The sequence below is a fragment of the Nomascus leucogenys genome, chromosome X, assembly GCF_006542625.1.
Source record: "Nomascus leucogenys isolate Asia chromosome X, Asia_NLE_v1, whole genome shotgun sequence".
Taxonomy (NCBI): Eukaryota; Metazoa; Chordata; class Mammalia; order Primates; family Hylobatidae; genus Nomascus; species Nomascus leucogenys.
In genome coordinates, this window is record NC_044406.1 from 22,966,326 (window position 1) to 23,110,504 (window position 144,179).

The window sequence follows — 144,179 nt, forward strand, 5'->3', positions numbered from 1 at the left end:
CGAACTCCTGACCTCAAGTGATCCGCCCACTTCAGCCTCCCAAAGTGCTGGGATTATAGTCATGGGCCACGGTGCCCGGCATTTAAAAAAAAAAAAAAAAAAAAAAAAGAAAGGGTCTCTCTGTTGCCCAGGCTGGAGTGCAGTGGTGCGATCATAGCTCACTGCAGCCTTGAACTCCTCCTGGGCTCAAGGAATCCTCCTACCTCATCCTTATCCTACCTTATCCTCCTAAGTAGCCAAGACCACAGGCATGTGCCACCACACCTGGCTAATTTTTTTTTTTTTTTTTTTTGTAGAGACGGGGTCTCTCTATGTTGCCCAGCCTGGTTCTGAACTCTTGGCCTCAAGCGATCCTCCCACCTCTGCTTCCCAAAGCCCTGGGATTCCAGGGGTGAGCCACCACGCCCAGCATTGGCTTGCCTTTTTAAAAGAAATAGAATGGAATCGAGTAGAAAATATCAGTGTATTGCACATAGCAAGAGAAAAATTTTCATGATTTTTGTTTAAATTATATACATATATATGTATACGTGTATTATGTCTTGATTTTACTGTGGGTTTCAATAAAAAAATTGAGACACTCCTGTACCATATCGAACATTTATGACTGTACTGTAATTCTTTTCTGAAGCATTGATCATTCTAATGGATTGAGAATGACAGACTGTGAATATAAGACTTTTGATAGTTTGTACTAGTATAGCATTTCTTTTTCTTTTTTTCTTTCTTTTCTTTTCTTTCTTTTTTTTTTTTGGAGACACTCACCCAGGCTGTCACTCAGGCTGGAGTACAGTGGTGTGATCTTGGCTAGCTGCAACCTCTGCCTCCCAGGTGCAGGCGATTCTCCTGCCCCAGCCTCCAGAGTAGCTGGGATTACAGGAATGCGCCACCACCACGCCCGGCTAATTTTTGTATTTTTAGTGGAGACAGGGTTTCGCCATGTTGTCCAGGCTGGTCTCAAACATTTGAGCTCGGGTGATCCGCCGACCTCGGCCTCCCAAAGTGCTGGGATTACAGGCGTGAGCCACCGCACCTGGCCAGAATAGCATTTCTAAGAAGTCATTTAAGTACAAATGAAACATAAATTTAACTTCTTGGGTGTAAATTAAACATTAATTGAATTTCATAGGTACAAATAAAGGTTAATTTCATTTCTTAAGAACAAATTAAACAATGCTTGCAGTCTCTATTAAAATACTTTTTAGCTTTTAAAATGTATCAACAATTATGATTACTTCTAATCATTCATGATTAAGAAACCCGGGAAGCCAATGTTTAGTTGTGTGGCAAAATACATACCTTTAATTTAATTTCTTTTACTGTGAGTTACTTCAAAACAGTTTAATTCTAAGATTTCTTCCAGTGTGTGCAGCGCATCATATGTGTTTAACAGTTCTTTTATTTGGCAAGTACGTGTGGTGGGAAACACAGGGGTTCTGGAGCCAGTAAGGTCTACAAGGAATCCTGACTCTATAGCCTAGCAGCTGTCTGTCATTTGGCAAATTTGTATATTGGGGTCTTGGCTTACTTGTCTAGAAAGTGGAGAAAATAATATCAGGTGGAACCTTATGAAATTGCCATGTGTAGAGTCAAAAGTGGTCAAATATCAGCAATTTCATATGGTTGAACCTAATAATTACTTTACAGGACGGTTGTGAGGATCAAACAAGATAATATTTAACATCTGGCATAATGCTTATTAAATGTTAGTGTCCCCTTTGATAAAGGTGAAAAATATTCGTGTCAATGTTTAATTTTCTCTTTTAAACTGGCAGCATATACAATGGTCCATTGCACATTACTTCCTTTATATCTTGCCTTGTTCCAGAAAGGATCTAAGGAGATTCTTTTGTGCATAATTGGTGCTAAATAAATACCTGAATACTGGTGAGTTAATGCTTCTATTTAGTTTTGGCTCCTTGTTTATTTATGAGCCATAATTTGCTAATCTTACTAGAATGTGATCAAACACTGGAGAGTCCAATTTGGACTCATCTTTTCCAAAAGAGTTTGTAACAATGTCTTCTTTTATGCTTCTAAAACAAATTATTCTTTCCTACAAGCCAGCCTATGCAGTGGTACCTGGTAAATATTTAACACTAGGCTGTCTGGAAGGGGGCTGAGTAGGAGGTGGAGTTGATTTGTACCGTTTGTCAATTTCTGGGGTATGAATACCTCTCATTACTGCTGATTTCAGGCTACCAACTTGACTTTGCCAAATGCAAAGTCGGGAAGGTATGTGTGCAATCAGCTCTTTTGGGCCAGTACCAGCCGGCTTCAGGACACCTCTGGCCCCAAGATACATGAAACCCCCATCTGAGAACAGTGCTCTGTAGACTGGCACTGAGAGCGTAGGTAGGGTAGTCGATTTGTATTTGTGTTGCTAATCAAGAATTTTTAATAACAATTATGGAACATTTTTGAAAAACACAGCTAACCAATACCTGGAAAATTAAACAAAAACAATAATTACAATGTTTATTGCTATCTTAGTTCTGTACGACATTTTCTTCTCCTCAAATTGCTTTTCTTGATGAGACAACCTGCAGGGCTTTGCTCTTTTTTTTTCCTTTGGCAGCCTATTATTTTAATAACTAAAATACTAAGTAAGTATTTCCAGGAAAAAAAGTACTATGTAATTTTAGTTATTGACCCCATGTGCTTACTGACTCAGATATTGAGAAACTTCTTTTTGGTGGGACTGTAGAATCAAAGATGGATTTTTTTTTTAAATCCAAAGGAATGTGAATCAAAAATAGGGGAATTTCTGAGGATGTGGATCGTTTTATAACTTATGTGTTTTGAGATTTAAAAAAATGATTCAAGGCTGGGTGCGGTGGTTCACACCTATAATTCCAGCACTTTGGGAGGCTGAGGTGGGAGGATCTCTTGAGCCCAGGGGTTCAAGACCAACCTGGGCAACATGGTGAAAGCCCGTCTCTATATAACATACAAAAAATTAACCGGGCGTGGCATGCCTGCAGTCCCAGCTACCTGGGAGGCTGATGTGGGAGGATCACCTGAACCCTGGAGGTTGAGGCTGCAGTGAGCCGTGATCTCACCACTGCACTCCAGCCCGGGTGACACAGTGGGATCCTGTCTCAAAAAAAAAAAAAAAAATCTGCAAATGATTTTTTTTTAAACTCTAAATCAGAGATTCTAAATGGGATGCAGTATTGTCTGGGGTGGAGGACATTTTCGAAATTGATGGTGGCATTTTGTTTTTGGTTGTCACAATGACTGGGGGAGCCTATTGACATTTAAAGGGTGGGGGAGAGTGATTCTAGAATTGGAAATAGTCCCATGTTCCAAATGACCTTCACATTTCCTGCTGAACCTTCATGTAGGTGAAAATAAGCACCTAATTTTCCAACAAGTCGAGTACTATACCAGCTGAAGGATGCTTGCATTTAGTTTTGACTAGAACTTTCCAGTGTTCCATGGTTTCACCATGTTGGGAAGTCACAGCAACATGGGCAGAGGCGCTTTTGTGATTTGAGTTGCCACTAAAGCACACTTGTGTCAGTCCGCATCACGAGCTGTCACTCACAGATTAGTGTGAGCATCTGACTACTTTTTAATGTCTTCTAGTGTTGCCATGCCTGAGGGTTTACATTTTAATGTGCACGTTATTTTATTATACATTACTTTGCTTTTACTTCTCCTCTCTACTAGGACGTTATGTTGGTCTTTTATAATTACATGTAAGAGTACGTGGTATCACTTATGAATTTCATCTCAGGTTAGTACAGGGGGGCTACTATATATGGGCTTTAAAATGGATCATTAGGGCCGGGCACGGTGGCTCACGCCTGTAATCCCAACACTTTGGGAGGCCCAGGCGGGTGGATCATCTGAGGTCAGGAATTTGAGACCAGCCTGGCCAAGGTGACGAAACCCCATCTCTACTAAAAGTACAAAAAAATTAGCCGGGCATGGTGGTGTGTGCCTGTAATCTCAGGTACTCAGGAGACTGAGGCAGGAGAATTGCTTGAACCTGGGAGGCAGATGGTGCAGTGAGCCGAGATCACGCCACTACACTGCAGCCTGGGCGACTTGTCTCAAAAAAAAAAAAAAAAAAAAAAAGGATCATTAGGTGTGAGACCACTGTTTCAAATAACTAATACTTAAGTATAGTATGACATTACCTTTTCTGTTTCCAAGGCACCCAACATCTCTGCCCACCATCTGACATCGGAGTGGTATTATCATATTCTCTTGGCTTCAAGACTGTAAAAAGATTGTTCAACTCTGCCCTAGTCCCTACCATTTGTGGTCTAAAGTAACAATTTTATCTATTTTCATGGTCATGATGCGTACAGCTTTGTCATTTGTTCTTCAGAACATTTGGTGCCCTCTTGGAAAATCACATAATCAAAAAGTCCAGTGCATTGAATCTTTAAGGCGGTTTTTAAATTAAGTGAACCTAAATTTCCTTGAGTTTAGAATTTTCCCCTGAGGAATTTGGAAGTAAGCATTAACAAACACATTGATTTAGTCTTACGCTGTACACATTGGCAATAAACACCCTGGTAAGAAAATAAGCAGTTAGTGTTATGTGCACAATAGCAAAAAAATATACATACTTTGAGCTGGATTAAAATATGAACCTAGAGATCATGTTGTCAACGCAGTGAAAGAGAAGAAAATGCATCGCCAGTTAATAAACCTGTAATAAATACGCAGGGCTGACCTTTGGCTAGATTGCAAAGTAGCTTGTATTTGTTTTCAGCACTTCCATCTTCCTTCTTGGGTGCCCTGTTCTACCCCCAGGACTCCCCGTAATCACAAGCCTAGGGCCTTCACTCAACACAGAATTAGCAAACATTTTAAAGCTACTTCTGTATGCCAGGCATCGTGATAGGCACTATCAAATTCTTTTCTGATCTGAAGGCATCTTCCTGTCAGAAGGAAAGGGGTCTGATAAACTTTTTTCTCCCTCTGTAACTCTCGAATCTTTTGAAAGTATTTGGTTGGCGCAAAAGTCATTGCACCAACCAAGTTACTTTCAAATACAATTGCGCCAACCTGATAGATGGGGTATTTTACAGACCAGGATAGCGGTTATCTTGGACAAGAGGGAGTTGCCGGAAAGGGGCATGCGGGCTTCTGGGGTGCTGGTAATGTTGTGTTTCTTGTTTTTCTGTGGTATAAAAACACATGGTATAAAATTTACCATTCTAACCATTTTTAAGTGGACAATTCAGTAGTGTTAAGTATATTCACAACGTTGTGAAGCAGATCTCCAGAATTTTTTATCTTCAAAAACTGAAACTTTACATCCATTAGACAACAACTCCCCTTTGCCCCCTCCTCCAACTCCTGGCAACCACCCTTCTAATTTCTGTCTCTATGAATTTGACTACTCTAGGTACCTCACATAAGTGGAATCACACACTATTCGTCCGTTTGTGCCTGGCCTCTTTCACTTAGCCAAACAAGTTTCCTCCATGTAGTAGCATGTGACAAGATTTCCTTTCTAATGTTGTATTTCTTTCTTTTTTTTTTTTTCTTGAGATGAAATCACGCTCTGTCGCTCAGGCTGGAGTGCAGTGGCACGATCTTGGCTCACTGCAACCTCTGCCTCCTGGGGTTCAAGCGATTCTCCTGCCTCAGCCTCCCGAGTAGCTGAGATTACACCACCAAGCCCGGCTAATTTTTGTAGTTTTAGTAGAGATGGGGTTTCTCCATGTTGCCCAGGCTGATCTTGAACTCCTGACCTCAAATGATCCATCCACCTCGGTCTCCCAAAGTGCTGAGATTACAGGCGTGAGCTACCACGCCTGGCCTCTAGTGTTGTATTTCTCGATCTGGGTGCTGGCTACCTAGGATGTCTACTTTGGGAAAATTCATCCAGCTGTGCATATTTTAATTGGACACATTTCTGTATGCATGTTATACTTTTAAAAGCGTTTACTTAAAGTAGATGGAGATAAAATTTTTAAATCACTTCTAGTAAGGTATTTGATATAGTTTGGATGTTGTCCCCTCCAAATCTCATGTTGAAATATAATCCCTAGTGTTGGAGGTGGGGCCTGGTGGGAGGTGATTGGATCATGGGGGCAGTTCCCTCATGGCTTGGTGTGGTAATCACAATAGTAAGTTGTTGAGAGATCTGGTCATTTAAAAGTGTATGACACCTCCCCCAACTCACCCTCTTGCTCTAGCTCTCACCGTGGGACTTGCCTGCTCCCCTTTGCCTTCCTCCATGAGTAAAAGCTCCCTGAGGCCTCCCCAGAAGCCAAGCAGATGCTAGCACCAGGCTTGTACAGCCTGCATAACCGTGAGCCCTCTTTTCTTTATAAAAGACCCAGTCTCAGGTATTTCTTTATAGCAACACCAGAACGGCCTAACGCAGTATTAGTAACTTACCATGTTAATGTTTTCCAGTGGCGTTTTGGAAGTACCAGTTAGAGAAGGCAGTGCTTAACATGCAGCATTTGCTGAGGGAAGAACTTCAAAAGACATGGTCTCAGACAGGCCCTTCTCAAATCTCACCCGAGCTGTGGCTCTGAGCCCCTCTCTACAGAAGTCTGGTGCTGCTCATCACAATCCCAAATTGCAAAAAAATTATACCCTCAAATAAAAGCAGAAGGTGAAGAAAAAACTGTCCTTAAAGAGGAGAACGAAATTGAGAAGAGAGCCTATTAAAATAAAATTTTAGGAGAAAGAACTGTATTAGTATGTTTTCACACTGCTAATAAAGACATGCCAGAGACTGGGAAATTTATAAAGAAAAATATGTTTAATGGACTCACAGTTCCACATGGCTGGGGAGGCCTCACAATCATGGCAGAAGGTGAAAGGCATGTTTCACATGGCGGCAGGCAAGAGAGATAACTTGTGCAGGGAAACTCCCCTTTATAAAACCATCAGATCTCGGGAGAATTATTCACTATCATGAGAACAGCATGGGAAAGACCCGCCCCCAAGATTCAATTACCTCCCACCGGGTCCCTCTCACAACATGTGGGAATTGTGGGAGCTACACTTCAAGATGAGATTTGGGTGGGGACATGGTCAAACCATATCAAGAACAAAACAAAGTTAAAAGAAGGGAATCATATGGGGTTGCCAGATCTAGCAAAAAACAAAAAGCAAAACCATCAATCAATCCGGGATACCTAGTGAAATTTGAATTTTACACAATCAGCAAATAATTTTTTTAGTATAAGTATGTTCCATATAGTACATGAGGCATGCTTGTAGTAAAACATTTTGTTGTTTGTCTGAAATTCAAATTTCACTGGATGTCCTGCATTTCATCTGGTAACCCTAGATACAAGGGAAGGAAGAGGAGGATGAAATCATGGGCAATATCAAAAGTGTCCTTTCAATACAGAGAACCACCCCAAAGCAAGATTCTTTGAAAAGTACGTAGCCTTGAATAATAGTCCCTGCCTTAAAGGGAAAGAGCTTTCCATGAGGAATCAGTTGTATTTTGCAATTGACAAAACAGTTAGGAGACTTTTCCTTGAATGTCTTGGTAGGGGCCCAGAGTTTAAACCAAATCCTGTCAGATTAACTGTTCCCTAGAGAGCTGGGTGGCAGAACCTGCCTAGGATAATGGTGTGTGGGGTGTAGGAAGGAAGGACAAAGGACTTCCGAAAGGCCTTGGAATGACTTACCTTGTTGTCAGTTTTCATCTGAAGAAATCCTTGATGTGTATAAATAGGGGTTGCCATTAAAAGAACCACATCAGTACTGGTGGGGAAAACAAATTACTAAACACTCCGCCCTTCCCATTCATCAAAGCAAAAGTGTCCAAGATTCACTCAAGGTAAATGAGGACAGTTGCCCTGGCAGAGTCAGGCTTGCCACACAATTTCTGATTCCTTTTGATGCCCTGCAGTTAATTCTGAGTCAGTAGAAGGCATACTTAAACCAGATCAATGAAAAGTCTGATGCTCGTGACTTAAAACAATTTTAATTGCAAATATGTAATGAGGAGTAAATAATTAACAAGATGGTTCCAAATTGATGTTTTGCAAGGCCTAGTTTAATGGTTTATTTTAAAATCAGAAGCGTAGTTGCATATAGTTAAAGGCAAATGTCCTTTGTACAGTTTGCTCCTAGAAACAGGTAAACTAGATATCCTATGATCTTTTTACACCTTTAATTGCTTAGCAAGCTTTTCTTTCAAAGAGGGTTTCAAGTAAACTTTGGCCTAGCTCAGATTGAATTATCACGAAATCTTAAAACAGTAAAGACTAAATTTATTATATGGAAGCTGTATCTATAACTGTTATCAGCAAGATATGTAGACTCGTGGTTGATTTTTTTTATGGCCTTATGAAACTGTCAACAGCTCTGACCTGTATGTCCCTGGGCGATTCACTCAACTGTCTAGGCTGCTGCTTCCTCATCTACAAAACAAAAAGACAGACCAGCTGATCACTGAGTTCCCTCCACGCTCTGAAACATCATGACTAGATTACACTATAGGGATGTCCATCTCTTAGGGTCAGAGGACTCAGAGCAACCTACCCAGAGCTTTCCTTAGAAGTGATGTTCTCCTTTTAATAAATAAAAGTATGAAGAATGTAGAAAAATGGGCTGGGCATGGTGGCTCATGCCTGTAATCTCAGCACTTTGGGAGGCTGAGGCGGCGGATCACCTGAGGTCAGGAGTTCAAGACCAGCCTGGCCAACATGGTGAAACACTGTCTCTACTAAAAATACAAAAATTAGCCAGATCTGGTAGTGCACACCTGTAGTTCCAGCTACTCAGGAGGATAAGGAAGGAGAAAAATGTTTTCAATTCCTTCTTGCCCTCTTGGAAATCTTTCATGGGTCAAATAATCAGGACTTAAGAAAAAAATAGAAAATGCTCACAAAGCAATAATCCCTAGATGGGAGCAAGGGTTAAATAATTGAGAGCTGGTTACCGCAAGGAAAGTAGATGCCATGAGAGAAAAACACGTTTGTCTTTGCTTCCACAAATATCTAGATCATGCCTGTTGGGAGCAAGATTCGTTCCCAGTTAGTACATTCAGTGCTGCCAGAAGTAGCATTTTCTGTTTGATTTCTGTAACTATCAGAAAAGCATGAGATCACAGCTGTAACGCAAGATAAGGCCATTCCTAGGGCTTGGTGTTTCTACCCACCCCAACTCTGAGATGGATGCACAGTGGTCCATAGGTAGCATTTTGAGGATCAGGGTATCACAGTCTTAAGAGTATTGATGCCAACTGAATCAGGTATTTAAAACGCACATTATTTGTATCATGAAACCCTTTTTGCCAAATAAGGTGGTGTGCATTTTCTGAACATTGTCCTATAAATTATAAATGCATCTAAAAATGTTCAACCACAGCTTCTTGCTAAAATTCTTCCACCTGAGACAACTTGTGACCATCCTCTCAGCCAGTTTCTTGAGAAAGTGACAGTTTGGATAGCGGACTTGGAGTTGGGAGAGTAGACAAGGAGGTCACTTCAGCTGCTTGGCTGAACCTCACTCCCTTCCTGTGGCTCTGCCTTCCTCATCAATGGGACAGGAATCTGGAAGAATATTCCAAGCGTATTGAGGACTATGTATATGTGAACACTATGGAGTATATGAACACACTTGAGGGAAGACTAATGAAAACAAATTTACAAGAGAATCTAGGAGCAAGTTGTAATAGTGGTCAGTACTGTTAAATATATGAGTGTGTCTGGTGTGTGATATTTTGTAGGTAAGTTCAGAACTTGTTCCCACAAACTTTGCAAAATATCTTCTGGGGCATGGGAGGCTGGGGCACGGGAGGCTGGGGCACAGGAGGCTGAATAATGTCTCCTTCTCCTCCGTCTTTGTCTGTTTTCTGCTGCTATGGCAAAATATCTGAGACTGGGTAATTTATGAAGGACAGAAATTGATTTTTCACAGTTCTGAAGCTAAGAAGTTGAATATCAAGGTGCCAGAATCTGGTGTCTTGTGAGGACCTTCTTGCTGTGTCCACCCATAGTGAAAAGTACAAGGACAAAAAAAAAAAAAAAAAAAAAGGACTAAGGCTATGTCCTCACATGGCAGAAGAGCAGAAGACAGCAAACCCACTCTGGAAAGCCCTTTTTATAATGACATTAATCCATTCATGAGGAGAAAGCCCTCATAATCTAAATACCTCCCAAAAGGCCACACCTCCCAATGCTGTAGCATTGTGGATTAAGTTTCCAACATATGGGTTTTGGGGGACACATTCACACCATAGCACCCTACCCCCCAAAGATGTCTACCTCCTGTCTACCTCCTATCCCTGGAAGCTGTGAATGTGTTACCTTAACATGACAAAAGGGATATTGCAAATATGATTAAATTAAAGATCTTGAGATACGGAGATTACCCTGGATTATCTGGATGGGTCCAATGTAATCACGAAGGTTCTTATAAGAGGGAGACAGGAGGGTAACAGTGAGATAAGGAGAGTCAGAGAAGGAGATGAGACAATGGAAACAGAGGTTGGAGGGATACAGGGCCAGGAGCCAAGGAACACAGGCAACCTCAAAAAGCCAGAAAGGCAAAGAAGTCAGTTCTCACCTAGAGCTTCCAGAAGGAATTCAGCCCTGCCTACTCCTTGATTTTAGGATTCTGACCTTTAGAACTGTAAGATAATAAATCTGTGTTGCTTTAAGCCACTAAGTTTGTGGTAATTTGATACAGCAGCAACTGAAAACTAATATAGGAAGACTCCACAGGATGTTTTCAATTCAACAAGCCTGGCTTGGTGACAGCATTGGGAGTAATGACTGGGGGCATTGTTCAGAGAGCTAGCGATCAGCTGGACACTATGCTAGGAACTGAGACCTCAGTGGTGGACAAACTGGCACGGGCTCTGCCAATATGGAACTTACAGCTGTGAGAGGAACACTGGCAGCAAACCAAAACTTGCTATTCATCAACTTCAAGTGTGCAGTGTGTTATGGAGGAGTACCGCCTGCCTGGTGTGATGGGAGTGATTAAAAGGAGACTGAGTCCATTGGGAGGATCAGGAAAGGTTTTCCTGAGGACATGGTGTTTAAGGCAGACTCTAAGGATGAGTAGGGGTTAGCTATTTCAGGTCAATGGGAGTGGAAAGAGCATTTTAGACAGAAGGAAGAGCATAGCGAAAAGCTGTAGGCAGGCAAAACACTGAATTTCAAAGAATTAAAATATATCCAGTATTGCCGAAGCAGACAAAATAAGAGCTAGAGTTGTACAAGAGGAGATGGAGAGATGCTAGGGTCTAGACCAGGCAGGGATAGGCCATTGAAGGAGAGTGGCATGACTATATGTACATTTTTAAAGATCACGTAAGCTGCAGTGGATGAAAGAATAGGGTGGGAGGCAAGAGAAAATGTAGGGAGGCCAGTTATAAGAACATTGCCATAGCCTGATGAAAAGTAACCATAGCCCTGGCCAGGATAGTGGTAGTTGGGATGGAAGAAAGCAGAGGATTCAAGAGATATAGAGGACACAGAATGCAAAGACTTGTTGCCTGAGGGGATGTAAGAGGTGATAGACAGGGAGGTGTTAAGAGTGATTCCCAGGTTCTTATCTTAAGCAACCTGGTCAATGAAGCCACCATTTTCTAAGGAAGGGAGCAATGCTGGGAGATAAAGATTTTGACAAGAACAGAAGAGTACCATTTTGGACATGTATAGCTTGAGGAGATCACTAAGACACTCAAGAGGAAATGGCTAGTAGGCATTTGGATATGTAGGGGCAGGAGATTGAAATTTGGGAGTCAGGATTGAGATGGTAAGTGAAGCCACAGGGATAATGGAAATTGCCTAGAAGAGAGGGGCAACTAAGAAAAGGGTGAGGACAGAGCTCTAAGAAACTCTAAGATAAAGCAGAGAAGCAGAAGTCACGAAGAGAGACCCAGCAGTGTCCAGAGAGCAGGAGGAAAACAAGGAGGGCATAGAGTCACTGAATTCAAAGAAAGAGAGTTTTCCAACAGGGAGGGAGTGACCACAAGATCAAGAAAAACAGGACTAAAAAGTATCCCTTGGTCATGAAGATCATTAATGACCTTAGCATGAATTTGGTATGGTGGGGGAGTAGGGAGCAGAATCAGGAATTGTCACCTCCTCGGAGTGTTTCTGGCAGGAAAAGCTGCATGGTGGTGAGAAATCCAGTGCTGTTGGGGGTGGGGCCGAAATATGATTGCACTTCGAATCACCCCTAGAAAAGTTCCCCTTCCCCCACCAATAGCACGCACATGTACTTTGCTCTCCCAAAAAGACAAATGTAGGTGGTGGAAAGGACTCCAGGCCCCCTGGGTTTTAACCACATGTATTAGTCTGTTTAGGCTGCCACTCGCCTACTGGGTAACTTATAAACAACAGAAGTTCATGTCTTGCAGTTCTAGAGGCTGGGAATTCCAAGGTCAAGGCACCGGCAGATTCAGTATCTGGTGAGGGCCTGCTTTCTCAAAGATGGTGCCTTCTCACTGAATCCTCACATGGTGGAAGGGGCAAGCTAGCTCTCTGGGGCCTCTTTTATAAGGGCACCGACCCCATTCATGATGACCTAATCACCTCCCAAAGGCCCCTCCTCCTAACACCTTCACCTTCGGGATTAGGGTTTTTGCATATGAATTTTGAGGGGCACAAGTATTCAGATCATAGCACCACACCTCCGTGGATGCTTTGGCCAGAATCATTCTATCAGTTGTTCTTCTTAGCTCTTGAGTCCTTGCTTGCTGCCATCTCTTTCTTGGTTATTCTGCAACTTGAACCATGAACTCACTTTCTCCTTCACTTTCTTCCTTTCACTCTCCTAATGTTGGAGAGATTTTATGTCTCCAGGGAGTCTGAGTTAATCAAAATCTCATTGCAACTGCTTCTCATCCAATGAGTATGCAGCGGTTCTTCACTGGGAACATGGCCAGTCCTGTGAGAAGACAAAGGACAACAGGATCTTAGTTAGGCAGGTGAGGCATGGATAAGTATAAGGGAAGGTTACAGGTGAGTCTTCTACCTAGGAGAAGCCAGAAAGGCTATTGGAAAAGGCAACAGTTGCCCCAGATTGAAGGTTTAAATAAGGGGAAGAGAAAATGTATCTTTACTTTTTTATTGACTACTGAAATTCAGCTTATACCCAATTCAGATGGAGTTCCTTGACCATGACTATGAGGTGTATATAAGAGTCCAATCTTCTCCACCCTATGAGACGACATAGCATAAGAATGAGATATTTCTTGGGTTATACTGCCAAATAAAACTTATCCAAGACCAAAGTGACTTTCTCACTGAAACCAGGGCAACAACAGGAATGCTGAGAAGAAAAAAAAAATGCAGTGAAAGAACGAAGCCATTTTGAGGGAAAGGAATGCAAGAAAAAAAGGGTTATACAAGGAATTATACAAGGAAAAACAGAATACAGCTCTGACTCATGCAGTAAACTTGCTTTGTAAGCTGGTGAAAAAATAATTGATGTAATTAGAGAGGAATATCAGAGTTCTGAACTTGGTTTTGAATAATGCTTTGAACACAAACATAGCTTTTATGCGTAAATTTGGAGGTAGTTCTTTTCCCCCTCTCTTCATTATTTCCTTTGTCCTTCAGCTTTGGAAATTATTCCTTATAGTAAAATAAATGATTTCCTCTTATTTTCCTGTGAAAGTACTTGTTCTAACCCTTCCCTCAGGATCTATTGAATAAATTAGTACTTGAGGAACAATAGCTTCGGGTGACTACATTGGCATCAATAAATAATTTAGTATTGTAGTCAGAGCTCTTCTCATAGACTCATGATCTCCTTTTTAGAGATCAGCTGAAGTCAAGCCCTCTCACTTTACATCTGAGGAACAGGGTGTTGAAAGATAAAGCAATTTTCCCAAACCCATAGAGCTAGTTAGTGGCAGATCTCGGCCTGGAACTTCAAGGTCAGGTGTCTGCCTACACTATGCTGTCATGCTCAAATGTATGGAAACAGCAGCAGCCCCCATAATTGAAAGCTGGTGGATGCCAGGAGAGTAATATTTTCAGTCCTTACAACAAACCTATGAAGGAGGCTTCATTATTCTAATATCCCACTTTTTGGATGAGAAAACCAAAGCTCAGAGAGGTTAGATAATTCACCTAAGATCATGATTGCACCACTGCACTCCAGCCTGGGCGACACAGCGAGACCCTGTCTCAAAAAAAAAAAAAATTACAGGACTAGCTAGCAAAGTTTTCTTCCTGCTACATCTAAAACTATAGACAAATATAGGAATCTTTCTTTCTTGAATGGGAAAAGTCTAGATCTTCAACAGCACCCACTCAAAAACTCTAAGTTATGGTTATATAAAAAGGCTACATCACTCATCACCAGTCATGTGTTTGTTAACTTGGCCTCAAGGACTAAGGAAGTGTAGTTTTATTTTTTCAGTGAAGCTTATCTGTGTGAAGCAATTTCATTTTTTGAGAACACGTCTCCTCCAATTCTTTTTTGTCATCACTTCCTCTGCTTGTATAGATCTTCAAATCATGGCCGAGAAAAATGCCTTGGTGTTTTAGTCCATTTAGTGTTGCTATTAAGGAATACCTGAGGCTGGGTGATTTATGAAGAAAACAGGTTTATTTGGCTCTGCAGGCTGTACAAGAAGCATGGTGCTGGCATCTGCTCCTGGTGAGAGCCTCAGGCTGCTTCCACTTATGTCAGAAGGGGAAGGGGAGCCAGGGTATGCAGAAATCACATGGCGAGAGAGGAAGCAATAGAAAGGGGAGGGAGATGCCAGAGTCTTTTTCACAACCAGCTCTGGTGGGAATTAATAAAGTGAGAACTCACCCTCCCACACTCCCGACCCAGGGAGGACATTAATCTATTCACAAAGGATCCACCCTGATATGGTTTGGCTCTATGTCCCCATCCAAATCTTATCTTGTAGCTCCCATAATTCCCATGTGTTGTGGGAGGGACCCAGTGGGAGATAATTGAATCATGAGGGTGGGTCTGTCCCATGCTGTTCTCCTGATAGTGAATAAGTCTCAAGAGATCTGATGGTTTTAAAAACGGGAGTTTCCCTGCACAGCTCTCTGCCTGCCACCAACCACGTAAGACGTGACTTGCTCCTCCTTGCCTTCTGCCATGATTGCAAGGCCGCCCCAGCCATGTGGAACTGTAAGCCCATTAAACCCCTTTCTTTTGTAAATTTCCCAGTCTCAGGTATGACTTTATTAGCAGCATGAAAATGGACTAATACACACCCCTATAACCCAAACATGTCCCACCAGATCCCATCTCCAACATTGTGGATCAAATTTCAACATGAGATTTGGAGGGGGCAAACATTCAAACTATAGCACTTGACAACTGAATAACGCACTGAACAAGAATCCAGTATTGAATTTATTGGCTCTACCATACTTCAGTGGCTGACCTTAGGCAGGTTACTTAACTTTTTAGGCCTCAGTTTTCTTCCTCTGTAAATGATATGAGGATTAAAAGAGGTAACTGCACCTAACACAGCCCTGGCACAAAGAAGTCCAGAAGCTAATGCTAGTTACCTTCCCAAATAAATAGAAGTATAAAGGACACTCTGCAATATCCCTTGCACAGCACTGTCCAGTAGAAATCTAATATGAGCCACAAATGTGAGCCACTGAGGTAATTTTACATTTTCTAGAAGGCACACTTTTAAAAGGGTAAAAAGAAACAGATAAAATCAATTTTAACAATATGTTATATTTAATCAATATATCCAAAAGGTTATTGTATTAGTCCATTCTCACACTGCTGATAAAGACCCGAGACTGGGTAATTTATAAAGAAAAAGAAGTTTAATGGACTCACAGTTCCACATGGCTGGGGCAGCCTCACAATCATGGCAGAAGGTGAAAGGCACATACTACATGGCAGCAGACCAAGAGAAAAATGAGAGTCAAGTGAAAGGGGAAACCCCTTATAAAATCATCAGCTCTCATGAGACTTATTTATTACCACAAGAACAGTATGGGAGAAACCGCCTCCATGATTCAATTGTCTCCCATGGGGTCCCTCCCACATGTGGGAATTAAGGGAGCTACAGTTTTTGTTTTTTTTTTTTTTTGAGACGGAGTCTCACTCTGTCACCCAGGCTGGAGTGTGGTGTCGTGATCTCGGCTCACTGCAATCTCTGCCTCTTAGGTTCAAGCAATTCTCCTGCCTCAGCCTCCTGAGTTGCTGGGATTACAGGCACGCACCACTACGCCCGGCTAATTTTTTTTTTGTATTTTTAGTAGAGGCAGGGTTTCATGTTGGTCAGGCTGGTCTGGAATTCCTGACCTCGTGATTCACCCGCCTTGGCCTCCCAAAGTGCTGGGATTATAGGCGTGAGCCACTGCGCCCGGCTGGGAGCTACAATTTAAGATGAGATTTGGGTGGGGACACAGCCAAACCATATCAGTTATCATTTCAACATGTAATCATTATAAAAATTAGTAATGTAGCCAGACACAATGGCTCATGCCTGTAATCCCAGCTACTTGGGAGGCTGACACTGGAGAATAGCTTGAGTCCAGGAATTTGAGGCAGGCCTGGGTAACATAGCAAGACCCTCATCTCTAAAAAATTATTGATGAGATAGTTTATATCCTTTTTCATATCAAGTCTGAAATCTGGTGTGAATTTTATACATATGACATGTCTCAATTTGGACTAGCCACATTTCGACCCCATGTAGCTAGTGGTACTCTATTGGGCAGTGCAGTTCTAGCACTTCTCATGAGGATGAATCTCTATAGATTTGAAATCTGCCCTATTCTATTCTATTCTATGGCACACTTCAAATTGGGGGAAGCATTTGGCCCCAGTTCTGTTCCTTTAATATCACTAATACTATAGTCATTTTATGCATCAGATGATACAAGGTACAAATTATTCTTGAATAGGAATCCCTAAATTCCTTGTGAAGAATGGTTGTTTTTCTTTCTTTTTCCTTCCTTCCTTCCTTCCTTCCTTCCTTCCTTCCTTCCTTCCTTCCTTCCTTCCTTCATTTTTTTTTGACGGAGTCTTGCTCTGTTGCCCAGGCTGGAGTGCTGTGGCACAATCTCGGCTCACTGCAACCTCCACCTCCTGGGTTCAAGCGATTCTCCTGCCTCAGCCTCCCGAGTACCTGGGATTACAGGCACGCAACACTGCGCCTGGCTAGTTTTTGTATTTTTAGTAGAAATGAGGTTTCACCATGTTGGCCAGGCTGGCCTAGCTTCAAGTGATCCTCTCGCCTCGACCTCCCAAAGTGCTGGGATTACAGGCATGAGCCACCGTGCCTGGCCTGTTTTTCTTTTTCTTAAAACTTTAATACCCCCAGAAAAATGAGATCTAGTGGAGGGGCCAAGGTGAAAACAGCTGGAGCTGACAATAAGACCCTGGTGGCCTAGGGAAAAGGTCCCCCTGGTAGCTACACAGCACTCCCTGATGGAAATCATAGCAATTTGGAAGCTGGTGGTGGTTGTGATGGTTGGGGGTGGAGGTAAGGGCTGTACTTTGGCAAACGGCTTGGATGAAAGAAGGCTTTACTAAATGCTGATGTAAGAAATGCCAAGTTTTCTAGATAATAGGTGGCACCTCAGATGTCAGAGTCCGCTGCAAATAATGGTTCATGCTCTGTTAATTATGGGACTAAGTAAATATTAATAGAAACAGATAAGATCATGTTTTGGATAAAAACAGAAGAGCAGTGGATTCTGACAAGTCATCTTTTGGGGTGAAGGAGAACTGAATAAAGTCATTCATGTTACCTATCCTTGGTTCAGATTTTTAGAACACATTGCCACCCAGGGATTCTAAGGATTTTCTCAATGTCACATCAAACCATGATATCACTCAAGGCATTTATTAATGGTGGTTGTTTTGTTGGCATTTTGCTGTATTTCCTTCTATACCTTTCGATAAAAAAGGTTTAGGTGATCTCTTCATAGCTAAGCTCAGTTTATTTATTTATTTATTTATTTATTTATTTATTTATTTAGAGACAGGGTCTCACTCTGTCACCCAGACTGGGGTGCAGTGGTGTGATCTTGTCTCACTGCAGCCTCGATCTCCTGAGCTCAATCCATCCTCCTACCTCAGCTTCCCAAGTAGCTGGGACTATAGGCGTAAGTCGCCAGGCCTGGCTGATTTTTTTGTTTTTGTTTTTTGTAGGGATGGGGTTTTGTCACGTTGCCTAGGCTGGTCACGAACTCCTGGGCTCAAGTGATCCTCCCGCCTCCGCCTTCCAAAGTGCTGGGATTACAGGCATGAGCCACTGAGCCCTGCCTGAAGCTCAGATTTAATACATAATTTAGTATCTTGCTTTTTTCGTCTTATTATAATGTTTGTATTTTCCGTGTTCTCATATAGACTTCATACAAAGAACCTTTAAAGACAGTATAATGGGTCATTGTATGTGTGCCATGATTTATTTAACCATCCTCTGTTATTGTTTCCCTTCTGGGTATTATAGGATCTGATTTTGTTCATAACCCTTGGGCACAAGAAACATTGTCTTTCTTTATTTTAAAAAATCAAATGAAATCCGGGTTTGCATTCCCACATGCAGAGCTGGCAAGATGCCCAACAGCAGCCATTACTGGGGGGCTTGTCCCCATATGTATGTACAGGATACCTGAAGTATGCTTGGCATGAAAGTTAGGATACTTTTTCAGTTTTTAGTTTGAGATGGGGTCTTGCTCTGTCTCTTAGGCTGGAGTACAGTGGCGAGATCACGGCTCACTGCAGCCTCAACCTCTCAGGCTCAGATGATCCTCCCCACTCGGCCTCCTCAGTAGTAGGTGGGTGCCACCATGCCCAGCTAATTTTTGTATTTTTAGTAGAGATGGGGTTTTGCCATGTTGCCTAGGCTGGTCTCGAACTCCTGGGCTCAAGCGATCCACTTGCCTTGGCCTCCTAAAGTGCTGGGATTACAGGCGTGAGCCACTGCTCCCAGCCCTATGATAGTTTTGACTCTAGTAATATCAGTCTGCTTAAGGTGGCCTAAACCATAAAAATGTACTGGCACATGTAACTGGAAGTTCAGAGAAGGCTTCAGGTTGGATTGATTTAGTGCCCTGACAACGTCACTGAGGACCCAGTTTCTTCCCATTTCTGCTCTGCTTTCTGCAAAGTCAGCTTCACTCTGGCCACAAAATGGTTGTCTACTGCACTCCAGGTACTACATGCTTCCTTGAGTGCCCCCAGAGATGGGAATGAGGTAGGAAGAGAGAAGGAGAAAAGTGAGAGGTTGAGAGAGGTGCTTCTAGAAGCTTCCTCAGAATAGCAGCAAGTTTCTTTCACAGAAGCTCCCAGGAAATGTCTCCTCCTATATCATTGGCCAAAATTGGGTCAAGTATCTATCCTTGAACCAGGAGCCATGGCCAGCAATCAGAATTAAGCTCATTAGTTTGTAGATTGACCCATATATATATCATGACTACAACTGAGGTGGGCTATTTTCTTCCCAGGGCACAAATGAACTTCCCGGGGGAGTGAACAAAAGTGGGAGTAGTTACCAATAGAAGAAGGAATGGATTTTATAGAGGTAACCAAAATGTCTCCTATATCTTCCAACTTCTGTTTTCAGTCCTAGAAACCAAAGCACCCCATTGCACATAAGCAGCTAATGATATCGTCAAGGCATAGCAGCCCAAAGCCCAGAGCCAAAGACTCCACTGTCTTTTAGGCTGGGGAAGATAAGCGACTCCTTTCTTCTGCACCTCCAAGAGCAGCAAAATCAAAACATAGATTTAATTTCTCAATAAATTATCCTGTCACATCATCCCTGTACTTAAAATCTTTTCTGGCCAGGCGTGGTGGCTCATGCCTGTAATCCCAGCACTTTAGGAGGCCGAGGCGGATGGATCACCTGAGATCAGGAGTTCAAGACCAGCCTGGCCAACATGGTGAAACTCCATCTCTACTAAAAATACAAAAAAAAAAAAAGAAAAAAAAAAAAGAAAGAAAAAAATTAGCCAGGCACAGTGGCATGCGCCTGTAATCCCAGCTATTTGGGAGGCTGAGGCAGGAGAATCGCTTGAACCTGGGAGGTGGAGGTTGCGGTGAACTGAGATCGCACCACTGCACTCCAGCCTGGGTGACAGAGCGAGACTCTGTCTCAAACAAACAAACAAACAAAAAATTCTTTTCTGACCTCTTCTGGAGGAATATAAAGGCTGAAATCCCTTAATTAGAAACAAAAGGACCAGGATAAACAGGGCTTCAAGAGGGTTTGGGCCATCCAAAAGAGTTTGCTGAGAAAAGCCTACCCCATAAGTACATACCGCTATTATGCATCCATAAGAATTAAAAATAAGAATTAAAAAAATTAAAAAATCTAGAATCTAGACACGGGAGAAAAGAGCTACTTCTTCAAATCATACACATATTTGATTAAAGATGTACATTTAGTAAAGCTTTATTAAGTAACCCTTGATCCACTAGTTCACTTATTTTCACCATCTCACTTCCCACTCTTAAAATCGAAAGGCGCCTGGCAAATCTTGGAATCAACCGAGACATCCTTCAGTAGGTAAATGAATAATAAACTGTGATAAATCCAACACGGTGAAATATTATTTAGCCCTGAAAAGAAATGAACTATCAAGCCATGAAAAGACACTGAGAAACTTTAAATGCATATGGCGATGTGAAAGAAGCCAGTCTGAAAAAGCCACGTCCTGTAGAATTCCAACTATATGACATTCTGGAAAAGGCAAAATTAGAGACAGTGAAAAGATCAGTGGTTTCCAGGGGTCAGAAGAAAGGGAGGGTTGAATAGGCAGAGCACAGAGGAGTTTTAGGACAGCAAAACTATTCTGTGTGATACTATAGTGGTGGATACTTGTCATTATACATTTGTCCAAACCCACAAAATGTACAACAGTAGGAGTGAATCCTAATGTAAACTATGGACTTTGGATGATAATGATGTGTTAATATGGGTCCCTTGGTTGTAATAAATGTACCAGTCTGGTAGGGGATGTTGACGGTGGAAGAGGATGTGTGTCTCAGGGGGATATGTGGGAATTCCCTGTGTTTTCCATTGAATTTTGCTGTGAACCTAAAAATTCTTTAAAAATAAAGTCTATTTTGTTTTAAAAAGGCAGGCTGGTATTATGAAAGAACATCGAATTGAGAGCCAGGAGACCTGGATTCAAACCCAGACTGCCATTTACGAGTTGTATAAACTTAAATTATTTTAACCTTTCTGTGTCTTAGCTCACTCACCTGTAAAATGAGGATAATATTCATCCATCATATTCACTGTGAAGAGACAACATAAGTGCTTTCACACAGCACACAATAGGTGCTCAAAAAAACATTAACCGAGAAGAGAGAAGGAGGAAGAAAATACAAGGAGAGCGGAATATTATACCCCTGTCAAATGGTGACAGAGGTATTTTGTAACAAGATCCACTAGTTAGGGAGATAGATCTTTTTTTTCTCATCTATTCCACTCTACTTTGGATTTTGGCTGTATCATATTATGATTTAATAAAGTGTCCATTATTATTTAAATTACTCAGAAAACTACCTTTGCCTAGTTCTAGTGTTCTATAGCAGCTGTTGAGAAGGAATGCGATTTGGGATAGGTTTGGTTGTTATTTTTGTTGATTTTTATGTATTTAATACATGTTTGTTGTGAACCTGAACAGTGACTGTTAGTTATGCTGGGTACTGGGGATGCAGCAGTGAGTACACCAGACTTGGTCCCAGCCCTGCCAAGGCTTAAGTCTAGTGTAGAAGACAGGCATTGATCAAACTATAACAAAGTGTTTGGAGGTAACTCTGGGAAGTACAGAGAATCGAGAAAACATATGGCAAGGAGAAGGAACTGACTTTATGGTCAGGGAAGGCCTCCCTTTATGTTTAAGTGATGATTACACTGAGATCTGAGGCATTAGCTGGAAGGAATAGGGAGTTAGGTTAGACTGGGTTAGGGGAGGACAGTGATTTTCACACTGAGGTGCATCAGAATTACCCGCAGGTGGCCAGGCGTGGTGCCTCACGCCTGTAATCCTAGCATTTTGGGAGGCGGAGGTGGGCAGATTGCCTGAGCTCAGGAGTTCGAGACCAGCCTGGGCAACATGGTGAAACCCTGTCTCTACTAAAAATACAAAAAATCAGCTAGGTGTGATGGTGCGCACCTGTAATCCCAGCTACTCAGTAGGCTGAGGCACGAGAATTGCTTGAACCTGGGAGGCAGAGGTTGCAATGAGCTGAGATCATGCCACTGCACTCCAGCCTGGGCGACAGAGTGAGTCTGTCTCAAAAAAAAAAAAAAATTACCTGGAGGGCTTGTATATTAGTTAACTGTCGCTGCGTAACGAATTATCCAGAAACTTAGCAGCTGGAAACCACAAACACTTATTACAACAAACTAAGGATTTCTGGGGGTCAGGAGTCCAGGAGCTGCTTAGTTGAGTGGCTCTGACTCAGGGTCTCTCTCAAGGTTACAATGAGGTGTCTCTCAAGGTTACAATGAGGTGTCAATCAAGGTGTTGGCTAGAGCTTTGTCATCTCAAGGCTCCACAGGGGGAGTATCATAGGAGAGAGAGAGAGACAGAGACAGAGAGAGAGAGAGGTAGGGGGAGGGAGAGACGTAGGGAGGCAGGGAGCATTAGTATAGTACATTTGCTATAATTCATGAACCAATATTGATACGTTATTATTAAACAAATTTGGGCCAAAGTCTATACTTTATTCAGAATTCCTTAGTTTTACCTAATATCCCTTTGTCCATTTGTTTTAGAATATTTTATTCCTTTTAGCTAGAATGATTGCCTATATTGACTTTATTTTTTAAATTCCCTTTTTTTTTTTTTTGAGACAGAGTCTCACTCTGTCGCCCAGGCTGGAGTGCAATAGCGCGATCTCGGCTCACTGCAACCTCCGCCTCCCGGGTTCAAGCAATTCTTCTGCCTCAGCCTCCCAAGTACCTGGGATTACAGGCACCCACCATCATGCCTGGCTAATTTTTTTATTTTTAGTACAGACAGGGTTTCACCATGTTGGCCAGGCTGGTCTTGAACTCCTGACCTCAGGTGATCCGCCTGCCTCAGCATCCCAAAGTGTTGGGATTACAGGCATGAGCCACCATGCCCGGCCTATATTTTAAATTTCTAGTTATATTTTTAAATGACAAATAATAATTGTACGTATTCATGAGGTTACACAGTGATCAGATCAGGGTAATCAGCATATTCATAATCTCAAACATTTACCATTTCCTTGTGTTGGGAACTTCAATATTCTCCTTCTAACTATTTGAAACTATATAATACATTGTTTTTAACTATAGTCACCCTACAGTGCTATAGAACACTAGAACTTATTCCTCCTGTATAGCCATAATTTTGTATCCTTTAACACATCTCTCCCTATCCTAATAGCCTTTAAAAATTTTTTAATTGACACATAATAATTGTACATATTTATGGGGTATATAGTGACATTTTGATACATACAATGTAGAGTGGTCAAATCAGGATGATTAGCGTATCCACCACCTCAAACATTTATCATTACTAATATCGTTTTTTCTGTTCCAGAATCCCAACCAGGATAGTACATTATATTTGGTTGTCGTATTTCCTTAGGCTCTTCTTGGCTAAGTGACAGTTTCTCAGGCTTTCCTTGTTTTGAATACCCTTGATAGTTTTGAGGAGTACTGGTCAGGCATTTTGTAGGATCCCAGTCTCCGGAGTGAGATCTCATCACTTCTGGCCACACTCTTCTTTGTTAGAAGCATGAGCTAAGTCTGACCCACATTCAAGTGGAAAGGAATTAAGCTGCATCTCTTGAGGAGTATCAAAGAATTTGTGGCCATATCTTTAAGACCCTCATTGCTTGCTAAAACGCAGATCTGCTTCAGTAGGGCTGCAGTGGGGCCCAAGAGTTTGCATTTCTTTTTCTTTTTTTTCTTTTTTTAAGATGGAGTTTTGCTCTTGTTGCCCAGCCTGGAGTGCAATGGTGCAATCTCGGCTCACTGCAACCTCCACCTCCCAGGTTCAAGCGATTCTCCTGCCTCAGCCTCCCGAGTAGCTGGGATTACAGGCATGTGTCACTATGCCCTGCTAATTTTGTATTTTTAGTAGAGATGGGGTTTCTCCATTTTGGTCAGGCTGGTCTCCAACTCCCGACCTCAGGTGATCCACCTGCCTCAGCCTCCCAAAGTGCTGGGATTACAGGCGAGAGCTACCGCACCTGGCCTAATCTTTTTTTTTTTTTTTTTTTTTTTTTTTTTTTTGAGACAGAGTCTTGCTCTGTGGCCCAGGCTGGAGTGCAATGGCGCAATCTCAGCTCACTGCAACCCCGCCTCCTGGGTTCAAGTGGTTCTCCTGCCTCAGCCTCCCGAGTAGCTGGAATTACAGGTGTGCACCACCACGCCCAGCTAATTTTTGTATTTTTAGTAGAGACGGGGTTTCACCATGTTAGCCAGGCTGGTGTCGATCTCCTGACCTCGTGATCCACCCACCTCAGACTCCCAAAGTGCTGGGATTACACGCGTGAGCCACTGCACCCGGCCTCTTTTTTTTTTTTTTTTTTTGAGACTGGGTCTCACTTTGTCACCCAGGCTGGTGTGCAGTGGTGCAATCTTGGCTCACTGCAGCCTCCACTTCCTGAGCTCAAGCTATCCTCCCATCTCAGCCCCCCAAGTAGCTGGGACTATAGGAGCACACCACCTTGCCCTGCTAATATTTTTCTATTTTTAGTAGAGACGGAGTTTTGCCATGTTGCCCAGGCTGGTCTCCAACACCTGAGCTCAAGCGACCTGCCCGCCTCTGCCTCCCAAAGTGCTAGGATTAGATGCCCCAAGAGTTTGCATTTCTAACAAGTTCTCAGGTGATGCTGCTGCCGCAGGTCCAGGGATTTCACTTTTGAAAGCCACTGGGCATGGGGTCTGCACTAGACCTTGGTATGTACAAGGAGTTGAAAAAAGTTCATCAAGATCTATTTATCAACACACTGGTGTCACTTCTGGCCTCTGCAAGTTATCATGAAAGTATTAGGTAAAAATATATGCATTGCTGTACACAAGAGGTACAGTACCTTGTATTTATATTACATATGGTTTATTTCATTTGACTGTCACAAATGCCAGGGAGATAAATCAGGAATCTTAATCTGACATAAAAATAAGGGTGACGCAGACAGCCTAGGTGACCTTAGCCTTGTCTAAGCACATTTTACATTATATCCGGCTCTTTCAGATTGTTCCCAACTTCTAGGACTTTGTCACCTTTTGGAAAAGCAGAAATAAAATTAGGTACATGAAAGTTTAAATAATCAAATCAACAGAATGGATTTTAAGTAGCATTTTGTGCAGTGGAAAAGGAAGAAGTGAAACAAGTGATTTGCAAGCGCAGAAAGATCAGCGCTTTGTTGCTTAGGCTGAGAAAATCTCCCTCTCCACAAATATCCAGCTTCTTCCTGCTCACTGACAACTGCCACCAATTATCCCTCCACTTCCAGGTAGCACCTGAGAGTCACTTTAGGAACCACAGGCCACTGGTCTTCTCTTTCTCTGCCCATGCACACCAACTGGATTACTTAGCTCTTCTAGTAAAGCTTCTGGTTAAAGAAGTTGTTAGTATGTCTTTTTTAATGCTTTGATTTAATTTGAATGGAAAAGACATGGTAGTCCACATACCTCTACCAAGATGACCAAGATGTTCTTGAAAATCCAAAAGTCTAGAAGACCACTGGATGTCTTTTTTTTTTCTTTTTTTTTGAGACGGAGTCTTGCTCTGTCGCCCAGGTTGGAGTGCAATGGCACGATCTCGGCTCACTGCAAGCTCCGCTTCCCAGGTTCATGCCATTCTCCTGCCCCAGCCTCCCGAGTAGCTGGGGCTACAGGGGCCCACCACCACACCCGGCTAATTTTTCGTACTTTTAGTAGAGCTGGGGTTTCACCATGTTAGCCAGGATGGTCTCGATTTCCTGACCTCGTGATCTGCCCGCCTCGGCCTCCCAAAGTGCTGGGATTACAGGCGTGAGCCACCGCACCTGACCGATGTCTTTTACTGTGTATGTTACTTTTCTTTACATTCAGAGTAGAGATGCAACTGTTTTATTAAGCAAAGAATTGGCTGCATAAACGTCCACTGAAGGCACAAAAGCTAAATAGCTACCCACCAATAATCTCATTCAGTGAGAAAACTAGTCCAATCAGAGACCCAAGGAGTGGCTTCCAGTCACATTTGTACCTTTCCTTAAAGAACATTCTTCCTGTCCTTTTGGTTACATGTTTATGTTTACATATTGCCAAAAAAAAAAAAGCCAAAGTTTGGTGGAAATGGCTAAAGCAAGCTGTACTTTATTCACTCAAAATAGGAAATAACAATTTCATACACTGAGCCCTGAGTTCAAGTTCACTTTTTTTTTTTTTTTGAGAGGGGGGTCTGGGTATGTTGCCTAGGCAGATCTTGAACTTCTGGGCTCACGTGATCCTCCCACCTCCGCCTGCACGGTCGTTGGGACTATAGGTGCATGTCACCATGCCAGGCTCTCAAATTCACTTGAGATAAAGAATACCCAACACTGTGTAAGCATAGACTCCCGTCCAAAAGTGGTGGTGAAGCATGAAGGGAGCTGTCCTGTGGTGGTGGTGTAGAGAAGGGGTATGAAAGAAAGTGCCAGTGACCTTACATTTGATCCTTTCCAATGGTAGTAGTGGGGTGGGGGGGTATGAAACAGAGTCAGTGACCTTGCAATTATCCTGTCCACTGGCATTGGGGAGGTAGGGGGTGTTAGTGACCCCTGACCTCACAATGGATCCCGTCCAACGGTGGTGGTGGGGAGACATGAAATGCAATCAGTGACAATATTGTGCGGGAAGGAGGGGCAAGGAACCACGAAAAAGAGAACCAGCGACCTAACAATCCAGTCCAAAGGTGTTCTCTCGGGAGTGAGGCAGGGAGGTGGGGGTGGGGTTGGGCCACGAAACAGAGTCAGTCTAGCTAGGCTGTAAAATCTAAGTGTCAAGATGCAGCGAACTGCAAGTCCTCCTCCCGGAAAAGGCGCCTGCGGTTGAGAAGGGTCTTGAGCAGCGCGGAGGATCGGATTCCGGGCTCCCGGCCTCTTCCCGGTCCGCGGGCACCTCGGCTACCTTTCGGCAGTGGAGAACCCAGCCAGAGGCGGAGCTGAGAGCGGCTGCACTTGCTGGGCTGGGCTGAGTCCCACGAGCCAGGGAGGGGGTCTCTGGCGCCGCGCCCGGACAAAATACAAACGCCACAGAGGCAGCAGCGGCCAATCAGTGGAGGGCGCGCGCGGCCGCGTGCCCCTCGCGCTCCTCGCCGCCCCTCGCGCGCCGCGTACGTGCGGCAACCGACTCCGCCCAGCGAGGCGGAGCCTAGGGAAGCCGCGGGCGGCCGGCCGCGGTCCTGGAGCTGCTGCTGCTGCTGCTGCGGCGGCTGCACCGGCGGCGCCGAGGCCGAGGTAGAGGCCGGGGTGCGCGCTTAGCAAACGTGCCGTATCCGTGCGGCTTGGCTGCGCCAGCCCTTGCGGCCACCCGGGCGTCTAGGCGGGTCTGTGCGCCGCCCCGGCGAGGATGCGGCTGTTCCGGTGGCTGCTGAAGCAGCCGGTGCCCAAGCAGATCGAGCGCTACTCGCGCTTTTCGCCGTCGCCGCTCTCCATCAAACAGTTCCTGGACTTCGGTGAGTACGGGGCCAAGGGTCCCCATGGGCCCGGGGCCGCCGCCATTCGGGCTGCCACCCCGGATCTCCGCAGCTTCGGGGTAAAGTCCGTGGGAACCGCAGGCGGGGCTAGGGGATATCCGAGGGGCTCCCCTGGGGCTCGGATTTCGGGGCGCGGAGGGGCAGGGCCTGGCCCCCTCGCACCCAGCCTGGGACTTACCCGGAGACACAGAAACGGCATCTCATTGCAGGACCCTCATCGCAGGCGAGACTCCCCAAACCTGCCATCGTTAGCTTCAAATCTGCTTGACACAAACCTCACAGCCCTTAAAACTTCAGAACGAGATGTGGGTGGCTTTTTAATGTTTTTATTTTTAGAATTTTTTTTTTGGTTTGGTGAGAACTGTTTAGAAATACCTTGAGGTTGAATAAATTATGCAACGGCATTTTGTTCCTTTTCTGCTCTAAGGTGTTGCTGTGTGGCTGGAGTGGCAGGACTCGAACTGTTGTCTTCATCAGGTTATGTTAAAGCAGTTAGAGGCCTGGCCTGCAGACGCCTTAGATGCTTGGGAAGAGCGGACGCCTGGGTTCCTAGCATCAGAGCAGGGTCTAATACAACTCTGGCTTTAGTGCCAGCACCTTTGGTTTCTCTTCTCCATTGGTGTCCCACCCACATTCTCCCTGTCCGGTGGGCTGGTGGGTGGCTTTCACGGATTGAGGTGGGACCAAAGAAGATTCGGGTTCCCAGCCTGCCTCAGGCCTAGCTGAGATGGGAATAGATTCCACCACCTTCTGTTAACTGGATCATGTTTCCCCAGAAAACGAAGGAGCTGGTTGTGAAACACCTAAAAGTAAAACGCCTGCATTGAGGTATCAGAATGAAACTCAGCATCCCTGAAGGAAAATCAAATCCAGCAGCAAAGATGTTCTAAGCTCTCCAGGGGAAATCGTAGGGTGTCTGTTCATTTAATGAATTTTATGTAAATGTCAAGGGTGTCAGTGATAGTGTCAGTTGGGCATAAAAACTAAAGTGCAGAGTAGGTAGAACATTTGAGGAAGACCTGATATGCAAAAAGTGATGTCTATACTTTTTTTTTTTTTTTTAAAAAAAGCTAGGATAGGAAGAGAGGAATAGGTTAAAGTTGAGACCAAATTAAAATTTTAGAAGCCAATTTGCCAGAGAATGATGATGAAAGTCAAAGTTCAATGACACGTTGATCTTTGCATCTTAAAACTTCACTCCCAAAAGCTATTGGTAGTTTTACTTACTATCTCGAGAATTGTAGAGGTTTGAGGCAGTTTCTGACTTTAGAGTTTAGGAAATGTTGCTGTTGCTATAAATATAGGCAAGTTTTCCATTTTTATGGTTTAGGGAAGATTCTGAAGGTATCAGCCTTTCATTAGTGTAAACTGAAACAAGATAATTCACAATAAAAGGAACAAAAGGAATCCAGAAACTCCCAGTTCTTTCCACCCTCAAAGTTTAAGTGATAGCTCCAATAGCCAGCCAAAATTTTGGTTAGTTGATTTCCATAGCAGCTAGTGTCTACCCGTGTTAATAGGTATTTTGGTAAGGATGTTATGTGAGTAGGAAAACCACAGTGGAGGATAGTGTTATCATGGAAAACCTGTGAGGCCAGTATATGGAAACAAATGTTCTAATTCTGGCTCTGCCACTAGCTCAGAATGTGGCCTTGACTAAGTGACCAAACCTCACTTGGGGTTCATTTTCCTCATTAATAAAATGAGTAGATTGTATCAGGCGATCTTTAAAAGCACAGCTCACCACTATACGATTGTGATTTCAAAGGAAGAGGCATGAACTTTCTAAAAGAACACTACCAAATCTTTTGATAGATATTTCCTATAAAAGTCTTCTGACCTATTTTGGGAGGGGTGGAGGGATTCACTAAGGTCATGAGAGAAGCATAATAATTTAAGGTTTTCCTTATAAGGAAGCGCACAGAAGTGCCAGATATAGTTGTAGTGGAATTTGCTAGAAGTGACAAGGCTAGTTTGTAACACCCAGAGATGAATCAGGTGCTAATCAGCCTATCTTTAATGACAGGACAACTAAAAGAAGGGAGTTATTGCAAAAAGGCCATCTCTACTTCTACTTTTCTCTTAGTTTTGTCTCTTGATAGCAGTTCTATTTTGGCAATTGAAGTGGGAGTTGGAGAATTCAGAATGGGTGTGGGATATTTTTAAGGTGCGGAGAGAGGAGGAGTGAAGAGGCTTCATGCCCCTGTATGATTAGAGAAAACTGCAGGAGAGGGCCAACTCAGACACTTAAAGCACCAGGTAGCGGGCAGTGGATAAGTGAATGAAGCCAATGAGTTGAGGACCGTGATAAATTCCTGGTATATAGCTAGCTCCAAAGGGGCAGCTGATTGGCACCAATTCAGTATATTTCAAGAGAACTTTGGCATAAACAAAATAGATGGATGGATCAAGTTGGCCCACAGGCTGCTAGTTTATGAACTTTATGCCTTTCTCCATGGGTACTTTACAAATGGGACGTACATTTTGACTAGAGTAACTAGACAGGGACCAGAGAAAGGAGATACACAGGATATACACAATTTGTTACAACCTTGGTAAATAGGCTTTCTTATGTGGATGTACTGCACATCAGTAAATAAGGAGATTATTTGCTGTGTTCAAAAGTGGAGGCTAAAACTGGTTGTTACTTCGGAAGCAGTGCTTTTATTTTAAAGCAGGGGTTCCTGAGCCTCAGCACTCTTGCCATTTCAGGCCAGGTAATTTTGGTCGGAGCTGTCTTGTGCACTGTGGGAAGTTGAGCTACATCCCTGGCCTCTACCCACTAGATGTCATGAGCACCTCCCACTCCAAGTCGTGACAACCAAACATGTCTCTAGTCATTGCCAAATGTCCCCTGGGGGAGCAAAATGTCCCCTGGACTTCTGTTGAATCACTGTTGGGAAGTGTTTACTTGAGTGGTTTTCAGGCCAGGGCCTCATACTCTGAATTTTTGTTGTAAATGGTCTGGGGGAGCTGGGGGTGGAGAGCGGAGCACTGGTATTTTTAGGAGATACCCCTGTCATTCTAAAGCATATCCAGGGTTAAGCACCATTAATCAGATGATCTTCTGTCTGATCTGCTGGCCCCCTTTCATCTATGTGCAGTATTTTTCTCTATGCTTTTTAAAATAATGAAAGTTTCTCGAACTCCATCTTGGCTTGAAATATAGCCTGCCACACAGTTAGCAAATATAGCAAGAATAACAAGTGTTCTAAATGAATTTTTAATTTATAATGGCAATAGTACATTCCAAAGGGTGGCATTTTTTAAAATGAGATTTCTCTTTTGGGCCTAAAATTACAGTCACATGGTTCCAAATTCAGAGGGTGCAAAAGAACACAGAAAAGCCTGCTTCCCACTTGTGCCCACTGGCTTCCCCTTTTTTTGCATAAATGGCAGTTTATAGCTTCGTTTGTACCTTGTTTTTTTGAGCTTAATACCTTAGAGAAGACCTTTGTATATCTGTACCTGCAGAACTTTGTTTTTCTTTTTTATGGCTTCTGAGAATTTGGTTATATGAATGTACCAGAATTTATTAGCAACTTTCCCTATTGATGGCTACAATTAATAGGTTGTTTCTAGACTTTGCTATGGCAACCTGCCCTCCAGTGAATTATTACATGCATTGTCATTTCATGCATGTCCGTGTGTATCTATAGGGCAGATTCCTAAACGTGAGACTGCTACATCAGCAGGTATGTGCATTTGTAATTTTGACGAACATTGTCAAATTGCTTTCCATAAAGGTTGTCTGTTTTCCCCCTTGCTAGAAGTTTCTGAGAGTACCTGTTTTCCTATGCCTTCACCACATTATTGTCAAACTTTTGATAGGTAAAAAAAAATGGTATATCTAGATAGAATTTTTTTTCTCCTTGAGTAAAGATGTCTTTATTTTAGTTTTTTATTATGGAAATTAAAAAAAAAAAAACTTAGGTGGGTGCCTGTAATTCCAGTGCTTTGAGAGGCCAAGACAGAGCATGGCTTGAGACCAGGAGTTTGAGGCCAGCCCTGGGCAACATAGTGAGAGCCTGTCTCTAAAAAAAAAAGATTAGCCAGGAGTGGTGGTGTCACACACCTGGGGTCTTAGCTACTCAGGAGGCTGAGGCAGGAGGATGGCTTGAGCCCAGATTGAAGCTGCGGTGAGCTGTGTTTCTGCCACTGCACTCCAGCCTGGGGGATGTACATGTATAGGTAAATACATACAAAAATTTTATTGTGTATAATTAAGGTATACAACATGATGTTATGGGATACATATAGTTAAAAGGTTACTACAGTGAAAAAAATTAACATATCTATCATCTCACGTAGTTACCCTTTTTTATTTTTGTGGCAAGGTCAGCTAAAATCTACTCATTTAGCATGAATACCATATACAGTACAATTTTATTATCTATTATATATTCTTCATGTTGTGCATTCGATCTCTAGACCTTAAACATTTACAGAAGTAGAGAGAATAGAATGATGAACTCCTGGGTTTGTTTTATTGATATCCATTTGCTATTTGTCTGTAGATGTTGTATGTGTGGTCTGTTAGATTTTCTTATCAAAGTCATGCTTGTTTCAAAAAGATAAATTTTTGTTTTCAAAAAGATAAATTTTTTTCTTTTCCTATGCTAAGACTAATTGATCTTTTGAATTATCTGTTTTTTAAAGATTTGGTAGAACTTCACATGAAAGTGTTTAAGCCTGTATGTTTTGGGGAATTTTGCTCTCTGACAGCTCTCTCTATTCTGTGTTATTGATCTCTGTAGATTTTCTGTCTCTTCTAGAGTCCATTTTGATATATTTTTCTTGAAAATTATCCTACTTGGCCAGGCGTGGTGGCTCACGCCTGTAATCCCAGCACTTTGGGAGGCCAAGGCAGGTGGATCACATGAGGTCGAGAGTTTGAGACCAGCCTGGCCAACATGGTGAAACCTCGTCTCTACAAAATAGCCGGGCATAGTGGTGGGCACCTGTAATCCCAGCTACTGGGGAGGCTGAGGCGGGAGAATTGCTTGAACCCAGGAGGCGGAGGTTGCAGTGAGCCAAGATCATGCCCTTGCACTCCAGCCTGGGTGACAAGAGTGAAACTGCATCTCAAAAAAAAAAAAAAGAAAAAAAAAAGAAAAAAAATTTTCCTACTCATTGAGGTTTTTAAGTCAGTTTGGATAGCTGAGATAGTTGTCACTGAACAGTCTTAATTTTCCCTGTGACATTTGTCCCCCCCTTCTTCTTGAGTAGGTTAGTTGATGATTTATTTGGTTGGATTTATTAGTTTTATGACTTTTGTCATCTAGTTTATTGTCTGATTTGACTTTAATCATTCCCTCTGATCTCAGTTTTATTTTGTTCTTTTAAAAATTAGGTGCTTTCTGTTCTCACTCATAAGTGGGAGTTGAACAATGAGAACACATGGACACAGGGAGGGGAACATCACACACCAGGGCCTGTCGGGAGGTTGGGGGGCTAGGGGAGAGATAGCATTAGGAGAAATACCTAATGCAGATGACAAGTTGATGGGTGCAGCAAACCACCATGGCACGTGTATACCTATGTAACAAACCTGCACGTTCTGCACATGTACCCCCGAACTTAAAGTATAATAAAATAAAATGCTTTCTTCTTTGTCTTGTTTATTTCAGTGTTTAAGGTTAGTTATTCCTCTGAGCACTGCTATAGCAGCTGATGTGTGTGTATTTGGTCTTTTTTCTCTTAGCTCTTCTGCGTCTTCAGATTTTTATTTTCCTATCAACGAAGAGTTGTTTGGAAGAGTTTAAAAATTTCCGGTGAAGATGCATTCTGCATTTTAATTTTATTTATGTCTAGTTTTGTTGCACTGTGATTACAGAATGTTGTCTGAATTATTCTCTAATTTATTGATGTTAACTTTGAAGCTCATTATATGGTTGTTTTCTGTGAATGTTCCTTGGGCAGCAAAAAGAAGGTTATACTCTCTTCTCAGGTTGCAGAGTGTGATATATCAGCTCTGCAATATTATGTTATTTAGGTTTTGTGTAACTTTACTTTTTTTATCCACCTGATTTGTTATGGATCAAACACAAGAGAAGTTAATAATGCTTCTCTTTCTCCATATAGCTCCTATAGTTTTTGCTTTATGACTGTCAGTGTTATGTTTGATGCTTATTAACTCACGTCCTCATTGTGAGATATACCCGTTAGCATTAGAGTGCTGCCCTTTTACTAGTTGAAGGCTTTTTGGCCTGGATTCGTCCTGATTTGACATTGAGATCTAGTTCCCTATTTTCTTGTTTACATTTCCTGGGATAGCATTGCCATCCTTTTATTGTCAGTTTTTCTGAATTACTTTGCTCTAAATATGTCTCTAAATGTAGTGTAAAGTTGGGTTTTGCTTTGTGAATCAATCTTTTTCATGTGGTAAGTTTAACTTATTTATACTTACTGATATGATAGATCTGTCCTCTGTAATGATAAGCATTTGTAATTTTCTATTGCTTTCTGTTTTTAATACCTCAGTTTTCCTATGTTATATATTTGCTTCGTTTTGCCATATTTATTTTAATAAATAACTAGGCTTGAATTTTTGGTTCTAGTGGTTATCTTTATAGTTATTACTTTATTTCTATAGACCTTTGTCCCATATGGGTCACCACCTGTCAGCCACGAGACCTTTGAGCACTTGAAATGTGGCTAGTGTGGCCGAAAAACTGAATTGACTTAACTTAAATTTAAAACGGATACTTGTTAACTTTTACATCTGTATAGAATAACTTGGATATGTGAATCCACTTTATCACCTGTAAATTTTATGAAATCTCTTTATGGGTCAATTATTTCTGATAGAAATTTAGCCTCTGAATTGAGATGTGCTTTCAGTATAAAATACACACTGGATTTCAAAGACTTAATATAAAAATAGTAAAATATCAGTACATCTTATATTGATTGCATGTTGAAATGATAATATTTTAGATATGTTGGGTTAAATGGAATATTATCAAAAACTTTATTTCTTTTTTATGTTAATGTGGCTACTAGGAAATTTTAAATTATATATATGGCTTACATATTTCTTTCTTTCTTTATTTCTTTTTTTTTTTGTGAGACGGAGTTTTTGCTCATGTTGCCCAGCCTGGAGTGCAATGGCGCGATCTGGGCTCACCGCAACCTCTGCCTCCCAGGTTCAAGTGATTCTCCTGCCTCAGCCTCCTGAGTAGCGGGGATTACAGGCATGCGCCTACATGCCCAGCTAATTTTGTATTTTTAGTAGAGACGGGGTTTCTCCACGTTGGTCAGGCTGGTCTTGAACTCTCGACCTCAGGTGATCCGCCCACCTCAGCCTCCCAAAGTGCTAGGATTACAGGCGTGAGCCACAGCCCCCAGCCTGGCTCACATATTTATATTGGACAGTGTGGCTTCAGATAATATATGTGAATTCCTTATTGGGAGCAATGAAAACATCACATTTTAATGTTCAGAATAAACATTTATTAGCTGGGCGCGGTGGCTCACGCCTGTAATCCCAGCATTTTGGGAAGCCAAGGCGGGTGGATCACGAGGTCAAGAGATTGAGACCATCCTGGCCAACATGGTGAAACCCCGTCTCTACTAAAAATACAAAAATTAGCCAGGCGTGGTGGCGGGCACCTATAGTCCCAGGTACTCGGGAGGCTGAGGTAGGAGAATTACTTGAACCTGGGAGGTGGAGGTTGCAGTGAGCTGAGATTGTGCCACTGCACTCCAGCCTGGCTAGAGTGAGACTCTGTCTCAAACACACACACACACACACACACACACACACACACACACACACACTTGTTGAATTTATTTATTTATTTACTTATTTGAGACAGGGTCTCACTCTGTCGCCTAGGTCAGAGTGCAGCGGCTTGGTCTTGGCTCACTGCAACATCTGTCTCCCGGGTTCAGGTGATTCTCCTGCCTCAGCCTCCCGAGTAGCTGGGATTACAGGCGTCTGCCACCACGCCTGGCTTATTTTTGTATTTTTAGTAGAGATGGGGTTTTGCCCTATTGCCCAGGCTGGTCTCGAACTCCTGACCTTAGGTGATCCACCCGCCTCTGCCTCCCAAAGTGCTGGGATTACAGGCATGAGTCACCGTGCCTGGCCTGAATTTATTTCCTTAAATATAACTTTCACATGTCTTGTTCCATATTTTTTTCTATAAACCTCTCTGGATTTTTGGATCAATGTATTGTTTTTGACTGGCAGTTAATGTTATGGTGGCTCCCTGTTATATTTGCACAAATTTGAGTTCTCTCTCCCTTAAGCAGTTGTGATAAATTAAAAGTTCTCTTAATTATATAAGAAAAGGAGAACTTGGACTATTATGGCATAAAGATAGAACCTTCTGAATGTTGAATGAGTTGGTAGGAAATGATTCACATTTTCTTTTGGACTTGCTTTTCATCTTTCAGTCTCGCCCTGTCGGCTTCTGGTTCCCGTATTAACCACTTTTGTCCCCACCCTGCAGACTGACCTCCCATTTGTTTGATTTTCCGGTTACTTTTGCACAGCCGCACTTGCATTAAAGAGATTTTGCTCCCGCCTCCTTTTCTTAGATTTTATCCTCAATTGTCTCTTTCCAAAGGGCAGGCGCTCACCTCTTTTTTGTAACCTCTTACAGCTTCCTCAGCTCAGCTTGCTCTGCACAGAGCGCGTGCTCCATAAATGGCGATTACTGATGGCATGCCTGACTCCATATCGAGGTTATTAAACATTATGTCACTTTCATTTAGTCAGTTATATAAGTTTATTTATTTATTTATTTATTTTGAGACGGAGTCTCGCTCTGTCGCCCAGGCTGGAGTGCCATCTCGGCTCACTGCAACCTCCGCCTCCCAGGTTCAAGCAGTTCTCGTGCCTCAGCCTCCTGAGTACCTGGGACTACAGGCATGTGCCACCACGCCCGGCTAATTTTTGTATTTTTAGCAGAGACGGAGGTTTCACCGTCTTGGCCAGGCTGGTCTCGAACTCCTGACTTCAGGTGATCCACCCGCCTCTGCCTCCCAAAGTGTTGGGATTACAGACGTGAGTCACTGTGCCCAGCCAAGTTTAAACTTCCATAGTGTCCCCACATGTAAATATAGCATCTCTCAAAACCACCAGAAAGCAGATTGTCTGATAGCCCTGCCGTCTTTTCACAGACGAGTTAATGGGTGCAGCACACCAGCATGGCACATGGATACATATGTAACAAACCTGCACATTGTGCACATGTACCCTAAAACTTAAAGTATAAAAAAAAAATAGAAAGGACATCAAAAAAAAAAACCTAAATATTTTGATTTCTGTCATAATCACACTGGCTCTGTGAACCTCAGAGCCTTTAGCTCTTAGAAGGTAGCAGCCAGTTTCCGCATTCTTACTATTCTTAAAGTTTAAGGGCCCAGCCATCTTCTTTTCCTTTAGAACGTATTTTAAGATACTTTGGAGATACTTTGGTTCCAAATGACTCCCTTTCGCAAAGTCTTGGCTTTTTAAGTCATTTTGCTCCTCAAAGCCTGATCACCACTGGGGACAACAGTGATTGCATTCTTCGAGAAAATGGAAAGGTTTTTAAAAAAATTATGTTAGGAAAAGGGAAAAACAATCTCGTTCTGCTTCTGAGTGTGTTTATTTTGTACCTTTACATATGTAAATGACAGATTTTTTTTTTCTGTAAGCGGTAGTTTTTCTGCTACAAGGTGTCACCAAGAATTAGACCAACCTGTTTGGAGAAAGGGATCAACTATTCAGAATTAAAGGGGAAGAGAAAAATTTAGTTGGGGGTAAAGATATCTAACTTGGCTTATTGCATCTTGACCAGTTTTTAAATTTAAAGAAAGAATTGGTCCAGGCACTGTGGCTAATGCCTGTAATCCCAGCATTTTGAGAGGCTGAGGCAGGAGGATTGCTTGAGTCAAGGAATTTGAGACCAGCTTGGGCAACACAGTGAGACCCCTGTCTCTGCAAAAAATAAAAAAATTAGCTAGGCATAGTGGTGCACCCCTGTGGTCCCAGCTACACGGGAAGCTGAGATGGGAGGATCGCTTGAGCCTGAGAGGTTGAGGCTGCAGTGAGCTGTGATCACGTCACTGCACTTCAGCCTGGATGATAGAGCAAGACCATGTCTCAAAAAAAGAAGGAGGAAGGGAAGTAGAAAGGGAAGGAAAGAAGGGAGGAAAGGTAGGAGACAGAAGGAGGAAAGGAAGGAAAGAGGGGAGGAAGGGAGGGCTTTTTGGGTCTTTAAGATCTGATAAGGCTGCATTTTAACATGGCGTGGTTTATCTGGCTCTGGGGCAGCTCTCAGGCACCAAAGTCATAGCTCTGGCCTCACTGTCTTTGTACACTTGATCTTAGCCAAAAGGCCGAGAAGCGATGCCTCACTGTCTTTGTAGCACTTATGTTTTGTGTGCTTTTGAAAGTGGAGACAGCTGCAGTTACTGACCTATTGATGGTTGGGTGGTTTCCTCCCATTAAGCTTTTGGAAAATTGATCAGACTGTTGGCAAGGTTTGGGAAACCTTGGTTTTGTTACTGGATGGAATCCGAAAATATCACTGCTTTTTCTTTTCCTTTATATGTATAGGCATTCCAATATTTTACTTCCGTGGTAATCTGATTTTAGAGTTGGGCAAATCCTTTTATTTTAGGAATACCCTGGTCTAAGAATGTCAACCTATAGCCTGAGGGCTGGCCACCTGTTTTTTTTTTTTTCTAATTAATAGACTGTTTTTTAAAAAGAGTACAGTCCGTCCTCCATATCTGTGGGTTCCACATCCATGGATTCAGTCAACCTCAGATAGAAAATATTCAGAAAAAAAATTCCACAAAGTTCCAAAAAGCAAAATTTGAATTTGCCTCACCTTGAATACTATGTTGAATCCATGTAAATGAAATGATATGTAGGCCTTGTAACTAGTCTAGAGATAATTTAAAGTATATGGAAGGATGTGCATAGGTCATATGCAAATACTCTAGGCCATTTTATGTAAGAGACTTGAGTATCCATGGATTTTGATATCCAAGGGTGTCCAGGAACCAATCCCCCACAGATACTGAGAGGCAGTTTTAGATTGACAGCAAAATTGAGCAGAGTGCCCACAGAACCCCTCCCCACCCCCAAACACAGTCTCTGCCGCCGTCAGTATCCTGCACCAGTGTGAGACATTTGTTATAATTGATGAACCAACATTGACCCATCATTATCACCTAAAGTCCATAGTTTCCATTAGGGCTCATTCTTTGTGTTGCACACTGCGGGTTTTGACAACTCTTGTTTTTGTAAATAAAGTTTTACTGGAACACAGCCATGCTCATTCATCACATATTGTTTGTGGCTTTTGTCCATCCACAACAGCGGAATTGAGTATTGACAGAGACTATATGGCCCACAAAGCCAAAAATGTTTACTATCTGGTCCTGTACAGAAAGTTTGTTGATCCCTGTTCTAAGACAAATCGGTTCCCTCTTTAAAGAACTGAGCAGTGATTGGTCTTAATTTCCATTTAAGTGGTAAAGCTCTGTTTCTCCTGTATGCTAGTAACAATAAACTTTGACTATCTGGAGTGTGACTTTTGGGGTAGTGAAGGCTTTTCCAGGTAATTGGGTGGTTTACCTATAGGATATCTGCCTCAGAGTGGAATTACCATATGAAAGCCGTTGACATTTTATAGCTTTAATTTATCCAGGGCTGTCAGCAAAGTTTATCTGTATCAGTTTCTCCATAGCCCTGCCAAAATGAGGTTTTATGATTTTAATCGCATCATAGGTAACATAGGAATGAAAAGTGCTTTTTCCTCTGCTTGGGTTTTTTGTCTGCTTTTTGTTCTGTGTAAAGTGCCATTGGCCATTTTGTAACCAGAATCTGGAGTTTTTATCATTTGCATAAATTCCTGTGTATATTTGGCATAGTAAGCTCTTGTGCTGTGTAAATATCGTTTCCTTTGGCAAAGTAATTATCAAAGTATAAAATTGAAGACATTTGGAAAGAATTGCTATATGACCTGTAATACAGGTAAATTCATCTGTTTTTTGTGATAGCCCTTCCTGCTTTTGCCCATATATTTACATGTGTTAACACTGTATGTTGGTTTCCTTTTTATCTAGTGCACAGTCTGAGTTTTCATATGCTCAGTGTTACCTGTATCATTTACAGTGCTTTTATCATGGTCAGATTTGTCACCTATAGCAGAGTTTGTAAGTAGTTATTAAATCTCTCTGGAATCTATTGCCATTTTCTGATGAGCCTTTGTAGCTAACTCATTTTTACCCTGTTCTACTGTCAAGTTGCCCAACAATTATTAAGACCTCAAGTTTTTCTCTTGAAACTTGGCTGTTTCTCTTTTATCTTGGCTGTTTCTCTTTGATCACATGCTAAGCTCTCAGAGTAGTTTGTATTTGTGGATTCTAGTCAACATGGCAACTTTTCTGATTTTAACTAAATATCACATTTTAACTTTGTAATTTATGTTGAAATTTGGTGAGGGCAGTACCTTATTTATTACTTTACATTTTAAATAATTCTTGCTTTTCTTGTGTACTAATTCTTCTTGATAAATTAGTCATTGTGCACCTTGAATAGCATATCATCAAAAGTGTGCTAAGGGAACTGTGGGTGGGTTACGTGGTGTTCTAGGGTTTACATCTTTGCCATGTACTTGGCATCGAAACTGGCATTGAGGCCGGGCATGATGGCTCATGCCTGTAATCTCAGCACTTTGGGAGGCCAAGGTGGGTGAATCACTTGAGGTCAGGAGTTCGAGACCAGCCTGGCCAACATGGTGAAACCCCATATCTACTAAAAAAAATACAATACAAAACAAAAAAATCAGCTGGGAGTGGTGGCTCATATCTGTAGTCCCAGCTACTCGGGAGGCTGAGGCAGGAGAATCGTTTGAACCTGGGAGGTGGAGGTTGCAGTGAGCCGAGATCGTGCCACTGCACTCCAGCCTGGGTGATAGAATGAGACTCTGTCACAAACAAACAAACAAAGGAAAAACTAGCATTGAAGTATCTTCAGTTAGCCTATTTCGCTTTTACGGCACGGAGGCTAGTTTACGCTATACTTGCCTTCATGGGAGAGCTGGGTTTGATTGTGACCCATGGTGGATGTCCTTCATATCCCTCAAGGAGAACCCCATTCATGGTCATTGTCTCATCTTAACTCTGAGATTAAACCTTTTGCCATAATGAATGGCAGAAAAATTATAGTAAACTATTACATTTGCACAGGTCAGCATTTATATTCCCTCTAATTGAATACTTAGGGCTCTAACTCAGTGGTATGTTATTTCCCTAAGGGTCACCTAAACAGTTGTGATTTTATTTTCATTCTTGGACTTGATCTATGATTCTACTTAACCATTTGAGTTGTACCAGTGTTGCTTTCTCTCTTACCAGGGCACGGAGGTCAGTATATAATAGTCTCACTGTTGGGAAGAAATTATCATCTCTCTAACATTTTCCCACACCATGAAGTTAAATATTTCGCCATGTGTTGCTGGCCAGAAAACAGTAGGGCCTTTTGAAATTTGTAACTTACATATATTTTCCCACAATTGTTACATTTTCATAGACCAGAGAACACTCGGGCTTCTATCTGAACCTTTTCTTGGATCTGTCCTAGTAGGGTATAATGTTTCCTTAAGCTTGCTAGCAGATATTTCTTAATACCAGCCTGTGGATTTTGTATAACTTTGGTTAATTTCTCCTCCTGATTCTGCTGTTGAATAGAAAGCAAAGTGGTTATTGCTGTATTACTAGTCTTGCATTGGTCATGTGATGTGCTCATGTGAGCACTTTATTTGTAATAGACTCTTCTAGGAGGAAGCTGCTTGTCTCAGGGAGTCTCCTGTTCTCTAGAAATTGCCCTTCATGGCCAGGGTACTGCTTCTTTTGTTAGAGCTCCTTACATATTCTCTACCGTGTTATCTCTGGCCTACATACCCCTATTCCTGTTTCTTTGACCTGAGCTTGACTTCAGTGAAGCTATTGGAGAAGGAAATTAAAATGGACTCTTGGCTGGGCACGGTGACTCACACCTATAATCCCAACATTTCGGGAGGCCGAGGCAGGCAGATCACCTGAGATCAGGAGTTTGAGACCAGTCTGGCAAACATGGTGAAACCCCATCTCTAATAAAATACAAAAAAAAATTAGCCAGGCATGGTGGCACGTGCCTGTAATCTCAGCAACTTAGGAGGCTGAGGCAGGAGAATCGCTTGAACCCGGGAGGCAGAGGTTGCAGTGAACCGAGGTCACGCCGCTGCACTCCGGCTTGGGCGATGGAGTGAGACTCTTGTCTCAAAAAAAAAAAAAAAAAAAAAAAAGAGGACTATGTGGCACCTGAAAAAGATTCAATAGATTCGACTAGCACTTACTGAGTACTTACCAACTAAAACAGGATATCATCTAATTTTCACAACAGCCATGCCCATTTTACCAATTAGGAAACTGAAGTTCTGAGCAGGTAAGAAAATGACTCACACGTATAATAGGTAGTAGAGCCACATGTCTGCCCGCCTGATCGTCTTACTACCTCTTTATAGCAGAGAAAGTAGGTGAGGGATTGGGCGCAGTGTATGAGCAAAACAAACTGGAGGAAAGGACCATCGAGTGCATTGTCACCGCCTCCCAGGATGTTACCACATCCTGAAGCACAGCCGTTTCCTTCTCGAGTTTGTTTAGTTTTTATCTTCCCCATTTAAGATCATCTAAAAGTGAAAGGGAAAAAGCGAGCTGACACTGAAAAGTCTCTTACAGAGTACAAAGATGTTTGTGGTCAGTTTCCTAAGAGGCTGAAATAAAACTCAAAGGTGAAAATAAAGACAACAGCACATGGGTAAATAAAAAATTGGGGATGCTTAATAGCCATTGTCTGGGCTTGAGGAGTTCTTTGATTTGTTTACCCTCATTGAATTTTCTATGATTAGATGCTAGTCCATGGTTCCGAGTCCTGGCTGCTCATGAGAATTGTCTGGGGAGCTCCTAAAATGAGTGACACCTGCTCCCTACATAAACCAATTAAATCAATCACTGCGGGTAGGAGTCTAGGTGCTGGTGCTTTTGGGTTACCCAGGTGAATGTGTAATAATATTCTTCCAGAGTTAAAACCACAGTGTTAGAGCTGGTGAAATTTTTGCCCAAGAGCTATGAACCACTTTAGGGGATACAGTCGGTGAGTGAGATGCCGAAGTCATTCTGGAGTCCATCAGCATTAGTTGAAAGTTCTGGATTTGGAATGAAATGGAAACTAAGAAGCATTGGGAAATTGCCAAGGCATATTCATTGCCTTTGAGGAGCTCATAGATAAATGAGAAGCTGGGACAAATACATAAATTTACGTATGCTAGCCAGAAGGATGAATCATATGATTTTTTGGTATCTTTTCTGCTGTCCCTACCTTGCCCTTAAAGGTTTTTGAAATAAGGGTGGTTTCTGGGAACAGGTAAGGTGTTAACCCAATTGTCCTTTATCCAAAAAGTTGTTGGAGGCTTTCTGGATGGAGATCACAAAGAGAAGAACAAAATGTAAATGTGCATACCCTTTTTCTTTTTCTTTTTTCTTTTTTTTTTTTTTTTTTTTTTTTTTGACGGAGTCTTGCTCTGTCGCCCAGGCTGGAGTGCAGTGGCGCGATCTCGGCTCACTGCAAGCTCCGCCTCCTGGGTTCATGCCATTCTCCTGCCTCAGCCTCCCGAGTAGCTGGGACTACAGGCGCCCGCCACTGCGTCTGGCTAATTTTTTGTATTTTTAGTAGAGACGGGGTTTCACCGTGGTCTCGATCTCCTGACCTCGCAATCTGCCTGCCTTGGCCTCCCAAAGTGCTGGGATTACAGGCATGAGCCACCACGCCTGGCCCCTTTTTCTTGACTTCCACCTTTTTTCCTTGGCTGTTTACTCCTAGCACTGCTCTCCAGAGTTGTCTTAGAATTTACATTAGTAGGCAAGGTTAGTGTATGATAAATAACTGTATAGAGAGACAAACAAAAATCTTATCCTCTTAGACTAATTCAGTGGGAACTTGAGCTTAGAGATTGATGTGGTTTGGCTCTGTGTCCCCACCCAAATCTCATGTTGAATTATGATCTTCAGCGTTGGTGACGGGGCCTGGTGGGAGGTGATTGGATCATGGGAGCAGATTTCCCCCTTGCTGTTCTCATGATAGTGAGTGAGTTCTCATGAGATCTGGTTGTTTAAAAGTGTGTAGCACTTCTCCCTTCGCGCTCTCTCTCTCCTGCCACCATGTGAAGATGTGCTTGCTTCCCCTTCACCTCTGCCATGATTGTAAGTTTCCTCAGGCCTCCCCAGCCATGTGGACTGTGAGTCAATTAAACCTCTTTCCTTCCTAAATTACTCAGTCTCAGGTAGTTCTTTCTAGCCACATGAGAACAAACTAATACAGAGATCATCTGTAATCTTCCCAATTTTACACATGAGAAAGTAGAAGCCCCAAGTAAGGAAGAGACTATCCCAATCATCAGCTAGTTTTTGGTATAACATTTTGGCCACCTCTTCCAAAGGGAACCAGAAATTATTCTTTTTATGAGGCCAAGGGAACTTACATTTGTGTGCCACTCTCTGCTAAACACAATAGTAGTTAGCTGTAATTCTCACAGCGTCCACATTAAGTGTTTCCATTTCTTGGATGAAGAATCTAAAGCTTAGATAGTTTAACTCTCTTACCTAAGCAAAGTTAGGGGCAAAGCCGTGGTTAAAATTCAGATAGAGCGAGGTTTGTTTGTTTGTTGGAGACAGAGTGTTCCTCTGTCGTCCAGGCTGGAGTGCGTGGTGTGATCTTGGCTCACTGCAACCTCCACCTCCAGGTTCAAGTGATTCTCCTGCCTTAGCATCCCAAGTATCTGGGATAACAGGCACCCATCACCACGCCTGGCTAATTTTTTGTATTTTTAGTAGAGATGGGGTTTCACCATGTTGTCCAAGCTGGTCTCAAACTCCTGACCTCAAGTAATCTGCCCGCCTTGGCCTCTCAGAGTGCTGGGATTACAAGCAAGATTGAGCTTTTAAACCTATGCTCTTTTCAGTTTAACATAGTGTACCATCGTCCCCAGTGCAATTCTTTATAGCAAATATAGTCTCTATTAGCAATGCTGGGGTTTTGTCTAAATTTATTCTGTTACACAGAATAAATCAGGAAATGGTATAATCTAATGCTTATCTAGTTTTATTATTTCAGAACTATCAGATTGATACCTACTCCACTTACTTACGATGAAATAATTCTACTTCTGAAAACCACTACTTGTTAGTCTGCATTATCATCTCTGGGAATATGAGAAGCAGTATATACAGACTTGTACTCCAGTCTTAATTTCTGATGCCTACCAGCAGTGTGAGCCTGGGCAAATCACTTAAATCCCACTACACTTCAGTGTCCTTATCTACAAAATAGAAATGCTAGTGGCTAATCATAGGATGGTTGCATTGATGAGACTGAGAACGTATGGCATAGTGCATAACACATGGTAGGTGCTTGGTAGATGTTGGTTATGAATTTACTATGAGAAGTTAGTGACACAGCATTTCCTGGATGAAGTCAGCTTTCTGCTAAGAATAAAAGCTGGGTAAGGGAGCTCTTAACCTTGAATGTTAATTATCTTCAAGTTTATTGGCTGAAGGTCTCAGCTGTACAAAACTGATCATTTTCCAAGAAACATAGCACTTTCAGCTCTTTTGTGCTTTGAGAGTGACTTGCTTTGAATTCCCTTTGATCACTGTGATGGCTAACTAAACGATTTGCCTCAGTTAACCTCAAATATGAGTACAGTGTGACCATTAGCTATTCCTGCTTCCATGACAACAAGGTATCCTGTAACTCACCAATTTACCATTAGGACTAGATTCTAAACTCCCTTCTGGAATTAGGTTGATATGGATGCATGGCGGCTTTGGCTGCATAGTGCTTGTTACTCACATGCTCTAGCTGGTCACAGCTTTATTTGTGACATCTGTTCTGAACACATCATGTCTCTTCTTTTCCACTCTCTGGCCTGACACACCATATTGACTGTTACTGCCACTGTATTGTCTTCCTACCTCCCTTTTGGCTCTTCTGATGATTTTAAGGATTGAATATCCTCAACCAAATATATAGAATGAAGTTGGCCTGTAAGAGGGATTTACCATTACCTGCAAATGTTATCTTGAACCCCTGAATTTCATTCGCTATGTTAAGTGTGTAACTAAACTTATTGGGTGTTTTACTTTTCAGTTGCAATCAGAGGTTTTTTGTGTGTGTGTATGTGACACAGGCTCTCACTCTGTCACCTAGGCTGGAGTGCAGTGGCACAATCTTGGCTCCCTGCAGCCTCGACCTCCCGGGCTCAAGCAGTCCTTGCACCTCAGCCTCTGAGTACCTGGGACTACAGGTGCACACCGCCACATCTGGCTAATTTGTATATTTTTTGTAGAGATGGGGTTTCATCATATGGCCCAGGCTAGTCTCGAACTCCTGAGCTCAAGTGATCCTCCTGCCCCGGCCTCCCACTGGGATTACAGGTGTGAGCCACCGTGCCCAGCCAGGAAATTTTTTGTTGTTGTTGAGACAAAGTCACACTCTGTTGCCCAGGCTGGAGTGCAGTGGCACGATCTCGGCTCACTGCAACCTCCACCTCCCAGATTCAAGCGATTCTCATGCCTCAGCCTCCCAAGTAGCTGGGACTACAGGCACGTGCCACCATACCTGGCTAATTTTTTTGTATTTTTAGTAGAGATGGGGTTTCGCCATGTTGCCCAGGCTGGTCTCAAACATCTGAGCTCAAGTGATCCTCCCACCTTGGCTTCCCACTGGGATTACAGGTGTGAGCCACCACGCCCAGCCAGGAAATATTTATTGAATACCTACAATGTACCAGGTATTGTACTAATGGACTCTTCAATCTTTTGAGGAATCATACAGGACATAGAACTCATAGAACTCTGACTGAGACAGTGGCAGAGGGCATTGCCCAAGCACAGGGCACAACTTCTAGGCCCACAGAGAAATCCATTCACAGCTTGCTTTGGCTTTGTTACACAGAGCAGCAGTTTTCTCACTAGTCTGTGTAGATATGTTTCAAAAGAGCAAACAAACAGGATTTCTAAAGAGAGAGGTTCAAGAGACTACTACCTTAATTAAGAACTCTATCCCAGTCACCTTGGTACCCCCTTTTCCTATCAGAAGAACAAAAATCATTACATGAATGGTACCACGGGCGTCAGAACCCATTAGGAAGCTCTGCATATAGTAGCATATTTTGTGTGAGATTTTTGTATTTTTTTAAATAATAGAATAGTTCTAGTTATAGGAAGATTTTTATTAGTTACTTTGCCATATTTGCTTTATTTTTCCCTCTCCATCCATCCCTATTCCTCTCTCTCACATACACATGCTTTATGCTTTTTTGCTGAACCATTTGAGAATAAATTGGAGACATCATGCCTCTTTACCCCTAGATACTTAAGTATGTATGTCCTCAGCTTAAGGGTATTCTCCTAATAACCATGATAGAGTTATTACCCTTTGGGAATTTATCATTGATATAAAAATAAAATGGAACATCTAAATTTCCCTTAATGGGGCCGGGCGCTGTGGCTCACGTCTGTAATGCCAGCACTTTGAGAGGCTCAGGGTGGTGGAACACCTGAGGTCAGGAGTTCGAGACCAGCCTGGCCAACATGGTGAGACCCTGTGTCTACTAAAAATACAAAAATTAGCCAGGCGTGGTGGCGCACATCTGTAATCCCAGCTACTCGGGAGGCTGAAGTAGGAGAATCTCTTGAACCCGAGAGGCAGAGGTTGCAGTGAGCTGGGGTCGTGCCTCTGCACTCCAGCCTGGGCGACAGAGCAAGACTCCATCTCAAAAAAGTAAAACAAAACAAAACAAAATTTGTTGTAATGGCTGCCAGTTCTTATATTGGACAGCTGTCAGGTCTAGAACACTCTCAGAAGGCACTGTAGCAGAGGAGAGTACTGAGCATAGTGCAGCAGAGCCCGGGGTGGGGGACAGGGGACTCCCACCTCAGCAACGCAGTAGACCAGTAGCGGGCAGGAGTGACAGGAAGGCTGGCTGGGTGCAAACAGGAGAATGAACTAAAAGTCTGCAGACAGAAGGGCCACCCTCTGTTCTGACCTCTAGAACATTAACAGCAGGCAGTTATCCCTATCGGCAAGGTAAAGGACAAAAGGGGGTTCTTCTCTAAAGACACTGATGGAACTATTTCAGGAGAATCAGGGAAGCTGGTTGTGGTGTTAGCGCCCACTGAAAAGCCCCAGTGTAATCAGGAATTCAGGGAGCTCTCTCCGCCACGAGCCCCACAGGGCTCCCAGTCTTTAGCCTGCTTCCTTCCCAAACCTGACTGAACAACCAAAGATCACCACACGTCTGAGGGAAGCCTACAGCGAGAAAGAGACCAACAAAGACAGAAAAATGGACATTAACCCCCAAAAGAGACAAAATCTGACTGGCCATAAAAGAGTGCTTTAAAATATGATTTAGCAATAAATCATCTACAACCCCCCATTAACATCCTAGAGAAGATCGCATTTTCCAAAGATGGCCATGAGGATACTTTTCTACAGTGTGACCTTGGCACCCCTCTGTCAGAAGCAGGAATCGAAATTTCCTTCTGGAGTCTGGGCAGGCCCTGGCTACTTAGCCTAATTGATTGTGGCAGACTAGGCCAGCTGTGTGACTTCTGAGCCTGGGTCATAAAAGGCCATGCGGCTGCTGTCTTTTCACTGAAGTAGTGGAAGGATCCAACTAGCCCGAGGCTGCCGTGATGTGAGGGAGTCCAGGAAGAGGCCACCCCAAGCTGCTCAGATGGGCAATCCTAGTTGTGAAGTTATCTGTCCCAAGCATCAGACTTAGGAGTGAAGGGGCCCTCGGATGCTTCCAGACCCAAGATCTAGTCACCCTGCAGCCTTCGGGTTTTCCCAGCTGAGGCCCAGATAAGCCATCCCTTCTGCGTCCTGTCTAAATTCCTGACTCATAGCATCTGTGAGTATCATAATATGGACTTTGGACTGAAAGAAGTCGTGTAATATCTGGATGTTTTGGGGCACTGAATTGGATAGGGAATAAAGTGTGCCTGAAATCCCCAGTATTTGGCTCTTTGTCTCTGAAGTTCTGACTCACTCTTTTTGTTTTTGTTTTTTTTTGAAATGGGGTTTCACTCTGTCACCTGGGCTGGAGTGCAGTGGCACAATCACAGCTCACTGCAGCCCCGACCTCCTGGCTCAAGCGATCCTCCTGCCTCAGTCTCCCAAGTAGCTGGAACTGTAGTCACGCACCACCATGCCTAGCTAATTTTTTATTTCTTTGTGGAGACTGGGTCTCCCTATGTTGCCCAGGCTGGTCTTGAACTCTTGGACTCAAGCAGTCCTCTTGCCTCAGCCTCCCAAAGTGCTGGGATTACAGGCATAACTGGCTCACTGTTGTTAATAACCAAAACATGATCCGGCCTAGAGTGGAGGCAGCCCCAAGTTTGGCAGATTCCAAATCTGCAACCTATTTTGATCTCTTCTTAAATTCAGAAATAAATTTTCTTGAACAAAGGGAAACTCTTAAGCTCTTAAGGCAGTGAGAAACTGCTCATGAAACCAAACAAACATTTTAAAAGTAGAAACTAAGTTTTTAAAAAAGTGATTCTTTGAAGGACATTCACAATCATTTGGTAGGTCTCCATTCACATGTCAGGTTGTTTCTTCTGAAGGACTATTCAATTAATCATTGTTAGTAAATCCAAAAATTAATGACTTATTCTAAAATTCAGTGTTTTCAACAGGTTGAAATCTTATAACTACAACTAGAGAAAAGAAGTTGAAGAGCTCACCTGCACGCATGGACATAAACATGGGGACAACAGACACTGCGAACTACTAGACGTGGGGGGGGAGTGGGCGCGGGTTGAAAAAGTACCTATTGGGTACTGTGCACACTGCCTCGGTGCAACATACACATGGAACAAACCTGCCCATGTGCCCCCTGTATCTGAAATAAAAGTTGAAAATTTTTTTTAAAAAGAGCTTAAAATAATATGTTCTCAGTTATATTTTACCGGTTTAAACATGGCTAATGGAAAAAATACATTGCCAACTCAGACATTTAGTTGGTGATATTAATCAAAAGCATTTAGTTGATGATATTAATAAAAATTATCAGAATGAGCTGGATCATTCTGTTGGGGTTTTTTGGTGCCTTGCGAGTAATTTTTCCATGTATTGCTCTTTATCTCATTATTGCCACTCCCAAAACCACCCCCCAACCCCCACCAACTGCTAAAGCTGAACAATGGACAAAGAAAGCCTTCAAGTAATCCAGACAGAGGAGACTGTACATTTTAGGAGGCATGGTCTCTGTTGATTGAAGACAGTACAAAATATGTCCTTAGCCTCTGCTTTAATTAAAAGGTACTTACTATCAATCACTTGAACCTAGGAGGCGGAGGTGGCAGTGAGCCAAGATTGTGCCATTGCACTCCAGCCTGGGCAACAAGAGCAAAACTCCATCTCAAAAAAAAAAAAAAAAGACACTTATTATCAGGTGACTTGATTAATTGAAGAAATAATTATTTTTTCTGCCGCCTGTAAATTAGTTGAAAAGAGGATTAAAGCCAAGCCAAGGTTATCAGCTGCTGTGGAAACCAGGTATAAAGAAATATGTCTGTGAGCTCCTGCTCTCAGGCAGCTAGCTAAACGCTCTTGGCTACCTCCTGGTTCCACCATAGGGAAGGCTCCCTGCATTAAATTGAAAGTCATTTGTATTTCTGTGTCTCTTCACCCTAGGTCTTGGTGAATGTGAAGCTATATGGAACCTTTCTAGACAAAGCAAATCATACCTTTTGCAAATATAGTAATTGTCTCCAGCTTCCCAATAAAAGGACAAAGTATAAAACACAGAGGCCATTAATTATATATAATTAATGGCTCACGCCTGTAATCCTAGAACTTTGGGAAGCTGAGGCAGGTGGATCACCTGAGGTCAGGAGTTCGAGACCAACCTGGCCAACGTGGTGAAACCCCATCTCTACTAAAAATACAAAAATTAGCTGGGTGTGGTGGTGCATGCCTGTAATCCCAGCTGCTCAGGAGGCTGAGGCAGGAGAATCGCTTGAACTCAGGAGGTGGAGGTTGCCACCTCTTGGTGAGCCAAGATTGCGCCACTGCACTCCAGCCTAGGCAACAGAGAGAGACTCTGTCTCAAAAACAAACAAACAAACAAACAAACAAAAGAGAATGAAAGGATCGTCAAACTTAGGAGAAAAACAGAAGAAGTGTACATGAGTGTATTTGAGTCTAATGACCTGTTTGCATCCACTAAGTCAGAATTTTCCAAGCCCCCTCACCTGCTCGCTTTGTCATCTTTGAACTGATACCAGGGAGAAACTTAATTGGTAAATTTGAATAAGATGAAGTATATTGAGAAATGCAGAATAAAAATAGTCAAAATTAAGGAATGTAGAGAAGCCAAGTAAGTAGGGAAAAAATGAAGTCAAATAATTGGAAAGCAGAACTGGAAAATACACAATATACCAGAAGACTTATCAAAACAGAACCCTCTGGCGAGGACATTCATTTAAAACCAAAATGTTTTTCTTGGTAAGTTTATTATTTAAAAAAAAAATGGTTGTTAGAACCTTTTCATTTAAACTGAGTATCCGGCATTAATACATAGGAAAGATACTTTCAATGCGTGTGAAGAAAGCACAGAAAGATTATAAAAATCAGGCATTTCATACTTATTTTTAGGCTAACTAATTAACTAAAAAAGACTTATCCTCCTATTTAAGCTGATATATAATTAAGGTGTCTGAGTACAAAGAATTTGTCCCTAAACCTAATGTAGAATGTAAGAGACAAAACCTGAAATTTTTCAACTACTCTTTTTAAAAAATACAAGCTTCTGGACTGGGTGCGGTGGCTCACGCCTGTAATCCCAGCACTTTGGGAGGCCGAGGCGGGCAGGTCACTTGAGGTCAGGAGTTGGAGACCAGCCTGTCCAACATGGTGAAACCTCGTCTCTACTAAAAATACAAAAATTAGCTGGGCGTGGTGATGGGCACCTGTAATCCCAGCTACTCAGGAGGCTGAGGCAGGAGAATCGTTTGAACCTGGGAGGCGTAGGTTGCAGTTAGCCGAGATCACACCACTGCACTTCAGCCTGGGCAACAGAGTGAGACTCTGTCTCAAAAAAAAAAAAAAAATCAACAACAAACAAAGAAAAAAACAAACTTCTGAAAGCATTATCTATTCTTTGAAAAAATCATTGAGAAGCTACCATAGGCAAGGCACTATAATATGTGCTATGGGGGATAGAGACAGATAAAAGTTTCTTTCCACATGAGTTTTATAACAGGCTGATAATCCAAGGAAGCTTGAAGAAGATGCTTCCTGAAATTTGGTTCTCTTAGACCATGCCTAGTAGTTGAGTTTTAATTATTGCAGAATCATCAGATGAGCCCAGGGAATGGGTTCTCAGGGCTGACCAAGCAGTAACTGACAATTCGATTCTGTATCCCATGGCCTCAGACTATTCTGTTTGAGCATCATCAGCATCATTAGTGATTGCTATCTAATTAGCCCCTCTTCTAAGTTTTAAGAACATGTGACTGTTAAATATTGTGGTTTATTAAATTTTTATTTATAGAGATGGGGGGGGGTCTTGCTACATTGCCCAGGCTGGTCTCGAACTCCTGGCCTCATGTGATCTTCCCATCTCAGCCTCCCAAGTAGCTAGGATTACAGGCGTGAGCCACTGCCTCTGGTTTAAATGTTAAGCACATGTTAACCCTCACCAAATCTCTGTGAAGTAGATACTGCTCTTATTTTATAGGTGGTTACAATGAAGTTTAGAAGCATAAAGAAACTTACCCCTGCTCATGAAGCTTGTGAATGCTCTACTCAAGATTCAAACCCCAACTGAACTTCAGCACCTGACCTTTGTCATCACCGCCCCACAGGACCAGAGGCTTTTCTCTGAATCCTGAACTCAAAAAACTCTGAAAATTGAATTTCTTCTTCATATATTTGCTGCCAAAACTCATTTTGTGGCAAAACCAGACCTGAAATGACTTGATTCCATAGTCTTTATCCTACTTACTGGAAATGTTCACGTATTTCACTGCAGCTATGTTGTGGCTCTCTAATACTCTGTATTGTACAATGTATGGTATAGACTCCTTTTTACCTTCCTAAAATTGGAAAACCTTTAAATTATGAAACCATCTAGATCTGCAACTTTTAGAGAAGAGATGAGAACCTGACTATGGCCACCTCACACCTGCCAGCCAGCTCTCACTGCTCACAACATGCTCGTATCCTGTGGCTCCTAACAGGCTGCCAACTTGGAAATTTAAACATGTATACTTTCATTGCCCTCAAAAACTCATAATTGTGAAAAAATTATTAGTTCATACTGATACTCCAAGTTTCAGTTTAACACCAGAATTCTTCTACTTCTTCCCTATTCCAGAACTTCCTTTTTCCTGTTAAAGAAAAAAAAAAAAACTGGCTAGGCATGGTGGCTCATGCCTGTAATCCCAACAGTTTGGGAGGCCGAGGTGGGCGGATCACCTGAGGTCAGGAGTTCAAGACCAGCCTGGCCAACATGGTGAAACCCTGTCTCTACTAAAAATACAAAAATTAGCTGGGCATGGTGGCGGATGCCTTTAATCCCAACTACTCCAGAGGCTGAGGCAGGGAGAATTGCTTGAACTTGGGAGGTGGAGGTTGGGTGACAGAGCGAGACCCCATCTCAAAAAAAAAAAAAAAAAAAAGAAAAAAAAGAAAAAAAAATTATCTGATACTTGTTAAAGATGGTAGGGAAGGCTTTATTCAAGAGGGACCACTACAGTGGGAGTTTTGTAGTAGTGGGGAGAGATCAGGTTGAACTCTTAATGCAACAAGGACAAGTGGAAATTTATAGCCAAGGAGCAGGGTGTGGGTCAATGGGTGGAAAGTTACTAAGAGGAAAAATCCAGGTCGGAGGGGATTCTTGTTGAAGGCAGGCCAGGGTGATAAGATATCGAGGGTAGGGGTATCAGACACCAAGGGTAGGGGATTTTCACTAAAATGACTCAGCAGGATTTTTGCTGAGGCTGGACTAAGCAGGTCAAGATAGAACCCAAAGTCGAGGCCTAGTCAGAAAGAGGACTCAGAGCTGGGCACGGTGGCTCATGCCTGTAATCCCAGCACTTTGGGAGGCTGAGACAGGAGGATCACTTGAGCCCAGGGGTTCGAGACCAGCCTGGGCAACATGGCGAAACCCCCTCTTTACTAAAAATACAAAAATTAGCCAGGTGTCCCAGCTACCTGGGAGGCTGAGGTGGCAGGATCACTTGAGCCCAGGAGGTTGAGGCTGTAGTAAACCGTGATTGTGCCACTGCACTGCAGCCTGGGTGACAGAGTGAGACCCTGTCTCCAAAAACAAACAAACCCAGAACCTGTTTCAAGTTTGGTTAAAGGAGAGAGTCTTTGTCATCCCACAGTGAGAACATCAATGTTTCTTTTGTGATTTAAAAATAATTTCCTTTCTGTTTAGCCAGGATGCAAAGTATTTTTCCTGGCATGTAAAAAGCTAGACTTATATTTTAACTTAGATAATAGAGAATTCATTTTATAATGAGATTCACTGTGATAAATATCAGCAATTTTAGTGCATTTAAAATTAAAATTATATTCATCCAGAACCTTTTAGGAATAATATACAGATGCTCCTTGACTTACAGTAGGGTTACATCGTGATGAATCCATCATAAGTCAAAAATATTGTAACTCAAAAATGCACTTGGCCAGGCACAGTGGCTCATGCCTGTAATGCCAGCACTTTGGGAGGCCAAGGTGGGTGGATCACGAGGTCAGGAGTTCGAGACCAGCCTGGCCAACATGATGAAACCCTATCTCTACTGAAAACACAAAAATTAGCCAAGCATTGTGACGGGCGCCTGTAATCCCAGCTACTCAGGAGGCTGAGGCACAAGAATCGCTTGAACCCCAGGGGGTGGAGGTTGCAGTGAGCGGAGATCATGCCACTGCACTCCAGCCTGGGTGACAGAGTGAGATTCTGTCTCAAAACAAAAAAGCACTTAATAATTAGATAAACCCATCATAAAGTCAGAAGATTAAACAATCAAAAAATCATAAGTTGAACTGTTTTAAGTTGGGGACTGTCTCTATATTATTTGAAGCAAAATGACCAGAGTCGGCTGGACACAGTGGCTCATGCCTGTAATCCCAGCACTTTGGGAGGCCGAGGCGGGTGGATCACGAGGTCAGGAGATGGAGACCATCGTGGCTAACACAGCGAAACCCTGTCTCTACTAAAAATACAAAAAATTAGCCAGGCGTGGTGGTGGGTGCCTGTAGTCCCAGCTACTTGGGAGGCCTCGGCAGGAGAATCACTTGAACCCAGGAGGCGGAGGTTACAGCGAGTCGAGATCATGCCACTGCACTCCAGCCTGGGCGACAGAGCAACACTCCGTCTAAAAAAAAAAAAATGACCAGAGTCATTTTAAATGTTAATTGCCTAAGGCCAAATGAATGTGTATAGAATAGATGTTGGAAGGTCATTGCGGGGGCATTACACCCCTTCTCCTCTTACTTGAAGTGGGTATTTGGGGATTAAGGTACTTATCACAGTGAAAGTATGAAGGAGAAAAGTGAATCATCAGTTAGTTAAAAGATTTACCAAAGGCCTTCAATATACTCACTTAGGATGAGGGAAATGAGGGATGGATTATTTCAGACTTTCATCTTTTATTGTAACTTTTTTGAGAATGGAGAAGGGGGTCAGGGATGAGTGGGGAAGAAAGGTTCTGCAGATTACTTTCTAGAGTAGGTTCTTTTTTTCAAGTTTTATTTGGTAGGAAGAGCAAATGAATAAACCAGAATATGACTGGAAGTGTTAGAAAATTGGATTTACTTCTGAATCTTTGACTTGCTGCCTTCATGACGTACAGAAGAATAAGGAGAGTTTGGAAGAGAAAATTGTTAAATGGCTCTGCTCGTCTCTCTCTGGGCCTGGCCATGATGTTGCTCATTTCTGTGCAGCCTCCAGGGAATATGGAGCAGCAAAGAGGCCTAGGCAGGGCAAGGGAGATGGGATGGATCCCTCAATACCACGGAGACCGGAAGGACCAGTGTTTGTCCAACACTTGCTCCGTGTCAGCCTCCATGCACAGTATCACATTTAGTCCTTACACAAACTAGTTTTATCCCCATTTTACAGATTAAGGCAGCTGAGACTCAGAAGTGAAGCTTACCAAAGGTTTCACAACCTGCAAATGGAGGAGTTGGGGCTGGAGAACATTTCTGTCTCCAAAGCTCATGCCTTTTCTATCAGGCACTCCACCCCTAGCCACCATGGAGTTTCCAGCAGGGCTGGGGGTTGCAGGCCAGGCTGATGCTAGAACTCTTCCTGCCACATGACAGCAGAGGAAAGAGCTCAGGTTTCCTCTTTTAAGTGGCCAGGTATGTTTCCTCTCATGGCGTCTTGTTTATGTAAATTTTATGCACAGCCAGCTCAGGGAAGCCTCTGGAAGGCACTGACCTCCTTCCTTATGGTCAACCCACATCTTACCCTCTCCGATGTGGCATGGTAGATCACTCTGCCTCTGAGTATCCCCAGGAGATAGTTTCTCTGGCATGTTTCTCTGGCACATGCCAACCCTGTGTCTCAGTCAGAGCCTCTCCTCTGGAATCACAGGGTCTCTGGGGTCTGTGGTTACTTCCCAGAGGGGCAGAGCTATGGTCCCTGAAGAAACACACTGGAGGAAAATCTTAGGAAACAGTTGGCACACACAATAGGTGAATATTTGTGAAATGAATGGATCTGTTGCCTCCTGGAAAGTCCTATGAATGGGAGTGGATTTACACGTTCTGTTACCTTTGTACTTGGCAGTTTTCCCATGGTGTTTATTTGAAAACAAGTTCAGATTATATCCCAGGTCACTTTTATATTGCCGCTGGTAACACTAGGAACGTTTTTGTGTTAAGAAAAAAAAACTGCTTTCAAAGTTGCCTCTTGTAATGAATGTTCTTTTTCTCTGCTAATTAACATATTTTCTTGAACTTGCTATTTCAAAGGATAAAAATTCAACTAGAGGCTGCAGGATTATTTAATTTTCTCTTTCCAACCAGTAGTAACCATGCTACCATGGGAGCACTTTATTTCTCCATCTGTTAGACTATAAAATCATGGAACATTTTTCATGTCTTAATAGGGAGAGATAATGCATGTGAGAAAACTTCATATATGTTTCTACGAAAGGAACTTCCTGTGCGGCTGGCTAACACAATGAGAGAAGTTAATCTTCTGCCGGATAATTTACTTAACCGCCCTTCAGTGGGATTGGTTCAGAGTTGGTAAGTAAACAATGTGGCTTAAAATGGATCTTCCCACAATGCTGTGAACATTTGGCAGCGAGACCATTCTCTGTAAAAGTGCACATACTGCCCATCTAGGAATGAGTCATTTGGGATAGCTGGGTTTTCCATGCAATTAAAAGTTGTTTTGTTTTGTTTTTTTTTTTGTTTTTGAGCTGTTCGTTTTAAAGTTGTTTTAATGAAAATGCTTGTAAATTATACTAGACACTTTCTTGAGTTTTTCTTGTGTGTGGTGGGATTGCAGTTCTTCTGACAGGATATTTGCTGCTTTTATCAAGTCTTAACCTTACTCCTTTTGTTTTCCTTGTAAAGACATTCCTTGAAGTCAGTACTTCTTGTAGAACAAATTAAGTCATTTAAAGGGGAACCTCAGATTGGAAAAATATCAGTTCCCTGTTTTGCTTCATTTGCTCCATGAAAAGTAGGAAAAATTTTGGCAGAGTATAACGTAAACTTAAATCAGTTATAGCTCTCATGCTTAAAGCATATGTCATTTAACTGAAGAAGTTGAATTTGTGACACAAAGTCCTGGGCCACCCGTGCTTCTGACTGAGTGGCTAGACATTGAGTTTCCATGCCCCTTTTCTCAGATTTGATAATTTGCTAGAACAGCTCACAGAACTCAGGAAGATACTTTACCTATGTTTATAGGTTTATTAGAAAGGGTACAATTCAGGAACAGCCACATGGGAGAGATGCACAGGGCAAGGTATGGGGGGCCACATGGAGCTTCCATGCCCACTCTGGGCACACCACCCTCCCAGTACCCCCATATGTTCACCAACCTGGAGACTCTCTGATGGTCGTTCAAGGGTTTTGATAGAACTCAATCTCCAGCCCTCTCCCGTCCCCAGAGGTTGAGGGTAAGAGCTGAAAGTTGCAGTCCTCGAATCACTTGGCCTTTCTGGTGACCAGCCCCATTCTGAGGCTATCTAGAGGTCCCATCCTAAGTCACCACATTAGCATAAACTCAGGTGTGGTCAAAGGTGGCTCCTTATGGATAGCAGAAGACACTCCTATCATTCAGGAAGTTCCAAGGGTTTTGGGAGCTCTGTGCCAGGAAGCAAGGACAAAGACCAAATGTACTTAAATGTATTATATTATTCCAGCAAAGTATAGGCTTGAACAAATTGCTATGTCAACTCTATTGTTTGGTTTTTGTCTTTTAACTGTTCCTTTTCCATATCCATTCCAAACAAATGCATGCCATTTCTTCCTTCTTGTTTCTTAAACATTCTATTTTGAAATACTTTCCTACTTAACAGAAGGGTTGTAAAACTGGTAGAAAGAATTCCAGTATACCTTCACGTAGATTCACTAATTGTTAACATTGTTAACATTTGGCAACGTTCTACCATTGGCATTCATATTCTCTGTTTCTGTCTCACTCTCTGCATACACACACACACACACGTGCGTGCACACATATATATCTATGTCTATATATGGTACACACACCCATATATGGTACACATACACGATGTCTACATCATGCCCCTTTGCCCTAAATACTTTAGCATGTATTTCATTGGAACAGGTCTTAGAAAACCACAATGTGATCATCAAATTCGGGAAATTTAACATTGATAGAGTAATGTCTTCTAATATGTAGAACTTGTTCTCACTTTACTACTAATTGTCCTGATACTACCCCCATCTTTTTTTTTTTTTTTTTTTTTTTTTTACAATTTCTCCTCCTGATTTAGGAATGCACTTCAGGATCATGTATTGTGTTTCACTGCCATTTTTTCCTTTTAAAAGCGAATCTTATGCATAATGGGCTGTGAACCCCACCACCATCCCCTTGGTCACAGTGTGTCCTCCTTGCTCTCTTGACTGTCAGGCTGGGAACCTCAAAATAATCTTTTTTTTTTTTTTTTGAGACGGAGTCTGTCTCTGTTGCCCAGGCTGGAGTGCAGTAGTGGGATCTCGGCTCACTGCAAGCTCCGCCTCCTGGGTTCACGCCATTCTCCTGTCTCAGCCTCCCAAGTAGCTGGGACTACTACAGGTGCATGCCACCACGCCCTGCTAATTTTTGTATTTTTAGTAAAGACGGGGTTTCACCATGCTAGCCAGGTTGGTCTCGATCTCCTGACCTTGTGATCCGCCTGCCTCGGCCTCTCAAAGTGCTGGGATTACAGGCGTGAGCCACCGCACCCGGCCCAGAATAATCTTTGGCTCCCTTCTATTTATGACTTTCTCCAACTGTCCCCTTTGGAAAGGACAGGATGCCTACCTAGCTTGCTTGCGTGTGGCAGGGCAGAGGGCATCACTGGGGCTGGCTGGCTTTGACCTCTTGGTGTTTTGACCCAATGATTTTAACAATATCTAATCCATAGCCTTATGTGCCCAGAGACTTTTATTTATTTAATTTATTTATTTTTTTGAGATGGAGTCTTGCTCAGTCGCCCAGGCTGGAATGCAGTGGCATAACCTCGGCTCACTGCAACTTCTGCCTCCTGGGTTCAAGTGATTCTCCTGCCTCAGCCTCCCGAGTAGCTGGGACTACAGACATATGCTGCCACGCCCAGCTAATTTTTTGTATTTTTAGTAGAGACGGGGTTTTGCCATGTTGGCCAGGCTGGTCTCAAACTCCTGGCCTCAAGTGATCCACTCGCCTCAGCCTCCCAAAGTGCTGGGATTACAGGCGTGAGCTAACACGCCCAGCCCCCAGGGAGTTTTAAAAAGTATGTCCAGCGATGAACATTCATTAGTATCAAATGCATTGTCCAAAGTTCACATGAGGCTGATGAATCAAGTGGCATTCTCATTGGAGTATTTATATGTGTAACAGTCACTTTTAGTTACTAGAGTGTCCTCATCCTCTATCCAAAGGTATAGATAATAGGATTAGTGGCAATTAATGGTTAGAAATAATTAGAATAAAAGGATAATTCTTTCAGGACATGTTCAAACCCCAAATAGAGATCACATATCTCTAATTGGAATATCTGAATCCCCACCAGATCCAACAGATCCTGGCTGGATATAGCTGCTGCACTAATGGGCCTCTCTGGATCTCATTTTTCTGTGTTCTCGAGATCTTAATGTTGGACAGACTGTTTCTTATACTGGCCCTGATTGAGATATGGGGGTGTTCTTAATCCAGAAGCTGTTTCTGAGGGTTTAATTGGCCTTCTTTCTCCCCCATTAAGTATTGATGAAATTAATTTAACTCAGAAGGACCCTTCTTCACTTCTAGTTTCTAAGTTCCTGGCAGGCACTTCAATGTCACACATGTGTTTCTTAAAATGTATAAGTACATTTTTGGTAATCAAACTGTAGACTTGGTATATAAGTTAGGATATGTCTGTTTGTAAGTAGAGAAAATGCAACCGAACCTGGCTCATGTCACTAGAAGGTCCAGCTGTAGGGTGAGCTTTTGGTGTTGGTTTGATTCAGAGATTCATGAAGCTATCGAGGCCCTGCTTTCGATGGTGCTGGCTTCATTTTCAGAGTGGATTCCCCCCTGGTGGCAGAATAGCTGCAGCAGTTCCAGGCTTCCAATCCACACAGCACTGTACAAAAGCAGAGCAGGTTGGTTTCTCTGCCAAAGTCTTCTAGTGAGTCTTTTCTGTCATTTTACTGGCCTGAATTGAGACGGTATGTCCGTTCCTGAGCCATTCCCTGTGTTCAGGGGAACGCACACAGCGATAGGCTTAGACCTAAACTATTGGGCTAATGAATAATTAGTGACGAGAAATAGAATTGCCCAGAGAAAAATGGGGCCACCCAGGATCTTTGGAGGCACTAGCTTCCCTGATGCACGTGAGCCACGTAGGGGATGGGGATGGGATGGAGACCTGAGTGAAAATTTGGAGTGTTCTTAGGAAGAGGGAGAGGAGGGGTGGATGCTGGGCAGGCAACTAACATAGTAACTCTTCTTCTTCTTTTTTTTTCCTTTTAGGTATATGCAGAGTTTTCTTGAACTTTTAGAATATGAAAATAAGAGCCCTGAGGATCCACAGGTCTTGGATAAGTAAGTATGGTACCACTTACCTGAAAGTAAAAATATCTAGGTAAGAAAGATTTTGGTAAATGTAATTCAAGTCATTAAGACTCAAGGAGTATGATGTGGACAAAAGTGTTCATTTTCTTAATGAGTAATGACTCAACATTGAGTTTATTTTTTAATTCGAGTTAAGAATGTAACACAATACAAAAGTAATAATGACACTTTCAGTTTTCCTTTTATGATCTAATACTTAATACCTTTACCCAAGGCGAACTGGGCAGTCACTATAAATACTGCAGTAAATGTTCCATCTAGTGGTAGTTTTAAGAATGCAGTGGCCTTTGTATATACATGAGTTTATCTACTCAATCCTTTACAATTAAAAAAAAATTTCAATAGGATATTACATTTGAGCTCAAAAGCTGTAGTGGTTTTATTTTGGAGAGGCATAAAAGAGTATGTTTTTTTATATAGCAACCTGAACTCTATTGCTCCCTTTGTGCACAGACTGGCAAATTATCATGCTGATGAGATATTTCTGTTTTTCATTTTTATTTATCCCAGGAACACTAACTCTAGCTGTATGTTTTCCCCTCCAAGAGAAATTAAATATCCCTTTCACATTAATTTCTTCTTGTTTCATGTATATGTGAGTGGATGCATATGGCAGGCCTGTTGTGCTGAGAAATTTCTAAGTATAAACTAGCCCACATAGTTGTGAGACTGAACACCTGACCTAATAGATGTTCCATAAGAAGAACTAGGGAAACACCATGTTATACAAGCAACCTTAGGAGGTATTTAACCCAGTCCTCTCAATCCACAGATAAGGAAACTGAGGTCAGAGATGTGAAGTGACTTGCCCAAGATCGTGACTGTTCATAGCAAAGCTGGACCTATAAGTTATGTTTACGTTTGAGCCATGAGTAGCTAGTTCTAGTCTAGTTGTAAACTAAAATTCAAAGGAAAAACAAAAGCTCTCACCTGTTTTATACTTTGTTGCGTGTTTTGTCTAATGGATCTGTGAAGTGTGGAAGGCGGGGAAGCATTGGGTTAGAGCCCCAGATGTAGCGTTTTCCTTGATATAAGCCACTGCTGTCATTTAAGCAATTATTAAATGAATTCAATCCAGGAGCTTTGTTTTCTCAAAAGTCATTAGCTGGTAACCGTTTGGCAGAAATCCTAAAACCTAGGGCTGACCACTGTAGCTCCAAATTTTAGAACAGATTTGTAGAAGTATAGTTGGTCCTTTGTACTGGCAGGTTCCACATCCTTGGATTCAACCAGCCACAGATCAAAAAGATATTCCGGGAAAAAAAAGCAATAAAAAATAACAATGCAACAATAAGAAATAATACAAATTTTTAAAATACAGTCTAACAACTGTTTACATAGCATTACATTGTATCAGGTGTTATAACTAGTCTAGAGATGATTTAAAGTATCCGAGAGGTTGTGAGTAGGCTATATGCACTATTTTAGATAGGGGACTTGAGCATCTGAGGATTTGGGTATCTGCGGGGATCCTGAAACCAGTCCCCTGTGAATACTGACAGACGACTATACACGATGTTAAATTTCTGCTGTGTTTTTCCCAGAGTCCCATCTCAGTTTCTGGAACAGGTTATCAGATGTGATTTATGGCCACGAGCCTGCTTTGCAGACTGTCAGTGCTGAATCCAGTGTGTGCTTGACCATCACAATAATAGCTGAGCTCTCACTCCATGAGTTTTGTAGCTTGCCTAGGTTCATGTGGTTAGTTACGATAGTTGGCATTTGAGAAGGCTGATGTTCTTGGTGAAGGAAGGAGTGAAAGGTGAGCGAGTATCATGGTAGCAGCCTTTTCTGTTTACCAAGAGGTTGTATGGGACCACCAGCAGGGAAATCATTGTAGTAAAGCAAAAGTAGCTTAGAGGACAAGCTTGTTGATCATTTATGATAGAGTTTAGAAGAGCCCGGAAGATTGGAGGAGAATTCTGAGCATTGAGCCATTGAGGTAAGTCTCCCCACTTCAGATAAGTTGAGGCACTTCTCTACTATAATGAATCGTTTCACTTTAGTAATATTTAACTTACAAATACGTTGCAACGAGTATTACATAAAGGACAAATTGTCTATTGTAAAATTTTTTGTGAATAATGATGGCCTAATTTCAGTTTTACATCTTTATTGTCATTGTACATATGTATTTGTTACAGAAATATTTCATCATTCAGAAAAATAAGACTATAGAGATAAGTAAAAAGAAAGTCGCCCCAAATTTCTACTACCAGGGGACAACCACTATTACTATTTTCCTTTCTTCCATGCTTTTCCCTAGGCATGCATATATTTATATGTGTAAAATATTTTTACAAACATAACAAGTGTCAACATTATAGATCTACGCCATTATTAATAGTTTCATAATATTCATGTTAATAGTCCATCTTCAGATAGTTCATGCGATTTGATCTTCTATCACTGGATTTTAGACTGGTTTGTAGTTTTCATGCTACTATAAACAATGCTTTAAAGAACAGCTTTTAAATACATCTGTTGGCCAGGCACGGTGGCTCACGCCTGTAATCCCAGCACTTTGGGAGGCCAAGGCGGGCAGATCACCTGAGGCCAGGAGTTCGAGACCAGCCTGGGCAACATGGTGAAACCCTGTCTCTACTAAAAATATGAAAATTAGCCAGGCGCGGTGGTGGGCAGCTGTAATCCCAGGTACTTGGGAGGCTGCAGGAGAATTGCCTGAACCCGGGAGGCAGAGGTTGCAGTGAGTCAAGATTGTGCCACTGCACTCTAGCCTGGGCAACAGAGCAAGACTCTGTCTCATAAATAAATAAATAAACAAACAAACAGCTGTTCACCTTGTCCAGTTATTTTCCTAGGATCAATTCCTGGAAGTGGAATTATTTTCTTTGGGCTTTTGCTGTATGTTGCTAATTGTCCTGAGAAGTGCCTCAGTTAAGCCCCAAACTCTAGCTGATGCTGATACATGGAGAATAAGTATCACATTGTTTTAATTTGCTTTTCTTATTTGTAAGGGTGATGTTATTGGCATTTGTGCTTCTTCTTTGGTAAATTTTGCATTGATAGCAGATCCTTTGCCTTGTTTTCTGATGGAGTGCTAGTTTTTTCCTCTTTTTAAGGTTTTTGTTTTTTTTTTCCACTTCATTTATTAATGTGTGTCCCTATAGGATTGCTAAAATTCTACATAGTCATATCATTTGTTTCTTCACATTATTTGTTTCTACCTTTGGTATTAAGCTTAGAACAGCCCTCCTTATCCCAAGATTATGTACTTATTCACCTGATTTTTCTGTTATCATTTCTGTGATTTCACCCTTTTACATTTTTAATCCAGTATTCGGTTTTAAGTCTTGAAATTAGGGTGTGACTTAAATTGTTAGCCCGCTGTTCCAGTTAGCTTGATTATTAGTTTGATTGTTTACCTACTGATTTGCAATGTCACTTTCTCAATATGCTTGATTTTTATATATACATACTCACTCATGGGCCTGGTCCTAAACTTTTTATTTAGTTCCATTGACTGACTTGTCTTATACCATTCTTAATGTATTTTCCCGTATGCATATTTACGATAAGATGCCAGATACTTGAATAGTTTAATTGCCTGTGTTCTATCTGCATTTCATCACTGTATTTTACTGCTGTGAGATATTTATTTCCAAATTTTACTCTTAAACTGTATGAGACACTTTAGGAGGCTGAGGCGGGCGGATCACGAGGTCAGAAGTTCTAGACCAGCCTGGCCAATATGGTGAAATCCCGTCTCTACTAAAAATACAAAAATTAGCCGGGCGTGGTGGCGTACAGCTGTAGTCTCAGCTACTCGGGAGGCTGAGGCAGAAGAATTGCTTGAACCCGGGAGGCGGAGGTTGCAGTGAGCCGAGATCGCACCACTGCACTCCAGCCTGGGTGACAGAGTGAGACTCCGTCAAAAAAACAAACAAAACCCAAAAAACAGTGTGACATTATTTCTTTATTCATGGAAGCTACTGCTTTGAGATTCCTTTAATCAATCCTTGGAGATTTTGGGGGGATTGTCCTCATGTTCTCAGAAGAAGTACTGATATGTTCTGGAATTCTTTATTCAACTTTTATAGAACCTGTATTATATGTAATCACTTATCCAAAAAGTCAGTGGATTCCTAAAAGGGTATTTGAGCATTTTTTTTCTGTACTAGAACCTTTTACTTTTTGCACCTCTGAAAGAAGAGTTTCTGTAGAAATAAAGTTTCAAGCAAAAACTTGGCTCATACTTTAGTTTCTTGTGGGTGGTTCCTTGTTCTATGTAGTAAGAATAATGTCTCTACTTATAAAAATACCAGCAGACAACTAGTCTGGGGACAGAGCTGGGAAGTCTGTGCATCAGCCCATGAGATATTAAGACTGACCACGTTTTGTTTCCCTCTCACACAGCTTTCTACAAGTTCTGATTAAAGTCAGAAATAGACACAATGATGTGGTTCCTACAATGGCACAAGGAGTGATTGAATACAAGGAGAAGTTTGGGTTTGATCCTTTCATTAGCACTAACATCCAATATTTTCTGGATCGGTTTTATACCAACCGCATCTCTTTCCGCATGCTTATTAATCAGCACAGTAAGTTGGGGTTTGTTGGTCCAGTTTTGAAAAGGTAACCATAGTGATTTCTCCCAAATGTTTTCCTGTTGTTAATTTACTGACCTGCATTTTTGGTTGTAGAAATTTCTAGTTTAGTTTTTCCTAAGTGAATCCTAGCCATTAAAAAGCTATTAATTTGTATTCTTGGTTAAAAGAAATGTTTGAAAGGCTTTTATTAGGCTCACATTAGAGACAGGACCACTGCCTACCTTTTAAGTCTCTGCTGATACAGTCCTGATGGGGATGAGGGACCGCCTTTAATGGCAGCCGGGCCTTCATCTCTGAATACTTTTGTGTATCTCAGATTGTATTATTTTCTTTATCCAGGATGTTATGTGTTCTCCTTTTTAGTTTTAAAAACATTGACACTGGGAATATTGAATTGGATGTTGGTGATAGGAGCCATCAGTTCTTTATTTCACAGTGATCAGTGAAGTCAGATTAAGCCAGACTGTCAGTCCATAATCCCGTATAGAGAGTTTTAGTCTGCTCTTGAGGGTACTAAGCAGATATGAAAAAAACAACTAAAATTCCCTCCACACAAAAAACTTTTTGGCTCATCTTCAGCACTGTCTCTTTGGCTGATTTTATAATCCTTAAGGAAAAGCATCCACATGTCTAGAGCATAATTCACCCTGTTTGCTGCATCACGAAGTGGACAAACCGTCTTTATTTTACTAATTTGATTTATTTGGATAACTGAATGTTATACAACTATTAAATGTGGCCTTATATTAAATGTATATCTTCAAAATGGAAATGTATGACAATTTATAGGAATAAAAGAGCCTAAATACTATTCAACTAAACTACTTAGATAACTCCAGTTGCTTTCTGATCTAAATACACATGTACACATATATACATGCATGTTTTTAGATCATTAGTTAAGCCTGCACACCTCTGTTTTTCTTCCCCTTAATCAGTTCGAACTTTATTAATTGGCCTAATGCCTGTATTTATCATTTTTCATAGTTTAAAATCTCCCCTATTTTATTTAGGCATCCTTCTTTTGTTAGTCGCAATTTTTGCTTGATTTAAAAATAAGAACACCTATAAATATTTGGATGCAGATTGCATTTTTCTTTGGGGCTTCTTTTGGCTTTTATTCAGAAACAAAATTTTGCAAATCTTGTATATTGTGAAATTATCTGAGTGTATTTTTAAAAATACTTGAACAAGTATTGTTTGTGTACACAACATTGAAACATAATCTCCATTGGGGAGGCATCTGAAATGCTGCCAGTGAAGACACTTTGCAGGCTTGTCCAAATGGTATAGACCACATGTTCTAAATATTTAATGAAAGTTGGAATAAGTGTCTGGAGTAGTACTAAGAAGGTGGGTATACTTGACTAAGGATGAAAGTAAGTTTCTTCATCCATGTCACATTGGGAGAGGAAGAACGGGTTGGGCACCTGGCACGTGTCACTGCTTTAGAACCTGCTGACTGCACCTGACAGACCTTAAACCACATCCTCCTCCTTCATTGACCAATAAGAGTTGCTCACCCATCAATTGTGTGTATTCCATTGCTCTAAGTTGCTGTGGATGCTAAAATGATTTTTACAAATAAGAGATCCTTTCTGAACATAAGCCCCTATATTTCCCTGCGTGACCATCCCAGCCTGCTGTGTTTTAATCCCCTCCCTTTCCTTTTGTGTTCGTCTAGCACTTCTGTTTGGGGGTGACACTAATCCTGTTCATCCTAAACACATAGGAAGTATCGATCCCACCTGTAACGTGGCGGATGTGGTGAAAGGTAAGGAGACCGTTGTAATGGTATCGATTGTAGTTCAAATTGGATTGTGGTTTATTGGAGGCAGCTTGGCTATAGGGTTATTTTGCAGTGCAGTCTGCTGATTCATCAGGTCACTCTGAGCCCAAGCCACTTGATCCAGATGAAATGTTCTTTCTAGGCAGTTCAGGAAAGATGCATAATTGGTAATGCTCAAAATGTGCGTTTCTACTTTATTGATTAGAGTTTCATTTGTAGTTCTGTCTCAAACAGTAAACATTTAAGATTCTGATTGCCACTGTTATCTGAAAATTTCAGAGAATCCAAGTTCTTATCATAAAATTAGGTTGAATTCACATGTCTATAAAATTTAAACATATTTCTGTTGTTCACGTCTGACTTTAGAATTTATGTGGCATGTAAGCTTCATGGGTTCATTGGACATTAAGCTAGACATTGTTCCAGTATCCTCTGGGAAGAAAACCAAGCCCTATATCCGTAAGTCCCTGGTACCCAGGCACTTTGGATTTGAACAGCAGTTTCCTCATTATTTATTCATTTAAGACCAATGCTATCTCCAAGAAACCTTCCTGGTTGTGAGCGATCCACCAGGTACCTCTTCAGTTTTCTTCAGTGTTATGGTTACTTTGTGCAACCTCAGATCCCCAGATTGTCCCTTTCTGTAGATTATATCTCCTGTGTTGGCCTTTATCTCCCTTAAACACTCACCTCACAAGTTTCATGGCCGCAATTCTCTCTGATCTTCATCAAGGATCTTCGTTGCTCTTCAGCAGCCATAGCAAAGGAAAACCTCTGCAATTTGTTTACCCTGGGCATTCCTAAACCCAGGGAGGAGGACCAGACCTGTTGGTTTTAGCTTAGCCTAGGATCGTCAGGCTGCCCTGGCCTCAGCCTAGGATTGTCAAGCTGCCCTGGCCTCTGTTGAGTCACAACACATTTACTCACATTATTTCAGTTATAAGGTGAATCAGCCCAGCCTCAGCTCTAGGAATCCTATTGGTTGCTCTCTCACAAGATAACTTTGTGGTTGATCAGAACCTCCAAAGGCCTCTGGGGGCAAGGAGGAAAGGGTCAGTCTTATCATAGCTTACATGTTCATTAGGCCTTAGCTCAGTGCCTTTTATGAAACAGAAAACTTGGTTCAGACAGTTGATTACCCCTTTGAGAAAAAGGCACAATTTAGAAAGCAAAAGTGCATTGTGATATATGGTATGCGTGCATTTTCTCTTGAACTGTAACCAATTTGAGGTCAGGGTTTGTGTCTTACATTTGTTTTATAACTTGCATAGAACCAACTGTAGTGCTTGTGTAGGTGATTAATAAATATTCCTTGGTTTGATACATTTTAAATCTTTTGAGAATATACTTTTAAAAACAGCTTTATTGAGATATCATCTCATATGATAAACTTCACCCATTTAAAATGCTCAATTCAGTGGTTTTTAGTGTATTCACAGAGTTGTGCAACCATCACCACAATCCAATTGTAGAACATTTTCTTTTTTTGTTTCTTTTTTTTTTTTTTTTTGAGACGGAGTCTCACTCTGTTGCCCAGGCTGGAGTGCAGTGGTGTGATCTCAGCTCACTGCAAGCTCTGCCCTTCGGGTTCAAGTGATTCTCCTGCCTCAGCCTCCTGAGTAGCTGGGACCACAGGTGCATGCCACCATGCCCGGCTAATTTTTGTATTTTTAGTAGAGACGGGGTCTCACCGTGTTGGCCAGGATGGTCTCGATCTCCTGACCTTGTGATCCACCCGCCTTGGCCTCCCAAAGTGCTGGGATTACAGGCGTGAGCTACCACGCCTGGCCTGTAGAACATTTTCATCACCCCAGAAAGAAACCCTGGACCTGTTAGCAGTCACTCCCTTCTACCGTTCTCTCTAGCCCTAGACAACCACTAATCTACTTTCTGACTCTGTATGGATTTTCCTATTATAGACATTTCATATAAACAAAACAACACAATATGTGGTCTTTGGTAACTGGCTTCTTTCACTCAGCATAACATTTTCAAGGGTCATTGATGTCATAGCATCTTTCAGTACTTTATTCCTTTTTATGGCTGAAAAATATTCCATTGTATGAATATAACACATTTTATTTTTCTCTTCATGTTAGCTGGGTGATCTTAGACTTAGTTAAGTAACCTCTTTGGGGCTCAGATTCTTCATCTGTAAAATGATGCTCTTGGTAATTCACCTATATTTTAGAGTTAAATGAGTTCATATTTGTAGAACCCCTAAAGCAATGCTAGTACACAGTAAAGGCTGTAGACAGGTTTACTGGCAGCAGACAGTCCTTGGGTGTCAGACATGTCATTTGGCTTCCCATTTACACTGTTGATTATATAATAGGTTGGTGCCTTTATTTTGTTTCTGGCATAAATTATAAAATATTTTTAAAAGTCATTTCAGGCTTTTATAAGACAATTGGAAAGTTGAACACTGGATATTTGACATTAAAAATATGTTAACTTTCTAGGTGTGATATTGGTATCTGGTGGTGTTTTTATAAAGGAGTGCTAGCTTTGAGAGAGGTATTTAAAAATATTTACACATGATATGAAATGATGTGAGATTTGCTTCAAAATTATACACAGGGAGGGGAGTGAAAAGGACTGGGCATTTGTTAAAAATTCTTGAGGCTATTGATGGGCACATGGAGTTCATTATACTATGCTCTGTACTTGGGTATGTGTTTGGAATTCTTCACGGTAAATGTATTAGTCTGTTCTCATGTTGCTATAAAGAACTACCTGAAACTGGGTAATTTATGAAGAAAAGAGGTTTGATTGACTCACAGTTCTGCAGGCTATACAGGAGGCATGGCTGGGGAGGCCTCAGGAAACTTACAATCATGGCAGAAGGGTGAAGGGGAAGTAAGCACATCTTCACTTGATGGCAGGAGAGAGAGAGCGAAGGGGAATGTGCTACATACTTTTAAACAACCAGATCTCATGGGAACTCACTATCATGAGAACAGCAAGGGGGAAATCTGCCCCCATGATCCAGTCACCTCCCACAAGGCCCCACCACCAACACTCAGGATCACTATTCAACATGAGATTTGGGTGAGGGTGCAGAGCCAAACCATATCAATGAAGTTTTAAAAACACTTGTTTTCATCATCTTATTGTTTCTCCACAAATAAAGTCTTTCACTAATTTTTAGGGAGCTTTTAACCAAGAACCAATACAACCAGATAAGTAACAGGGAGTTTTATGAAACTGTTACCACTTCTATAGGACAGAGAGATTAAGTGGTGCTAAAGTGAGTCAGAGGTGTCAGAGTGTGAGGAGGAATCGACTGTGACTTGACTCTTAATGTGAACAGAATCTATCGTTTTATGGCACTTACTCTGTGTTGCTCTTCTCTCATATTTAGTACATATTACCTGGCCTTGTCATTATTTGTACTTTCTTTTTTTTTGGAGATGGAGTCTCACTCTGTCGCCCAGGCTGGAGTGCAATGGCGCGATCTCGGCTCACTGCAACCTCTGCCTCCTGGGTTCAAGCAATTCTCCTGCCTCAGCCTCCCAAGTAGCTGGCATTACAGGCACCCACCATCATGCCCGGCTAATTTTTGTATTTTTGTAGAGATGAGGTTTCACCATGTTGGCCATGCTGGTCTTGAACTCCTGACCTCAGGTGATCTGCCCGTCTCGGCCTCTCAAAGTGCTGGGGTTACAGGCATGAGCCACTGTGCCCAGCCTATTTGTCTTTCTCTAACTAGGGTGTCAATTTCTAAAGGTCTGGAATTATTCTTATATGCTTTTGCATCACTCCTCTTAGGGTCAGAAGTTTTGTACCAAAAAGTAGCTGAAGATTATATGAAGAATAGTTTAATACGTATTTGAAAGAAAAAACCCTGGAAGTTTATGCCAACGTCTACCTCATAGCTTCCTCTGCTTTGTCCCTTTTAGACACAATTTTGACCCTGAGCCACAGTCCCCTCCTTTTTCTTCCCTCTTCTTGTACTCACAGCTTTATCTTCAGTCTTTCTCCTGCCCTTATTAACTATATTATACCCATTATTGTACTGTGAACAAAGTTTACTGCTTCCTCTTATTTAATCATTCCTGCCACTCACTTAGCATAATTAAAGCTTGGAGTTCCTGGTGAAGCCCTATGCAATAACAGTCACTTCTTGTGCCCTTTTGTGACTCAAAATCCCTCTTCCCCCCGCACACACATACACACACACGCGCACATACACACGCTTGGACATGTACACACATACAAATCCCACCCCCACACTCATGGGGTAAGCAGGAAGGACTGGCATGCTCCCCATTCCCCACGCCTCTCTCAAACCATGTTTTTTCATCTCTCAGCAGCATCCTCCCTTAAGGAAAAAAACAGTGGAGGTAGTTTCAGATTCTGAAAGTGTATAACCCTCTAAAGCAGCAGCCACATAATCAACTTTCTGACTTCCTTCATTTCCTTCATAAATGATGCATACCGATACCCACAGCACACTAAATACTCTTGGCTTATGTGTATTTTCTGGAATGCTATTGTACTTCTGCTTCCACCTGGTGAGGTGCATGCTTACTAAGGGTCACTTATTTGTACCCAAGCCCTTGGTGTAAGTTATACTGACTGTTGTGACTATATAATTTATTTAAATATTATGTAAACGGAAGAAATATGCATACAAAAAAGAGACTTATTTCTGTTAAAACCAAGTTGAATGCTTTGGAAGTACTCTTAAAAATGTTATGAAATTACTGTGAGTAAGAAAACGATTAGATTACAGGGCAGCATGGAGTAAAAATCTTACCTGGAATTTATACCCAGGTTGCTTCACAAGTATCTTTAAGTTTATTATGCTTTAAAGAAATAGGAATCGGAATTCATAGATGTAAGTGATATTGTTCATCCAAGAAAGACGAACTGGAACCCCAAACTGATCCACATTCAAAGAAAAGGCCTTATATGAATATACTGACAGAGAAATAAATTGTATGTTCAAATGTGCATTTTAAGTTAATGTTTACGGTAGTAATCACATTTTATGGTTTCCCACTTTACCCAACATTTTTGTTAATCATCCAACTCCTTTTCCCAGTTGGGATAGTCAAGAAAACTAATGCCATTTTACCAAAATAATAAAAGGGCTCATCGAAGAAAGTTTAGAAAATACGGGAAAAGAGAGAAGAGAATAAAAATTACCTGTTTTCATAATTTACTGAGAACATTGTTTTATACATTTGAACTCATATCAGATTTATAGATAGGTATGTAGCTGCAAATATTGTGTCTAATCTTTCTCTCTGTGAAATCCATAGTATTTGTGTATTTCTCTATCTCCAGCACTAATGCCCATCACACACACCCTTCCTGGCTGAATTCGATACACCATGGTAGAAGCCTCTATCCCACTGTCTGCATCAATATTGTTGGAGTTCTTCCTGTGTCTAATCTGTGATACTCATTATCTGTATATGCAAACGGTCTTTCCAGCCAAGTGTGCATAACCTTTATTCTGCAGTTGGGGGTTGGCCTTACAGCAGTTACTTTTTCTACCCTGGCAAATGGGCTAGGCAACCTAGAAGGAAACCTGCAGGCCTCTCTTTTCCTTGTAGACCAAAGCAGATGTCTCCAGTCAACTGTCTGCTTCATTTCCTATGGACCCTTTTCTTAATTTTTTGAGCATCAAATGCTTATGCAGAAGTTCTTTCTACCTCCAAGTAAGACTGAGAGAGAATAAAGAAGGCACAGAGCACCAAAGGTTGAAAGGCCTGAAATTTCTTCTGTGTCTTCTAGCTAAAAGGCAGTGGAGTCTCCATCCCCAAATGCCCCAGGAGCAACCATCAGAAGGTCTCAAGAGGCCCAGGCCTCACCAGCTCTTCTTACCAATCCCTGCCAAGTGTTGCCAAGGAAAGGAAGAAATGGATGTCAGCCTCTTTTGACTCTTAGTGAAGTCTCACTGTTGCCTTCCTCTTTTTAGAGTAGTTGGTATTTTCACCCTGGCTTTTTACCTTCTTCCACTATCCTCTGAGATTTCTTAGTTAATCTTCTAACTCAGAATATCTATAGCTAATCTTTTATTTCCTTCCTTTTGTTTTAAGCAGTTGGATGTTGCGAGAGTAAGGGCTCTGGGTTTTAATGACAGCCCTACTAATGATTTTCTTAGCTGTGAAGATCCTACATGGTTTAAGCATAGTCAAATGTCCAGCCCAAATGACCCTGTGTGGGCGTGTGTGTATGAGCCTCTTTGTGTGCACACATGTGTGTTTTATAGGTTTAAAAAGTGTTGGCTAGGTGCAGTGGCGCACACCTGTAATCCCAACGCTTTGGGAGGCCAAGGCGGGTGGATCACCTGAGGTCAGGAGTTCGAGACCAGCCTGGCTAACATGGTGAAACCCCATCTCTACTAAAAATACAAAAGTTAGATGGGCATGGTGGCAGGCACCTGTAATCCCAGCTACTCAGGAGGCTGAGGCAGGAGAATCGCTTGAACCTGGGAGATGGAGGTTGCAGTGAGCCGAGATCACGCCATTACACTCCAGCCTGGGCAACAAGAGTGAAACTCCGTCTCAAAAAAACAAACAAACAAACAAACAAACAAAACAACAACAACAACAAAACAAGTGTTAAGCCCACTCCCATCCTTAGATCTCTTAAGACAGATTACAGAAAACTCCTATGTAGAAGAGTAGAGACAATATTTTTATTTTTGACTAGACAGTAGTTATCAATGTATAAAAGTGGGGTGCATCTTGTGTAGCATTAATTGAATGTGCAGAACACTGAAGCATGCCTCCTTGCTGCTTATTTAGCACCTTAATATCTACCTTTACACATCTGCAAATTATAGACTCCAGGTAGTGAATGCTAGAATTAGTGTTGTAAAGCAGGTCCTATTATCCTTTGGGAGGTGCCTTCCACTGTGACCCTTTTCCCTCCTTTCTTTGTAAGAAGCTAGGAAATAAAATGGAAAATCCTGCTGTAAGATCATTTTGAAAGTATAAACTTAAATACTTGGTATAAAAATCGATTCTCGCAGTGATGCTAAGTTGCGTGTGTTGTTCCTACATGCTATTATTGCTTAATATAATAGCACACAAGTGGTATCCTCAGAGCGCGTGGCATTATTCTGGTTCAGAAATAATGTCTTGTGCTCCCACTTTGGGCTCTTCAGGTTACAAGTAACAGAGACCCACTCACGCTAGCTCAAGAAAGATTTATCAAAAGAACCTGGTAGGTCCCATGATAATCCAAGGACAGGAAGCACTTTACAGTTGGAGCTATAGAAATTGGAATTATCAGCCTGGCCAACATGGTGAAACCCCATCTCTGCTAAAAATACAAAAATTAGCCAGGTGTGGTGGCACGTGCCTGTAATCCCAGCAACTCGGGAGGCTGAGGCAGGAAAATCACTTCAACATGGGAGGCAGAGGCTGCAGTGAGCTGAGATTGCACCACTGCACTCCAGCCTGGGTGACAGAGTGAGACTCCATCAGAAAAAAAAAAAAAGAAATTGGAATTAGGAAACAGAAAACAAGGTTGTTTTCTGTGTGTGTTTGCAACTGGAGTTGCCAAGTCATGGCCTTTCCGCCTTTCTGTGTGCCTGCTCCTTTACCTGTTTTTGTCTGTATACTGGATGACTCAGTGGCAGCTTGTTGGGCACTCTAGTCCTTCACAGATCATGATAATTCTCAATGTACCCTTTTGGCTTCTGCCCTGCCTGATCACCCCAACTGTCTTGATCCTAAATTCTCAAAAGATGCATTTAATTAACTCAGCTTATCTTTTTTTGCCCACGATCTTGATTCTAAATTCCCAAAAGATGAATTTAATTAACTCAGCTTATCTTTTTTTCCCCCCTACGATCACAGGTTTTAGGATTCTGATCAATCTGGAGACTGGTTGCCCTTACATTGGATGTTCTGCTCCCACTCCCACTTGCCCAGTCTGCTGTGGTTTGGAGCGTGAGGTGTGGGGGCCTACCCCTGTAAAAAATCCCCGTTGGATCCCACTTGGGATGGGTTTGGGGTAGGAAGGATGATGATAGACATGCCTTATTAGAATTGCTTTGAGACTTGAAAGGGTTCCTAAAAGGCAGCATATCAATTCCAGAAGGTGGGGTACGGGTCAGTGTTGTCTCTGTGGGTTCCACCATGGTGCACTGTGGCCAGGGCCAAAAAGTGCAGGAGGTGAATGTAGCCCATCAACCTTACCTTCATCTTCAGATACTTGCAAAATAGATCTCGGATTCAGGTATGGCTCTATGAGCAAGTGAATATGCTGATAGAGGGCCGTATCATTGGTTTTGACGAGTCTGTGAACCTCATATCAGATGATGCAGAAGAGATTCATTGTGAAACAAAGCCAAGAAAACCCCTGGACCAGATCGTGCTAAAGGAGATCATATTCTGCCACAAAATGTCTCTAACCAGAAATGATCAAGGAAGTGAGAAACTATTGAGAACTTGTTTTTTTAGGTGTTCTTTGTTGGGAGTATAGTTCTAAAATGTCTGTTCAGATTGTTTCCATTATCCGTATATATTATTACTAGATGACAGTAAATGCTGTGGGATTGTTTTTATTAAAAAATAAAAATAAAAACAAAAACATCCCATCAGCACTTTTCTATTGTTTTCTGGTCATTTACATTTACCTTTTTCTGACAGTGGCTTCTTAAACTTCAGCTTTATGATTTTCTGTATTCTATTAGACTCAAAGTTAGGGACCTTGGCACCTTCCTTTTAATTTTTTCAGCACTCACTCAAATTCATCCTAGTCCAGCCTCTCATAATTTTTGTCTCAAATGATTGCATGTATTCAAGATAGATGCTAATATTTGATAGCAGAGTTCTGTGGTGAATTTTGAATAGGAAAATCTGATGAAACAACCTCCATTATCTATTAAATTTTCCTGTGTGCTATTTCTTAAAATGGATTCATGGCTAGTTTGGTTCTGTTGGGCTGATTGCTGTGTGAACCTTCACCCTGTTCTCAGCCTTTTAAAATTTTAGTCTAATGTATTTACAGTTTAGATATTTTAACCTGGGGAAGTATGTATGAGCCACACCTACAGTTTTGTTAATTACTTTATAATCAGTACCTTAAAACCCTTGAAAACAGATTCCTAAAATAAGACGTGTCACTTATGTTCAGTGGCAATAATAATTCTCTAATATTTTCTTCTAAAGATTGATGGTAAATATTGGCTCCAGTATGCACATAAAAGTAATTTGGCAGTTATCTTTTTTGAAATTTTGATTTCTAATTTAAAAAATAGAAAAATTTGATTAGAAAGCTTATTATAAGTAGAATTTGCATTTTACTGTAAATGTAAATTACAAGCCATTAGTTGAATTTTGGTTTTGATGGCGATTTTTTAAAGCTTTTTCATTTTTGTGTTAAATTATTTTACCTAAACAGAAATGTCCTATTTGAATATGTAAGTGCTGTTACCCCAGTACCTCATAATCATTCATACCCTGGGAGAGATGAGTGGCAGAATTAGTGTGACTCAGACTTGATTTTCCAAGGAAGTGGTCTAGCTTCTCTTCCGAATTACCTGCTAAGTTTTAAGAATGTGGACTCTCAGGCCTCAGCATAGAGCTACTGCCTCGAATTTCCAGGGGTTCCTTTCATAATCTGTACTCTTTCTTTTAAATTTGGTAACGAATCCCACACACAGCTAGATTGGGGAATGAGTCTAGGCCTCTAGTTCCCAGTCTCACCAAAAGGAACACCTCCCGTCAGTGTAATTTACTGCATGTTGAGAACTTAATCATGGGCCAGAGGATTGTTCCATTTAACAAATGCTCACTAAGTGTGTATTGTGTCCAAGGCATTGCAACATGCATTGTGTCCAAGGAATTTACAAAGATGCATAGTATATATATAATACCATTAATGCCCTCAAAATACTTTTGGCTAGCTGGTGTATGTGAGTCTACATTGTGATGACTTGAGTTCTTCAAGGATCATCATGCAATTCTTAATTATAGCATTGTTACACTGTAAATTGTAGTGATGCTTTAAAAATTCTTATTCACACGTAGTTTTAGGAGCTGTACTGGGTCTTTGTGTTTCGAGTTGGCTGCTTCTGTCTGGGCTTGGTCTTTCACATGTTAAATTTGTGTAGCACATTTTCTTAACAACGCTGTCATAATCATGCTATTGGGCAAGTGAATTCCATGAGGAATTAGCACATTTAGTGGGTTTAGGTTATTTTTCTTTTGTAGTGAATGGAAGAGCACTGTTTAAACATCTTTATTACGTACCGGGAGGAGTTGTTTTGTGGAGATGTGTTGGCTTTGTGTATCGATAATGAATGATCGTTTTTAGGTTTCAGTGTTTGTGATCTTGGAAGTTCCTGTTCAGCTTTGTGCTTTCACGTCACTAGGTGGAGATGTAGCATTGTTTGGTGGCATAGGCTAAGCAAGAGGAGTGAGTCTTGATTTCTCTTCTTTTGACAAAAGTACTTTACAGATATTTGGTAAGGTTTATTATAGCCTAGGAAAACACTTGTAAATTTAGTACAATTCAAAATTTTTAACTTTTTTTTCAGGATTGAAATTCAATCCTACTTAAGTGTCTATTTTCATACTGATCAACTCTTTTAAACGTTTTTTTCTCCTCTTACTGCTGTTTCCTTTTTGCTGTCCCTCATTATTTCACCTTGTCTGAGTTATTTTAATGTCTCTATCTTTGGTTATTTATAGGGATTTAATTCTAAAAGTTTAGTAAAGGAATCAGAATTCTTACTCTGAGGTCAAATAATAGATAATTAATTTGGTAGCAATATGAAGTCAATGAACTAAAATTTATAGTGTGAACATACCCTAATCTTATCTTTGTATTATTTTAGGTTAATAATGTCAGTTTTTAACATTATCATTCTATAGGGCTTACTTTTCCCCCTTTCCTTCCTTCCTTCTTTCTCTCACCTCTTGAATATTAAACAAGCACAGTATTTACTTTTGCACAGTATTGATGTGGGGAATATAAAGGAAATAAGAGCCTGTCTCCAAAGATAATCCTGTTGAGAACATTCCAAATGTGCCCACAAAGCAGCAGTTTCTACTCCTAGGTGTATATCCAAGATAAATGAAGGCATATGTTCACACAAACATTTGGGCATGGAAGTTCATAGCAGCACTATTCGTAATAGCCAAAAAGTGGAAACAACCCAGATGTCTACCAGCTGATGAACGGATAAAGAAAATATGGTATACTTGTACGATGGAATGTGATATAGCAATAAAAAGAAATGAGGTCCTGATACATGCTATGATGTAGATGATGCTTGAAAACATGCTGGTGAAAGAAGCCAGTTACAGAAGACCACATATTATTCCGTTTATGTAAAAAGTCCAGAATAGCAAATCTATAGAGATAAAGTAGATCCATGGTTGCCTAGGGCTGGGTGGAGGGGAGTAACTGCTAATGGGTTCGGAACTTCTTTTTGTAGTGATGAAAATGTAAACTTGATTATAGTGATTAATGCACAGCTCTGACTATATACTAAAAACCACTGAGTTGTATGTACTTTTTTTTTTTTTTTGAGATGGAGTCTCGCTCTGTTGCCCAGGCTGGAATGCAGTGGTGTGATCTCAGCTCACTGCAACCTCTGCCTCCTGGGTCCAGGGGATTCTCCTGCCTCAACCTCCCAAGTAGCTGGGACTACAGGCACCCGCCACCATGCCTGGCTAATTTTTGTATTTTTAGTAGAGAAGGGGTGTCACCATGTTGGCCAGGCTGGTCTCAAACTCCTGACCTCAAGTGATCCCCCTGCCTCAGCCTCCCAAAATGCTGGGATTACAGGTGTGAGCCGCTGTGCCCGGCCGTATGTACACTTTACTTTCAATGAGTGAATTGTATGGTATAAGAATGATCTCCAATAAAGATTTTTAAAAAGTAAATTACCAAAAGGTTTAAAATTTACCAAACTAAGGTTGTTTTCTTTTGTTTGTTTTTGTTTTTGTTTTTTGAGATGGAGTCTCACTCTGTCCCCCAGGCTGGAGTGCAGTGGCACGATCTCGGCTCACTGCAACCTCCACCTCCTGGGTTCAAGCAATTCTCCTGCCTCAGCCTCCCAACTAGCTGGGATTACAGATGCTCAACACCATGCCTGGTTAATTTTTGTATTTTTAGTAGAGACGGGGTTTCACCATGTTGACCTGGCTGGTCTTGAACTCCTGGCCTCAAGTGATCAGCCCACCTCGGCCTCCCAAAGTCCTGGGTTTACAGGCGTGAGCCGCTGCACCCGGCTCAAAGACTGTTTGTTGACCATCTACACAGGCACTATACGAAGTTCTATGCAAGTTATAAAACAAGTGTTAAGACACAAACGCTGACTTCAGATTGTTTACAGTTCGAGAGAAAAGGCATACATGCAATGTCCAATGTCTTGTAATGCACCTTTGCTTTCTGAATCTGCTCCCCATCTTTGAATCTCCTGAATTCTGTCTTCCAGCTGTTTCTGTAATGGCTCGTGTCTTCTTACCATATGTCTTATATTTTATCCTTTAAAAAGCGGACTGTTGCTCCTCAGACTTTGATAAATATCAGCCCCAGCCTGTTACCTTTAACTAACTTAAAGGACCTTTTAAAGTGATAGTGGCATCTCCAGTAACTTAAATTGTGTGGCTGATGGAAATCCATTCATTCAGCAAATACTTACTGAGGTTTCACTTACAAATAACTCTGGCAAATCACAAGACTGTTGGCATTATTATTTTTAAGATCATGACAAATATTCTTTTGCTACAATTTAGTCAGGTTGCATGGTGCTTAGAAAGTATAGTCTTGAGTTCCTAAATTTTCATGAAAAATATATTTTGGTAATAGTTACAAGTTAAGCAAGTATGCGTTTGGTATAGAGCTAGCTGAATTGCCAGTATTCTAGTATGTTGACATTGTTATGGTCATTAAAACTTTAAGAAAAGAAAGCCAGGCACGGTGGCTCATGCCTGTAATCCCAGCACTTTTGGGAGGCCAAAGAGGGTGGATCACCTGAGGTCAGGAGTTCGAGACCAGCCTGGCCAACATAATGAAACCTCATCTCTACTAAAAATACAAAAATTAGCCGGGTGTGGTGGCGCATGCCTGTAGTCCTAGCTACTCGGGAGGCTGAGGCAGGAGAATCGCTTGAACCTGGGAGGCGGACGTTGCAGTGAGCCAAGATGGCACCACTGCACTCCAGCCTGGGCGACAGAGTGAGACTCTGTCTCAAAAAACACATGAAGAAACAAACAAAAAATCCTTTAAGAAAAGAGAGATTAGCTGGGCATGGTGGCATATGCCTGTAAGGCCAGCTACTTGGGAGGCTGAGGCAGGAGGACTGCTTGAGCCCAGGAGTTCGAGGCTGCAATGAGCTACGATCACACCACTGTACTCTAGCCTCGGCGACAGAGTGTGACGCTATCTTGGAAAAAATAGAAAAGAGAAATTTTGCTTTAGTCATGGTAATTCTATTAAAGCCACAAAAGGATATTTTATAAAAGGTTGTAGTTGATTAATTCTACATCCATTCATTTAGACAGTTTGTTTATCTTATATGCCTATAGATAAATACATGCACATGTGCACACACACACACATACATGCTTGTGCCTATGTTATTAGTGCAGCAGCTAAACTTTTTCCTTTTCTTGCAGATGCATATGAAACAGCCAAGATGCTGTGTGAACAGTATTACCTGGTAGCTCCAGAGCTGGAAGTTGAAGAGTTCAATGGTAAAAGAAAACTAATTTTAACCTTACATTCAAAAAAGCTGACTAAGAAGCTGTTTATACCTAAGCCATATTTCAGTGAGATCCAAAAATTATACTGATTTTTCATTTTCTTATATCTTTTTAAAACTTTCTACGCTTTTGGTCAACCAGATATATTATTGTAAGGAGTTTTTATACAGGAATGCGTAATGTGTTAAACCCCAGAATTCTTGGAACAGAAGTAATCAAGGTAGAGTACGTAGAAAGGTATAAATAGGCCCTTCTCAAAGTAACAAATGCAAGCAGTCAATAAACATATGGAAAAGTGTTTAACTTCACTAATCAAGGAAGTGCAAACAAAAACACAGACAAATGCCTTTTTTTTTTTTTTTTTTTGAGAAGTCTTGCTCTGTTGCCCGGGCTGGAGTGTAGTGGTGTGATTCCAGCTCACTGCAGCCTCTGCCTTCCAGGTTCAAGTGATTCTCTTGCCTCAGCCTCCTGAGTAGCTGGGATTACAGGTGCCTGCCACCATGCCCAGCTAATTTTTGTATTTTTAGTAGAGACAAGGTTTCACCATGTTGGCCAGGCTGGTCTCGAACTCGTGACCTCAGGTGATCCACCCGCCTCAGCCTCCCAAAGTGCTGGGATTACAGTCGTGAGCCACCATGCCCAGCCAGAAATGCCATTTTTTTCTTTCAAAATGACAGTGATTAAAACATGTTAATGCTTTGAATTTGTGCCCATAAAAATACTTTCTTACCAGCCCATACATTTCTTGTATAAGCTAAAAGTGGTATTCCCTTTCTAAAAAATGCCAGCAATGTTCTTTCTCTTTGGCCCAGTAAATAAGTTAATAATGGTCATATTCCTTGGTCCAGTAAATTAAACTTCAGAACACTTATTATAAGAAAATAGAGGCTGGACACAGTAGTTCACACCTGTAATCCCAATACTTTGGGAGGCCAAAGTGGGTGGATCTCTTGAGTCCAGGAGTTTAAGACCAGCCCGAGTGACATGGTGAAACCCCATCTCGAGAAAAAATACAAAAATTAGCCAGGTGTGGTGGCACTTGCTTGTATTCTCAGCTACTTGGGAGGCTGAGGCAGGAGAATCACTTGAACCCGGGAGGTGGAGGTTGCAGTGAGCCGAGATAGTGCCACTGCACTCCACCCTGGGCAATAGTTTGAAACCCCATCTCAAAAAACAAACAAAAATCTATGAAAATAGAGATGCACAGATTTATGTACAAGATTGATGATCACAGTAGTTTTCTTATAAAGTTAGAAAACAACCCAAATTTTCCACAATAGAGCATTGTTTAACTGAATTGTGGTACACCCATTAGATGGAATACTATGCAGCCCTTTGAAATAATGCTTTAAACGAATGATGTATGGGAAAAATTGAGATTTTTTTTTAAATACAGGCTATAAAAGTTTATAATAGTGGAAGTTCATTGGAAAATATTTTGAAGGATTTATACTACCAAAATACAAATAGCAGCTCTCTGGGTAATGAGGTTACAGATGATTTTTATGTTCATCGTATGATTGCATATTTATTTGCACATTCCTTTTATTTTTTTATTTGCAAATTATGGAAGAGACATGCTTATCACTAAAATACAAATACAGAAATGTGACTGAAAAGGGAAATCCCCCACTACTTTCTCAGTCCCATATAGAGCTTTGGTTTTTGCATAAAGCATGTATAGCTTTAACCCTATTTATAACGTGTTTTTCACTTCACCTTGAAGACCTTTGCAAGTATTAATCTCATTTAGAGATTATCCATAGTGTAGCTTACCATAATTTATTTAACTGTTTTCCTATGGGTATACATTTAGGATTTCCGGTTTTCCTATATTCTATATAATGAGCTATGAAAGAGTGTGAGAGGTGGAGAGGGTGGAAAAATTTGTGAACGTATGAAAGTATTTCTGCAGGTTGGATTCCTAGATGTGGAATGACTGAGCAGGGTGTGAGCATTTACAATTAAAGATAAAACAGGCCAGGCATGGTGGCTCACACCTGTAATCCCAGCACTTTGGGAGGCTGAGGCAGGAGAACCTCTTGAGCCCGAGACTAGCCTGGGCAAGATAGCAAAACCCTGTCTCTACACAAAATAGAAAAATTAGCTGGACATAGTGGCATGTGCCTGTAATCTCAGCTACTCAGGAGGCTGAAGTGGGAGGATCGCTTGAGCCCAGGAGGTAGAGGCTGCAGTGAGCCGAGATCACATGGCTGCACTCCAGCCTGGGTGACAGAGCAAGACTCTGTCTCAAAAAAAAAAAAAAAAAAAGATAAACCAAATTCCCCTTCAGAAGTACACTAAAAATGTATTTCTCTTATAACGAGATAAAACTATGAAAGGAGTTCAGGCTGCTGTTGAAGGACATGGCCCCTCCATTTGACTAGAAGGCATGGAGTCAAAGCTGCTTTCAAGGTCTCTTGGGTTCTCTGAGAAGAGTCATGTCCCCATTGAATAAATATACTACCAGGACCGAGTGGGCTGGTCTGGAGTGTTCCTGATGAGAACCGTCTTAACATTCTTTCTGTCTCTTCCTATGGACTAGGCAGGAGCTGACCTCACATCTGCAGGTAGTAACAAATTGCTCTTTTGCGTGAGTGGCAGCCTCCCTCATTCTGAAGGCCAAAGCAGCAGGCCTGTTCTTGCTGATTCCCAAGTGCCAGCCATGTCAGCACATTCTGTCCCCGCTGAGGCTGTCGTGCTGGGCAGCTCACCCACCAGGAGAGGAGCTTTCCGACTCTTTTTGGCATTGTCTCACGAATTACAGAGGCCCCCTTTCAATCATGTTTTGAGGCCCCTTGTCCTATCACTAAGATAAATGAATGCTGGTGTTTCTAGGTGGCCTCTAGCTTGATGTTGCTTTGGGTAGTGTAGTGACTATTTTTATGTATGAGTTCGTAATGCTAGAGCTCTCTGTGAGCATGATTAAGGAATGTGCTTTTGCCTTAACAAGTTGTGTGTTGGAGATGCAGGTTGGAGGCTGATCCTGAACACCTTAAGTGTTAGATGCTTTTTTATTCTGGAAGGAGAACTGTCTGGAAATTCCTTATATCTAATGGTATTTCTTAAATGCTGTTTCAACTAATGGCATTTGGAGCAATGATTGTACAAAATAGAGACTTTATTATTTCAGGAGTCTTGAGCATGACAAACCTAGGCCATTTTTTAATTGACTTTTAAAAATGTACCCTTAGATGGAAAATTCATATTCTACTTATTTTATAAGTCAGCAAACATCTATTAAGCATCTACTACTTAACAGCCAGCCGTGAGACCAGAACTAGGAAAGAGTCATGGACAAAAGCATTTGACATGGTTTTAAAAGGAAGGAAAGAAATCTAAACTATAATGTTCCCAAAGAAAAGTGCAAGTAATTGAGCAAGCCTTTAGATGGCTCCTAGAGAATGTTGTTTAAACTGAAAACAAACAAACAAACAAACAAACCCCCTATATAAAAGGTGTTTGCCTTTTCTTGAGATTTGGGGTGAAAAGGTTGAATTCATAAGGCTGTTTATATAACTAATCATGCCATTTGGTACAAGATAAACTGAGCACCCAGCTTGTTCCTCGAGCCCCATTAAAATGACAATAAAGGAGCCAGGCGCAGTGGCTCACGCCTGTAATCCCAGCACTTTGGGAGGCGAAGGTGGGCGGATCACTTGAGGTCAGGAGTTCAAGACCAGCCTGGCCAACATGGTGAAACCCTGTCTCTACTAAAAATACAAAAATTAGCTGGGCATGATGGCATGTTTCTTTAGTCCCAGCTACTCGGGAGGCTGAGGCAAGATAATTGCTTGAACCTGGGAGGCGGAGGTTGCAGTGAGCCGAAATTGCACCACTGCACTCCAGCCTGGGCAACAGAGCAAGACTCCATCTCAAAAAAAAAAGAGGAAAAAAAGAAATAAAAATAAAATTACAATAAAGGAATCCAAAGAAAAGCAGCAAAGGAAAGCAGGGGAGCTCATTAGTGGACCAGTGTCTTAGTCCATTCAGGCTGCTATAACAAAAATACCAGAGACCAAGTGGCTTCAGCAACCATTTCTCATGGTTCTGGAGGCGGGGACATCCAAGATCATGGTTCCTGGAGATTTGGTGTCTAGTGAGCACCCACCTTCTGATTCATAGCTGGCTTCTCACTGTTTCCTTCCGTGGGGGAAGGAGCGAGGGAGCTCTCCGGAGTTTCTTTATACGGGCATTAATCCCATCCGTAAGGGCTCTGCCCTCATAACCTAATCACCTCTCACAGGCCCCATCTCCTAATACCATCACATCAAGTGTTACATTTCAACATGGGAATTTGGGGGAGACACACACAAGCATTCCGTCCATAAGAGCCATGAATCCCAACTTTTGAAAGAGGGTCACTAGATGGAAGTATGCTGATTGATGAGACAGAGCAGAAGCAGCCACAGGGGAGGAGGCTGCAGCAGAGATGGCAACTGGTTTGCCGAAGATTGTCCTGGAGGGACTCTGGGGGCAGGGCCAGGTGGTGCAATGGACTGGAATGGGAAGGGAAGTCAGAGGGTAGGGTTAACGGAAAGCTGGTCTAAGAAAGAGCATGGAGGGATGACGGGAGGCAGCTGTACCCTGGCCGGGTTCAGCCTGCCAACAGGCAACTAAGTATTTTGTTCGAGAACAACCTAGGAAGAACTAGGGCTTTTCATGTGAGTATTGTTACCCTACAGCAAAGCCCTGTTCATTTAAGCATTTGGGGGCCTCTCTGCTCAGAGGCCCGTTTACCACCTGCTCATCCTCAAGCCCAGTTGAAAAGTCTTGACCAGGTCCAGAGAGCTCTAAGTCAGGCTTCCCACTTAATGGAGAGCCCCAGGGGGATATGAACGCCAGCTCCCTCATACAAGGAATCCGGTTCTTCATTCTCGAACAAGAATATTGCAACCAAGATATATCAGACCTTCAGCAAAAGCCAGCAGCATGAACCAAACCTAACTGGCATTAAACTTATCAGCTCTACTGTTACTGCCAGAAACTCCGCTTTTGAAATTCTGAGAGAAAATCATTTCAAACCTAGAATTCTCTATCTAGCCAAACCTTTAATCAAATAGATCAGAGGTGTAAAGATTGACAGATGTGTCTCCCATGCATACCTTTCTGAGGCAGGTTACCTGACTGACTTGATGTTATATATAATATGCATCTAAGAAATAGGGGAAAACATTCTAGAACTTCAATCAAAAACAACTTTAGGATGATGGCTATGCAGCATGTTTGCAAAGCAATTGATTCTAATTTGAAAAATCTTGAAGAATGGACTTGATACCATGCAGTAGGTGTGGAAGCTGGAAGTAGGTATGGAAGCTGGAAATAGATATGGAAGCTGGAAGTAGGTATGGAAACTGGAAGTAGGTATGGAAGCTTCCAGTAAGCTGGAAGATCTTAGCGAAATGGCATGGACCAACTATGAAGCAACCCAAAAAGGGTAGCATGATGTTGACCAGTTGGAGGAGTATAAAGAAACTCCATTTCATGTTAAGGCTGGGAACATTCTCCTCCAAGGGACACATGAATCATTGTCATTGCATTAATAGGGAAGAAAATGTCTAGGTACACTGTTGTGGCTGTTCTACAGTGATCAATATTTACATAGTTATGATGTCACCAACACTATTGATTTTCTACTTTCTTAAAAGAACCTATAGGCAATGTACAGCATCCCTAATTCGGGTTACAGAACAGAATGTAAATATTACCAACCCAAAGACTGCAGCAGAAGTAGTAAAGAGTGGCTGCCTCTGGGTTCAGACTGAAGGATGAGATAGGAAAGGGGGAAGGACTTTTGTTTTTCTTCTTTTGTTAAATTTTTAAGCCGTTTACATATATTACTAAGTGATTTTAAAAATAACTGCTCGGGCCGGGCACGGTGGCTCACGCCTGCAATCCCAGCACTTTGGGAGGCCGAGGCGGGCAAACACCTGAGGTCAGGAGTTTGAGACCAGCCTGTCCAACCTGGCAAAACCTCGTCTGTACTAAAAAATACAAAAATTAGCCAGGAGTGGCGGCACACACCTGTAATCCCAGACACTCAGGAGGCTGAGGCAGGAGAATCGCTTGAACCCGGGAGGCGGAGGTTGCAGTGAGCCGAGATGGCACCACTGCACTCCAGCTTGGGCAACAGAGTGGGACTCTGTTTCAAAAAATAAATAAGTAAAAATAAAAATAGTTGCTCTTTGAAGAGTTCTGGATTTAGAATCGAAAGCTTTTTGTTCAGGTGTCCGGTTTCGGTGCCACTTCTGGGACCACGGGCAAGTCACACAGGCTTCCCAAAGCCTGTTTCCACACCTCTAAACACCACCACCCCTCTAGGAGCCAGGAAGTGTTGTCAGGAGGAGTCAATTGAATAATGTATGTGAAAGCTCTGTGTAGACTGCTAAGAATCAAGCAAATGTGAACTCTAATTTATATTATTGTTAATTACTTTATTAGAGGAAATAGCTGGTTGAAATTACAGCATTCTACCTGAGAGAGTTCATGTAGTTTCAATCTCTTAAGTGATTTTGGGTCATGAGGAGGAGGAAGGACTATATTTCTGAGCATCTGCTCTGTATCCCACACTGTTCTTAGTACTTGACCTGGGTTTTGGTGTTTCTCAGATTGTCTTCAGACGATCCATGGTGCAAGGGGAAAAGATCATAGGTCTCTAGGGGTTTATCTGCTAGCTGCTTGAGAAAAAGTTATGTGAACCTTACATTCTATGCTATAAGATGCCTTGTTTGTCATAATTTAACAAAATTGAACACTGCCATTTAGTCCAGTTCACCAGCCTCTTTTTTTCCTGTTGCTCCACATTCCCCCGTGGAATTCCCCGTGGGGTCAGTGGCAGAAGGTAGCCCCCAATTTGAAAAACACCAAGTGATATCTGACTGGCCTTCTGTAATACTCAGGATGTTATGGCATAGGTGATAATATTCCAATTCTGCTCAACAAAGTTTCAAAGAGATTGAGTGATTTATCCAAGGTCACATAGCTGGTAAGTGAAGGAACTGAGTGTCACCTCAAGTTTGTTTGATTCCAAAGCATATGCTTTTGCTCAGCCCTGCCTTTAGAGGTGGAAACTCAAATTAGCCTTTTATAGAGCTCTGTTTTACACACTTGGAAAGTAGAATGCAAACATCATTCTTGAATTTCTCCTACTTTGGGTCCTTATTGATTGATGGTTTTGTCTCTGTTTTCAGCCAAAGCGCCAGACAAACCTATTCAGGTGGTTTATGTGCCCTCACATCTGTTTCATATGCTATTTGAGTTGTTCAAGGTAAGTGGAATTTTAAAAACATGGAAAGAAGTCTTCATTTTAAATTACTTTGATTCAGGGCATAATGGATTCATTAGATTAGCATAAGAAAAAGGTTTTGCATAACCATTTTAAAAATTCTATTTCTGATATCCTGTGGGTTTTATAATTTGTACACTGTGAGATGAAAAATTGCTGTGTACAGTATAGTTTTTGTGAATATTAGTACATATTGATTTTGAAGCTTAATTGCACTTTAGTGATTTTATGTAAAATCCATACTGTTTTTTTCTTTAGTTATGAGATTAGAGATGCTTTTTAGTTTCCAAACCTGGCAAAGGCTTTATTGGTGATAGCCAGATCAAAATAAAAACATGTTTATACATATTTATGCTTCTGAAAATTAACCACACTGGTACATTAGTGGTTGTTCCAGTCCTGAGAGATCCTGCAACCCTTTTATAAAATATTTGAATCAATTCAGAAGATCCAAGAGAGGCAGAGAAAGATGTAGATGAGCTGGACCAAAAGAACCACCCCTCGCCCCCACCAAATTCTTTAGACTCTGCAACTTAAGCTGTTGCTTTTGTTAATCAGTAGCTAATGACATTTACAGTGGCAGTATTATAGGCACAAGGCATTTGAGCTAAAATTTCATTTCTTCCAATGTGTGAAACACTAAATTGAACACCTGAAAAATCAGTTATGCTGATTTGCTTCCAAAAATTAGAATGTTACTGATGTAACGCTTTAAGGTTGAAATGGGCATTCAATTGTGAACTTTCTCTTCAGCAGCTGTGGCTTTTTCAGAATTTCTTTTTAACCAATATTTCTTCTACTTTTTTCAGCCAAATGATTAATTTTTGTGGGAAGCATGCATCCTTTCAGTTTTTCTGCCTTCTTTAGAGAAAAGGTGCTCTATAAATGCAGACTGATAAATAGGATTTAAAGTGCACAAATCAGCCTCTGCATAGCCTCATTACATGCGATAAAAACATTCCTCTGGGTTGAGTTGAATAATTTAAATACTGTAAAGTGAAAAAAAAAGAGGAAGAAGAAGAAGGAAAGAAAAATAAATATTTAGCATATTGGATGAGGCTAAAACTAGGTAAAAAACAAAGTGTCAGGAAATTTTTCCTTGATTTGAGCACATTTAGCTAAGCTCTTTAGAGGGAAAAATGCCATAAAAATCCAACTAATATTTGCCCCCAAAAAGGGTTGCTGGGTATAAGTCATCTTGCGCTTCTTTCTCTTTAAAAATTGTGGTTTGTGATTCGGCAGTATGATTAACAAACAGATCTTATTTTAGAACTCAATGAGAGCGACAGTCGAACTCTATGAAGACAGAAAAGAGGGCTACCCCGCTGTTAAAACCCTCGTTACTTTGGGTAAAGAAGACTTATCCATTAAGGTAACTGTTTTATGTGCATGTATACTTTAATTATCAGTTGTGATTTAATAGTATCTAGACATTGAAAAATCAGAGGGAAGAAAATTGACATTTATTGAGTGTCCTATTTGTAAGTTCTATGCTAGATCCTTGGCTTAAGTTACCTTATTTAAACTTCATTAGAACCTTGTTATTCAGGGAGTCGAACAAGACCTCAACACCAAGCCTGTTGGATCCCACTGTACCATTCGGCCTCCTTTGTTTTACACTGTTCACAAAGGAACCATATGTCACCGGGGGATTCAAAGTCCTTGTGCATTGTAGAGTAATCTGCTATGTACTTTATTTAATGAACCCATTGCCTCCTACTAAGTATAGATCAACTTCTTTGTTTTGATTGTTAACATTTTGAACACTGCAGATCAGTGACCTAGGTGGTGGTGTCCCACTTCGAAAAATAGATCGTCTTTTTAACTACATGTATTCGACTGCTCCTAGACCCAGCCTGGAGCCTACCAGAGCTGCCCCTTTGGTAAGCATCTGAAACTGCTGCTGAAGGAAAGATCATAAACACGGGAAGGGGCTCAGAGGGAGCTGCCTCTCTCCCCAGGTTGTCACATTAGTGTAGTTGATTTAGAAGGTTGCCTGTATTATGGTTTGGAGGAGGGAGAATTTTTTGCCTTGGCTACTTTCTTTGTGAATCCTTTGGACTTCAATTTCCTCTCTGATTTGTGTCTAAGAAACACTCCTAGCTGAGTGCCTCATTCCCATATACAGAGAAAAAGTACCTCATTGTGGTAAGACTGCTACTGGAGCACCATTTTCCACTTTGTGCTACCCTTGGAAGGGGTGGAAGTTACCAGTGGGTGAGCAAAGGGACAGTACTGAATGCATAGCTGCCGCTTGGTCCTGCGCACTCTGGCGTGCATACCACAGAGGTGCGAATCACCTAGTGCCTTGGAATCTCCACTGTCAAATTTGTTTATATAATTAAAATGTTAAATTATGAAAACATTAATTTTTTTTTTTTTTTTTTGAGACAGAGTCTCGCTGTCACCCAGGCTGGAGTGCAGTGGCGCGATTCTCGGCTCACTGCAGGCTCTGCCCCCCAGGATTCACGCCATTCTCCTGCCTCAGCCTCCCGAGTAGCTGGGACTACAGGCGCCCGCCACCTTGCCCAGCTAATTTTTTTTTGTATTTTTAGTAGAGACGGGGTTTCACTGTGTTAGCCAGGATGGTCTCGATCTCCTGACCTCATGATCCACCCGCCTCGGCCTCCCAAAGTGCTGGGATTACAGGCGTGAGCCACCGCACCCGGCCTAAATTTTTATGTTAAATAACGTTAGCATGAAACATATAGGTGGTGTATGCATTTTCAGAGCCCTTTCTGTCTCACTCTGGAAATAACCTTCAGCCCTATTAAGGCAGTGAGAAAAGCCACTGGTTACCATGGTAGCATTTAGATCCTGGTAGGGCCACACTTGCTTCCCCTGCTGAGTGTTTCTAATTGACAAACAGCAATTGAACCCTTTGTCATTAAACATAGCAACATATCTATCAGTCTGCAAAATGGTTCAGGGTATAAATTAAGTTTCATTTTAAAGTCCTACCTGACTGATAAGCACATAAGATTATATTTTATTTGTACGAATAAAATCAAACACTTTGCATCATTTATTTGAGACAGAGTTTGTTAACTCAGCATGTTGGAAACAGGAAATCATTTATATAGGAGTCGAGAAAATTCATGAAAGATCACATTTGAGAGGCGTTGCCTTGACTAGGCTCTGGCATGCACTTAAATACACATCAAAAGGGAAAAAGGCACCACAAACAAATCTAGCACCTTCCCCAGTTGTTTAAAAGAAATATAGATTGTCTCTTCCAGGTCTTAAAATAGCATCTTGAGGATAACTGTTAATGTCATAGGTTTTTTTTCTTATTGAAACTGAGGACTTGTAAGAGACCTTTAAAAATTACGCATGCGCACTCCTATTGCATAGATGAGGAAATGACCTTGTCCAAAGTCATTGAACTAATTAACTGCAGAGCTGGTGCTGGCCACGTCTGTGTTCTTTCCAGTGTACTATGTGGCCGCTCCTTTTGAAGAAATGCTTCTGCTAGTGGCTCTCCCAGTTAGGAAACTGGCCTGTAATCCTAGCACTTTGGGAGGCCAAGGCGGGTGGATCACTTAAGGTCAGGAGTTCGAGACCAGCCTGGCCAACATGGTGAAACCCTGTCTCCACTAAAAATACACGAAAATAGTTGGGAGCAGTGGCGCATGCTTGTAATCCCAGCTATTCAGGAGGCTGAGGCACAAGAATTGCTTGAACCCGGGAGGTGGAGATTGCAGTGAGCCTATATCATGCCACTGCACTCCAGCCTGGGTGACAGAGCGAGACTCTGCCTCAAAAAAAAAAAAAAAAAAAAGAAACTGTCCTCAGCTTTAAAGTGGGCACATGGATATGCACTACTAGAAAACATAATTTCCTCATTGAGCAACTTACACTTTTACACCTTTTACACCTCTGTGCCTTTACGTGTGCATTTCTGTTTTGAGAATATCCACCCAGCGAACTCCTGCTGATCCTTTGACACTCTGGGAAACCTTTCCTGAACCTCAGCAAATCCGAGGTCCAGACCCCTCCTCTGCGTTCTTTGGGAGTTCTCGGAGTTCTCGGCTCTTCTGTGTTGGACATGAGGGCAGGCTCTGGGCCTTGCTTGAACATAGAAGGCAGATTTCCTCACATCTCTTCCTAGAGTGAGCTAGTTTCTTTGCTATGGTTACGTGAGTCACTACTATAAATATCTCATCTTCACTACTGGCCATATTCAGCAAGTCCTAAAGCCCTTAAATAATGGGGTACGTTCTTTTACCCCCTACCCTTTCAGTTAGACCCTACCCTGAGGGAAAGTATCAAGGAGAGATGTTAGAAAATGGCAGAAATCCGTGTAACTTCATAAAATTGCTGCTCCTAGTAGCCGTAGTACCAGCTTCGATTTATTTAGTTTTCCTGTGTTAGGTGCTGTGCCAAGATTTTATACTTGTTACATTATTTAATCCTTATAGCAGCTCTGAGGTCAGTTTTTTATCGTATATTCAGATGAAAAAATGTTCTCAAAGAGGTTGAGTAAACTGCTCAGAGTCGCACAGAAAGTGGATTTCAACTTGGGTCTATCTGAGTCTAAGGCCCATGTGACTCTGTGCACATGGTCCCCTGCCCTCCTTCCTTAACCTTGTTCATAGATTTAACCAGAAGTGAGGAAGCTTGGTGTTACAATATCTCCTTCCCCACTGTGCCCTACTACCACCACAAATGGTATTACATTTAGTTTCGATTCTTACCGTTCTTGTCCATAGAACACCTGTTATTGACAATCAGGATTCCTTGACGTAGAGATATAGGAGGGTACTGAAAATTTTTTTAATCTCTAAAAATATCTGAACTACAATATACCAAAATATTCTCACATTCCCGGAACCTTAGAAGTTGCCTCTCAGAAAATTGTTTTCCTTTCCGTGTTCTCGTCTTGTTACTGGTAGATTTGTACTCAGCACTGCACTATTGATTTTCACTTCCAAAAGCAAGGAAATCTGATCATGGGACTTTGAAATGATGTGGTTTAGTTTTGTCATCAGGTCACATTCCACTTGATTTGGAATGTCCTTTTTTTTTTTTTTTGTGGAGATGGAGTCTCGCTGTGTCACCCAGGCTGGAGTGCAGTGGCGCCATCTCAGCTCACTGCAACCTCCACCTCCTGGGTTCAGGCGATTCTTCTGCCCCAGCCTCCTGAGTAGCGGGGACTATAGTCTCCCACCACCTCGCCCAGCTAATTTTTGTAGTAGAGATGGGGTTTCGTCATGTTGGCCAGGCTGGTCATGAATTCCTGACCTCAAGTGATCCACCTGCCTCAGCCTCCCAAAGTGCTGGGATTACAGGCGTGAGCCACCGTGCCCGGCCTTGGAATGTGCTTTTAAAAAAATGATAAAACTTTGCTTTAAAATGCTAAAAAAGCATTAGTCAAAAATTAGAATATTTCTATTATTATCCAAACATATAAGACATGTTTTTGCAGGGTGAAAATAAGGAGGTTGTTTGCCATAAAAGAGGATATACATCATTGTAAAGGTTGAGTCAGTAATTTATTTGATTTAAATCTGAATCAATTTATTTTAACCTTCTCTGAATGGTCATCATATAAAATGTGTTAGCATTTGTGCCTGTCTCACTGTATTAATTTTCTTTTCTCAATAGGCTGGATTTGGTTATGGTTTGCCAATTTCCCGTCTGTATGCTAGATATTTTCAAGGAGATCTGAAACTGTATTCCATGGAAGGAGTGGGTACTGATGCTGTCATTTATTTGAAGGTACTGCATTTTATTTGTTAGTATGAAGCATCTTTGCTTTTTAAAGCTGTAAGTTCTAATCGCTGATTGAGAACAGCACCATTTTGTCTCTTAGTTCATCTCAGATTTACTTCATTTTCCCATGAAAACCGTGTTATGCCTCACCCTTGATTCTATGCTCAGATAAAGCAAAATATGAAACATGGAGGTATAGAAATTAAAATACTGATTTATGGCTGGGCGCGGTGGCACATGCCTGTAATCTCAGCACTTTGGGAGGCTGAGGTGGGTGGATCATCTGAGGTCAGGAGTTCGAGACCAGCCTGGCCAACATGGTGAAACCCCATGTCTACTAAAAGTACAAAAAATAAGCTGGTGTGGTGGTGCACGCCTGTAGTCCCAGCTACTCAGGAGGCTGAGGCAGGAGAGTCACTTGAACCCAGGAGGCAGAGGTTGCAGTGAGCCAAGATGGTGCCACTGCATTCCAGCCTGGGCGACAGAATGAGACTCTGTCTCAAAAGAGAAAAAAAAAAAATAAATTAAAATACAGATTTTTAAAACCATAATTTTAAATCGTGGCTTAAAAAACTACATGCCTATTGAAAGGTCTGATCTAAAAGAAGGCAGAATTTCATAAACTGAAGTATTTTGGTCTTTTGTTTTAAAAACTCACTGGCTTTCCCAAAGTTACAAGAATCCAGTAATCATAATATGGTTATATAAAAGGTTCGTTTAATAACAAACCTCTCTGTAACACAGTTTTGCTTATTCATTGGTGGTAATTGGACTTTTATTTCTAAACTCTAGAATATTTGTAACTTTTTTTGAATAGGTAATATAGGCACATAATAAAAATTTAAAAGCTACAAAAGGAAAAATGAAGTCTCTCCTCCTACTGGCCCTAAATCGCCAGTTCTCTTCAGCGGAGATCACCACCGGTCTTAGTGTCTACGGATCCTCCTAGAGTTGATTCTACATTTATAAATATGGGAAAAATAGAATTTTTCCCCACATAAATGAAATTTCAGCACCTTCTTTTTTTTTTTTTTACTTTCCAATCTGTCTTGGAAATCTTTCCAGATCCGTTTATGTAGAACTGGCTCATTCTTTTGAACAGTGGCATAACATGCTGCTGCGGGTCAAGCATCCCTAACCCAAGAATCTGCAATCCAAAATGTTTGAAAATCTGGAACTTTTTGATCGCCAACGTGATGCTTGCTCAAAGGTCAAGCTTAAAGGAAATGCTTATTGGAGCACCCCAGATTTCAGATTTTCAGATTAGGGATGCTTAACAGGTAAGCACAATGCAAATATTCCAAAATCGGAAAAAATCAGAACTATTTCTGGTCCCAAGCATTTCTTTCTTTCTTTCTTTTCTTTTCTTTTTTTTTTTTTTTTTGAGATAGAGTCTCGCTGTGTCACCCAGGCCGGAGTGCAGTACTGCCATCTCGGCTCACTGCAACCTCCTGGGTTCAAGCCATGCTCCTGCCTCAGCCTCCTGAGTAGCTGGGATTACAGGTGTGAGCCACCACACCCGGCTAATTTTTTGTATTTTTAGTAGAGACAGGGTTTCACTATGTTGGTGGTGCCAGGCTGGTCTCGAACTCCTAACCTCAGATGATCCACCTGCCTCAGCCTCCCAAAGTGCTGGGATTACAGGTGTGAGCCACTGTGCCCGGCCTGTTCCCAGGCATTTCAAAGGGATACTCAACCTATGTATGTGATACCAGAATTTAACCAGTTACTGGGAGTATTTATCTTAGATGCCCATGCATCTAAGCAATGTGATATTTAATATCACTTGATGGTGTGTGTTTATAAACCTGGGATGCATGAGACTGTATCTCTTACTGGGCCCTTGGTGAGACCAATCACCAGGTATAGTCAAAACAGTTGAGGATCTCAAAGCAGTATGAGCTGAATTAAAATATGTTTTGTTCTGGTCATGTGTATTTCAGTTCTGATTTTGAATGAGCAAATGTTTTCATTCCTTTAAAAAACTTTAATGTTTTGCTGGCCAGTCTAAGTAAACTACTAAGGTATAATTTTAATATCATTTTGAAAATATGTATTAAGGTTTCTGATGTTTTAAATAATAAAATTTGGGTTACTATTTCACTTGAGAAAAATGACACTGTGGACCTTTGGTGTGTATTTTTGTTTCTCCAATAGGCTCTTTCAAGTGAGTCATTTGAGAGACTTCCAGTTTTTAATAAGTCCGCGTGGCGCCATTACAAGACCACGCCTGAAGCCGACGATTGGAGCAATCCCAGCAGTGAACCCAGGGATGCTTCAAAATACAAAGTGAAACAGTAATATACCACCTTGATTTCCATTACAAAGTATCTGATTTGTCTGAATAAAGGTGTCCCACTCACTGTTCCAGGAATTCTTGCAGTGTAGGGGTACTCACAACAGCGAGCAGGGATTTGGCCTGCCATGAATTTTATTTAAAAAGCAATTAAGTTTGCAGTTTGTCATCATAAACGTTGTAGGTTGAAACTGAAGAATAAGTTAAAATGATCAATCAAGATAAAAGATGATCTATCCATCCAATGGAATATTATTTGGCCTTAAAAAGGAAGGACATTCTGATATGTGCTACAACATGGGTGAATATTGAAGTCATTATGCTAAGTGAAATAAGCCAGACATAAAAGGACAAATACTGTGATTCCACCTACATGAAGTACCTAGAGTAGTCAAATGCAGAGACACAAAGTCGAAGGGAGGTTGCCAGGGGCTAGTGAGGAAGATGGAATGGGGAGTCATTGTTTCATGGGTACAAAGTTTCAGGTGGAAAGATGAAAAACTTCTGGAGATGGATAGTGGTGATGCTTGCACAACAGCGTGAATGTACTCAATGCCACTGAACTGTACATGTAGCAATGGTTAAGATGGTAAGTTCTGGGCTGGGTATGGTGGCTCATGCCTGTAATCCCAACACTTTGGGAGGCTGAGGCTGGATGATCTCTTGAAGCCAGGAGTTCGAGACCAGCCTAGGCAACATAGTGAGACCCCCATCTCAGCAAAAAATTTAAAAAGGTAAAATTAGCCGTGTGTGGTGCTGTGTGTCTGTAGTCCTAGCTACTGAGGCGGGAGGATCACTTGAGCCTAGGACTTCCAGGTTGTAGTGAGCTATGATTCGCACCACTGCACACCAGCCTGGGGGACAGAACAAGACCGTGTCTCAAACAAGAAAAAGATGGTAAGTTCTATGTTATGTATAGCTTATCACAATAAAAAATGTAAACATTATAAAGGAAAAGTTATCAATCACAGAACAAGTTTCACTGTTTTATGGTAATAAGGAAAATAATCTGTAGTTTTCTTCTGACTACATACCCTTAAGCTTCAACTCTACTAGCAACAGTGGGGTTCTGCTTCATTTAACTTAAAATAATCCTGTATTAACAAAAAAGCAGTATATGTGCATTGTAAAAAATAAGAAAACATTGGCTGGGCGCAGTGGCTCACGCCAGTAACCCCAGCACTTTGAGAGGCCAAGGTGGGTGGATCACTTGAAGTCAGCAGCTGGAGACCAGCCTGGCCAATATGGTGAAACTCTGTCTCTACTAAAAATACAAAAATTAGCCGGGTGTGGTGGCACAGGCCTGTAATTCCAGCTACTTGGGAGGCTGAAGCAGGAGAATTGCTTGTACCCAGGAGACGGAGGTTGCAGTGAGCCAAGTTAGTACCACTGCACTCCAGCCTGGGCGATAGAGCTAGATTCCATCTCAAAAAAAAAGAGAAGAAGAAGAAAGAAAACATAAGTAAGCCAAAAAAGAAAGGAGAAACCTCTGTGTTCCCAAAACCCAGAGATTGCCACTGCTATAGCTTCGTGTATATTCTTCCAGATATTTTGCCATTTGTGTATATACGTATTTTTTTTTTGCAAATGAGATTACACTATTCATACTATTTTACAACCTGCTTTTGTTTCATTTAACCATCCCATATTTCCATGTCAGTGATCATTCACTGCAACCTTCGCCTCCTGGCTTCAAGTGATTCTCATTCCTCAGCCACCTGAGTAGCCCGGCTAATTTTTATATTTTTAGTAGAGACAGGGTTTTGCCATGTTGTCCAGGCTGGTCAAAAAGAAAAAAAAAGAAAGAAAAGAAGGAAGGAAAGGAAGGAAAAGAAGGAAAGGAAGAAAGGAAGGAAGGAAAGGAAAGGGAAGGGAAGGGGAAGGGAGGGGAGGAGAGGGGAGGAGAGGGGAGGAGAGGAGAGGGGAGGGGAGGAGAGGGGAGAAGAGGAGAGGAGAGGAAAGAGCTAATGGAGCCTTTTTTGCTAGAATATCCATAAGCACTGTTGCAGAATTACACTATGAGACTCATGACATCTCATTGACCCACCATTAGTGATGTTACGATTGAGCATAGTTTAGGTGATGGCTGTCTGATCCCTCTGAGTTATAGTTATTTTTCCCCTTTTCACTAGAAAATAATCTGTGTGGTGTTATTTTGGCACTATGCAAATGTGTACTTACCCATCAGCTGTTCACCCAATGGTTTTTACCCCAATTGATCATTTCGGCCTGTGTTAAAATTAACACAGTAATTTTATTTGGGTTTATAAAAGGACGTTTTTTTTTTTGTTTTTTTTTTTTTAAATCATTGCTTTGTCAATTATTCTCCTATAAAGTAAAGCTCTTCCTCATCAAATAAGGCCATTTAGGTATTTTGAAGTATAGTTCCTCTGATAAGTGTTTAACTCCTTCCTTTTAAATTTAAAGGGACAATTAAATTCCCTTCAAGTTACCAATTTTCCAGGTAAGAAATATGTTAAAAGCCACCTTAAATGGTAACAAATGAGTTTTTGGCTTTGTCTTTTTTAGTATTATTATAGATTTTGTTACTTTCATATGTTTTAATTGCCACTTATTTTATTGAAGCATAACATATAGTAATAGTAAAGTGCACACATCTTAAGTTTACAGCTTTTTTTTTTACATCTATATTTCCTCTACCCCTAAAGACTCCTTTCTATTCAAACACTTCTCCCTCCCTCCTCCACCATGTAATTGCTTTTCTAACTCTATCACCATAGGTTATCTTCTTGAACTTAGAAGGAACGCATATTCTGTACCCTTTTTGTGTCTGGCTTTATGTGAGATTCATCCATGTTATTGCATGTAACAGTCATTTTCCTTTTTGATGCTTGAATTGACATGCCTTTGGCCAATGAGAGCTATTTCAAGCTGGATCCTTTGTGTTCTATTGCCAAAACTCATTAATCTTTGAAAGCTTTTCTTGCCCAAAATGATATCCTAGATTCATCTTATACCTTCTGTGCCCGTGTCCTAGAATCAACTATTTCCCTCAAAGAGTCTTGTTTCTTTTCTTTTCTTTTTTTTTTTTTTTGAGACAGAGTCTCACTCTGTCACCCAAGTTGGAGTGCAGTGGCGCAATCTCAGCTCACTGCAGCTCCACCTCCTGGGATCAAGCGATTCTTGTGTCTCAGCCTCCCAAGTAGCTGGGACTACAGGCATGAGCCACCATGCCTGGCTATTTTGTGTGTGTGTGTGTGTGTGTGTGTGTGTGTGTGTGTGTGTGTGTGTGTTTAGTAGAGATGGGGTTTTGCCATGTTGGCCAGGCTGGTCTCAAACTCCTGACCTCAGGTGATCTGCCTGCCTCGGCCTCCCGAAGTGCTGGGATTACAGGCATAAGCCACTGCACCCAGCCCTGTTTCTTCTTAATCAGTATTAGAGACGCTAATCTGATAATTGGGAATGCTTGTTATACCTTTTTTAGGCCCTTTTCCTGGACAGACAGAGCTATAAAATATAGCTATGTTTAAAATATATTTTAAATCATAAGTTCATATTGATATTTTATTCTATTTTAACATTGCAATGTTTCTCCCCAATATATTTTAATTGTATGTATTTCTTATTACCCTGAAAACCTTGATTTTTAACATCTTTAACACAATGCAACAGAAAGATATTTGTACACAAATACAGTTTATATAGCTTTGCAGTATTGTACTATTTAGTAGCATTGGTCTTCTCTGACAAGTGTTATAAATGATATCCATATGGATGTTTATTTTTTTCTATGGAAGTGTCATGGTGGACTGCTACGCAATATTGCTGGACTGGCCACTCATCTCAAATGATGAAGTTTAGAGAAGTTTGGTTTGTGAAAACAAACATGCTTACTCTCACCATTCCCAGCCAAGTTTAAGCTAAATCAGCTTGAAATACCTGGATCATATCAATTTCTGTTGATTCCATTTTCAGTCTGTATGTAAGTCAAATAGAATGTTGAGCATCATTGTGACCAGTTGATTCAAACTGCTCAAACTATTGCTCTGATATGTGGAGTAATTTGAGTAGTGCAGAAGCCATCTTTAGAAAAAGGTTTGGTTGTAAAAAGGTGGCTTTAATTGAATATTATTTTAAAGGCAATTTTTAAACTACGGTTTAAACTAAGGTTTAAATTTTAAACTGAAGGTTGTATGCTGATTAAGTATTAGTCTTAACTTCTAATATATTATTAGATGAACAAATTTAAGCAGAAAGCAGTTCTTAAAATTTTAAAATGCTTAGCCTGACAATTAAAATTGTTAAACTATACACATAATCGGTAGAGATTTGGGGAAAGACTTTAGTAAGTATGGTAAATTCACTAGGTATTTATACATGAGAGCTTCTAAGAAAATTTATTTTCAGAAGTTTCTAAGTGAGAGTTTTATTGAGATTAATTCACACAACATAAAATTCACCCTTTACAAATATATAATTCCGACCGGGCACAGTAGCTCACGCCTGTAATCCCAGCACTTTGGGAGGCCATGGCGAGTGGATCACTTGAGGTCAGAAGTTCAAGACCAGCCTGGACAACATGGCAAAACCCCGTCTCTATTAAAAATACAAAAATTAGCCGGGCGGTGATGGCGGGCGGCTACTTGGGAGGCTGAGGCACGAGACAAACCCAGGAGGCATAGGCAGCAGTGAGCCAAGATCACGCCACTGCACTCCAGCCTGGGCGACAGAGTGAGACTCCGTCTCAATAATAATAAAAAAAATAAATAAAAGTATACAATTCCATATTTTTTAGTATATTCACAGAGTTGTGCAGCCCTTCTCACTATCTAACTTTAGCATATTTTCATCACCCCGAAAAGAAACCTCATACTTTTTAGGAGTCTCTCTATATTTCTAACCAGAGTTTTCACTGACAGTAAAGAACTGTTTTAAAGTATATATAAGTAATTAAATGGTCATTCTATTTCTGTAGTAATTGTAGAAAATAGTTCTGAGATACAGCAAGGGTTTTTGAATTATCACTGTAATGAAATACTCTAAGTCCTGGTCAAAACAGAGGAGGTTGTACTCACAAACTCACTATGGATATTCTCATTATTTTCTTTGTAGGGACAAGATCAAGACTAATAGAACTTTCTAGAGGACTGAAGGCTATGGTCCTCTCTGTGAAGAAAGATTGCCTTCTGCAAGTCAACCAGAGAGAACTGCTTTCTCCCACCTGCTCTGAGCGTGGCATCACAGTTGCTCCTAGTGCTTGAATATGTATTTTCTCTCTACACCTGGACTTTCCCAAAGAGTTTTTCCTGTAGCTGCTCCAGATCTTCCACTAAAGTAGTAACTTTTTAATGACATCTTGCTGTGGTGTGATTGATGCCTGTCACCGAAGAGCACAGAGCCTCCTTACAGCTCTTGTGCTCTCATACTCTCCATCTTGTTATCATAGCGTCTGATGTCTTCAGTCCTTCCAGGATTCTGTGCGCCTTTCCCATTCCAGATACAGCAAATCGTACTGTTGCTCCTTGTGACCAAATATCATATTTGTCCCAAACCTCCATCTAGGGCCCCAGGACCCTGGAAATGGAAGACATCAGCTGGCCATGCCCTGATGATTTAGTCCCAGAGCCCTCCGTCTCTCCCATGCCTCCCTCCACCACTCTATGATTTAGACTTTGGTCTTCTTCCATCTGATCGGATTCTCATTGTGAGATGTGCTGACTTTCATGTTAGATCTTCTTCATTGATGCCTTGGTTTTATTTTAAAATTCATTTGTATACTTCTGTTGATTAAAGCATTCGAAATGTTATCTTAGAATTTTTCACCCAACTGCTTGGTTTCAAAGATCTTAAGTGAAAAACTGCCTCCTGGTCAATACCAAATTTGTACAGAGTGTGAAGTGGAGTTTTTATGCTTCTGTCAAACTTCCATCCATCTAATACTGTACCTGTGTCATATTTTATTCCTTTGTAGTCTTCTAAGGAATTGGAAGTTTCTGTATGATGCACTTTACTAGTTGTAAAATAGACTATCGGAGGGAAAAGGCCTCTCTAGTTTATTTTTGAAAAATGCTCCAAGTCTTAATAATTTTCATTTTCATTCATCTTAGTTTTAGAATTGTCAGCTCAGTCTGATTTTCACAATCCTTTTTGCTAAAAGTTGGAAGTGGGAATTAGCAGACGATTTGGGATAAGGAAAGAGGAATGATGTTATATTTACCCTTAGGAATAGAAGTGACCTAAGAATCCGAATTGAAACCAGCATCCTGTATACAGCTCCACAGGATGTGCTTCTCTTCATGATAGTTTTCCATATATATATCATCTACTTTGACTTCCGCCCTGTTTTAATGTCCATATAAATGTTTCAGTCCAATTTGTAAGTGTTGAGTCCACTGATGTAGAAGCTCTGACTTGTAAACCATTCATCCTGCTTTAGTCATATGATAGTACCAATGCAATTAGCCCCTCTCCCACCACCGTGGGGGATTTCTCCCTGAGACGAGGTGTGCTTTGACCAGCTGCATGTGGCTTGATTGCATTCCTGTTTCTCGTAGTTCCACTGGATCTTGTTTTCTTTTATTTCGTTATATTACCTGAGCTCAGGGTAGTTCCATTCATCTTTAGAAAGAGCTCCTCTCTTCCATCCTTAGAAGGCTCTCATCAGAGAACTCATATGTAATCCATCAGGTAGAAGAAATACTGATGTACTTCCGAGAGACTGGTGAGAGGTGGGCCATAGGAAGCCCATAGGTCTGAGGACCGAGTCAGTGTCTTGGGGATGGGGCTGTTCCATATGATTATTTTTGTGTGGCGTAAAAGATGTAAAAAAAAAAAAAAAAAAAAAAAGGTCCTTTATTTTATATGCAAAAACCCTAGCTTCCTTTTTTTTTTTTTTTTGAGACACAGTTTCACTCTGTCCCCTAGGCTGCAGTGCAGTGGCACCATCTTGGCTCACTGCAACCTCCACCTCCCAGGTTCAAGCAATTCTTGTGCCTCAGCCTCCCAAATAGCTGGGATTTACAGGCATGCACCACCACGCCCAGCTAGTTTTTGTATTTTTTTGTAGAGACGGGGTTTCACCATGTTGGCCAGGCTGGTCTCGAACTCCTGACCTCAAGTGACCCGCCCACCTCAGCCTCTGATAGTGCAGGGATTACAGGTGTGAGCCACTGCACCCAGCCGACCCTAGCTTTCTTATAAACATGAGATAATATCTTCCTAGGCCTCAATTTCCAACGATACTCCTTTATGCTTTCAAGTGTGATACACTGAAGGAGAGAGGAGGCAGCAGTTTAGGGGGTGCTGCCTACTGCCTGGCTCTGACAGCGTTTCTCTTGTTTGAGGAAGGCCCGTCAATCACCACATCCTCACAAGCAGTACCATGTAAGGGGCCGAATATGGAAAATATGGTGTAGAAAAATCTCATCACGTTCTTCCCTTTACAAGTGTTTTTCAAAAGTAAAGATTGATTTCAGTGTCTTCATGACTTAACCAGTAGTTCTTTACTAGCACGCTCTTTGGCTTACTCACATCCATCTGATCCCAGTACAACCTTGCTTCTCCTGTCTTTGTTTTCTTCATTAAGAATTTATCTTTAATCCTAAAGCAACTGCAAGAAGAGTTTCAGGAACATCTGTGTTCTCCTGGCTTACTAGCCTCTTGACCCAAGTATTCATTTATCCTTTTTGTCAACTGTACATGATTCTCTTAGGCAGAGAATCTGGCTGTTTACTGGGTTTGCCTATAAGCAGATGGTCAGATTTCCCCATATAGGTTGTAACACAAATAGACATGGACCCTTTTTCAGCTAAATTCTTTCCCGTTCCTCTGTATTGCTCTCTCATTTACTCTATTTTATTTTAAATGGGGACTGTGTCTATTTAAAATAGTGCCTGACACATAGTAGGTGCTTAATAAACAATGTTAATAATATTAAAATAATGAATAATATTCATAAATAGTAGGTGAATCAAAGACAGAAAACTGTCAGACATTTTCCTTGGGTGGTAGGGCAACATCTTTCTAAGTTCTTAAACCATCCTTGTCTCTAAATTAAAAATATGGAAGTTCAAGTCAGGAGCTGTGAAAGTGCTGAATTTCCTTTTTATAGTGCTAAGAGATGACTGTAAAATGTAGAGAAATGAAAGGAAGTGGAGGGATAGATCCGCAGGAGCCTTGTCGTCCTTTTTTGTCTCTGAATATCTGATTTTGGCTCCTGAATACAGAATTCTTTCCATCCAAACAGTGTGACATAGTTTTACAGCCTTGCGTATAGATTCCAAAGACCTTTTGCATACAGCATGCCATTTGATCCTTACGATGCCATGAGGTGGACCACGCAGGTATATCTCCGTTTTTCGTATGAATCCCAGAGCAGTTAAGAAGTTTGCCAAGGTGGCATGGTAAGTCAATGGAAGGGCCAAAGCAAGCAATTGGGTGCTCTGAACAATACACCAGGTGATTTTTTTTTTTTTTTTTGAGACGGAGTCCTGCTCTGTCATGCAGTGGCGCAATCTCGGCTCACTGCAAGCTCTGCCTCCCAGGTTCACGCCATTCTCCTGCCTCGGCCTCCCGAGTAGCTGGGACTACAGGTGCCCGCCACCACGCCCGGCTAATTTTTTTTTTTTTTTGTATTTTTAGTAGAGACGGGGTTTCACCGTGGTCTCGATCTCCTGACCTCGTGATCCGCCCACCTCGGCCTCCCAAAGTGCTGGGATTACAAGCGTGAGCCACTGCGCCCGGCCTACACCAGGTGATTTGTATTATCTCTTTTGAGGAATTTCTTCAGTATACTATTCCTCAAAGGGTAAGCTCTAAACCCCAAATTATCTGTAGAGCAAGTTAATTCCGTTCAGGAGAGGGTTTCTTTTGTGTGTTTCCATTTTGGCATAGTTAGAGGAGATAATCAGATGGATTTGGCAGCTTTTACCAAAAATGACAGGCAACTTAAAGTGGATAGCTGTAGGTAATTACTAGAGTTATTTAGACTTAATTCTGTGTCTGAATGAATTCAGTGCTTACTGCCAGCCCTTTCGTACAAAGACTCCACATTTGAGAGTTGATGTTTTTATCTTTTTTGCAGACTGGATTACAGCTTCGGTTGGGTTTTCTTGCATATTTACAAATGTATTCCTGTTGCTGTTACTTACGAACAATAACTTGGCTGGCTATTGGATTCTTGGATCATAGCCTTTTTCCTTGAATTCTCTGGAGACATGATGTTATTGCTACTTTATGGTTGTCCATATCTGGTGGTGCTGACAGGTCTGAGTCCTGATGGATTTTTCTTCCCCTTTTGTAGATGAACTGATTGTTTGCCCTGGATACTTGAATTCTTTGTTTATCGTTGAAATTTAGTAACTTCGTTGGAGTATATCTCAGGATTGACTGTTGTCTGTTGCCTTTTTCTGGAATGCAGTGAGCATTAGATATGGTCATTTCAAGCCTCACTGCGTTTTATATCAGTTTAGTCTGTTCTCTTCTTGAAAACTTCATTTTTATATTGGCTCTCTGTCATCTGTCCTTCACAGTTATCTTTCCTTAGATGGCACTCATCTCATCTTTCTTCATTCACGCTGTATGATTTTTTCTCAAGTCTTATCCTCCATTTCACTGACTGACTCAGTTTTCTGTACTGTTGATTCTAGGGCTTGTTCCTTGTAATGTGGCTTCCACTTCTGTTACAGTTTTATTTTATTTTATTTATTTTATTTTATTTTATTTTATTTTTTTCGAGACAGTGTCTCACTCTTTCGCCCAGGCTGGAGTGCGGTGGTGTGATCTCTGCTCACTGCAGCCTCCGCCTCCCGGGTGCAAGCAATTCTTCTGCCTCAGCCTCCTAAGTAGCTGGGACTACAGGCTTATGCCACCATGCCTGGCTTATTTTTGTATTTTAGTAGAGACAAGGTTTCACCGTGTTGTCCAGGCTGGTCTCAAACTCCCGACCTCAAGTGATCTGCTGGTCTCGGCCTCCCAAAGTTCTTGGATTATAGGTGTGAGCCACCACGCCCAGCCTAGTTTCATTTTTTATCTCTTTCTTTCCTTAGCTCATTATGTTGTCCTCTTTGATTTCTTATTTCTTCCAGGGCTGAACAATTTTGTCTACAGTTTTAGTGGTTTATGAGCTCATTCTTTTTCTAGAGTGTATTTATCTATCCTTTGCATCTTTCATTCCTTTTCTTGTATTGTTTTCCTTTTATCTTGATGCACAAGTATCATGATGACCCCTTCTGCTTATTATTTATCTTTGCATGGTACCAGTTTTACCTGGCCTAGAAGAGTGTGGGTAAATCCTCCTTGACTCCTCCTCTTTTGAGCGAGACATGTTTGAAGGATAACCTTAGCACTTGAACCCTAAGGCTAGCTCTTGATGGGTTGTAGTGGTGGAGGGTGTTTTTGGTTTTCATTCTGTTTGGATTTGGGGGAATAAGGAGTGACACGAAGCCTCCTTGGAACATGTTGTCTGTGAGTACCTTCCATAGACACTGTTGAATCCTCTGCCCTGCAGGTGGCCGGGTCCCACTGGGAGACAGATCCTCTTTGCATTTCCCCATTCCCACTAGTTGTCATCCTAGCAGGAACGTGGTGGGTTTGTACTTCTGCCCTCCTGAATTCCATGTAGCACACATTTGTGAGATCGGCTCCAGAGTTGGTTTCTCTCCTCTGGTCCTGCTTCTCGCCGCTCTTCCTCTTTTGGATACCGGAGGGGATGAACACACATGGTTCATCTGAGATCTCAACCTCCCCTCCTCGTTTTTCTGGAAACATGCACGCGCAGAGTGTGCCCAGCTTCTCCCGACTGTTGCCAGTCCTGGGAATCTTCTCATTAACTGCCCAGCAATTGTGGCCACTGGAGACTGGGAGAAATGCCTGGCAAATGCAAGAACTCTTCTTCGATTCATCCCCAACTTGGTTGTGTCTGTCAGACATTGCCCTGGAGTCCGTGGTATGGAGTTGCGGCTTTTACTAGTTTCATTATAGACAGCTTGTTGTTCAACTTTTGGATGTGTGGGTCAGAGGGCAGGAGCGCTTATATAAACATGCGTTTATTCTGCCATCTTTTCAGCAGTCCAGATGCTTAAACATTGACTTTGAAGCTAATGTCCTTCATAATCTACATTTGAGCAAACAGAAGGAAGCAATACTGCCAGCAAGAAAGGACGATTAACAACTTAATCAATACGGGATTTTTGTTTACTGTTCTGTGTGGAAAGATAACTTTTAAGTCAAGTTCCTGTCTCATTGATTAGAGATATCAGTACCTTCTGGTTTGAAAATAGAGGACATATGACATTTTAATGAATTTAAGTTATCAGCCATTGACAATTATTAGTTAGCTGATTAAATAGGATAGAATACTCCAAACTAGCACATCACCAGAGTTACCAAGAGACGCCTAAGCTCTTCTTTATGAACAGGTTGTTGGTGGAGCTGTGCCACTGAGGTGGATTAACATCTCTGACACCTTAACTGTGCCACAGGTTTTCTTACCTGTCTTTTCAATCAACCCATTTTAAAATTTAGTTCATCAAGAAAGAGAAAGGTGTTCAGTCTTCATCAGGATTCCTTTTGGTTTCTCATGAATATATATTCACATGGTTTGGAGACCTTGGAACCCACCACCAAAGCACGCTGAGTTAATGTTTTGAAAGTGCATTCGTAGGTAGATCCTGGGGCTGGGGTTTTATTTGGCCTGTTTGTAGAATTGAAGCCTCCTTGCCTCAGTGGTCAGTACATCCCACCAGACATCCAGCAGCAAGCTTTCGTCACCTTCAGAGCTCTGGCATAATGATCAAGGAGCACTAGTGACAGCCTTGCTGTATGCACCAAGCTCCACCCTGGGCAGTGCCTTTCCCTAACGTCTGTCCTGGTGTGAAATGGAGACTTGAAGACCGGCACCCACATGTAAGAGAGGTTAATGAAGGGAGGGTGGCAGAGGAGTCATGTGAAGGAAAGCTACCTTTAGTCCTCCATTGCAATACTGTCCAGTGTCTCCAGTGTGCTAGAAACTGTGCTGAATGCTGGGCACGTGGCAGGGGTCAAAGCAGACAGAAATCCCTGCCTCATGAACCCACTTTCTTTTAGGGGAGACAGACTAGAAACACAAAAAGGACATTGAATAGTACAATTGAGAGATGAGTCCTATGGAGAAAAATCCAGCCAGAAAGGGAGATGCAGGAGATAGCACCAGATCTTCTCGATGTTGTTTTCATCATGGACAGATGCGTTCCTTAGAAGATGAAGTGCTAGTGATTCCTGACTTTTTCTCACCTTCACATCGATTGATCTGAATTTGGAGAGTCTGTTTTCTGTGCCTGGCTCTGCACTCAACTCTGCAGGGGACCCTGTCGAGGTCCCCACACTGTGGCTTCAGGTAGACAGAGCGGATGGGAGCCCATTTCAGTTCATTGTCTTGCTGACCAACGGGGAACTGTGGTCAGGTGAGAGGAGGCAGCTTTTACAATCAGACTTCATTGAATAGTGTGGGCTGCTGTTTCCTTGTAACAAAACCCCATAATGACGGCAGTTTCCGGATGTGTCTTTTTAGGACTTCAGAACTCATTATTTGAATAGAAGTTTAAAGCATCTGGATGATGATGCTGTAGCTAAAACAGCTGCTTGTCAGAAGAGACCCTGTTTAACACTTCTAAACTTGTTTTAGAGGTGGAGGAAAGGATAATCTGGGAAGGCCTCCATCTCAAGTCCACAGGTTGGTATCAGCTGTGTTCATCCCCGAAAAGGAAAATAAAATGACAACAATATTTTGGTCACAGAATTCCTGAGAAACCTTGTTTCTACCTTTCTGTCTCTAAGATAGGGACATGAATTCCCCATGATCTGGGTGATAGGGTTAGGGCGGCCAGGACACTGTTACTTTGTGTGTGACACAGGTGGCTCCTCATGACAGTTCCTCCATACCTTAGAACATGTTGTCTGTCTGGTCATCCCTGGGGGTAGAGCTGAGTGACCCAGCAGTGGGAGATTTAATGACTGGAGAAGATGATGGGATGTGTTTAATTATCCCCAGGGGTAGGGCCAATTTGTCACCCTTTAAATAAACGTATTTGCATATAAACTAAAGCACCTTAGGGCATCATTACGGAAAGTGTCTAAGCTAAGCAAATGTCTGATACAGTTATGTGCCTGCATTAAAAGAAAGCAGCCCCTTTATCTTGCCTTAATATCCTTACAGTGTTTTAGTAAGTTCATAATGCATCCTGTATGTGCATTTTTTGGCATAAAACACTGAAAGGTGGAGAATTGACTTCAGTTCTCTCCATCCTTTCCCCTTAAGTGTTGGTGGCGCTGCAGGGGCAGCATGCCTCCCATTGGAAGTGGTGACTTCCTCTTTGATAGAGGTTTGCCTGTCTCTTGAAAATGAAAAGAAGCAGAGATTGATCTCTGGAGTCCCATGGTCCAGTTTGGACTATTCGGAATATTTTTTATGGGATGTTAAAAACAATATTAGAGACGTGAGATAGTAAATTTGTGGTAATACCGGATCCAGGAAGCTTACAGTGAAGAGTATGAACTTAACCTGAAAAGTATTTCTCTGTTCTATAAATCTCTCAGTGACATTTGGATTAATCAAGCATAATTAAATGTAGTTAGATTTTTGTCAGATTGTAGTTCAAAATAATATTCATCTATGGAGAGGGTAATATATTCTGTAGAAATTTTATTAAGCACTTTAGTTAAGCAAACACTAAGGAGAACAAAATCAACCTCAGGAAGGTTAATTACTAAAAAAATCACAAAGTATAGTAGATTATGTAAATCGTTTTAATTTTGAATACCATGGCTTGAGCTTTAATTTACATAGAGAGGTATTTTGGATTTGTTTTTCACATTATATTTTCTAGTACAGGATTGCAATTGCATTCTTGAAAAGTTCTACTCATTTTAGGATTCCATTAAGTTTGCTTAACTTTTTTCATGTTACAATTTCCAAAAGCAAAGAATTACAATTGTATTCTAGCTAATTATTTTAATGTTTCACTAACTTTGTGTATATTGTAAGACCATATTTTTATTTCTATACAAATGATGATTTTAAGAGAAGTATCAGGAGAGAGAATGTATATGAAAGCATCGCGCCCACGCCTGGCCTTGCAATAAGTGTTCATTTAAAAGAAACACATTTACAAAGGTAAAACATAAGAGTTTAGACTATAGCGATAAATCTTTTTATTTTAGTAATTTCTTTAAAGGGAAAAGTAAAGAGATCAAAATGATTTTATATGTATTTTTTTTGTACTCAGAGAATTACATTTTCACTACCCCCGCCTGTCTCAGGGAATAGCCTTTGATAAGAGTCCCATGGAAATCTCTGGAACTCTGTTACAGTGTGTTCAGATTTGTTAGTTCCTATGTAAATTTCAGAGATAGAGCTTCAAAACTAGAGTATTGTAATCTCAGGAACATAAGATTATCCAAGAAGCCTGAACCTTGCTCTTTTCATGATAAATGACATCCAAATTTCTTTTGTCTAGGAGATAAGCATAGATCCCTTTTATCACGCTTCTCTGAGATTTTCACAGAAAAACTCTGCAATTTGATTTTGTTTGATAATTTTGCTTTTTGGCTTTTCAGTGACGACTCTATTTTCCATTGGAACTGACTCCTTTGGGGATAATAAGCTTTCACTTAAAAGAACATTCCATTAGATAGTTCTAAGTTCAATGAACCTAAAAGTGGCTACTTAATTTGAGTAATCTGGATAACTTTTGCAAATGGGTCAAAACAGCACAAGTATCAACAATCACGTATGTACTGAGTAATATTTGCCCTCCAGTTAGCAAAGTCAAGAAATGTCTAACTGGCACATAGCACTGGTTTTAACTACTCTTTAGTTCATCTTTGCCTTCCAAATTGGTTGAAAATGGCAAGCTTAGAATGGAATGCATATGAATAACAGAACCACTTAATGTTTTAAAATATTCATACCTTGAGATTCTTTTTGAGAGAAAAAAAAAGAATCTTAACATCCAATTCTAGTTGTTTTGGCTTTTCACATATACTAGACATGAAAAAGGCAGTTACAAAAGTGAAATCCGATTGGAAGTCAGTGGTGTCCGCCATTGAGCCGTGCTAAATGTCGTGTCACAAAAGGAGTTTGTGAAAACAGGATGAGTAGAAAATATTATACTGTTGTTTCTATCGCGGCACCGCTTTTTTATAAATTCCATTTGCTTTTTGTCATCTGAACTGTTACAACCATGGGAAACCTCAGTCCATATTTTTAAAAGCACTATATACTTACAGGAAAAACCGACTTATGCCTTCATTGAAAAAGTTGAAGTTAATATCCCAAATGTTTAATGAGCATGTTTTAGAATATTTACAGCTAAAGTCTGTCACTTTAGGGATTTGACAAAACTTGAGACTGCCTGCCGCTGAAGAGGGACCAGGCAGAATCTTCTCAGCCTTGTAACCAGCGTTAAAAAAATATAAGGGGCTTGATGAGATCCTAGATCTGCTCCTTTTCTCCTAGGTGCCTGGGTAACTCCTGGGGAAAGCATCACATTAAGTCCTTTGGTATCATGCTTTTCAAGCAAGGTATGTGATTTTGACCAATTAATTGTGCATCTATTTAAAAATTACCAAGTGTATCTTGACTCTTGAGTGGACAGTCAAGGCAAAGTTTACTTAGGAGATATAAAGTATGGAGGTTTTAAAAAATTCAAATTGACTTTATTCACTGTTGGAGGAATTGAATTCTATTGCCTCCCTCATTTCCATTATGTTCATTGTTACAATTGTGATGCTCTGTTCTCATTGTGATGCTCAGTTCTTGTGTAGAACTGAGTGCTACACTCTGATTAGAAACTGGAGTTGTGCTTGAGTCAGTCCTGGAAAACAGGACCCATTTTTAAGAAGAACGAGCATACCACTTTGGCATTCTGGCTGACCCTAATTTCCGCACAGTTCCTTGGTGTTAAAATCATTTGAGGTCATAATTGCTGCTTATGGTTTATATACACACCATCTGCTGCTCTAAGTTCACATCCTCTCAAAAGTATGCAAGTGCTTGAAATTTAAATATTTCCCAGATCTACAACAACTTGTGACTACCTAAGAAATGCTTGAACCAAATAAGAAACAGCACTGTGGAATAAAATATACCATTGTGAACATATCTGATGCTGCAATGAAATGTAAAGTTCCTTACTTTGCTGATTTTTCATCATAACTCCTTGACTCATAAAAGCGGTGTCTAAACTGGGAACAGCTGCTAATAGAGTAAAAGTATTATACATGAAATAAAAGTTCATTACAATATTTGTACTCATAAGTCAAAATCTGACCTGGTTCGCTTTGTGCCTCTGTCAGCCTACTTACAGTGATAAACGTACACACAAGTCCAGTGTTCCCAAGGAGCTTTGTTTATAGAAAGAAGCTCGGTCCCCTCAGTTCTATGCTGTTCTGTGGCCTGGTTGGTACACGCCGTCATGATGAAGGATGACTTTGGTTTGAGATAATTTGTCACTCCACATTCCATGGAGAAAAGTGTTTCATTTTGATGGTTGGAAAAACATGACCAGAGAAGTGTGTGACTCAGATAACGTTCTGCGAAAGTTGCAGAGCAATCTGTGGTGTCTGTCATAGCCCAACTAGTCCTGGAGCACATGGACAATTCTGTACCCCAATAATCAGAACAATAAAATGGTAGCTGTGATTCACTGTGCGTCACTGTGGTGTTTTGTGAGCCCTGGTCTATTTCTCATCACTCCCACCTATAAACTTCTCTCTCTTGGTTTCTGAAATTCAGTACATTAACAGCACCAAGCACCTTTGCAACTTGCTGGGAATAGACAAGGATGCTTGCTTATAGTCTTATGATTGAGCAAAGGAAAATAGGTTATTGGGAGTCCCTAGCAGGGAACATGGAGCTCACCTTTTTTGGGGAGCATCCTATGGGTGAAATATAGTAGCTGTATAATAGTAAACTGTGATAGAGTTGGTATTTTTCAAAATATGGTCCATGGATAGAAGAAAGAGGGCCATACACTGTACTGTCTAAGTCAGGACACTTTTGAGAATGAAAAAGAGCACTATTAACAATTGTTTCTGTAAACCGTGTAAGCAGGTGTACACTGGCACTGTCCTGGGCAAACTGAGATGGCCTGGCCATGACCCACCCACACCAGAACGACCTGAAATGCTGGCTTATGCAGATTCCTGGGCCCTACCTCAGCTCTTCTACTGATTGATTCTCTAGGGGGTAGTGGGAGGCCCAGGAATCTATATTGACAAATGCTCCAGGGGAATTGTTTTAAAAACTAACTTTGCAAGCTGCTGCCACACGGCATCTTCAGAAGACAAACAACTTGAGTTTTTCAATGGAAGTGCTATTGGTTCCATGGTCTTTTATAATGAACTGGGCAGCACCGACACCAGAACCCAGTGCCTCCAAAGACATTTGGCTGCAGTTAAGTGCTTCCCGAATAATTAACAGATGTAGTCCTCATGCTCTTTAGCAGTGTGTAATTCTTTTACTAAACATTTCATAGTGAAGAGGTGCCTTTTCATTTTTTAATTGGAGAGCCACATAACTGCTATCTTCCATGTTTAACGCTAAAAAACAAAAGTTCTCAAAAATTTGAGGCAAATGCCTTGGCTTTGAATGGTCCTTGGAGAGTGTTCATATCAGGAAATCACGTTTGTCTTTGTTCAGCTACCAATTATCTCTGTTAACTGTACCTTAGTTTCCTCATCTATAAAATTAGGGAGTTTCTGGGCAGAGTGGCTCATGCCTGTAATCCCAACATTTTGGGAGGTCAAGGCGAGAAGATCACTTGAGCCCAGGAGTTTGAGAACAGCCTGGGCAACATAGCGAAACCCCCATTTCTAGAAAAAAATACGAAAATTAGCCGGGTGTGGTGATGCACACCTGTAGGCCCAGCCCATACTCAGGATGCTGAAGCGGGAGGATTACTTGAGCCTGGGAGGTCGAGGCTACAGTGAGCCATGATCACATCACTGCACTCCAGCCTGGGTGACAGAGTGAGACCCTGTCTCAAAAATGAATGAATGAATAAAATTAGAGAATTGGACTACATGGATTCCAGACTCCAGGTTTGATGTTTTGTGGCACTCTTTAAAAACCTAAAATGGGGCCAGGCGCGGTGGCTCAAGCCTGTAATCCCAGCACTTTGGGAGGCCGAGGCGGGCGGATCACGAGGTCAGGAGATCGAGACCATCCTGGCTAACACGGTGAAACCCCGTCTCTACTAAAAACACAAAAAATTAGCCGGGCATGTTGGCGGGCGCCTGTAGTCCCAGCTACTCGGGAGGCTGAGGCAGGAGAATGGCATGAACCCAGGAGGCGGAGCTTGCAGTGAGCCGAGATCGCGCCACTGCACTCCAGCCTGGGGGACAGAGAAAGGCTCCGTCTCAAAAAAAAAAAAAAAAACCTAAAATGGGAAGCAATTACTAATCTACTTTCATGTTGTTTTTATATATCTATGTATATGGAATACAAGAGCAGTGACTCTTGAAATTGACAGTGGTTTTACTCAGAATTTTAGTATTATCCATCTGTATTTTACCAAAGGTCAGCTGCTGTGTTAAGACATCGTTGATGACTTGGGAATCGTATTTTCGTAGCAGCCACTCCTGCCCTGGTTTGAAATACATAAAGTATGTGCAGTTTAGGCTCACAAAGAGACTCTTTAACTCAAGATTGCACAGTTCCATGTAGCTGCCACAGAGCATCACACTTTAGTGTATATTTTTACTTCTTTGTCCTTCATTTCAAAATCCTTTCCAAATGACTTAATAATGCATGCTTACAAGTGATTATCTGCTGATATTTTCAGATATTTGCTTCATAATAACATACTTACACTTTGATCACATGAATAAATCATAAGGCATCATGTAGAAGGGGTTGCCTCTGGGAAGGGTTTCTGTAGACCACCATCCACCACTAGGACTCTCTGCAGTGCTGGAAATGTGCTACATCTGTGCTGTCCAATATGGCCACCACTAGCCACCTCAACAGTTAAAATGTGGCTAGTGCAGCTGAGGAACTGAATTTTACATTTTATTTAATTTTCTGAATTTAAATAGCCACATGTGGCTAGTGGCAACCATATTGGACAGCCATTTCATCTGTTGAATTATTTAAAATTAGCGTTGAGCACCCATTTTCACCAGTCACCAGGCTGGGTGCTTTACAGCAATTGTGTCATTTTTAAACGTTGGGGTTAAAGTGAATCCTTTGTCAATGAATCCTTTGTCCTCTGCCCACTGATGACACTTGCATCAACATAATCATCTCTCTCTCTCCTTGGTTAAAAAAGATAAAATGATATTTAGACCATTTCCTAGTGTGGCCACATGGCAGATCAGTTCTCGTCTTTGCTACACAAGCCATTGACCATCTACCTCTTTGAATCCATTTACTTTCGGGCTTATTTTGTTCCCTGAACTGACGTATTACCATAGCCCAGAGGGTCTCAGTCTGGCTCCACTTCAGATCCATTAGAGGGGTGCTGGGGAGTCTTTTTTATGAGTTCCCTGGGAGATTCTAACATGCAACAGGGTTGAAAACCACTGATAAAGTTCAAACTATAGACCAGTCATTGGGAAAAGCTAGAATGCTGGCTGCACCAAATCATGTCTCCTTGGCACAGAGCAGGCCTACGAGCTTTGCGACTTTCTTGATAATCTGCCTAATGGCAATTGGGAAATACTTAAAAAGGAGAAAGGGCTTTGTCAGTTTGGATTTGGGCCAACTAAGCAGTCTTGCCGTTTCCTTCTCTGCAAGAAACTCTTAAGTTAGGCTAATGCTACTCTTAACATTCTCTGGCATACTTGTCCAAACAGTATTTGCAAGTCCTCAAACAAAATAAACATGTTAATGATTTCAACAACAGTGATGGATGCAGAAGCTTTCAACAGTTCCTTAGTGACAGCTTAATATAATAGTGTAATTATTTCTAAAGTTAGAGATAATTATTGTCACCTTAGCACAATAATTGGAATGGAGCTTCCTATATGAAAACTACTCTTCTCCTAGGGCTTCAATTGGTCATGAAATAACAGTTTATAAGGGTAAATAAATGCCCCATTATTCAGGTGAGGGAGGCCCGTCAGGCACTCTGCAATCAAAGAATGTAGGAGAGACTGAGAATGACCATCTCATCCATCAAGCAGCCCTGTCCAATTAGGATCATCTAAACTATTCCATGCAAGGCCCTCACAAAACAGAACCTTACTGCCATTCACGGGCCTAGCTAAGGGATATCATTGTCAGTCTCCTCTTTTCAGCATATTCAGAGAATAGTTTCAAATGAATAGAAAATCTTTTAAAAATCTGGTTTTCCTATTTTCCCTCACTCTCAGAGTTGGTAATCTTTGTACTCAGGGACAGTTAGAGCACATCACCCCCAAAGAGATGAGTAAAATCATGTAAAATTAGTAAGTAAAATAATTGTAAGATTCTATTGGCAGAATCCGAAGTTTCAGTGGCCAGAAACATGGAGTTTTCCTTAAGAGCTCAGTAAAGTCAAAGATAGGGCCAGTCAGGAGACTGAGAGGCAGACTAGTAAACTGAAATTGGGGGCAAAGGGGCAGGGGTTGTGTCCCCTCTAGTCTTTGTGTCCGCAGCACCTAATGGCCCACTCAAGTGTTTGCTGAGTACTTCGGATGGAAATGTATGCCAGACCTTAAGTTAAAATGTGGATCAAAGGCCACGACTTTCAAGGGAAAATAAGTTACTCTACAATGGAGCATGGAGTAGCTTGAAAGTGTGTTGTGGATGAAAGTGATTCCTAGCTTAAACTGGCTGTGATCAGCATCCAAAGAACCAGAAAACAAAAACAAAAACAAAAACAAAAAAACAGAGGGCAAATAGGCAGGAAACAGATTGTGCCTGACAGCCAGAATCTGTACCCCTGGGTTTGTTTCAGTGGGAACATGTCCAATGGTCAAAGACTTTGGTTAGTTACCATTTTCACTTCTTGTTAGAGCCAAGTATGGATTGGAGGATATGTACAAGGAAATGGGGGGTGGGGTCCTTCAACTTCCTTCCCTACTGGCCATGGCTCTATGTTCATGAGTTGAGGTTTCAACACTTCCTCTCCTCATGGACCAGGGAGCACGTTCCTTTGGGTCAGATATCCCCATTATATCTATTCCATGCTTCTCGTGTGTGTGTGTGTGTGTGTGTGTGTGTGTGTGTGTGTGTGTGTGTGTGTGTTAGACAGAATCTCGCTCTGTCTCTCAGGCTGGAGTGTAGTGGCACGATCTTGGCTCACTGCAACCTCCACCTCCCAGGTTCAAGCGATTCTCCTGCCTCAGCCTCCCGAGTAGCTGGGACTACAGGCACATGCCACCACGCCTAATTTTTGTATTTTTAGTAGAGATGGTTTCAGCATGTTGGCCAGGCTGGTCTCGCACTCCTAACCTGATCTGCCCACCTCAGCCTCTCAAAGTGCTGGGATTACAGCCGTGAGCCACCATGCCTGGCCCATGCTTCTCTTGTGGATATCAAAACTCAAACATTTTAGCAAGGTCATCACTGGTAGCTGTTAAATAGGAACTTTGTTAAATAGGAATGGTAAAAAGAAGAAATTATCTCTATCTGTATGAGAGTTACTGCTCCTCAACTCTGTCAGGACTTGGGAAAAGATTCAAGGATTTGGGACCACTGTCCTCAGTCAGCTTGGGTTGAGAAAATAATGATTCCCCAAAAATGTCCATATCCTAATCCTCAGAACCTAGGAATACGTTGTATTACATATGAAGAAGTAATTAAAGTTGCTGATGACCTGAAAATAGGGAAATGCTCCAGGGGTTATCTGGATAGGCCCAATGTGATTACAAGGGCTCTTATAAGAGGGGGAGGCAGAAGAGTCAGTGTCAGAGTGATGTGACATGAGAAAGACTGGACTGGCTACTGCTGGCTTTGAAGATGTTAGGAGGCCATGAGCCAAGAAATGCAGGTAACCTCTAGAAGCTGGAAAGGGCAAGAAAATAGATTCTCCCCTAGAGCCTCCAGACAGGAACAGCTGCCACCTGCCAACACCTTAATTTTAGCCCAATAAAACTCATTTTGGACTTCTGACCTTCAGGACTGTAATTTAAAATTTGTGTTGTCTTAAGCCTCTGTGCTTGTTGTAATTTGTTACAGCAGTAGGAGACGAATACCTCTTCCACTTCTTTCATCTATCATTAATCCCTGGGTACCAGATACAGAAACAAATAGAAAAAGAATCAGTGACTCAGTGGTGTTAAGGTGGATCTGTGATCAGGCTGGTAAATGGCATTTTGTCAACATATTCCCAGTGGAACATGACTACCAAACAGATTAAAAAGACTGGTTATCTTCTCAAGCTATGTAATGGGTCATGTCCTGCTATGCACATGGCAGATGATGATAAGTTTTCTTTGGACTTGGACATTTTAGAGTGACAGGGATATTTGCAAGTATAGTCCATTGAAAAGGTCCCTGTGGAAAGGGTAAAGTACTCCAACTCTTTCAAGTAGAGAATCATCAATTCTTTTTAAATTGAAGGTTACAGATCAAATATTTTGCTTGTAGCTAATCCCTCCATCAGAACTCTTTATGAATAGAGTATAGGAAACTTGTAGCTTAATTATTTCACCTCCACTCAAGAAAGATTATAAAGTTAAGGAGAATAGAAATTGTTTATAGGTGAAGCCGGGTGTGGTGGCTCACACCTGTAAATCCCAGCACTTTGGGAGGCCGAGACAGGCAGATGACTTGAGGTCAAAAGTTCGAAACTGGCCTGGCCAACATGATAAAACCCCATCTCTACTAAAGATACAAAATAAATAAATAAATAAAAATAACCAGGCATGGTGGCGTGTGCCTGTAATCCTAGCTACTCGGGAGGCTGAGGCAGGAGAATCGCTTGAACCCAGGAGGCGGAGGTTGCAGTGAGCCCAGATCCCACCACTGCACTCCAGCCTGTGTGACAGAGCTAGACTCTGTGTCAAAAAATAAAAATAAAAAAAGGTTGTTTCTAGGAACAGTACATGTCAACCCTGCTCTGAACATTTCTCCAAGTTTCTCATATTTTGGTCAACTGCAGCTGAAATTTAGTCAATATGGTGCCTTTTCTAGAATACAAATTATAGTAGTGTCAAAGACTAACATAAGGCTTCTATCAACTACAGATATTTGGGCTCTTAATGAGATCTTCAGATTTTACTGTTGATTGGTTTTTACTTGATGGTTTCTTAAAGAAGTTGATCACCAAGTATACTTTGATGCTTATGAACTGTCACACTCTGCCTCAAAAGCATCTCTATGGGAGTCCTTTTAATCTAATAGTTCCTGCTGAATACCTGGAGAAGTCGCCTAAACATTCAACTCCAGTTACCAATGAAGACTCCAAGACAAGAGGACTGTGTGTGTGATATGTGTGGGAACATTTTTGATAGTGTACCTTTTCCCCCAGGAATTATGTTCATTAAGAAAAGCTAATTCTCTTGGGGGCCAATATCAAGGTTCTTAAATATGGGTTTTATTACACCTTGTAACTGATTTTTTTCCCCTTGAGAACGTGTCTGAGGCATCATGGAAGTCAAGAAAAAACTTGTAACTGTTGCTTGAAATACAACCTGTCAAGAATGCGTTTGATCTATGTGGCGAAACCAAATAATATGGTGTATGAATAATAGGTATTCCATTTTTAAATTCATTCCCTTGCTGACTACCAGCCTGGCTTTATTTCTTCTGAACCTGAGACTAATGTCAGAACTGTGGTCATTTCAAAAAGCTCAACCTCTCCAGATGGAGTTAATGGAATCTCCTTAATTTGGCGAGTGGAGGGCACCAGCACAGTTCTCAGAATATTGACATCTGCCTTAGCTGTTGACATTTGGGATCCAGATTTAGTGCTTCCACCCCCATCTACCTGTGTCTAGCTGATCAAAGAAGCTTTTTTTCCCCAAAGATGGAAAAGTGGTTGAAATGGCCACTTCCCAAAGTTTAGGTACACTTGGGAAGCATTCCTTCAAGTGACAAGATAAGAAAAGTGGATGGAACTCTAGAGCCTTTTATCTTGATGCTAGAAGTGTGGAGGCTGAAGGCATGAAACCAGTCACCAATGCAGCTGTGGAGGCCCCAGGGGACTGGAAGACCACCACTCTGGTGAGAGTTCAGTACTTTCTCATGGTCGTTAGTGACAGCATCACAGCTGGTAGAAACTTAGGGCAATGCAGGCTGCCTCATACATTCAGAGACCTTTACAAGCAAAGGAGACCTTAGAAATAATTTCCTTGAGGCCAAAGAAGTGAAAAGGTTAGGACAAGGTCACAAAGTCAGTTAGCAGTGGAGCCTACAATGCAGGGTCCTGACTGGGTTCACCATGTGAGCTTCCCTCCACGTGGTGCTGTTCCTAACTAGCTTTCAAGTCAAATGTGGGGCCTTTGGCAACTCCAAAGCTTTGCCCTGCTCTGCACGGTGCAGAGTCACATCCTTCTGAAGTGCTGGGGCCACAGCTGGGCAGAGCCAGCCAGTGGGCCAGGACAGCTGCTACAATGCCTGTATTTTTCCCCATTGAGCTAGAGTTCATAAATAGGAACACACAGCAGCACACTTTTAAGAAACATGACAATGACACACGAAAGTGCAATTCTGCATCCCTTTATTTATAAACGAGTTGAGAATGGTGTGGTCCATTTGAGAGCAAGAATGGGATAGGAGCAGGGGGGCAGGGGGCGCGCGGAGTTGGGGGAGGCTGATTCCAGTAGTTCGCGTTATTCAGCACCAGAGCAAATGCTTGGGCATAAGGTCGTGCTTTAACCCAGACAGGTCTTGTCTTATATGTACAGCATAGTCTTAAGTATGTATGCTCTACTTATGGCTTTGTCCCTGGACACATTGCAGTGACACAACAGAAGAAAACTAGAAAGAAGTCTAGAGAGGAGAAGTTGCAAATGCCTCATGAGCTATTTCTTTTTTAAAAATCTGATGGCCAAGACTAGTGCTGAACGGATGCCTAAGAAACAGGCACATCTCTGCTAGAGACGGGCTCATCTGCTTCAGCTGAGCCAGTGACACCGTCTCGCATCTCTCCCCGGGGTATGACTAGATGCTAAAATAAGTACTGAAGACGGAGAGAAAATAAATCCGTGCTCTTCCTGTCCCTCCCTCAGGGGGTGAAATCACAGTATCTAGTAGCCTAAGAGCAAAACTGAAATCCCTAAGCTGTGTCTCTTCCACTCAGACCAGGTTAGAAGCCAGGCCAATGTCTCGTGTCCTGCTCCTCTTGAGCCTGGCGTTTCTTTGCCTTGGTAAGGTCCTGACACACAGGAGCATGCTTGCCAGAAGCAAGTCATTCAGTGTGACGTGTGGCACAGCAATCCCACCCTTGATTCTTAGCTGGTGGAGGGGTGACCAGTTCATTTTAGGGTCCCCATAAGCAGCTAATGTGGAAGTGCTGAAATGAAGCAACCAGAGAGGCAGGGACCCCACATCCTGCATGGGCATTTGCTAACCTTGGTTGTGCGTAAAAGGAACCCTTCCCTCTTCACCTGTCAGGGGGTGAGCTAGCACTTGAAAGGGAGCGGAAAATCGGCTGGATGCTGTGGCTCATGCCCGTAATCCCAGCACTTTGGGAGGCCGAGGCGGGTGAATCACCTGAGGTCAGGAATTTGAGACCAGCCTGGCCAACATGGTGAAACTCCTTCTCTACTAAACATACAAAAATTAGCTGGGCGTCGTGGCAGGCGCCTGTAATCCCAGCTACTTGGGAGGCTGAGGCAGAAGAACCCCTTGAACCTGGGAGGTGGAGGCTGCAGTGAGCCGAGATTGCACCATTGCACTCCAGCCTGAGTAACAAGAGCAAAACTCCATCTCAAAAAAAAAAAGAAAAGAAAGAAGAAAGAAAGAAAGAAGGACGAAAGAGAAAAAGAAGAAAAGAAAGAAAGAAGAAAGAAAGGAAAAGAAAGAAAGAACAAAGAAAAGAAAGAAAGAAGAAAGAAGAAAGAAAGAAAGAAGAAAGAAAGAAGAAAGAAAGAAAGAAGAAAGAAAGAAGAGGAAAATCACTACCTTCCTGCTCCCCTACAACTTCAGTCCCACTTTCTCCCATCTTCATAAGCTGCCCCCTTCTGCAGTCCTAAGTTGCTATCTCTAGCCCTCAGTCTGAAGCTTCCTTTCCTCACTGGGGCAAAAAGAATCTCTTTCCTTGCTTTGTGTCATTCCTGCTTACCCCTCCAAGCTTGGGGCATATTTCTCATTCCAGCCTTAACTCACTCTTGGCCATTACAGTTGACCAGCTGGCCCTAACAAAGTGCAACCCGGTCTCCGCCTGGGAGCAGGGAGGTGGTGTGGGGGTAGGGGCTGGGAGAGACTGAGAGATGGCCAAAAAGTATCAAAAGTTGGGTTGCAGAATCCTCCCCATTCCTTCTCAGTAGATTTGCAGCCTCAAGAGGGTGGAATGGGGAGGCTCACTGCAGGTTAGGAGGGTGAGATTTAGAACCCATTTGTGTGTGGTTTGGGCTCATCCCTGGAATAGGCATTGGTTATTTCCCATAATTGGCAGCAATGGTGACATTATCTGATGAGTCACGTAAGTGGCACCTGTCAGTATGGCGTGTAAGGCCTGCAAATGTATAGTCAGCCTGATACACTATTTGCTCCAGAGTGTAGGATTCAGGTAAAAGTGAATCTATCTGCCCTGGGCCATGGAGTAGGGGCACAAAGGCCTTCCCAAGAGAGTCTCACCTATAAAGTGAGGTCCTGAAATGGTTTTATGAGAGCAGATTTTCTTTATCCTCCTTTCCTCCCTCCAGGAACTTCTTTCCTCCTTTTCTCTTCCCTTGTTCCCACCACCTTCCCTTGCCTGGCTGGCCTCATCCTTCACTGCTACAAGTACCAACTAACTCAAATGGTAGGCAGACTTGCATGGTTTGACCTGAGTGCGTGATGGAAGACAGAGACCAAATGGAAGAATGAGGCCCTTGTCCCTCTCTGAAGAGCAATATTCTGGGTGGCCCTTGACTGCAAAAAGAAGTTTTCTGCTTCACATACCATGTTCCTGCCAGCCCTCGGTCCCATATGAGTGCTTCCCAGAGTCCTGGAGAAGGAAAGTACCAAGAACAAAGAGGTTCCAAGCCAGCTCACCCTCATAGTTTTGCTTCCCAGCAGACAGCACTCATCTCCAGGTGGATAGGGAGGTAGTTCAACCCCAACACGAAGGGGAAAGACATGCCGCCTTCCTTCATTGGTTGCCCCCTTGTCACCTAGAAGGCTGGTTCCCAAGGCCTCTGAAAAGGGGTATTTCTATCACAAGAGATTCTGGGCTCTGCCTACAAGTTGCTGGTTTGGGCCTCCATTCAGTCAGACCCCAGCTCTGTGTCTGACTTTACTGGCATACCCATACAATAACTCAAAGAGTTTGGTTCCATACCTTAACTCTCCCTGCTCATTTCACACAGGTGACTAAGGAGCAGGAACTTTGGACAACTCAGCAGGAACACTTAAGAGTCCTCATCCTACTTGGCAAACCTAGGGCCAGAGATAATGGTGATACTACCTAGACCATTCAGATGCTGAGACCATAACTGAGCCCGCAGTTCTCTGTAAAAAGTCTTCAGAGTTCTCCTTCACCCAAAAATGTTATAGGAGGCCACGAGAACAACATACTAATTTCCTGGTTGGGATGAAACGTTTCCACAGGAATCTGCAATGAGCTTGACAAAGTGCCCAAGTCACAAGAGAACAGATGGTTCTTGAGACCAAGGATTTCAGAGGAGTATTACAGTGGAGTGCAGGAGTGGGGTCTATTATAAAATGCCACCACTATATACTCATATTGCACATGGGATACACCCGGGGATGGCATATTGGAGCATATATAGAACAGATGCGTGCAGGTAGCACCCCCTATTGGTATACTATGTTTGATACCTCAAACTGTTACTTGAGGTCTATGAAACTGTTAACTGGTCAGAAATGGGAAAAGCCATTCCATAATAGCATCCTTTAAGGAGAAGCTTCAGGAGACATTTCTTGTCTGCTAAACCTGGAGCCAAAGCAAAGCAGCTCCTCTTTTTTTATATATTAGGAAGTTTTTCTTTGTTGCAGTTCCCACGGATTAAGGTAATTTCTGCAAAACAATGAAGTCAAACCAGTGATGAGAAAGTACAACCAGGAGCAAATCAGGCCTTACGTGGAGTTCTTGACAAAACTGTCCTTTGAATAAAAAGTTAAGGTTCACGCTAGATGACCTTTTATAACCAGCCTAAAGCAAGGCTTTGTCTATGAGCCACGTTCATGGAACTGGAAGGAGCTGATGCGTTCCAACATCAGGTCTCAGTGGCTGGACTGAGGAGGTTGGAATCTGTCTTTATCTCGACTATTTCAGAAGCACTTTGCCACCTCTATTGGAAACAATTTTATTCTGGCAGAGCTGGGGTGGTGGGAGGCAACGTGCAGGACCCTTACGGACGCAGAAGTAGCAGGTTGAGGGAACAGCCGCTTCCACAGGTGGTTTACTTGGTGGGGGTGGTGGAAGGACCAAAGCAGAAGTCACCCCATCAGTGCAAGTCTCTCTAGGGAACTCTGCATCCTTCTTTAGCAAGGTTAGAGTGACTCTAGATGACGCTAAGGTTTGTGTAGTTTGTCCAGCTGGAAATCTCCGCACCTCACCCAACTCTTGAGCTGTATGGAGAGTGAGAGAGAACTGGTCCCAAGACCTTCCCTTAGCAGAGTTCAGGGTCTCTCTGTTGAGCTGCAGCTCCTGTGACTATTACCCTTCACACACCACCCAGGCAACTCTGTGACCCTCGCCCTTCTCCCCATCCTGCGTGGTGTGGCTCTTGCCTCCCAGCAGCCTCTACTTCTCATCCTCATCCCCCTCGCTCATGCTGCTGATAGAGGCTGAAGCTGCTTTGGGTGAGGAAGGGGGTGAGGTTTTGAGTGGAAGCCATGAGAAGGTGGGAGATGGGGAGCGGGAAGGGGACCGGCTCCGGGTTGGGCTGCTCACAGGGCTCTGCTTCGGGGATAAGGCCTGCAGCATCCGGCTACTCCTCTCCTGGAACATCTGCTTCTGAAGAGAAATTGGAGAGAAGGCATCTGTTAACTTCACAATCTGAGGCAGCAGCAAAACAAAAAGGTAAAGCAGGCAGGAGAGCCACTACCCCAAAACTCCTGAGCCCACAAACCTACACTCGGACCACACCCCATGTTGTCCAAGACTATGTATAGTAAGGAACTGAGTGACATTCAGGGGTAGTGACAGAAGATTACAGTCACCACTGGTTCGGTTTTTCTCTCTTTTTTTTTTTTTTGAGACAGAGTCTCGCTCTGTCACCCAGGCTGGAGTGCAGTGGCATGATCTTGGCTCACTGCAACCTCAGCCTCACAGGTTCAAGCAATTCTCCTGCCTCAGTCTCCCAAGTAGCTGGGATTACAGGCACCCGCCACCATGCCTGGCTAATTTTGTATTTTTAGTAGAAACGGGGTTCACCATGTTGGTCAGGCTGGTCTTGAACTCCTGACCTCAGGTGATGCACCCACCTCAGCCTCCTAAAGGGCTGGGATTACAGGGGTGAGCCACCGTGCCTGGCTACCGCTGGTTCTTAACACTCTTTCCTTCTTCCCTTTTTTTCTTCCACCTACAAAATTTAACTGAGTGTCTCTGACTAGCCAGGCAAGTAGTCATGATCTACGGACTGGAGGGGTGGCAGAAAACAAAACTCCTGACCTCATACCCTCACAGATATGAGGAGGAATCACACAATAAACAAAATATGGTATGTCAGATGGATCTGTGGTCTGTGAGAATAAGAGGGCGAGAGGATAGCAAGTGGGGCTGGGAGCAGGGCAGCTGCGATTGCAAACAGGGTGCTTGGGAAAGGCCCCACTGAGAAAACGCTTCTTGAGTGAAGAACCTGGAAGAGATAAGGGGAGGGACCAGGTGAATGGAAATCAGAGGGCGGCGCATTCCAGACAGAGCACCCCAAGAAAGGAGCATGGAACGCACACCCAGGAAGTGCAAGCAGGGCACCGCAGCTGCCTTGAGGGCTGATGGGTGGGGAGGAGCTGAGGGAGGGGGTCGGGAAGAGGTCGCCAAGGAAGGCACAGAGGGCTGTGCCACGGAGGGCCTTGGCAGCCATTGTGAGAACTCTGCCTTTCAGTCTGAGGGGACCCATGCAACAGGTCCCAGGAGAGGAGGAGGCCATCGTGGCAGTGTGGAGCGAGCTGGTGGGGAAGGGAGATGGGGAGGCACTGCGGGAGATCAGGCCAGAGACATATTAGGCGGCAGTTTCATGTACAGTCTCCTCTGAGAAGAGAAACCTCTGGAGAGTTCTGAGCAAAGGATTAACAATCTGTTGCTTGTTTTCAAAAGACCATTCTGACTGCTGTGTTGGGAACAGACGGCAGTGAGGCGGGGGCAGGAGCAGGGAGCCCAGTTATGAGCCCGTTGCAATAAGAATCCAAGGCCAGGTGTGGTGGCTTATGCCTGTAATCCCAGCACTTTTGAAGGCCAAGTTGGGCAGATCATTTGAGGTCAGAAGTTTGAGATCAGCCTGGCCAACATGGTGAAACCTTGTCTCTACTAGAAATACAAAAAAATTAGCTGGGCATGGTGGTGGGCACCTGTAATCCCAGCTACTGGGGAGGCCGACGCAGGAGAATCACTTGAACCCAGAAGGCGGAGGTTGCAGTGAGCCGAGATGGCGCCATTGTACTCCAGCCTGGGCAACAGAGAGAGACTCTGTCTCAAGAGAGAAAAAAAAAAAAAACCCAAGATGGTGATGGAGCCTGGCCCGGCCCAGGATGATGGCAGTGTGGTGAAAAATGGCAGTATTCCTAGTATATTTTCCCCCATATTTTTAATGAGGTATAATAAACTCACCCTTTTTAGTGTACAGTTCTGTTAGGTTTTTTTTTGTTTTTGTTTTGTTTTTTTTGTTTTGTTTTTTTTTTTTGACAGAGTCTTGCTCTGTCGTCCAGGCTGGAGTGCAGTGGTGCCATCTTGGTTCACTGCAAGCTCCGCCTCCTGGGTTCACACCATTCTCCTGCCTCAGCCTCCCGAGTAGCTGGGACTACAGGTGCCCGCCACCCGGCCTGGCTAATTTTTTGTATTTTTAGTAGAGACGGGGTTTCACCATGTTAGCCAGGCTGGTCTCGATCTCTTGACCTCGTGATCCGCCTGCTTCGGCCTCCCAAAGTGCTGGGATTACAGGTGTGAGCCACTGCGCCCGGCCAGTTCTGTGAGTTTTGACAATGCATACAGTTGAGTGACCACCACTGCAATCAAGGCATAGGAGGGTCCCATCAGCTCCCAAATTCCCTCATGACCCTTTGGAGTCTCCCCTCCCCCAGCCACTGGCGACAGATCTGTTTTCTGTCCCTACAGTTGTGCCTTTTCTAGAATGTCATCAAAATGGAATCCTACAGTATGTGGTCTGGCTATGTTTTCATGGTAGAGCTAACGGGACTCACTGACAGATGGGACATGCGGTGTGGGAGGAACGGGAATCAAGTGACTCCAGTCTCGGGCCCGAGAAATTGGAAAGCAGTGATGCCATTTCCCAGTTTGGGGAAGACTGTGGGGTGGGAGGAGCTTTCGGTGGTTAAGATCAGTTTACCAGTTTGGGACCTCATGTGACGGTTGCTGGGTGCTTTCAGAATTGAGCCCTTCCCTGATGCTCCCCACCGGGCCCCCAGTGCTTCCAGCCTACTGTGCCTGCTGCCTGCTGCTCAGCCTCCCAGACGCTGCATCCCACCAACTTCTGAGCATCCTGCCTGTGCTACCTGGGGTCTTTCAATTGCTCACATTCGAGCCTTAGCCCCCAGCCACTCAGTTCAATCCTTTGATACAAAACTGGCCCTGAAAGCCAATTCTCCTATTTACCATCTTAGGCTTTGCTTGTCCTTTGGGTTATTCATTTTACAAACCGTCACAGAGATCTTCTGGGGACCAGGTGCTACACAGGAGGAAGTGGGGGGAAGAGGAGGGTAAGAGGTGGTCATGTCTCAGCTGGGTCTTTGATAATGCCCAGGAAGAGGTGGGTGGAGATGGGGAGTGGGTCCATGGGGGCTAGTAGAGGATGGCCTTTCTAAGCAGAGCAAGCTAAGTAAGGAGTACTAAGTCTAAGTTGCTTAGTGTGGCCAGAACCCCACATGCCCATGGGGTGGCAATGGTCTGGACCTAGAGCACCACAAGGAGACTGGATTTCCTACTCAAGAACCCCAGAAAGATTTTAATCAAAGGCGGAGTCTGATCAGATCTGTGTTTTAGAAATACCTTTGGGTGTCAGCATTAAAAGCAAAGAAAGAAACCATAAAGGAAGACATTGACATTTGACTACACAAAATTTTAAGACTTCTGTACCTCAAAAAAAGAAAAAACCACCATGAAATAAGATAAAAGGCAAAAAATAGTGGAATTTTTTGCAACGTTTACCTACAAATGATAGATCTCGGTATATAGACAGAGCTTATAAATCAAAAAGAAGAAGGTGAAAAGCTTAGTAGAAAAATGAGCATATGGCCTGCATAGACAAGTCACAAGAGAAGTTTGCAAATGAGCTAGAAAAACTGTTCAGCATCACTAGTAGTCGAACAAATGCAAATGGCTGAAATAAGATACATTTTATATATCAGATTGCTAAAGTTTTAAAAATTTGTTACAGCTAGTGAGGGCTCAGGAAAAGGGCTACCCTCATGTTACTGCTGGTAAGAGGATAAAATAGCAACGCCTTTCTGAGGGGTAATTTGGCAATAGATGCAAAAACTTCTATTTTCTGAGGAGTTAATCGGAGATGTAAGTAAATCTTTATTGTGTATAATGGATATTCAATGCAATGTATAACACACAACACTGCAAATTCTCTAACTAGGTTAGAGAAACCTGTACAACTCCAAGATGATATAATAAGCAGATGAGGAGAATCAGGTTCTTAAATAATATTCCATCATGTGAGAAAACGCTCATGAGCAACTGCAAAGCCAAAATGATTTTAGAACACTACGTTCTGCATGATCTCAAGTTTGTAGAAGGAATGTACATATACGGAGATGGGAAACAGATGGGAGTGATAACCCGAAATGTTAACAGAGAGACTGCTGTGGATGATGAGACTGCGAGTGATTTTCAGTCCCTTCTTTACTTTCTAATAGTTATATAATGAATATATATTACTTTTACCATAAAAAAGCATCACAGTAGGAAGAAAGAACTCATGTAACCCATGCAAGGAGATCAGGCTGAAGGGCAGATGTTACAATAATGACATTGGTAAGGAACTATTAAGGCCACAGGCACATCACCAATAGCACTGCCTGCCCCCAACACTCATTTTTCCTTTCTAAGCTCTAGCCCCTTACTTTGTAGAGTCCCAAGTTTCCTCTAGCAGATATAATAACAGATGATGGCTGAGTGCTCAGGTCTTTTCCAGATTTAAAATTCCACATGTCTGCTAATATACCAATTATTTACCTTCCATTAAGGCACTGACAATTCTGCCAAAAGATATCAAGCCCCCCTCAAAGTCAAACAGCAAAAAAAAGGTGCAGTACAACAGCACTCCCTTAGATTAAACCCATTTGTGAGACAAAATCAAATGCCATAAGGATTGGGTGGTCTATTATTAACAGCAACATTTAAAAACATTCTTGAACTTCTAGCAGGCACTTTAAAATATGTGTTTTTATTACTGTAATCTTTAAGTATATTTTCTATGGCAGCCATTAGCCCTCCTGCTGTTAATGGATTGTCAGGATTTCCATTAGAAGTTCACTTTCTAAGAAATCTACGACTTGTCTACTATAGTTTGAATCAAGCTCATAGCTGAGAACATTCTGCCTGAGGGGATGAAAGAACTTGAATCTTTAATGATAAACAACGGTGTCACACTTCATAAAATGCAATATCCATGCAAAATAACTCCCAGCCTCAATTTGCCAGCTCTCTGATCTGTTTCTGGTGCATTTCGAAGGGTGGTTCCCTTGCAAAGGAGTGGAATTCAATACAGTCAGGAGAAAGTTTGTAATGAGCTTCCTGGGAAGAAAAGCACTTTAGAAATATAACAAATAAGGAAGAGCATGCATGGCATTTTCCAAGAGTAAAGGTATTTAAATTCAGACTCTCACTGTATTAAGACGTTTCCATTTATAAAGTTTTCCCCCAAGAAAATAATCCCATTTATAGTCCTGTCCATACGAAAGTCGTTTTCTATTTCTCTCCTATGAAGTTTTCCCTTTTAAGAAGTACTTAACATCGGCCGGGTGCGGTGGCTCACGCCTGTTATTCCAGCACTTTAGGAGGCTGAGGCGGGCGGATCATGAGTTCAAGAGCTCGAGAGCAACCTGGCTAACATGGTGAAGCCCTGTCTCTACTAAAAATACAAAAATTACCTGGGCATGGTGGTGGGTGTCTGTAATCCTAACTACTCGGGAGGCTGAGGCAGGAGAATCGCTTGAATCCAGGAGGCGGAGGTTGCAGTGAGGCGAGATCATGCCATTGCACTCCGGCCTGGGCAACAGAGCGAGACTCTATCTCAAAAAAACAAAAACAAACAAAAAACCAGAAGTACTTAACATCTAGTGGGACAATAAATGTCTTGACAAATGCCTTTAAAGCTTTCAGTATTTCAGATATATTCTGGTTTCTCTGCCAAAAAGAAATGAAAAAGTTCCTAGTACGATCTGGTTTGGTTTGGCCCTTGGGTAAGCAAGATGAAACTCAAGGAGAGAAAAGGGTCCACGCTTCAGTTCTGGCCAAATCAATAACAACTAACCCTTACACAGTGCCCGACACGGGTGCCAGGCACTGCTCTAAGGGCGTTGAAGTGTGAGCCAGGCTGGGTGCGGTGGCTCATGCCTATAATCCCAACACTTTGGGAGGCTGAGGTGGGAGGACTGCTTGAGGCCAGGAGTTCGAGATCAGCCTGGGCAACATAGTGAGACCCCCATCTCTACAAACAATTTTGAAAAACTTAGCTGGGCATGGTGGTTTGCACCTGTAGTCCCAGGTACTCAGGTTGAGTGGGGAGAGGGCTTAGGTGGGAAGATCGCTTGAGCCTGGGAGTTCAAGGTTGCAGTCACCCATGATCGTGCCACTACACTCTAGCCTGGGCAACAAAGCAAGACCCTGTCTCAAAAAACATAAATTTTACAAATGAAGTATGAACCAATGTAATCCTTGCAACAGCCCTATGTGGCAGCTATGTTTACTTTCCCCATTTACTGATGCTATGACTAAGTCCCAGAGAGGCAAATGAACTTGCCTTAAGCCACCGACCCAGAGAGTGACCCCCTGCTTATGACCACCTCTCTTGTAATTAGCCAGTTGCATAGTAAGAAACTTTTCATGTTTGTTCACATTTTACTTGTACCTTTGTTTAAGGATAAAAATTTTAGGCCAGGCACGGTGGCTCATGCCTATAATCCCAGCACTATGGGAGGCCGAGGTGGGTGGATCACTTGAGGTCAGGTCAGGAGATCGAGACCAGCCTGGCCAACATGGTGAAACCCCATCTCTACTAAAAATACAAAAATTAGTTGGGCATGTTGGCATATGCCTGTAGCCCCAGCTAATCAGGAGGCTGAGGCAGAAGAATCACTTGAACCCAGGAGGCAAAGTTGCAGTGAGCCGAGATTGCGCCATTGCACTCCAGCCTGGGCGACAGAGCAAGACTCTGTCTTAAAAACAACAACAACAACAATCTTTTTTTAAAAAAAAGATAAAAATTTTAAAACTGTCAAAGTCTCAGGTGGGAAATCTAATTCAGATCCACAAACTATATTTTGTAGCTCTTTTCTCAAAATCAAAAATCTTAAAAATTAGCAGTGCCTAAAATTAGGATGATTATTTAAAAAAAAAACAAACAGAAAATAACAAGTGTTGGTGAGGATGTGAAGAAATTAGAACCCTGTGCATTGCTGGTGGAAATGTAAAACTGTGCGGCCACTAAGGAAAACAGTAAAGGCGGCTCCTCAAAAAAATTAAACATAGAATTACCATGTGGTCCAGCAATTCTATTTCTCAGTATATACCCAAAAGAATTGAAGGCAGAATTCAAACACCAATGTTCACAACAACCCAAACGTCCATCGATGGAATAGTGGATAAAAAAGATGTGATGTACACATAAAATGGAATATCATTCAGCCTTCAAAAGAAAGAAAATTCTGACACATGCTACAACATGGATGAACCCTGAAGACATCATGGTAAGTGAAATATGCCAGCCACAAAAGGACAAATGCTGTATGATTCCACTCATATGAGGTACATAGAGTGGTCAAATTTATAGAGGCAGGAAGTAGAAGGCTGGCTGCCAGGGGCTGGGGGAAGAAGGGGATAGGGAGTTCTTGTTTAATGGTTACAGTTTCTGTTTGGGATGATGAAAAAGTTCTGGAGATGGATGGTGGTGATGGTTGCAGAACAATGTGAATGCAACCATTTAATCCCACTAAACTGTGCACTTAAAATGGTTAAAACGGGCTGGGCACAGTGGCTCATGCCTGTAATCCCAGCACTTTGGGAGGCTGAGGCAGGCAGATCACCTGAGGTCAGGAGTTCGAGACCAGCCTGGCCAACATGGCAAAACCCCATCTCTACTAAAAATATAAAAATTATCCGGGCATGGTGGTGGCGCATGCCTGTAATTCCAGCTACTCGGGAGGCTAAGACAGGAGAATCAGTTGAACCTGGGAGGTGGAGGTTGCAGTGAGCCGAGATCACACCATTGCACTCCAGCCTGGGAGACAAGAGCAAGGCTCAGTCTCAGAAAAAAAAAAAGGTTAAAATGGTACATTTTATGTTTATGAATATATTTGTCACAAATTTGTTTTTTGAGACGGAGTTTCACTCTTGTCCCCCAGGCTGGAGTGCAGTGGTGCAATCTCGACTCATTGCAAACTCTGCCTCCCGGGTTCAAGTGATACTCCTGCCTCAGCCTCCCGAGTAGCTGGGATTACAGCCGTGTACCACCATGCCTGGCTAATTTTTGTATTTTTAGTAAAGATAGGGTTTCACCATGTTGGCCAGGCTTTTCTTAAACTCTTGACCTCAGGTGATTCACCTGCTTTGGCCTCCCAAAGTACTGGGATTACAGGCGTGAACTACTGTGCTTGGCCGCCAGCTGACGTCTTGACTACAACTTCATGAAAGACTGAGTCAGAACCATCCAGCTGAGCTGCTTCCTGATTCCTGACCCTCAGAGACTGTGAGATAATAAATGTTTGTCGTTTTAAGCCACCAAGTTTTGAGGTAGTTTGTTACCACCAAAAGCTAACTAATAGGCATGGATACCACACTTTCTGCTTGCTGAGAAAGCCTAGAGACAGCAGTAGAGTAGAGGGCTGAGAGTGCCTATCATAAATCTAGATGGCCTGGTCTCAAGTACAATTCTGGCAACTGGCATTGTCAAAGCCCTTAGAGGGATGTTTGTAGACCTCAGTTTCTCTACAGTAACACACCGTGACCAAAGGAAAATGAAGCAAAATGACTGCATCATGTGGACATTCCTATGGTGAAGGATACAGATATGACCAGGAGAAAGAGGCTAGCCCCAGGCTCCATCCTACCGCCTACCAACTCCTGTGAGACCACGAGAAAGTTTCATAGTATAATTTTGTAGGCCTTTGTCTATATCTGTATATTTATCTATAAAATGTACCTTCTTGTGTGGTTAAAATGGGTGGCGGGAGGCCACGGTGGGTGGATTACTTGAGGTCAGGCGTTTGAGACCAGCCTGGCCAACATGGTGAAACCCCGTCTCTACTAAAAATACAAAAATTAGCCGGGCGTGGTAGCACATGCCTGTAGTCCTAGCTACTCGGGAGGCTGAGGCAGGAGAATCGCTTGAGCCCGGGAGGCAGAGGTTGCAGCGAACCGAGATCACGCCATTGCACTCCACCTGGGGTGACAGAGTGAGTGAGACTCCATCTCAAAAATAAATAAATAAATATAAATAAATAAGTAAATAAAATGGGTAGAATAAATGTGCAAGGACATTGAAAAAAGAATTCAACCTGCTATACAACTTTTAGACAATATCATCATCATCATCTTCTTATTTACTATCATCATCATCATCATCATCTTCTTATTTACTATCATCATCATCATCATCATCATCATCATCATCACTACTTTCTACTCAGAGATAGCATGTAAGGGCTTCAATTTTATATTGCCATCCTTAATGTCAAATATGAGGTCACTTGGGGAGACTTAAAGACTATGGCCAGGCACAGTGGCTCGTGCCTGTAATCCCAGCACTTTGGTAGGCCAAGGCAAGAGGGTCTCTTGAGCCCAGGAGTTCGAGGTTACAGTGAGTCATGATCACGCCAGTTCACTCCAGTCTGGGCAACAGAGTAAGACTGCATCTCTACAAAAAATTTAAAAATTAGCTGGGCATGGTGGCACACAGCTGTAGTCCAAGCTATCTGGGAGGCTGAGGTGGGAGGATTGCTTGAGTCCAGGAATTTGAGGTTACAGTGAGTCATGATCATGCCACTGCACTCCAGCCTGGGCAACAGAGTGAGACCCTGCTTTAAAAAAGACTATATCACAAGGAGCAAATTCAAATATTCCCTGGGGCCAGATGGGCTGCATAAATGTGTGAGTCAGGTTAGGGAAGGGGGAAGGAGCAGCGGAGCAAGGTGTGACTATGGCAAACAAGAGCTCATGCCTTCCCTAAAATAAATTTTAAAACATTGTTAAGGGCAAAGCACACTACGTTTGCGTACTGAATTTGATCCACCAAACACCAAGTTGTAACAAAGTCCTGTACCTAGCACCAAAAGCAATAAAAGTCTGAAGCTATCTGTTTATCATCTATCTATCTGTCTACATACACACACACACACACACACACACACACACACACACACACACACACGTATATGGGGTGGGGGATTTAGGCCTTACCATACAAATCGTTTGCAGATGCTGGAAGGTTCTGTGAATAGGTCTTCCTCATACATCCATTCATTCATACATTCATTTAACCCAGAAACATTTGTGGAATACCCACTATAAGTTACATACTATGCTGCATACCAATCTCATTGTACCAGAACTTGTATCTTAAATCCTTCTATTTTGTGCCTTTCCAAGTTTGGGTTGTTTGTAACAGTACTGTATTTGCTGGTAATACAGATCTTCTATTTTAAGAAATGAGTTCCAGTCCCAAATTCACAAATAAGGAATTATTATAATAATAGCATGTTCATGAAAAGCAAATTACTTATCTTGGCGTTTAACATCCTTGTAACTATTCCTGTATTTTTAACGTCAACAGAAAAAAAGTAATGTCTTAGTCTGGCTGATATGGTAAATTAATGGTAATAACAGTCTTGACACTAATAGCAAGTTTTAAAAAGAAAAACCTCCAGTCTCTAAACTGGGTTTCATTTCTTAAAAATCACCTTGGCTTGCTGTCATCAGACTCCCAAGAACAATTCCAGCTACTATTTCACCTTCACTGGGAGCCTGAAATGACTAAGGTCTATAAAGTTTTTATGAAATTATATATATATATACACACACACACACACACACATACACACACATATCTATATACATATATACAAAAACACACATATACACACATATACACACACACACATATATACATATATACACACATACATATACACACATATATCACACACAGATATACACACATATATACACACATAGATAAACACACATATACACACACATATATACACACACATACACACACACACACACACATATATATATTTTTTGTTGTTGTTTTTTGAGACAGAGTCTCTCTCTGTCACCCAGGCCGGAGTGTGGTAGCATGATCTGGGCTCAACCTCTGCCTCCTGGGCTCAAGCAATTCTCCTGCCTCAGCCTCCTGAGTAGCTGGGACTACAGGTTTGCGCCACCACACCTGGCTAATTTTTTTGTATTTTTAGTAGATACGGGGTTTCACCATGTTGGCCAGGCTAGCCTCAAACTCCTGACCTCAGGTAATCCATCCACTTCGGCCTCCCAAAGTGGGAAATTATATTTTTTCCCTGCCTTTACTCACTCCAAGTGGAGAAAACATCCACCCCCTTGAGTTACTATACCAGCTCTTATCAGCAGAGACAGGTTTCTGAATCCCTGTAAACGAATGAACACCTACATGGTTTCATTAAAAACCACTAGCTGTTTCTTCAGAGCCCGGAAATTAGTTGTGAAAATGTGAACTATTAAAATACACACTAGATTAAATAGAAAATTTCAGACCATATGTCATAGAGACGAGAGAACAGGGTCTGTACTTCGCCTGTTTTTATGTTCTTCTTTATGCATAGGGCCATGCATAGACAAGAACATTAAGAAATGTACCAGGAATTAAATTATCTGAGCTGAAATTTTTAACAGGCCTGGGGAAAATGAAAAGGAGCCCAGCCCTTGGCTCCTCCACTCTTGCCAGCTCTTTCTAGTAGTCTTTGAAGGCTCATGCAGTCCTTGTAAACCTTTCACCCCTCTCAGACTCAGCCGATAGGACATGGTTGGCCTATAACACCCACCTCTATAATCACTTAGAGGCTGCCAGGTGTTAAGCAAAGCATCTCTCCCAACTTCCCAAACATTGCTCTTTTTCTATTACTAATTGAGTGTTTCACTTTTAGATAATCCTATAATGAATGAGCTCAAACAAGCAGAGGTAGCAGTGACAACCCGTCAATAAAATAATTAAGTCAAAGTGGATTTTGGTAGAGACTTCTCATGTTATAATAGGAAATCCAGGCTACTTAAAATCAGAGAAATCAAATGGAATTTTTTCTTTTTGTTGTAGGAGGAAATTTCATTTTTAGTATCTCTTTCATACAACCCTCGCCAACCCTTTAGTGTCTCTAAAGTAAACCTTTCTAATCTCTTTTACAGACCCCTCATCAACTCTCCTGACAATACTGGTATTTACTTAGGAAGGGCATGCGCAATAGAAATACCAATAAAGTACCAGTGGAGGTTTCCAGAATTTTCTTTTCCCTTTCCATAGTTATCATTCAGAGTTGTTCGGATTTTAGGCAAGGAGACCCTCTACATTTCCTCTCAGTTTTAAGATTCAGATCATGTCCTCAGTCCCCAAAGACTGTTGTGCCTTATCCCAACACTGGCATATCATGAAAAACCAGGGGAAAATCAGGGCACGATGGGCACAGATGCAGGGCAAACTCCTACTTCTCTCTCTCTCTTCCAACCAGTAAAAGAAGAGGGCTCCTGACAACAGAAACTGACTGACATAGTACATTTCTTTGGATTCTCCTCCCCAAAACATAAATGCCAGTAGTTGATCCAAGATCCCATCATCCATGTCTTGTAACACAATCTCCGTGCTGCCACTAGCCCACTTCATCTGTACTCCCAAACTTTCATCATCTCCAACTGGGAGACTGAGATGAGCGACAGCATCAACCCCTGAAGTAATAGACACTCAATGATCACCAAATGGCTTCCAAGCTCTGGATAAGAACTAGAAACTGAGACCAGACCTGGCTTTGTGTGCTACTGGGTGCCATATTGACGGGTAAAGCAGAAACTCAGTAAGGAAGTGACATGGACTTGAAGTCATTCAGGCTGATGCCTAAAATAGAGGGCATGCAGTGGATCTGAGATAAGGCGCCCTTGAGTGGCTCCATAAAAAGGAGGATAAACTGAAAACACTCATCATTGTGGGATAAAGTGAAATAATTACATACCCATGCTCCGTCAGGTCCAAACAGTTCTAGGAAGTTGCCAATGAATTCCCTTGACTTCTCTTCCCACTTTTGAATTAGATCATGGCTCTTTTCTTCCACTCTGTTCACAAATTCCTTTGATCTTTCCTCCACATTCTTGACTTTTTCCTTCATTTTGTCCACTTGGTTCTGGAAACGGTACCTCTTCTCCTGGTGAAAGTTTACAGGAAAAAAAAAACCAGATTTATCCAAAAGGACGTGAGAGAGATCAATCATTCCCATTAAAGTTCACATTTTATTTCAATTTGTATTTGTTCGTAACATGAAGAGTCAAGATGTTGCCATTTCCCAAGGGCTAGGTTGATGGAAAGGCACATCTCTTGTAAGAAAAGTCATCTGCCATTAATCCATTTGGATATGTAAAGGGAAGTACAAGTGGTTTTAATATCTTCTTTCTTTTAAATGTCTTTGAGTTGGATTCACTTATATAAGAGGAGAATAAAAAACACACAGCTGTCTTTTGTTGTGTGTAGATATTGGGCAAATAACCCCGTTCAATTCTGCTGGGACTTAGACAAAAGTATGAATTGTGCACACAATGACTATTCAGAAGCTGCCTGAGTTTGCTGTTTTACTGGGATATGGTTAAAACAATATTGCTTGAGATAAGTGGGCCATTGACTGGGCCTTAGAACCTATGTGTTATGCTAAAATTTCCACTGTAATGATATTTTCCACTACGCTAATTTAACTGTATTGATTTCCTTGGTGGTGATGAAAGCTTTTGTGCTGATAGTTTCTCTAGACTCAGATTTTGTTCTTCTTATAGTCTTTCTGCAGCAATGTCTACTTATGTGCTTGGAAACCATCGTATGCTGGGCAAGTCACATGTCACCTCTAAACCTCAGTCTCCTCATCTGTAAATTGGGGATAATAATCATCCCTACCTTAGGGTTGCTGTGACAATACATGCAAAGTGCTTGGCACAAAGGCCAGCATTTAGTAAATGCTCAGTGTGTGTTGGGTGTTTCATTAGTATTAAGTGGCAGAGGCATTTGTCTGTGTTACCTGATGAGAGCAGTATTAAAACCATGAAAATAACATGAGGCTCTTCCCCCATGAAATCATGATGTTTCTCCTAAAGGGGTAAGGCTTATCATTTTTCTTTACTATGTGGGACTAAAGTTCATTTTGTGTTTCAGAATTTTTTTTTTTTGAAATGGAGTCTCGCTCTGTTGCCCAGGCTGGAGTGCAATGGCATGATCTCAGCTCACTGCAACCTCTGCCTCCCAGGTTCAAGCGATTCTCATGCCTCAGCTTCCTGAGTAGCTGGAATAACAGGCACGCACCACCACATCCAGCTTATTTTTTGTATTTTTAGTAGGGACGGGGTTTCACCATGTTGGCCAGGCTGGTCTTGAACTCCTGATCTGAAGTGATCCACTCGCCTCGGCCTCCCAAAGTGCTGGGATTACAGGCATGAGCCATTGTGCCTGGCCTGTGTTTCAGAATTTTTTGAAACACCTGGAATATTGCAAAACTGGGTCAAGAGTCCTTGATTTCGACCTTCCAAACCTTCCTACAGCCTCAGGGTGGGGCATGAGCTATGTGTGTTGCTACTGAGAGCTATATATATACATGTATATGCTATGGGAGGTCACTCTGTCTTCCGTTACTTACTAGGTGACCTTAGGTGAGTTGTTCAACCTCTCTGGGCCTCTGTCTCCTCATCTCTGTGTTGGACATAGTCATCCTACCCACTCTTGTAGGCTCATCATGAGGATTAAATGAGATAATCCAAGTAAAACACTTGGATGAGCATATGATGAGCTCTTGGCAAATGTTAGCTGTTGCCTTTATATCACTCTTTTCCACAGTTCATTCTGCACTGGAAATACTATATATGGCTCTCAGGGCAGCACAGAATAGCTGAATGAGCACTGGGCTGGGAGTCATGAGACTGGGAAGTTGCTGCTGCCTCTACCTCTCCCTGACCTGAAGGACCTTGGCCAGGCTCCCTTTCTGGGCTCAGCGTTCCTCATCTCTAAATTGAGGGACTTGGACTGGGTGACTGACTGGCATCAGGTCCCTGTCACCTCTGAGGTTCCGTGATTTGTCTACACGCCCATGCAACACATTAGATTTCATCTCTGAACTGCAGCCAGATTTGTCGTCACAGGAAGGCAGCGAGTGCATCTGAACTGCCTGCACGGTTCCTTGAGCTAAGTGGCTTATCTAAACGCCATTTAAAAAGAGTGAGCAATAACTTTTGAAAATGGCTTGACATGCTTGGATGGTTGACCGAATTCAATTTGAAAGAACAGACAGTTTAATTTATTGAAATAACCAGGGCTTTATTCTCTATCAAATACTAAATAATCACTTTGACTGAATTATGTTCAGCCACTTGTTCTGGTGCCACTCAAACCCGACATTTTCTGACATTTCCTGACATTTTGTTGCCCGGCTTATATGAAGTCACAGAGCCTAGACTCTCAACACTCCCTGCTTTGTGAGGACAATTCATGATCACTGATTCACAATTAATGAGCCCCTCCTATTTTGAAAGCACCAATGATCAATCGTGTGAGCTATTGGATAATTATAGCTGCATGTAATTTTAAGTATCTAGCTTTGAAGATGAATCATCCTTTGAAAATACAGCGTCTATTTTGGGGGGTTAGAATTCTGTATGTATGGAGGGTTCTTATTTTAATCAAAGATATTGGCACCTCAGAGCCCGGGCAAATACAGTGGCTCAGAATCACTAACATCATCTCCAGCAACTGGGCTGCCCTCTTTGCTTTTTAACAGTTTGTTTTGCTTATTTTAAAGATTGTTTTTATTATTATTATTATACAAAAATGGCATCCTGAGGGAATCTAAGTCACTGTTAATGTTCTTTGTCTGCTATAAAGACACATACACATGTATGTTTGTTGCAGCACTATTCACAATAGCAAAGACTTGGAACCAACCCAAATGCCCATCAATGATAGATTGGATAAAGAAAATGTGGCACATATACATCATGGAATACTATGCATACATAAAAAAGGATGAGCTCACGTCCTTTGCAGGGACATATATGAAGCTGGAAACCATCATTCTCAGCAAACTAACACAAGAACAGAAAACCAAACACCACATGTTCTCACTCACAAGTGGGAACTGAACAAGGAGAACACATGGACATAGGGAGGGGAACATCACACACCAGGGCCTGTCAGGCGGGCGGGGGGCTAGGGGAGGGATAGCATTAGAAGAAATACCTAATGTAGATGACGGGTTGATGGGTGCAACAAACCACCATGGCACGTGTATACCTATGTAACAAACCTGCATGTTCTGCACATGTACGCCAGAACTTAAATGTTTTAACAGTTGCTCTATTATTAAACTAACAGCAGTCCTGTGGGAACAATATGGTAGAACTACAAAACGAAGCCAAAGACTTTAGGCTTTATTTAAGCAGCTGTAATTTCTTTGGACAATGTAAAATGGCCATTAAGGTTTCTAATGAGCATCTGTAAGGCCTTAATCAAATGAAAATTTTAAAACGTTAGAATAAAAAAGTTTCTCTGGGTTTAGCTTTCATTGCCTCTTCCCTCCTCCCTTTCCTTTCAGCAGAAGACAACTCTTGCCTTTTACAAGGGTCAGATCTCCCAGAAACCCTTCAATCAATTCTAAAAATTCTAAAGAGAGAGTTTGGGGTAAGAGGAGGGAAGCAAGGAAGCACCTTTATAAAATGTGAAGCTCACTACCTGTGTTCTTTGGTTAATTTATGTTACCCCTGTAGACACTGGTTTTGTCATCTGTAAAATGGGGATAATAATACATCATGGGTTATTGTGTGGGTTAAATGAGAAAATAAATACAAAGCGTTAAGGACACTGCACAGGCATGGTGGCAAATGCCTGTAATCCCAGCTACTCAGGAGGCTGAGGCAGGAGGATCGCTTGAGCCCAGGAGTTCAAGACCAGTCTGGATAACACAGTGAGACCCTGTCTCAAAAAAAAAAAAAAACAAGTTAAATCAAACTTAAAATATTATACATAGTGAGACCCCATCTCTACAAAAAAAGAAAAAAGAGAGAGAGAGAGAACACTGCGTAGCACTTAGTAAGTGCTCAATAAACAGCAGCAGTGGTGGTGGTGGTGTGGCATGGTGGTCTTCAGAGGGTTTGAGGTGGCATGCTTACATTTATAAAGCTGACATTCAGTTCCTTGGCTGTATACCCTCTCTGGAGGTTACGTCGGGCATAAACATCATAGTCACGAACAATTCTGGTAATGATGTCCGATGTTGAGATGCCTTCGGTTCTCTGCGTTGGAACGAACATCCCTGTTCAAGTAGAAAAGAGCGGATAGAGGAAAAATTACGATCACCTGAGTTGACCCATCTCCTTTAATGGTCCCCCTTTACAGGACAAAGTTGGAGCTCCTGAGTATGCCAATGAAGACTTTATGTCTGGCCCCCAGTGACTCTTCCAGCCTCAGTTCCGTGGAATTCCTCCCTACCTTAAATGCTACCTGTTCATCATCCCAGACCTGTTTCCAGGATGTACCATGTACTTGCCAGGCCCCTGCTGTTTACCCATGCTGAGCCTTTCCTTTCTGCCCTGGATACCCCCTCCCTACTCATATTAACTGCAAAGCTCTTCCTCTTCCTGCGAAGTCCAGCTTCAAGGTTATGCCTCTGGGAAGTCTTTTCTGACATCATGAGGCAGAATCCACAACATTCAGAACCTAACTTATCTTTCATTAACAAAAATATTGGGCCAGCCATGGTGGCTCATGCCTATAATCCCAGTACTTTCGAAGGCCGAGGCAGGCAGACCATTTGAGTCCAGGAGTTCGAGACCAGCCTGGGCAACAAGGCAAAACCCTGTCTTTACAAAAATACAAAAATCAGCTGGGTGTGGTGGTGCACGCCTGTGGTCGAGCTACTTCGGAGACTAAAGTGAGAGGATCACTTGAGTCCAAGATCAAGGCTGCTGTGAGCAGTGACTGCGCCACTGCACTCCAGCCTGACCTTGTCTCAAAAAAAAAAAAATTAAATATTTGTCTCCACATAGAAAATGAACATTTTGAAAGCACTGATAGTGCCTTAATTGTCTTTGCATCCTCAGCACCCAGCTCAGCCCCTGTGTCTAGCACATGGAAGGTGCTCAATAAATGCAAATTGAGTGAGAAAGTAAATGAAGACTAACAACTGAGTCAATGAATTAGATCACAGCAACTCTGCTTCATCTCCAAGGAAGTCTGCTCACGTTATACTAAAGGAAAAGAAGAAAAAGTGTACTATTTGTGTCGTCTCTGATCTAAAGGCACGCCTGTACGGATGGTTAGATGATTTATCTTCCTAAGAACAGTCTACTGTACTGGTAGTTTCACCACTAAAAGGCCCTTTCATCTAGAATATGTGGGGCTGAGTAAAAATAAACAAGCACAGAGGATGCCAAGTTCTAAAAGAACTTCCTTAAAGGCTTCAAAGATAAATGTGTGTATATTAACAGATATAGGGCTATAAAGAGGTCACAAATATTAACAAAGACAAGAATCAGGTTTATGCTCACATTTCTGTTGTGAACTGAAATGACATGTTGTTGGCAACTGAGATCTTTCTACCCCATATCATTACAGCCACTCAGTCAGAGGCATCAGGCATGGGACAGTATGATGGACAAAGCCTGGGGACAAGGGCACTGGGTTCTTGGTTTGTAGACGTGGGCAAGTCACTCAAACCCTCTGAAGGCAAGTTACTTAACTGTAGTCTCCTCAGCTGAGAAAAAGGTGACTGGACATGATGACCTGGGACTCATCTGTGCCATTTCTTTCTCTCTCACTCCCTACATCCAACTGAGTTCCCAATCTACTTCTTAAATGTTTCCCTAATTCACTCACTTTCCTCCATCCTAAACCAATTCAACATCATCTTGGTCAAAGATCACAGCAAGAACCTCAAAACCAGTCTCCAGCGATGTCATTTTTGTCTGCCTCAACCCAGAGGGCAAGGTCTACAGAGCGTTCTTACTAAATGCAAGTCAGAGGTCTGCTCAAAACCCTCCACTGGCTTTCTGCTCCTCTGGATTCAGAGTCAAGTCCTTAACTTGGCTGTGCAGCAGCTTGCATGTCTCTTCCCTGTGCTTCTCTCCAATTTTATCTCAGACCCTCTCCCTTTCACTCCCTAAACCAAGGCCCCCCTGCTGTACAACTGCAGGGGGGGGACTGCTGTTGTATTCTGTGGAGCTGGGCAGTAGGCTGACCCTGCCTCAGCCCAGCCATGCT

At 42.0% G+C, this 144,179-nt stretch overlaps 2 protein-coding genes, 1 long non-coding RNA gene and 1 pseudogene across 4 annotated transcripts in view; 3 read left to right on the forward strand and 1 right to left on the reverse strand.

Moving 5' to 3' along the window:
* Positions 1–27,213: 27,213 nt before the first annotated feature.
* On the forward strand, positions 27,214–102,051 carry PDK3 (pyruvate dehydrogenase kinase 3). Its single transcript, XM_003261160.3, has 12 exons — positions 27,214–27,557; positions 56,763–56,904; positions 60,833–60,904; positions 65,312–65,496; positions 67,190–67,279; positions 80,896–80,973; positions 88,173–88,249; positions 89,538–89,639; positions 90,040–90,150; positions 93,875–93,988; positions 96,140–96,279; positions 101,352–102,051. Exons 1-12 carry the CDS (start codon positions 27,452–27,454, stop codon positions 101,380–101,382), a joined length of 1,248 nt encoding a protein of 415 aa, XP_003261208.1. The 5' UTR covers positions 27,214–27,451; the 3' UTR covers positions 101,383–102,051.
* Positions 75,400–75,684, forward strand: LOC105738506 (annotated as a pseudogene).
* A 5,000-nt stretch (positions 102,052–107,051) lies between the features above and the next one.
* Positions 107,052–112,921, forward strand: LOC115833247. Its single transcript, XR_004028679.1, has 2 exons — positions 107,052–108,679; positions 108,787–112,921. It is a non-coding gene; the product is annotated as an uncharacterized LOC115833247 (long non-coding RNA).
* Positions 112,922–120,848: 7,927 nt separating this feature from the next.
* PCYT1B (phosphate cytidylyltransferase 1, choline, beta) overlaps positions 120,849–144,179 on the reverse strand; it is a 115,476-nt gene continuing 92,145 nt past the window's right edge. For both annotated transcript variants that reach the window (XM_003261163.3, XM_003261162.2), the window contains exons 6-8: positions 142,091–142,233; positions 137,911–138,099; positions 120,849–125,272 (exon numbers count right to left, since the gene is read on the reverse strand). In XM_003261163.3, coding sequence (XP_003261211.1) covers positions 125,060–125,272; positions 137,911–138,099; positions 142,091–142,233 — 545 coding nt within the window. In that variant the 3' untranslated portion in view covers positions 120,849–125,059. The remainder of the gene's footprint in view (positions 125,273–137,910; positions 138,100–142,090; positions 142,234–144,179) is intronic.

Coding starts and splice junctions, on each gene's coding strand:
- PDK3 (XM_003261160.3), top strand. CDS start 27,452: ATGCGGCTGTTCCGGTGGCTGCTGAAGCAGCCGGTGCCCAAGCAGATC. Junction 56,905..60,832: donor GTGGGATTGGTTCAGAGTTG/GTAAGTAAACAA, acceptor TTTTCCTTTTAG/GTATATGCAGAGTTTTCTTG. Junction 90,151..93,874: donor CTACCAGAGCTGCCCCTTTG/GTAAGCATCTGA, acceptor TTTTCTCAATAG/GCTGGATTTGGTTATGGTTT.